General features: G+C 42.9%; 1 protein-coding gene and 1 pseudogene across 2 annotated transcripts; both read left to right on the plus strand.

Moving 5' to 3' along the window:
- The first annotated feature begins 7,088 nt into the window (after positions 1 to 7,088).
- On the plus strand, positions 7,089 to 76,093 carry TMEM161B (transmembrane protein 161B). 2 transcript variants are annotated; one of them, XM_077462430.1, is made up of 13 exons: positions 7,089 to 7,262; positions 24,924 to 24,997; positions 37,861 to 37,964; positions 38,122 to 38,208; positions 42,745 to 42,842; positions 42,940 to 43,096; positions 48,048 to 48,199; positions 54,439 to 54,499; positions 57,829 to 57,969; positions 61,745 to 61,858; positions 63,811 to 63,985; positions 65,997 to 66,093; positions 69,747 to 76,093. In XM_077462430.1, the coding sequence occupies exons 2-13, from the start codon at positions 24,995 to 24,997 to the stop codon at positions 70,007 to 70,009; spliced, it is 1,452 nt and encodes a 483-aa protein (XP_077318556.1). In that variant the 5' UTR covers positions 7,089 to 7,262; positions 24,924 to 24,994; the 3' UTR covers positions 70,010 to 76,093. The 2 variants fall into 2 exon arrangements, with proteins under 2 accessions (XP_077318556.1, XP_077318557.1); XM_077462431.1 differs by lacking the exon at positions 7,089 to 7,262 and adding an exon at positions 24,788 to 24,806.
- On the plus strand, positions 11,938 to 13,452 carry LOC143941248 (zinc finger BED domain-containing protein 4-like; annotated as a pseudogene).
- Positions 76,094 to 144,179: the final 68,086 nt, after the last annotated feature.

Genomic DNA, 144,179 nt, shown 5'->3' on the forward strand with positions numbered 1-144,179 from the left:
GGATTAGGTATAAAACCCTAGGCAGAACGTTCATTTTGCATGTGGCCGCTCTTCCAAACCAGGAAATAGGTTTAGTGTGCCAGTGTTGCAAATCCCTGTCAATGATCTTAAGTAGAGGTATGAAGTTACGGGCATAAACTGCGTCTATCTTGGGTGTTAGCCACACTCCTAAATATTTAATGGCATGTGACACCCACTTAAAAGAACTATTCTCCATCGCACTGTGCAATATTGGGGCTGACAGGGTAACATTCATCGCCTCCGACTTAGAGTAATTAATCTTGAGATTAGATATGTACCCATAGACCGAGAATTCCTTCACAAGTGACGGTATAGACAGGTGTGGATCCGTAATAAAAAACAGGAGGTCATCAGCATAAGCCCCCACTTTGAACTCCCTTCCTTCCACTCTAAAGCCCCGTACCGAACTGTTAGCTATGACTCTCCTAATAAAGGGTTCCAGGGATATAATAAACAATAGAGGGGACAGGGGGCAGCCCTGTCTCGTGCCATTTCTTATGTCTACCCTGTCTGATAAGGCCCCATTGATTTTAAGCTTAGCCGAGGGGTTCTGATACAAAGCGGCTATCCAGTTCATCAAACCAGGTCCCAGCCCTATGTGTCTACAAGACTCAAACATGTAGTCCCAAGCTACTCTATCGAAGGCCTTCTCCGCGTCGGTGGACAGGAGAAGGCCCTCGATGTTTCGCACATGGGCCGCGTGTATCAAATCCAAGGCCTTGGTGACCTTATCCCTAGCTTCTCTACCTGGCATAAAGCCTACTTGGCTCGGGCCAATCAGCCTACAGAGAGAGGGGGACAGTCTCGTAGCAATTATTTTCGCCAATATCTTAACATCTAAATTCAACAATGAAATCGGTCTATAACTTGCGCAGTGTGTAGGGTCCTTGTCCGGTTTTGGAATGACTGCAATGTGTGCAGATAAAAACTCAGGGGGGACCCTCCCACCCTTCGCCAAGGAGTTTAGTGCCGTGTGTAAATGTGGGGTTAGGGTGTCTATAAATGTCTTATAATAGATTGCTGTGTAGCCATCCGGTCCAGGGCTTTTACCCTTTTTAAGTCCTTTAATGGCAAATCTGATCTCCTCCTGATCAATAGGGGCATCTAGTATCTCTGCATCCTCTTTGGTAAGTGAGGGTAGACCCGACCCCTCCAGGTAGTCCCGAATGTTTTGAAGTCTCCCATTACTCATGTCAGGGGGCCTATGTTGTGGCGGGAGATTATAGAGTTTCGTATAGAACTCTTGGAAATGTTGGGCTATAGCGTCAGTCGTTCTGTCTAAACGTCCCTCTTGATTCCGAATCCCCGTGATGTTGGTCTTGGTGTTGAGATCCCTCAGCGCTCTGCCAAGTAGATGGCCCGCTTTATCCCCTTGTCCGTAATACATCTTCTTCCGCAAAAATAAAAGTCTCCTAGTGTGCGAGTCCAATATCTGCCGGAGAGCCAACCTTGCCTCAAGAAGCTCCTTCGCTGATCTCTCCGACAGAGACTGTTTGTGAAGAGTTTCTAGATGTCGGATCGTGTGAGTAAGTCTGCCTATGTCTTTCTCCCTTTCTCTTTTCCTTTGAGCCCCCAATGACATTAGTAACCCCCTGACCGTACATTTGTGAGCCTCCCATATCGAAAAGGGATCCATACCTGGAGTCACATTGTGCTCAAAGAATTCCTTCAGGGTCGTTTCAATCTTGGGGAACAAAGATGGGTCAGTCAATAGGGAGGAATTCAGCCTCCACATCGGAGTCTTTCTGGAAGTATCAGATTGAGTGAGACTAACAGAAATTGGGGCGTGATCGGAAATAGATTGAATCCCTATATGGGAGTGATGGACCTTATGTAAATCTCTTTGGGTAATGAATAAATAGTCAATCCTAGAATGGCGGTCGTGAGGAATCGAGTAAAAGGAAAAGTCTTTGTCTGATGGGTGTAAGTAACGCCAGGTGTCCACCAAGTCCAGGGAGTGGAGAAGAAGTTTAATGGCCTTCAAAGTATGGAAGGAGACTGCCGTCTTCCCCGAAGACGTATCTAAGAGAGGGTCCAGCGGGATATTAAAATCACCTCCTAGAAGCAAGCAACCTGCCCCAAACCCCTCCAATTGGCGCACCAGCATTCTGCAGAACGACAGGTGTGAGGTGTTGGGGAAATATACATTGGCAAGCGTCGTGCTGCATTCTTTATATAGTGCGCCCCCGAGCCCTGCGTTCTTTATGTAGTGCGCTCCCGAGCCCTGCATTCTTTATGTAGTGCGCTCCTGAGCTCTGCATTCTTTATGTAGTGCACTCCTTAGCAGTGCTTTTTCTATGTAGTGCGCTCCTGAGCCCTGCATTCTTTATGTAGTGCGCTCCTTAGCAGTGCATTCTTTATGTAGTGCGCTCCCAAGCCCTGCATTCTTTATGTAGTGCGCTCCAGAGCCCTGCATTCTTTATGTAGTGCGCTCTCCGTGCCCTGCATTCTTTAAGTAGTGCGCTCCCGCTCCCTGCATTCTTCATATAGTGTGCTCCTGAGCCCTGCATTCCTTATGTAGTGCGCTCCTGAGCCCTGCATTCTTTATGTAGTGCGCTCCAGAGCTCTACATTCTTTATGTAGTGTGCCCCCGAGTCCTTCATTCTTTATGTAGTGCGCTCCTTAGCCTTGCATTCTTTATGTAGTACGCTCCTCAGCCCTGCATTCTTCATGTAGTGTTCTCCTGAGTCCTGCATTCTTTATGTAGTGCGCTCCCAAGCCCTGCATTCTTTATGTAGTGCGCTCCTGAGCCCTGCATTCTTTATGTAATGTTCTCCTGAGCCCTGCATTCTTTATGTAGTGCGCTCCTGAGCCCTTCATTCTTTAAGTAGTGCGCTCCCGAGCCCGGCATTCTTTATGTAGTGCGCCCCCGAGCCCTGCGTTCTTTATGTAGTGTGCTCCCGAGCCCTGTATTCTTTATATAGTGCGCCCCCGAGCCCTGCGTTCTTTATGTAGTGCGCTCCCGAGCCCTGCATTCTTTATGAAGTGCGCTCCCGAGCCCTTCATTCTATATGTAGTGCGCGCCTGAGCCCTGCATTCTTTATGTAGTGCACTGCTTAGCCCTGCATTCTTTATGTAGTGCGCTCCCGAGCACTGCATTCTTTATGTAGTGTGCTCCGGAGCCCTGCATTCTTTATGTAGTGCGCTCCTGAGCCCTGCATTCTTTATGTAGTGCGCTCCCGCTCCCTGCATTCTTTATGTAGTGCGCTCCTTAGCCCTGCATTCTTCATGTAGTGTGCTCCTTAGCCCTGCATTCTTTATGTAGTGCGCTCCTTAGCCCTGCATTCTTTATGTAGTGCGCTCCAGAGCTCTACATTCTTTATGTAGTGTGCCCCCGAGTCCTTCATTCTTTATGTAGTGCGCTCCTTAGCCTTGCATTCTTTATGTAGTACGCTCCTCAGCCCTGCATTCTTCATGTAGTGTTCTCCTGAGTCCTGCATTCTTTATGTAGTGCGCTCCCAAGCCCTGCATTGTTTATGTAGTGCGCTCTCCGTGCCCTGCATTCTTTATGTAGTGTGCTCCCGAGTCCTTCATTCTTTATGTAGTACGCTCCTCAGCCCTGCATTCTTCATGTAGTGTGCTCCTGAGTCCTGCATTCTTTATGTAGTGCGCTCCCAAGCCCTGCATTCTTTATGTAGTGCGCTCCCGAGCCCTTCATTCTTTAAGTAGTGCGCTCCCGAGCCCCGCATTCTTTATGTAGTGCGACCCCGAGCCCTGTGTTCTTTATGTAGTGTGTTCCCGAGCCCTGCATTCTTTATATAGTGCACCCCCGAGCCCTGCGTTCTTTATGTAGTGCGCTCCCGAGCCCTGCATTCTTTATATAGTGCGCCCCCGAGCCCTGCGTTCTTTATGTAGTGCGCTCCCGAGCCCTGCATTCTTTATGTAGTGCGCTCCTGAGCTCTGCATTCTTTATGTAGTGCACTCCTTAGCAGTGCTTTTTCTATGTAGTGCGCTCCTGAGCCCTGCATTCTTTATGTAGTGCGCTCCTTAGCAGTGCATTCTTTATGTAGTGCGCTCCCAAGCCCTGCATTCTTTATGTAGTGCGCTCCAGAGCCCTGCATTCTTTATGTAGTGCGCTCTCCGTGCCCTGCATTCTTTAAGTAGTGCGCTCCCGCTCCCTGCATTCTTCATATAGTGTGCTCCTGAGCCCTGCATTCCTTATGTAGTGCGCTCCTGAGCCCTGCATTCTTTATGTAGTGCGCTCCAGAGCTCTACATTCTTTATGTAGTGTGCCCCCGAGTCCTTCATTCTTTATGTAGTGCGCTCCTTAGCCTTGCATTCTTTATGTAGTACGCTCCTCAGCCCTGCATTCTTCATGTAGTGTTCTCCTGAGTCCTGCATTCTTTATGTAGTGCGCTCCCAAGCCCTGCATTCTTTATGTAGTGCGCTCCTGAGCCCTGCATTCTTTATGTAATGTTCTCCTGAGCCCTGCATTCTTTATGTAGTGCGCTCCTGAGCCCTTCATTCTTTAAGTAGTGCGCTCCCGAGCCCGGCATTCTTTATGTAGTGCGCCCCCGAGCCCTGCGTTCTTTATGTAGTGTGCTCCCGAGCCCTGTATTCTTTATATAGTGCGCCCCCGAGCCCTGCGTTCTTTATGTAGTGCGCTCCCGAGCCCTGCATTCTTTATGAAGTGCGCTCCCGAGCCCTTCATTCTATATGTAGTGCGCGCCTGAGCCCTGCATTCTTTATGTAGTGCACTGCTTAGCCCTGCATTCTTTATGTAGTGCGCTCCCGAGCACTGCATTCTTTATGTAGTGTGCTCCGGAGCCCTGCATTCTTTATGTAGTGCGCTCCTGAGCCCTGCATTCTTTATGTAGTGCGCTCCCGCTCCCTGCATTCTTTATGTAGTGCGCTCCTTAGCCCTGCATTCTTCATGTAGTGTGCTCCTTAGCCCTGCATTCTTTATGTAGTGCGCTCCTTAGCCCTGCATTCTTCATGTAGTGTGCACCTTAGCCCTGCATTCTTTATGTAGTGCGCTCCCGAGCCCTGCATTCTTTAAGTAGTGTGCTCCCGAGTCCTTCATTCTTTATGTAGTGCGCTCTTAGCCCTGCATTCTTTATGTAGTACGCTCCTCAGCCCTGCATTCTTCATGTAGTGCGCTCCCAAGCCCTGCATTCTTTATGTAGTGCGCTCCTGAGCCCTGCATTCTTTATGTAGTGCGCTCTCCGCGCCCTGCATTCTTTATGTAGTGCGCTCCTTAGCAGTGCATTCTTTATGTAGTGCGCTCCCGCACCCTGCATTCTTCATGTAGTGCGCTCTTGAGCCCTGCATTCTTTATGTACTGCTCTCCTGAGCCCTGCATTCTTTATGTAGTGCGCTCCTTAGCAGTGCATTCTTTATGTAGTGCGCTCCTGAGCCCTGCATTCTTTATGTAGTGCGCTCCTTAGCAGTGCATTCTTTATGTAGTGCGCTCCCAAGCCCTGCATTCTTTATGTAGTGCGCTCCTGAGCCCTCCATTCTTTATGTAGCGCGCTCTCCGCGCCTTGCATTCTTTATGTAGTGCGCTCCTTAGCACTGCATTCTTTATGTAGTGTGCTCCCGAACCCTTCATTCTTTATGTAGTGCGCTCCTTAGCCCTGCGTTCTTTATGTAGTGCGCTCCTTAGCAGTGCATTCTTTATGTAGTGTGCTCCCGAACCCTTCATTCTTTATGTAGTGCGCTCCCGAGCCCTGCATTCTTTATGTAGTCCGCTCCTTAGCAGTGAATTCTTTATGTAGTGCGCTCCTGAGCCCTGCATTCTTTATGTAGTGTACTCCTGAGCCCTGCATTCTTTATGTAGTGCGCTCCTTAGCTGTGCATTCTTTATGTAGTGTGCTCCTGAACCCTTCATTCTTTATGTAGTGCACTCCTTAGCAGTGCATTCTTTATGTAGTGTGCTCCTTAGGGCCGGTTCACACAGCGGGCGATGCGAGGCGACACGACTCGCCTCGCTCCCGCAAGTCGCCCCCGTTCTGTACAATGGAACCGTTCTGAGAGGAGCGACTCGAGTCGCTCCGACTCAGAAAAAAGGTTCCTGTACTACTTCTGGGCGACTTCGGGGGCGACTTGCATTGACTTCTATACAGAAGTCCTCTGCAAGTCGCCGCTGAGGTCGCGGCGAGGCAAGTCGGAGACGCCTCGCCGCGCCTGCAGTGTGAACCGGCCCTTAGCCCTGCGTTCTTCATGTAGTGCGCTCCTGAGCCCTGCACACTTTTTTTTCTCTATCTTATCTTCATAACATTTGGTATTCAAATCTCATACAATTGTAAGAATTATCTTTTTTTAAATCTTTATTTATGGACGAAATAAGAAATAATGCATATATCATACAATCATTCCATACACACATACATTGTATATATCATTTGTGGAAAATATGCTTATAAAATAGTTAACCATTTGCCAATAAAAAAAATATGTCCCCGGATTTCATTTCAAGAATCTGGTCACCTTATGCTAGTCACAGACTATACATCATCTGTTAATCTCACTTTGCTCATATTTCTACTTAAAGACAAACTAGAAATGACAGAGCAGAGTTATTATTGGCCATGTTCCTCTGTGATGGATCGTGTGTGGATAACAGGTCCTCTTAGCTTCACCACGCCTCTGTGCGAACACCCATGGCTCTGCTCTTCTATAGCAGGCCTTATCCAGAGAGAAGCGCTGTATACAATTCTTCACCCTACAAATTTTGATGTTACGAGTTCAGGATTCGTAACACATCTCCTCCAGCCTCCATGCAGCCTAACCCAATAGATAAAAATACACACTCAAACCGACTACGAATAACCCGAATTGCCCACACCAATCATGACGGCTCAGGAGCTCACATGCAATCACGTGATGAGCTGGGTTGTGAACCCATAACAGAGCCACCGTGCGGAATATACCACAATTTACTAGCACGAATACTTCCAACTAACACCCACCCCTTCAATTTTGGGAATGGATCGATCGAATTAGTGCGCATGCGGACAAAGAAACGGGGCTTTTTTTTACTAACTAGGCTGTCCTGAATGCGCCTGTTTCAGAAATGGTGTAAAAAGTAGCACTGATAAAGACCATTGTGTTATTCGAGGCGCCGTCTTATCCTGCTAAGCCCAGAGTTTGAGTGTGGTGAGCAGGAAGCATCTGTTAGCAGTGTTTTAGGTTACCGTAGCCGAGTAGGAGAGGCAGGTGCCGCCATGTTGGTGTGTGGAGGGGTCCTAGCGTGACCTCCAGCACAAGAAGTGTTGTGAAGCCGGTGACTGCAGAGAAAGGTGTGTGCTGGGGACAGGTGTCAGGGGGCTGCTGGGAATGGGGCGACTCATGGTGGAGGCATGGCAGCACATTGCACCTGTTCTGTTGTCATATATGTGCAGTGTCCCTGTGCTCAACGTTATAGGGGAGCCCTATATGTGTGTGTTCAGTATTATAGGGGAGCCCCATATGTGTGTTCAGTATTATAGGGGAGCCCCATATGTGTGCGTGTTCAGTATTATAGGGGAGCCCCATATGTGTGTGTGTTCAGTATTATAGGGGAGAACCATATGTGTGTGTTCAGTATTATAGGGGAGCCCCATATGTGTGTGTGTGTTCAGTATTATAGGGGAGCCCCATATGTGTGTGTGTGTGTGTGTTCAGTATTATAGGGGAGCCCCATATGTGTGTGTGTTCAGTATTATAGGGGAGCCCCATATGTGTGTGTGTTCAGTATTATAGGGGAGCCCCATATGTGTGTGTGTTCAGTATTATAGGGGAGCCCCATATGTGTGTGTGTTCAGTATTATAGGGGAGCCCCATATGTGTGTGTGTTCAGTATTATAGGGGAGCCCCATATGTGTGTGTGTGTTCAGTATTATAGGGGAGCCCCATATGTGTGTGTGTTCAGTATTATAGGGGAGCCCCATATGTGTGTGTGTTCAGTATTATAGGGGAGCCCCATATATGTGTGTGTGTGTTCAGTATTATAGGGGAGCCCCATATATGTGTGTGTGTTCAGTATTATAGGGGAGCCCCATATGTGTGTGTGTTCAGTATTATAGGGGAGCCCCATATGTGTGTGTGTTCAGTATTATAGGGGAGCCCCATGTGTGTGTGTTCAGTATTATAGGGGAGCCCCATGTGTGTGTGTTCAGTATTATAGGGGAGCCCCATATGTGTGTGTGTTCAGTATTATAGGGGAGCCCCATATGTGTGTGTTCAGTATTATAGGGGAGCCCCATATGTGTGTGTGTTCAGTATTCTAGGGGAGCCCCATATGTGTGTGTTCAGTATTCTAGGGGAGCCCCATATGTGTGTGTGTGTGTTCAGTATTCTAGGGGAGCCCCATATATATATATGTGTGTGTGTGTGTGTTCAGTATTCTAGGGGAGCCCCATGTGTGTGTGTGTGTTCAGTATTCTAGGGGAGCCCCATATGTGTGTGTGTGTTCAGTATTCTAGGGAAGCCCCATATGTGTGTGTGTGTGTTCAGTATTCTAGGGGAGCCCCATATGTGTGTGTTCAGTATTCTAGGGGAGCCCCATATGTGTGTGTTCAGTATTCTAGGGGAGCCCCATATGTGTGTGTTCAGTATTCTAGGGGAGCCCCATATGTGTGTGTTCAGTATTATAGGGGAGCCCCATATGTGTGTGTGTGTTCAGTATTCTAGGGGAGCCCCATATATGTGTGTGTTCAGTATTCTAGGGGAGCCCCATAGGTGTGTGTGTGTGTGTTCAGTATTCTAGGGGAGCCCCATAGGTGTGTGTGTGTTCAGTATTCTAGGGGAGCCCCATAGGTGTGTGTGTGTTCAGTATTCTAGGGGAGCCCCATAGGTGTGTGTGTGTTCAGTATTCTAGGGGAGCCCCATAGGTGTGTGTGTGTTCAGTATTCTAGGGGAGCCCCATATGTGTGTGTGTTCAGTATTCTAGGGGAGCCCCATATGTGTGTGTGTTCAGTATTCTAGGGGAGCCCCATATGTGTGTATGTTCAGTATTCTAGGGGAGCCCCATATGTGTGTGTGTGTGTGTGTGTGTGTGTGTGTGTGTGTGTTCAGTATTATAGGGGAGCCCCATATGTGTGTGTGTTCAGTATTATAGGGGAGCCCCATATATGTGTGTGTTCAGTATTATAGGGGAGCCCCATATGTGTGTTTGTGTTCAGTATTATAGGGGAGCCCCATATATGTGTGTGTTCAGTATTATAGGGGAGCCCCATATGTGTGTTCAGTATTATAGGGGAGCCCCATATGTGTGTTTAGTATTATAGGGGAGCCCCATATGTGTGTTCAGTATTATAGGGGAGCCTCATATGTGTGTGTTCAGTATTATAGGGGAGCCTCATATGTGTGTGTTCAGTATTATAGGGGAGCCTCATATGTGTGTGTTCAGTATTATAGGGGAGCCTCATATGTGTGTGTTCAGTATTATAGGGGAGCCCCATATATGTGTGTGTTCAGTATTATAGGGGAGCCCCATATATATGTGTGTTCAGTATTATAGGGGAGCCCCATATATATGTGTTCAGTATTATAGGGGAGCCCCATATATATGTGTTCAGTATTATAGGGGAGCCCCATATATATGTGTGTTCAGTATTATAGGGGAGCCCCATATATATGTGTGTTCAGTATTATAGGGGAGCCCCATATGTGTGTGTTCAGTATTATAGGGGAGCCCGATATGTGTGTGTGTTCAGTATTATAAGGGAGACCCATATAGGGGCTCCCCTGTAATACTGAACACACATATCGGGGCTCCCCTGTAATACTGAACACACACATATGGGGCTCCCCTGTAATACTGAACACACACATATCGGGGCTCCCCTGTAATACTGAACACACACATATCGGGGCTCCCCTGTAATACTGAACACACACATCGGGGCTCCCCTGTAATACTGAACACACACATATCGGGGCTCCCCTGTAATACTGAACACACACATGTGTTCAGTATTACAGGGGAGCCCCTATATGTGTGTGTTCAGTATTACAGGGGAGCCCCATAGGTGTGTCTGTGTTCAGTATTGCAGGGGAGCCCCATAGGTGTGTCTGTGTTCAGTATTGCAGGGGAGCCCCATAGGTGTGTCTGTGTTCAGTATTGCAGGGGAGCCCCATAGGTGTGTCTGTGTTCAGTATTGCAGGGGAGCCCCATAGGTGTGTCTGTGTTCAGTATTTCTGTGTGTTCAGTGTTATAGGGGAGCCCCATATGTGTGTGTTCAGTGTTATAGGGGAGCCCCTATATGTGTGTGTTCAGTGTTATAGGGGAGCCCCTATATGTGTGTGTTCAGTGTTACAGGGGAGCCCCTATATGTGTGTGTTCAGTGTTACAGGGGAGCCCCTATATGTGTGTGTTCAGTGTTACAGGGGAGCCCCTATATGTGTGTGTTCAGTGTTACAGGGGAGCCCCTATATGTGTGTTCAGTGTTACAGGGGAGCCCCTATATGTGTGTGTTCAGTGTTACAGGGGAGCCCCTATATGTGTGTGTTCAGTGTTACAGGGGAGCCCCTATATGTGTGTGTTCAGTGTTACAGGGGAGCCCCTATATGTGTGTGTTCAGTGTTACAGGGGAGCCCCTATATGTGTGTGTTCAGTGTTATAGGGGAGCCCCATAGGTGTGTCTGTGTTCAGTGTTATAGGGGAGCCCCATAGGTGTGTCTGTGTTCAGTGTTATAGGGGAGCCCCATAGGTTTGTCTGTGTTCAGTATTATAGGGGAGCCCCATAGGTGTGTCTGTGTTCAGTATTATAGGGGAGCCCCATAGGTGTGTCTGTGTTATAGTGAATCCCCATATATGTGTGTTTGTGTTCAGTATTACAGGGGAGCCCCATATGTCTGTGTTCGGTATTATAGGGGAGCCCCCATATGTGTGTCTGTGTTCATTATTATAGGGCAGCCCCCATATGTGTGTGTTCATTATTATAGGGGAGCCCTATATGTGATCCTGTACTCGGCAATATAGGCAATCCCCATATGTGTTCCTGTGCTCAGTATTCTAGGGGAGCCGAATACAGTGGGGGGGGGGGGGGGGGGGTTAAGTATTTGATCCCCTGCTGATTTTGTACGTGTGCCCACTGACAAAGAAATGATCAATCTATAATTTTAATGGTAGTTTTATTTTAATAGGGAGACCCCTTTCACACCGAAGGCGTTTTAGCGCTAAAAATAGCGACTGAAAAACGCCTCCCATGCCACCCCAGTGTGAAAGCCCGAGTGCTTTCACACTGGGGTGGTTCGCTTGCAGGACGGTACAAAAAGTCCTGCAAGCCACATCTTTGGGACGGTTTAGGTAGGAGTGCTGTATACAGTGCTCCTAAACCGCCCCTGCCCATTGGAATGCATGGGCAGCTCTTCATAAGCACCTCATTACGAGCGTTTTTAACCCTTTCTTCGGCCACTAGCAGTGGTTAAAAAACCCCCGCTAGTGGGCAAAAGCGGTGCTAAAACGCAGCTGAAACTAGCAGTGCTTTACTGCTAACGCGGCTGAGTGTGAATGGGGTCATGGAGACAGAATAACAACTAAAAATATCCAGAAAAACTAATTTAAAAAAAGTTATGATTTGATTTGCATTTTATTGAGTGAAATAAGTATTTGATCCCTTCGAAAACATGATTTAGTACTTGGTGACAAAACCCTTCTTGGCAATCGCAGAGGTCAGATGTTTCTTGTAGTTGGCTACCAGGTTTGGGCACATCTCAGGAGGGATTTTGTCTCACTCCTCTTTGCAGATCCTCTCCAAGTAATTAAGGTTTTGGGGCTGAGGTTGGGTAACTCGAGCCTTCAGGCTCCTCTTCATATTTTCTATGGGTTTAAGGTTTGGAGACTGGCTAGGCCACTCCAGGACCTTCTTGAGCCACTCCTTTGTTACCTTGGCCCATGTGTTTTGGGTCCTTGTCATGCTGGAATGCCCATCCATGGCCCATTTCCAGTGCCCTGGCTGAGGGAGGTTCTCGCCCAAGATTTGAAGGTACATGGCTCCGTCCATCGTCTTTGATGTGAATGCCGAAAAACACCCACAAAGCATAATGTTTCCACCTCCATGTTTGATGTTTGATAGTGGGGATAGTGTTCTTGCAGTCGTAGGCAGTATTCCAACTCCTGCAACCACAGCACGTTAAGTTGATGTCAAACAGCTCGATTTTGGTCTCATCTAGGGATCGACTGACTATCAAATCTTTGGGCCCATCTAAGAGTTCATCATGTTGAATTTTATATAATGAAGTGCAGAGAAAACAAACTGATTTGCAAAATGAAATACCACAATCCCACCAAACGACAATAAAGGATGCTTCAGAAAAAGCTAAGTGGATACATTTGGACGGAAGACCCCAACAGCTGGACAAAGCAATCACAGAGATGATAGTTACAGATAACCAGCCATTTACAGTGGTGTCTGACTTTGGATTTCAGCAGTTGATGACTATAGCTGAGCCGAGGTACCCACTGAAGAGTGAAAAGTATTACCGAACTGAAATGCTGGGAAAGATTCACCAAAGGGTAGTTGAGAAAGTAAAGGCTATGCTGCAAACAGAGCATGCTGGCAGCTCACTCTCATTCTCACTCTCTTGGTCAGGACCAACAGAGTCACTGAGTATTGCATGTCACTTCATTGACAGCAGATGACCAAAAAGGCAATTGGTGTTGAATACAAAGGTGATGCAAGGATACCACACGGAGGAGTAAATTAGAGAAATGATTCTAGGCATGCTTGAAGAGTGGAGAATAAACAAAGACTGAGTGATGCTTGTGCTTCGTGACAGCGGAGCAAACATGGTGAAAGGAATGAGGCTTGCTGAAGTGTCAGACCTCAGCTACAGGGTACACACCCTGCAACTTGTGGTAAATGATGGATGGTCTGTCAAGCCAAAGAGCTTTGATAGATATAATTGGCATGCTGAAGAGGTGCGCGGGCCTTTTCCACCATTCAGTCCTTGCCAAGTAGAGACTTTGATGCATTCAGGCAGACCTTGGCCTACCCAAAAACAGCCTAATTCAGACTGTTCCAACACCTTGAAATTCAACACTTCACATGTTGCAAAGAATGCTGGAACAGAAGAGAGCTCTGAGCAGCTATTCAGGCGAACATGGAGGATACAGTTGTCCAACTGCTGATCAGTGGGACATTGTAGCCAATGTCTTTGAGACCCTCCTCCCCATAGAGGAAGTGACACTAGAGGTGAGTCATTATGACTCATCTGTGTCATCTGTCATCCCATGTGTGAGAGTGTTGTCGATGCTTCTTCAAGAGAATGAAGGACCCAACAAATGGCATTAAGGCAGGTCACGAGGGGACAGCCTTACTAAATGCTTTGAGAAGCATGGAGAGAATAAAAATGTTGTACTGGTGTGTTTTGGACTTTTCAGCAATTGGCCGAAAGAAAAAAATGTCCGATAATTGAGCCAAAAATGGGGACCCGCCCTGGTGCCGCCTATCGGGGGCTTCCTATACCATAGAAGAGAGGAGAGCTGTTGCCTGTTTGATTACAGCGCCGGGAACATCACAGCGGTCATTTCAATAGCTGTGTATTCCCCGCTGTGCGTCGTCACAGCCCCTCCCCCTTGTCTGGGGAACTTTAATAGATCACCCATCCCAGGATTGGATGGGGATCTGTCTATCAAAGTGCTCGGACAAGGGGGAGGGGCTGTATTTGACAATGCGCAGCGGGGAACACACAGCTATTGAAATGAAAGCTGTGATGTTCCTGGCGCTGTAATCAAACAGGCGGCAGCGGCTCTCCTCTCCGTTCACAGGCTACAATGGGGATGTTGGCTGCGCTACTAGGGACACTGGCTGGTGGCACTGATGAGGCTGCATTTATTTCTTGTATCATGTCCCCAGTCTCTGACCATCTCCTGTACCATGTGCCTAGTCTCTGACCATCTCCTGTACCATGTCCCCAGTCTATGACCATCTCCTGTACCATGTCCCCAGTCTCTGACCATCTCCTGTACCATGTCCGCAGTCTCTGACCATCTCCTGTATAAAAATATTTTTAAAAACAGTCACTTTCGGTATTGGTGCTGTTTCGGTTTCCGTCCTAGTGTATTTTTCGGTATCTGTTTCGGCACCAAAAAACCCATTCGGTGCACCCCTAGAAGAAAGTGTAGTAGTGTCAGACTCAGTGCAGTGGGGCAGATTTACTGAAACTGGAGAATCTGATGCAGCTGTGCATGGTAGACAATCACTCTTCTAAGCTTCTTCTAAGCTCTCTTCTAACTTCAGCTTGTTCTATTACATTTTGACAATGAAGCATGGAAGTGGATTGGTTTCTGTGCAGAGCTGCATCACATTTTGCTCTCTCCAACTTTAGTAAATCTCCCTGTGTGTCCTGTCCACTGTCTAGCTTTTTGCTCGGCCATTTATACTTTTTCTATGTTTTGGGAAGTCATTTAAGACATTATTATTTTTCAAGCACTTTATTTTTCCCAGTTGTTTACTTTTAGACCTTGTTCATCACACCATTGTGCACTGCAGACAGATGCCAGTTTTGAAATCTGTGTTTTTTTTTTCTCTCCCATCAGTTTTCGGGTAGGTATGATGTGAAGCACGAGCCCTTAATGTTTAATTTTTAATAAACATTAACATTTTTAGTTTATACTTGACTTTTGGTGTTATTTCTGAAAAGTTTCAATGTACAAAATATCGGCCAATAATATTGGCTGAGGTGACCGAAATATCAGTATCGTATTGGCAACAATAAAACGATATTGGTTGATCCCTAGTCTCATCTGACCACAACACTTTTGCCCAGTTCTCCTCTGAATCATTTCAGATGTTCATTAGCAAACTTTAGACCGGCTTGTACATGTGCTTTGTTGAGCAAGGGCACCTTGCGGGCACTTCAGTCCTTCATGGTGTAGTGTGTTACCAATTGTTTTCTTGGTGACTATGGTCCAAGCTGCCTTGAGATCAGTTATTAAAATTCTCCTGTGTGGTTCCTGGCTGATTGATTCCTCACTGTTCTTATGATCATTGAAACTCCACAAGGTGAGATCTTGCATTGAGCCGCAGACCGAGGGAGATTGACAGTTATTTTATGTTTCTTCCATTTGAAAAATTGCACCAACTGTTGTCACCCTCTCACCAAGCTGCTTGGTGATGGTCTTGTAGACCATTCCAGTCTTGTGTAGTTCTACAATCTCCCTTTTAAGGCCCTTTCACACTGGATTGGTGCCAGCGTTAGCGGTAAAGCGCCGCTAGTTTTAGCAGTGCTTTACCACTGTTATAGCGGCACTTTTTAGCTGCTGGTGGGGCTCTTTTTTTTTTACCTGTTGCGTGCCCTATGTGTGTTTCTGTGCTCAGCATTATAGGGGAGGCCCCGTATGTGTTCCTATGCTCAGAATTACAGGGAAGGCCCCATATGTGTTCCTGTGCCCAGCAATATAGGGAAGCCCCATATGTGTCCCTTTACTCTAGAGGTGCACCGAAATTTCACAGCTGAAAACTATCGAACGAAAACTGTGTTTTTTCATTCGACCCACCCAGGGTACCGCACATTGTGGGAGTGTCGGCTACCACCTCAAACAATTGCTATTACCTGGAGACTACTTATATCATGAGTTTTCGTGTATACGTTTGTGAGTAGTTGTCTATTTTGCTTAAAGTGGTTGTAAACCCTTACAGCACACTTTGACCTACAGGTAAGCCTAGATTAAGGCTTACCTGTAGGTCCAAGAAATATCTCCTAAACCTATACGTTTAGGAGATATTTGCCCGAAGACAGGCACCGCTGTCTACGGCACATAGGCGCACTGAGCGCGGCATTTTCAACGATGGAGCTGCCGCGCGTGTCGGCTCCCGTGCGCATGCGCCGGAGTGACGTCATCGCGGCTTTGCCGAATGACAGCGGCGGAGCTGCGAGACCCCACCGAGAAGATGGATGCGCCGGACTACAGGGGACAGCGGTGACTTCGCTGGCTCTTGTGTCATGTAAGTGACACATAATGGACTACTATGCGATGCATAGTAGTCCATTATGCGTTGCCTTTGCAGGGAATGAAAGAGGAAGTAAACTCATCAGGGTTTACTTCCTCTTTAATAACTACTAAATAAAACAATTATCTAAGGATAATGCACAAGGTCGGTGCGGTCTTGTTTTCCTAATTTTCTCTTTGACTGTTAGGATACTGCTTTCCATGAGGGCAGCAAGGCTACAGACACTATTCATCACAAGATCTAGTCAATCTGGTACTCGTGCGCAGGAGTGTTTTATTTTCTGCTATCATTGTGGGGGTGTCTCCCTGGTGCGCCCCAGTCCTCCACTCCCTCCTACTCCCCTCAATCACCGCCTGTCATGGAGCTGTGTTGTCTGGACTGTAGTAACAATGTCCCGCCTCCTGTGACAGATGGCACACTGATCCAAGGGTGGAACATTGATTCAGTGTGACGTGATCACAGAAGGTGGTACATTGTTACTGCGGCCCGGGAAATTCTAACCCTGCTCCGTGACACATGGAGATGGCCAATCTGATCCAGGCACAGGCAGGCTGCATATGATGGACACTGGTGAGGCTGCATTGATCTCTTGTATCGTGTCTTCAGTCTCTGACCATCTCCTTTATTATGTCTGCAGTCTTTGACCGTCTTCAGTATCATATCTGCCAGGTGCATCGAATGGAAATTTTGCTAATACTGTTAGCAATGTGTTTAAGTAAGAAACTGCAGACGTGATACAAGATATGGTTAGAGACTGCATTTTTCTTCACCTTTCTTGCACCAAAGGTGCCAACAATAAATTCAAATTAATTTAAATTGATATTAATTAACAAATTGAATACAATACACTTATATATAAAAATAATATAAATATTTTTTTAAAACAAATTTTTTGTTTCGGTTAGTGCATCCTTAATTTTCGGTATCGGTTTCAGCACCAAAATTTCCATTTGGTGCACCCCTACTTTGCTCAGTGTTATAGGGGAGCCCCATATGTGTTGCTGCGCTCCGCATGATAGGGGAGCCCCAGTGTTTTGTGTTTCTGTGCTCTGCATTATAGGGGAGCCCCTATGTCCATTGTTCCTGTGCTCAGCAGGGATGGCTGCAGCTGAAACCACTTGCTGTCCAGGATGTATACACAGATCAGCCATAACATTTATTACCACCCACCATTACCTGTCAAAGTATGGACTCCACTAGACCCTAGACCTGTGAAGGTATGCTGTGGTATCTGACACCAAGCTGACCATAGCAGATTGTTTTGTTTTTCCCAGCAAATCCCACAGATGCACAATTGGATTGTGCAGCTCAAACTGCCTATTGTGTGCCTCAAACCATTTGTGAATTCATCAGACCAGGCATCCTTCTTTCTTATCTTCATGGACCAGTTCTGATGCTCATCTGCCCATTGTTGGCACCTTTGGTTATGGACAAGGGTCAGCATGTGCACCCTGACCAGTTCTTGGCTGCACAGCCCCACATACAAGAAACTGCATCGCACTATGTGTTCTGACACCTTTTTATCAGAACTAAGGATGAGCTCCGACGTGCTCGCACATCCCACGTGTAGAGCCCGAGAGGAAGTTGGCACTGCACTGCGCTAATCACAGGCAGTGAGACATTTCATGCATCAGAACAATGTCTCGCTGCCTGTGATTAGCGCAACGCAGTGCCGACTTCCTCTCGGGCTCTGCACGTGGGCTGTGTGAACACGTCGGAACTCATCCTTAATCAGAGCCAGCATTAACTTTTTAGCAATTGTAACTCCCATGGGTCTTGTATTTGATCGAACTACACTGGCCATCCTTTGCTCCCCACCTGCATTAGTGATCCTTGGCTGCCCATGACCCTGTTGGCATTACAATTTGACTTTTGTCAAAGTCGTCCAAATTATTGCACTTGCCCATTTTATTTTTTTTACTTTCAACACAACTTCCGGAACAACATGTTGCCCAATATATCTCACCCACTTTCAGGTGCCATTGTAACAAAATAATCAATGTTATTCACTTTACCGGTCAGTGATCATAATGCTATGGCTGATCTGTGTGTACGTGTGTCGGTATATATATTCGAGGCAGGTGTTCTTTTTAATCCCTATTATTATTATTATTTTTTGTCTCATTTATTGCTATCAGATTGGATGAACAGCATCCCTTGTGATAGCATGGACCATCCTTTTTTATGGAGGAGTGAGAGGAGCAACATCAGTTCTCACTGTGTCCCAGGAACCGGATGCCGCCAGTCCCATCCTCCCCAATTATACGGGAGAGCCCAGTAAATGCAGCTATGGGAGGAGGGTGGGACCCCCTTCTGCCACCTGTAAAAGTTATTCAGCAGCTTCTTAGCTGCTAGGTTTACTTTTACATTGAAGGAAAGCATTGAAGTGGCCCTAAAAAATGACATACTGATCATTGCTGTAGCTGCAGTGATGATTGAGAAATTACCCTTCCAATCTAGTGACATACCGGTATGTTGCTGGTCTGCAAGTGGTTAAAATGCTAGATTTATTTGTGATTTTTACATTGGTGACAATCTCTTCAGTTGCTTCTGTCCTATTTGAGGCTTTGCCTATTTCTTGGTTATATGATACAGTAAGATGTGACTTTGAGTAATATAAAATGTTTCTTGTTTAGGAATAAGTCTTACACAAACTTTTTCAGCTGTGTCACCACACAAAAGTGTATTTGAAAATCTCTGCATCATACATTGAGGACATTCTGTCACACTTCAGCATTCAATGGACCTTATTTGAGACCCATACGCTGTATTTCGCAGTACTAATAAAATTGACATGATGGTTTGATATCTGGCAGCAATAAATCTACCTAAGGTCTTTTGTGTCTTTTGTGTTCTCACCTCTTGCAATATACCTAGCATTGTACAAAACTTTGTTTCAGTGGAGAGCAATATGGAATTCAATAATGTCAATATGAGCTGAGCTATTCTTATGTAGGAGATGTCCCATACTTATTTGTAATTGTTGACATCCCAAGCATTGGCCAGTTTTAGTCAAAATTTTCTCCTCTCTTTACCCGTAAATTCTCTAATAATTTGCCTACATTACTTTTGCTTGAGGTGATTGTAGCCATATTAGTGTACTTGCAATAGCAGAAATTGAGTACTGTGAAACTTTTTTTTATTTATTTGCACAAACATCCAAATTTTTAGGACAAGCTTTCAAGTGCACCTGTACTTCTTGGGCCTTGAAGTGGAGACACACCAAAACCTTGTCCTACATTAAGTTCAAGTCCGGCCAAAACATTTTGGATGGTGGGGAAGGATTGTATTTCCCCGTTGGGATTGTATTTGTTTTCTGCGTGATGGCTTCACGCTTTTTATTGGGTCTTAAAGCTGAACAATTTTTTTTTCCCATTCAGTGGGGCTGTACCTGCATTGCATGGGTTAACTGCTTGTTTTTGTCTAGGGCAGGAGTCTCCAAACTTTCTAAACAAATGTCTTTCACATTTCAGGGGGGCCGGACTGCGGCCATTGGGAATTGAAAAGGAAGTCGGGGCATTAGTGGGAATAAGCAATGACCCATCTTTGGTGTCAGTGGGAGGAATAGCGTCCCATTGTTGGTTTCATTGTGAGGAATTGTGCGCCATCTTCGGTGTCATTGGGAGGAATTATGTCCCATTGATAGTATCTGTGGATGAAAATAGTGCTCCAAGGGCCAGATAAAAACGTGCAAAGGGCCACAGTTTGGAGACCATTGGTCTAATGCAGGGATCTCAAAACTATGGCCTCCCCAGCTGTTGCAGAACTACACGTCCCATGAGGCATTGTAAAACTCTGACATTCACAGACGTGATTAGGCATGATGGGAATTGTAGTTCCTGAACATCTGGAGGGCCTTTGTTTGGAGATCCCTTGTCTAGGAGAATGGAGAGCGGGGATATACTTACCTAATCCTCCCTGTACAAGACTTGTCCTTGCAGCCCCAGCCTTTTACTGTTGGAGTGGAGGATCGGATGAGTATACAGATTTTCGGCCAGCCCTTGACGAAACAAGCAGTTAACCCATGTAGTGCAGGCACAGCCCTACTTCATGGGGGAAAAAAAATGACCTGAGTTCAGCTCTAAGACCGTTATCCCCTTTCATGGCAACAGTGTCCCTGCAGCCAGCCTGAGAGTGTAGCGGTTCCAGGCTCACCAATGGAATTGGGAGGGCTCAGGAATGGTGGTGTAACTTTCCAAACCCATAAAAGTAAATGGGTGCCTGGAGAGCCGCTCAGGCCATCATTTTGATTCCAGGAAAAAAAAAAAAATATATATATATATATATATATATATATATATATATATATATATATATATATATATATATAATATTATATTACTGTGCAAAAGTCTTAGGCAGGTATGCAAAAATGCTGTAAATTAACCACTTCAACCCTGGAAGAACTTACCCACTTCCTGACCAAGCCATTTTTTTGTGCTACGGCACTGCGTTGTTTTAACAGACAATTGCGCGGTCGTAAGACCTTGTACTCAAACTAAATAGATGTCCTTTTATTTCTTTTTCCCCCACAAATAGAACTTTCTTTTGCTGGTATTTGATCACCTCTGCATTTTTTATTTATTTTTTTGTTTATAGCAAAAAAAAAAGCAAAAACTTTTTGCTATAATAAATATCCCCTCCAAAAAATGTAAAACAAATTTCTTCCTCAGTTTAGGCCAATATGATAGATTTATGGCATTTGTTTTATTATTTTTACTAGTAATGGCGGTGATCTGCGACATTGCGGCAGAGAGATCGGACACTTTGACACTCTTCTTTAATCGTACATCAGGGGACACAGCCATAGTAATTACTATGTGGGTTATAGTCCACCTTCAGGTGCTGGACACTGGCACACCCTAAACAGGAAGTTGCCTCCCTATATAACCCCTCCCACTACTGGGAGTATCTCAGTTTTTTCGCCAGTGTCTTAAGTGTTGGTCACGACTGAAGATGTGCTGTGCTGAGCTCCACTGGAGCAATCCTTGCTGGGGCCAGCTATGCAGCCGGATCCATTAAAAGTGTCTTTTAAGCCGAATTGAATGGTACCCGGGCCTCGTATCCGAAAAAACAAGGTTTTGCCTGTAACGCTTCTCATTTTAGAGAGCTGGACCCTGGGATCCAGTACTTTTTAGTATTAAGGCCATCAAATTTTACTGGGGGGGTGCTTTTTAGAGGTCCAGGACTGTGGGTTCCCCGAAGGTCCACGGTTCCTGATGGTTTAACAGAATCCACCGTGAAGGGTGAAGATTTGGGTCTGTTGGTTTTACCACAGAAAACCCTGCGGCGGGAAAGGTAAGTGGAGTTTTTCTAAGGAATTCAATTTTTCATTTTTATGAAATGTCTCCTTTTGACTTAAATGTTGTCATGCCTAAGTGTCACCACTGGGGGCTGTATGGAGCACGTACCTTCTCATGCTTTGCTCAGAGTCACACTGTGTCACAGAAGCAGCAGACTTTTTTTCCTCCGGCTAGCAGGCAAACCTCCAGTAAGTTTGGGGGTTTTGCTTCCTCCAGACACCGACACCTGAGCTGAACTCTTCCCCTCTTCAAGAGTATAAGGGAGAACTAAAAACGATCAGCAATTGCATTTTCTTTCACTGCCCCTCCACGAGGGCGGCTTCCAGGTCTCCTGCACGCCACCCTTCCCTCACTCAGCCAGTCCCGTTGAATCGGATGTCCGTGCTTGCGTGAGAAAACTTTTTTGAAAAAGAAAGGAGTGGTGCATGATACAACAGTGGGGGCGGGGCTTAGTGTGGCGTTGCTGTCCTCCAACACGGGAGTGTGTGGTTTTTTTTTTTTTTTTTTTTTTTTTTCAACTCCATTTATGCTGGCTGCAAAATTGTCAGAGACACCTAAGATTTTGGTGATACAGGCATTTACTATTTTCATCAAGCTGAGCATTAATAGCAGCGGCTGTGGCTGGACTATTGCTCAAGCAGTGGATGCGATTTCTTCTGGTAGTACCTCTGCTTTGTGCATCGGGCTATGGTCAGAAGGGGGGAGTTGAAACACCCCCTAAAAAAGAGCTAAAAGGGTCTCCCTCAAGCTCTGGAAAGCCTGCTCATCTCTACAAATGGCATCCTTCCCTGAGAGGGGGTGGCTGGTCAGAGTGAGCATCAGGGCCATGAAATGACTGCAAGTATTTTTAACACTGCAGTCCCTGTTTATTTTATGATATAAAAAAAAAGTTTAGCAACTTTAATTGCATCCCAGTGTGGGTCAAAATGCGACAGGTTCTCTTCCCTTACCCAGGACCCTCAAACTGAGCAACTAGGGGCAGGAGAAGACTAATTCCCTCAGGGGACCGTGGTGGGACTATTGACTCCTCTTCTGGTAACCATATCTGCTGCTTGCAGGGTATCAGAATTGGCTGCTCTTTCTTGTAAAGAAGGTAATATCGGGTTTTTATCTAAACCAGGATATTGTTCTACCTTAATTTTTCCAGAACCCTGTTCTATGGAAGAAAAATCACTACATTCTCCTTATGTGGTGAGAGCAGTCAAAGTCTACTTAAGGCGACTGTTCACATTCGGAAAACAGATGTTTTGTTCGTGTTGCCTAAAGGTCCTAAAAGAGGACAGGCAGCATTGAATTCTACTATTTCTAAATGGATTCTGGTGGATGTAAAAAGACATGAGGATGTCGCCTTTGGGCGCAGTGTAATGCAGATAGCAGTATAAATCCTCTAATCTTACGGTGCCCTACTTTGGTTGTGTCTCCCTCCCCTCAGTTGGCATTGCTCTGGGACAATCCACATAGTAATTGCTATGGCCCTGTGTCCCATTATGTATGATTAAAGAAAGTAGGATTTTTATAACAGCTTACCTATAAAATCCTTTTCTTTTTAAGTACATCATGGGACACAGAGGTCCCGCCCCTCTTTCTAGTATACATGTGTATTGCTTTGCTACAAAACTGAGATACTCCCAGTAGTGGGAGGGGGTTATATAGGGAGGCAACTTCTTGTTTAGGGTGTGCCAGTGTCCAGCACCTGAAGGTGGACTATAACCTACATAGTAATTACTATGGCCCTGTGTCCCGTGGTGTACTTCAAAAGAAAATGATTTTTACAGGTAAGCTGTTATAAAAATCCTATTTTTTCGGGCCAGTGACATTTATACAGCGATCGGTGCTAAAAAAAAAATGCACCGATTACTGTATAAATTACACTGGCAGGGAAGGGGGGGGGGGTAACACTAGGGGCCAATCAAAGGGTTAAATGTTCCCTAGGGGAGGGGCTTTCTAACTGTGGGGGAAGTGGACTGACAGGCAGGGAGTAGAGAGAGATCACTGTTCCGGAACACTTAATTCCTCTGACAGAACGGGGATCTGTTTGTTTATACTGGCAGATCCCCCGTTCTGCCTCTCAGTGGAGAGATCGCGGGTGGCCTGCTGATTGGCTCCCCAACTACCAAATGCGCACGCCCACAGATCGATGTGTATGCGTCCAACGTACAATGAAGGCGATACGCGCAGTCAAGCCAGCCTTCCACTGTACAACTGTGGCGGCTGGTAGGAAAGTCGCTAAGAATGCTTTCAGAAATGGAACTGTGAATATTTGATTTTTTTTATCAATTAACAAAATGGAAAGTAAATGAACAGAAGGGAAATCCAAATTCAATTGTTTGGTGTGACCACCCTTTGCCTTCAAAACAGTATCAAGTCTTCAATTCTTCTACGTACACCTGCACTCAGTTTTTGAAGGAACTCAGCAGGTAGGTTGTTCCAAATATCTTGGATATGAAATATCCACAGATCTTCTATGGATGTAGGTTTCCTCGTATCCTTCTGTCTCTTCATGTAATCCCAGACAGACTCAATGATGTTGGGATCAGGGCTCTGTGGGGGCCAACCCATCTTTTCCAGGATTCCTTGTTCTTTACAGTGAAGATGGTACCTAATGATATTGGCTGTATGTTTTTGGTCGTCTGTCCTGCTAAATAATACATTTGGGACTGGTCACACGCCTCTCTGATGGAATGGCATGATGGTTAAATGATCTTTCTGTATTTCTCAGTATTGAGTACTCCATTGATCCTGACCAAATCTCCAATCCATTTGAAAAAATGCAAGGAACCTCCAGCACGCTTCACTGTTTGCAGACACTCATTTTTGTACCGCCATTCAGCTCTTCGGAGAACAAACTGCCTCCTGCTACAGCCAAATACTTTACATTTTGACTCATCAGTCCAGAGCCCTAGCTGCCATTTTTCTGTACCCCAGTTCCTATGTTTTCATGCGTAGTTGAGTCTTAGCCTTGTTTCCATGTCCCACCAGAAATTGATTTGGATTTCTCTTTTGTTCATTGAAAATAAAATGATTAACACTTTTTAACTATTTTACAGTAAACTTTTTAAACTATTACCACTATTTCTGAAAGCATTCTTAATTTTACAGCATTTTTTTTCTTCACACCTGCCTAAAACTTTTGCACAATAGTGTATTGTGTACACACGCACGCACGCACACGCACGCTGGACAGGAAATGATTAAAGTATATCTAAAACCAAAGCTTTTTTTTTTTTATATAGTGCAGGGGCAACTGGTAACTTGTATATGTCTCTTGTTATCCTTTTGAATTTCTTTTGCTGCTTATTCCTAATATCCCAATTAAAATATTTACCTATGTACCATTTTACCAAATTGTATTAGTGTTAACTTTCACATGGATTAAAAAGTACAATATTTAAGTATGCCTTTTGGATTCCATGTACATTGTTTTTCATTACACATCCTCATTCTGTCCCCATTGTACTCATTCACTCTGTTCTCATTGTATGCTAATATATGCAGCATGGGAGTTCCTTGTCCTGTAAGGATACACCTTGTAGCTGCAGCTTCAGGTATTTCTGCTTCAAGATCTGAGAACTACACTGTCTATATACTCTCTTGTTTTAGTGTACGGGTTCCTTGGAAGCATCAGTTAAATTTTATAGTTTATTGTATTGACATGCCATTTAATACCACATGTAGCATTTTATCTAGGCACTAAGAATTTCCCTTCTTAACATTTTAGTGCCTATTTATGATATCGGAACACAAAGCCACGTTGTCAAGAGTTAAGGAGCACAAGCCTTTACCGGAAAAATGGTGAGTTTAATATTCATCTTAATTTGATGTGTGTATGGTATATTTCTTTAAGGGTCCTGTGGTGTGTTTGCAGTTAAAGAGGATCAAATCCTGTAGCTGCTGACTTTTAATAAAAGGACACTTGCCTGTCTAGTTATCCAGTGCTGTTTTCATCCTGTCTAGTTCTTCATGGGTCTTTGAGTCCCTGATGCCATCATCTTTACTGTGGGAAACAGGCTGTAACTCCTTGTGGCTTCATAGATGGCTGCCTACTAAATGGTCTTGCACCCTTCTTGGACCTGTGACGTGTCCCCCTAAGGCTGCAGGCAAAGAGAGGGGTACTGAACTTCTTCTCAGATCACCTAGGCAATCCAAGCATAAGTGGGAGCGGATACCTATCAAAACTAAGTACCTGCTCCCTACTAAAAATGAGCATGTGGTAAAGGAGAGGGGGAGGATATAAGGCAGAATAAATCCCCTTTAGGGTGAAGTTCCATGTTAATTAAACATATAAAATATGAGTTGAAATGTTTTAAGGATTTTCCTTTGAAAGGAAATACATTGACGTAATTCAAATATGTTCTGGAGTTTCAATGTCAGATCTCTGTCCTTTCCTCGCTGTGGATGAATGATTACTATGTATGTGCAGTAAGTTTTCTGAGCATTATACCTTTTGCATATGTAACTTTGGCTGTGGCCACCAAAGATTACAGGCATGTGTTTTTTGTTTTTTTTCATTCACATTTTATTAGGCCACATAAAAAAAACATTTACTAAAAGAAATGCAGGTTATGCTTGGGGCCCCATTTACAAATCTCTTAGCAGCAATGCCGGTTCCCGATAGCGATTTGTAAATCATATTTCTGCATGCCGCACATAGGGAGGGCAGCCCCTTGAGGCCCCATTCACATATTGCTTAGTGGGAACACAGATTCCCACTATTGCTTTGAAAAGCGAATTTCTGCACGTCACACATAAGGCAGTCCATTCACGTGACCACATTCACATCATGCCAAAGAAGCTCATAGACAAAATTTGGTATTTTTTTTTTTTACATGTGCACTTTGCCATGTGACAATCACAGCAAAAGACATGTATCAAAAATTGGAGATGCAAATATCAGTTGAATTTCTCTACTTTAAATCTTCATGCATCTAAAAGGTTTACAAGGGACTGCACTGTTTCAGACGAACACTTGTCCTTCATCAAGCTGCATGCAGCTTGATGAAGGACATGTTTGTCTGAAACTGTGCAGTCCCTTGTAAACCTTTTATATGCATGAAGATTTGAAGTAAAGAAACCCAACTGAAACTGAGATTGCATCTCCAATTTTTTGATATATCTATATATATGGGATCTTCTCCCCGCACCTGCTGTCATAATTTAAAAAAAGATTTTTTCTTTGTTTAATTTGGACTGCAAGGTCTGCTTTGATACCACCATCCGAGAAGAGTAAAATCTCATACTTTATTGCTTATAACAGGGTGACCCAATGTTCTATTTTAACAAGTTTCTATTCTCAGTGTGTCGAAATCTGTTTGGGCAGCTAGTCACTTTAAAGTCAATATATAGTCATCTTTTGCCAATAATTATACATTGTTTGATAATTTTCCTATTGCTTCCTTGCTAGGTAATTGTTCACTGCCTGTAGAGCCGGTTTCCTTTTAAATATTGGTGAAATGTAGACATGTTTAAGCTGACCATACCTTAAAGTGGTTGTATAGTCAATTTTGGGACTTTTACCTACAGGAAAGCCTATAATAAGGCTTACCTGTAGGTAAAAAAAAATCTCCTAAACCTGTACAGTTTAGGAGATATTCCCCTCGCAAAGCGCCTCTGACTGCATGCGCATAGGGGATTCTCGGCTGAAAGTCCGGCAGACGCCGAACCCTGCCAGGAAGAAATCTGCCGCGCGCATGCGCGGGAGTAATGATATCGCGGCTCTGGCCACTCACAGCGCCGGAACCGCGATACCCGGAAGAAACGCCAAGGGAACATGTCAGCTCCCTTGGCGTGGATCGAGCCAGATGTCGGGGCCTTGTTCTAAGGTAAGTATTTCATAATGAGCTAGTATGCGGTGCATACTAGCTCATTATGCCTTTTCCTTTGCAGGTGAGTAGTAAAAAAAAAAACATTCAGCGGGTTTATAGCCGCTTTAATAGATTATTATTATTATTTTTTTTTTTTCATTCAGCCTTTGTTGCAAGAGGGCCACCCACTTAGCGAATTTCTGCAGGTTCATCAGAAACCAGCTGAAATTCGTATAGCGTATGGGGAAGCTTTGGAATGCACCCTGCCTCCGATTACACGTGAGAACTCCAGCGATCAACTGTGAGAGGCAACTCCATTGAAAACAGTGGGAGGTTGCCGGCTCCCGCAGTTTATCATGCCCACCTGCGTGTAATCCCTCATGCAGCAATCACAGGCAACAGCCACCAGCCTTGGATGCAAGCAGTCTGCGCCTAGGGCCGAATGCTGTTTGAGAGATTACACGCGAGTGGTTGCGATTAGCTTTGGGAACCAACAGCCTCTTGTTGTTTTTCAATGTTTCTTATTGTAGGAGCCCCCGCTGGGGTTCTTGCATGTAATCAGAGGCAGAATGCATTTGCAAGTGTGGTTACACCCTTAAAATGATTATAAAAAAATGTTTTTCCCCAATAAAAATAATAAATATGTTATACTCACCTGCTCTGTTGCAGTGTGTTTGTTCAGAGCAGCCTGGATCCTCCTCCTCTCGGGTCCCTCTTCTGAGATGCTGCTCCCCCCTCCTGTTCAGTGCCCCCACATTCAGCAGCTTGCTAGGGGGGCACCTGAGCTTAGTCACAGCTCACTGTGTTCATTCAGGCATGGAGACCTGCCCCCTCTCTTCCCTGATTGGCTAGCTGACTTTGACAGTAGCAGGAGCCAATGGTGCTGCTGCTGTGTCTCAGCCAATCAAGAAGGAGATTTTTGGACGGCTAAGACACTTTTGGACATCACTGGACAGAGAGAGACCTCAGGTAAGTGTTAGAGGGGCTGAGCGGGGGGGGGGCTGCTGCACACAGAAGGCTAAAAAATCCTTCTGACTTCACAACCCCTTTAAACCCCGTACACATGGGCTGAATGCCGGCTGACATTGGCCGGTTCAATAAAAACGGGCCGATGTTCGGCCCTTGTGTATGGCACCCAGACCTACAGAAGCCGACTTCTGTTGGATGACCATGCTGGGCAACCAGCAGTCGACTGGCTCCTGAGGCCCATCGGCTTGGAGCGCCGATCAGGGTGTTCTCGGGTGGGGGAGGGGGGACGTCCCCCTGTCAGAACAAAAACGGCTCAGCAGGGAAGATCACTGTACTAATGTTGGATGGTTAGTACAGTGGCTCTGACAGTTTTTTTTTGTTTGTTTTTTTTCTTTTTTTTTCGTTCTACCAAAAAACGAATAGTGTGTACTAAGCTTTAGTCTTGTATAGATCACATATCTCAAACATGGATCTGCTTTTGTTTTGATGTTGGAGCTTAAAAGGAAAGCTACATTAAAGTGATTATAAAGGACCGTTTTTTTTTTTTTTTTTTTATTAACAACATACATGTCATGTCCACATCCTCTTCTGGGGTCCCCTGGCGGCTCTCGCGGCTCCTCCCCACATCCGATAACCCCCTTGGAGAAGCGCTCTTCCGAGGGGGTTACCACAGACACGAATGCCGGACTCGGCCCAACCCCCGCTGCCAATTTGATTGACGGCAGCAGGAGTCAACCGCTGTGCTTCTATCAGTCTAGCCGATCAAGAGGTGACTGCCAGGTGTTTTTTTACCTTCATGCATAAGATGCAGATAGATGAAAGTGAAAAAAAGAGGGTTTACAACCTATTTACCGTAACATACAACTCAATCATTCTAGATGCTTACAAGGTTGTGGTGGTGTGTATTTTTAGAGGGCAAAGATACCTATCTGATCCTTTTTAACCTATTTTCTTCATTTATACTTCATTCAACACTAGCCTTATTTACAAGGCCTGCTTTTTGTGAATTTTGAACATGATTTGGGGACACGGGAAGGTTTAATAATAATTTTTTACATAAAAAAAATTACAGCTCATACCTTTTTGTAGTATAAAAAAAAAAAAAAATACAAAATTGCCATTTGTAATACATGTGGTGTTAAACCTATAGGTGTTAATAAAAAATCGAATTACTACCTCCAGATGTTTGCCTGTTATTTCAGATCACCAAAAAGCCTCTTTAGCCCCACCTTTTTCAAAATCTTAGTCTATCCAAACCCCAAAACAAAAATGTATTATATGACAGCTGATCAGTCCTTAGATGTGGTAGCTGCATTAACTTACAATTTTCATGCTTTTTGTTCCTTTTTTTATTTTCACCTGGCGATCCCACTAGTAACACACTTCCTGTCTTAGCGTTAATTTACACTTGCCTTGACTTTAACACACATTAAAACGCCTACTGCTTTAGCCTGCTTTTTTTGATGCTTCTGTGATGCTTTGGTGATGCTGGATATCCTTTGAAGCTGACCTTCATCTTAGTTTCTGTGGTCAAAAAAAGCATTCGGCTGTTAGCTCCAACTACAAGCACTTCTGATCTCTAGAGGCACTGGTGATGTAACCAGGGCCTTGCAAAAGAAATCTGGGAAGGCTACCTCACCCAGTGCCTTCCCTGGAAATCTTGTGTATAAACTGCAAGATTGTGTGAGATTTTTAGCAAAGACATCTGCAGTGTTGCAATATATACGTGTGTATAGGCCTGCAACTAACAATTATTTTCATAATCGATTAGTTGGTCAATTTATTGTTTTATAATGCGATAATGACCTAAAAAAAAAAAGTAGTGCATAATTTAGTTAATATGTAAAGTTAAAAAAAAAAAGCTATTTATTCTTAAATGTTATCTGTTTGCAGCAGTAAATAATAAATAACCAGCTATATGGTCAAGGAACAAAATATCGAATCCATTCTGAGAATAGCATACAAGAGATATACTGTATATACTACTAGAGGTTGAATCTGCTACAACTCATCAGACTCTGAGATCAAAAATTTTAGTTCAATAAAAAAATTAAATGGATTTAAAGTGCTGTTTTGCAGCTCTTCATTCAGGACTGTAATATAATATATATGACAGACGTCCTTGTCATAGGCAGATGGATAGCTTGATACAAGCTACCTGCACCTGCTGTCATTTATGCTGGTAAATACAAAAATATCATTTAATATAAAAGTAGTACTATAAAAGCTTTTATTTTATTTTTTCATTGATAATTTTAAATATAATGCACAATACTGGTAAATGTTTACTTTAATTGTAATGCCTTATATTACCTCTAGTCTATCAGACTCCACCTTTTCTGGGTTTAGATGCTGATCTTCCCTTCAAAGCCTTTAACCATTTCAGCTCTAGAAGGATTGGCTCCCCTAATGACCGGGCATTCTTTTTTTTGTGATACCGCACTGCATCGATTTAACTGAAAATTGCGTGGTCTTTCAACGTTTTAGCCAAACAAAATTGATGTCCCGTCCCCCCCCCCACACAAATAGGGCTTTCTTTTGGTGGTATTTGATCACCTCTGCGGTTTTTATTTTTTGCGCTATAAACAAACAAACAAAGAGCGTAAATTTTGACGAGAAATTTCTATTTTTTTTGCTATAATGCATATCCCAAAAAATTATAAAAAAAAATGTATTCATCAGTTTAGGCCAATATATATTCTTCTACATATTTTTGGTAAAAAAAAAATTGCAATAGGCGTATATTGATTGGTTCACGCAAAAGTTATAACGTCTACAAAATAGGGGATAGATTTATGGCATTTTTATCTTTTTTACTAGTAATGGCGGCAATCTGAAACTTTTAGCAGGACTGCAACATTGCGCTGGACAGATCGGACACTTTTGACACTTGTTTTGGGACCATTGACATTTATACAGCAATCAATGCTATAAATAACCCCTGAATACTGTATAAATGTCACTGGCATTGAAGGGGTTAACATTAGGGGGCTATCAAAGAGGTAAAATGTGTTTCCTAGGTGTGTTCTAAGGCCCCTTTCACACTGGGGCGGTGCAGGCGTCGGTAAAGCAGCGATATTTTTAGCGCCGCTTTACCGTCGTTTTAACGCTGGTATTTAGCCGCTAGCGACGCAGTTTTAACCCCCGCTAGTGGCTGAAAAAGGGTTAAAACTGCTGCAGCAGCACTTTGCTTGTGGTATAGCCGCGTTGCCCCATTCATTTCAATGGGTAGGAGCGATTTAAGAGCAATGAATAGATGCTGCTAGCAGGACTTGCTAGTGCACTTCTCCAGTGTGAAAGGGGCCGTTTTTTTCAGGCACTATTTTTAGCGCTGTAGCGCCTGAAAAATGCCCCGTTGTGAAAGGGGCCTAACTGTAGGGAGGATGGGCCGTCAGGGACATGACAGAAATCACTATTCTCGATGACTGACTGACTGTGAACAATTGATCCCGGTCATGTCACCTGTCAGAATGGGGAATTGCCTTGTTTTCAAAGGCAGTTCCCCATTCTGCCTCTGTATTAAGCGATCACAGGTCACCGGCGGGCATTGAGTGCACCCGGCCTGCGAGCACGCTCCCGCAGCCATACAGCTACAGTGATTTGTGCAGGAGAGCCAACCTGGCATCGTATAACGACGGCGGTTGGTCAGCAAGCAGTTAAAGTGATTTTTATTTTCTATTTTTTATACAATAAACGTATCACACTTACCTGCTCTGTGTAATGGTTTTGCACAGAGCAGCCCCAATAATCCTTCTAAGGTCCCCCACCGACGCTTCTGGCTCTTCCTGCCTTCGGAGTGCCCCCTATAGCAAGCTGCAACGTATAGTATAGAGTTCCCCTATAGCAAAGTAAAAATACTTCTGCCTTTTAGAATCACTCGCTTCCTTTTGCTGCCCAAGACTACATCTCCCATCAGTCATTACTGACATGTATGGACGGAGTATTGAGCTGTATGTGTGTTGCTCTGTATTTTCTGATATATAAAATACACACATTCTGTATGCAGACCAACTAATCAGCTGACCAATTAATCGATTATGAAAATAGTTGACAACTATTTTCCTAATTGATAATATTTGATTATGTTGATTAGTTGTTTCAGCCCTACATGCGTAAAGATGCATAAATGACTGCACCATAATTAGTGCATGCATTGCTTTTCAAAAATGCACTGCACTGGATTGCATGGAACTGTGGTACCACACGATCCACTGCAGGCAAATGCACTTGGTTTGTAATATGTGTTTTGAGTCGTCATTAGGAATACATTGACACCGACAGCAGATCACACGCCCCAGTGCATTTTTTATATGGTACAGAAAACACGCACAGAACATGGGTTTCCTGTACCGCATTCCGGTGTGAACAGCTTGCAGCTTCACAACAGGGTGCGTACTGCACATTCGCGAGTTGCGCTGTGCCTGCTAATTGGTCTGGCAGTCTTCTGGGACGTCTGACATCTCCTAGAAGACTGCATGGAAGTAGGGGGAGATGAGAACTTTCTGCTCGGAAAGTAGAAGCCGCTACCTGTCAAAACTAGGTACATGCCAAATGTGGCAGGGGAAGGGGGGAGCTGTGCTTAAAGCGGAACTTTCCCTTTTAGGTGGAGCTTCGCTTTGTCGGGCAGCCCTCAAATTTTCCACTCTCCTGCTCGCATTTTGCGAGTGGAAAATGAGGGCTTGCAAGCAGAGCTGCCTGGGAGTGGGGCGTTGAGTACCACCGGCGGGTGGGGTGGTTCGAGAGCTTTTCTCTCAGTGATCGCTATGGTGGAAGAGAGCATGGAGGAAGAGGAGAGCCATGAGGTCACCAAGCAGTATAGTGCGCTGTTACAGCTTGCATTGAAATTGCCTCCGCCCTGCTCGCCATCACACACAGCCCCAGACAGAATGCGGGTCCAATGCTGGGATGCATGCTGTCTACCACAGGAGCAGGGTTAGGAGGAAGCGGGGCTGTGTGTGACGGCGAGCAGAGTGGAGGCTATTTCATGTAAGCTGTAATAGCGTGCTATTCTCACTTTGTGATCCCCTGGCTGTCCTCTTCCTCCAGTCATGATCTGGCCACCCTCTCTCTTCCTCCACCCTGGCGAGGCTGCAAAGATGGGCATAGGTGAGCCTGCATTGATGGGCACAGGTGAGGCTGTGCTGAGGGGAACTAATAAAGTTGTTAATATTTATTTTTGTAACTTAAGGCCCCTTTCACACGGGGCGGATCAGTAATGATCCGCCCCGTGATGATCCGCTCGCTCAGCGGGGATCGCTCCGTTGTCCCCGCTGAGCCGGCTGCGGACAGGGCGGTCTCCGCACACTGTGCGGGGACCGCCCTGTCAGCTCTCCGCTCTCCTCTATGGGGATCGGATGCGCATGGACCGTCTGTCCGTGTTCATCCGATCCGCTCTGCAGACGGATAGAAAAATAGGATTTTCCTCCGTCTGCAAAATCGGACAGTAGCGGAGGCGGACGAAATCGGGTGTCTGCGGATGTTTATCCGCAGACACCCGCTATCCCATAGGGATGAATGTATGCCCGTATTTCATCCGCAAACGGATGGATGAAATACGGACATATCGTCCGCATGTGTGAAAGGGGCCTTAATTCTGCATAAAGTGTGATTTCGGGAGATAATTTATGAGGGCGTGATCAGGGGCATCATTGAGGGAGGGGCAAGGAAGGGGTTGGGTGTGGCAACTGGTGGGTAATAACCCTTGAGGCCTGGCTAGTAGCTCAGGACTTAAAATTTTGAGCCCTGATGTAGACTTTAAAAAAAAAAAAAGGATTATTCTGTTGCCCATCTGTAGTTATGTGGTCTATTTGCCTTACCGAAGGATTAAATGTTTTTGTTTTTTCTTTTCTTTTCTTTTTTTTTTATTTCTCTTTTCTTTTTTTCTTTTTTTTTTGGTGTGGGAAAACCCCAGAAATGTGGCATTGGGACTGCTGTGCTTTAGCAGTTAATGTTTGTGTGTTGATGACCTTGTAATTTTCAGCCATATGTTGTAACTGCTTTCACCTTGCTGATAATTTTTTTTTTTACATGGTAAACTTGTTACTTGGATACAACTCATAACCTTCAACAGTGGCATGCTTTTATGGTATTGTGCACACGTTTTAGGGTAATTGTTCTGCTCTTTGTAGATATGTTTGCTTTAGGTGCAAAAGGTTTGCAGCTGATAATCTTGACATTTATCAGATTTTCTGTGTAGTGAAATGACCTGTGTATAGGCTCACGTACTGACCTGTTTATGGGTGTCCTCCAAGTTTCAAGGATAGATATTTGCTTTAATACTGAACAGTTGGGATGAAAAATTTTATAAATATCTGTTTCTGTTGTCCTTTACACGATGTGGACATTTGGCACATGGAGGAATGGTCACTTCTTTTGATGGGCAGTTGTTGCCGATTGAGCCCTCTGTAACCAACACTGAGAAGGGCTTGTCTGTGAATAAGCTTGAAGTAAAATTAAAGGGGTGTGTGTGTGTGTGTTCTTTTTTTTTCTTTCCAATTAGTAGGGAAAAAGGCAATGGAACATGTTCAAAATCTTTAGATTTGTATTCCATCTGGCTTTAATAAAAAAAAAAAATACAAATAAAGGTATCAAATTGGAAAAAAAAATGTTGGCTACAGCACAAACTTTAAAGCATGACTAGGTGTGTGTTTAAAAAAAGGAAAAAAAAAAAGAAAATCAACGCCTCTCCTGCACCCTCTGCCACTTTTTTTTTTATTTCCTTTAATACAAAGATTCATAAACATACCTTTTTTAATTCCTGAAGTCTTAAAGCGGTTGTAAACCCGCTGTTGTGTTTTTTTTTTTTTCCACCTGCAAAGGAAAAGGCATAATGAGCTAGTATGCACTGCATACTAGCTCATTATGAAATACCTTAGAACGAGGCCCCGACATCTGGCCCGATCCACCCCGAGGGCGCTGACGTGTTCCCTCTGCGTTTCTTCCGGGTATCGCGGCTCCGGCGCTGTGCGTGGCCGGAGCCACGATATCGTCACTCCCGCGCATGCATGCGGGAGATTTCTTCCTGACAGGGTCCGGCGTCTGCCGGGCTTCCAGCTGGGAATCCCCTTGTTTGCATGCGCTGCTGCAGTCAGCGGTGCATTGCGAGGGGAATATCTCCTAAACTGTACAGGTTTAGGAGATTTTTTTAGCGACCGGTAAGCCTTATTATATTATTATTAAAATGACTTTACAACCACTTTAAGGCCAACCTTGTGATGCCAAAGGTCCTCCTCCTTCCTTGGTGAGATAGATGTTTCTTTATTCCAGACTGAACAGTCCTCAGCTAATGACAAGTCAGCACCACTCAGTTCAGGAGCTCCATGAACCCAGGCTGGGTGATATCATATCTATAGGTGGCTCACAGGAAGTAAGTTGGATGACAGTCATTCAACCCAAAAAGGCCTGTAGGGGTGGGACTCCAAAGTGGTATGTTTGTGGGCAAAATTTGTAAAGCAGCATTTAACAAAAACCCTATAATTTCACTTTCAATTGGGACCCCGGGCAATCCTCCTAAATGCACAAATGTTTTTCCATTTCCCAAAAGATCTGTAATTTTGGCTAGCCATTCTTGTGGTCCACACAGCTCTGATCAGATTGCTACTTCCTAGGTTAGTGTTGTTGGTTTCTGGGTCAGTTTTACTGCTTTTTGGATTAGCTGCTTGCTCATTGAACAGTGGTGGTGATGCTGATATTTTATTTTCTTGTCCCTGAGGCTAGAGGTGATATTTGAAGGTAGGAAACTTTCCCAAAAGTGTAGAATTACGTGGGGGTACGCACCATAATAAAATCAGACAAACAATTCCGTATTTGGATAAATTGTTCAATGATCGCATAGTGTGTAAACAACTTTTGACATCCGATTGCGACCCACCGAACAAACATTTCTGAAGGGACGAACTCCAAAAAAATTTTTTCTTCTTCAAATGTGTACTGTTTTCCTACAAGAAAAAACAAATCCGAAATACCGACTGTATGTTAAAATTACTGTATGTTAAAATATTCCAGAAAACTCTGGACAGGGTCAGCTATCTTCATGATTTTGCCCTGGTTTCCTTTTTTCTGGCCCCCTTCCCAACTCCCAGGGTGAACCTTGTGGACCAATGGGTTTTTCATTTTGGTGTTTTTTAGTGCGTCTTTCTTTTATGTTGGGAGACTCATGAACTCATGATGGGCAATAATCTATATGATAGCTGACCATGTCCAGAGTTTTTCTGGAATATTTGAACATGCAGTAATTATAAGTAGGAGTTCTCTTGCTTCCCTTTTCTTCAGTGTGTGTGTTTTTTTTGTTTTTTTTGGTGTGCTCGAACAATCTGGTCTCTGATTTCAGACATCTATGTGTAATTCTTCTGAGGAAGCGCAAGCTGTTTCACAAAATGCGTTGAGATCCAATACATAAGCATCTACTCCCTAAATTACCAGTCATGATATTTTGTAACTACCCTGTTTCCCTGAAAAAAGAAGACAGTGTCTTCTATTAATTTTTGCTCCCAAAGATGTGCTAGGTCTTATTTTCAGGGGATGTGTTATTTTTCCATGAAGAAGAATACTGTACACATTTACTGTTGAACAAAAAAAAAAGGAAATGTATTACTTGTATATGGTACAGTAGTAGTTGTCTCATCACAAACCAGCATAACCAAACTGTGAATCCTATGGTATCAAGAATTTCTTGTTACTACTTTTACCAGACCCCCCCCCCCCTTATTAGACATTTACCCCCCCCCCAGTCAACCCTGTGTGTCCATGTCGGCCAGATTCCACACAATGTGCCCGACTCCTGCCCCTCACTGTCTAATTGAATTGTGAGTCAGACAGACTCCATCAGGGCAGAGCGAGAAGCAGGCGGCAGCTTGTCCTGGTGGCGGGCTCTCTGATTTAAAGAGACCTCCACTGCCTGAACAGCTCCGGCTGCACTGCAGCCAATCGGTGAGCTGCGCGGCAGCTCCCGCCGCTACGGTCCAGAAGAGTCGGGCACTTTACGGTAGCTTCGAGGGCCTTATATTCAGGGGTGGCCTTATTATCGGGGAGGCCTTATATTACAGCGAGAGGCAAAACTGGAAGTAGGTCGTATTTTCGAGGGATGTCTTACTTTCGGGGTAAGGCGGTATGGATATTTATGTGCATATACCTGTAACCATGTCCTAGGATTTAAAATGTGTGGAAAAAATGTATTTTAGTGTTTAAATAAAATTTTGTTTATTTATATTCATTGTGTCTCTCCCTTGGGCATTTCTTTTTTGTATTTCTTAAACAGTGGTAAACCTCCTTCTTAGGCTGCATTCACACCTGAGCGTTTTGTAGCTTGAAGCCTAAAGCTACAAAATGCTAGAGGGGAAAAATCCATTATTCTCAATGGAGATGGTTCACATCTCCACTCCATGTCGCCTGAAGCTCAAACAAGTTCCGGACCCTTTTTTGTAGCTCAAATCGGGCAGATTTTGGCGTTTTTCTTCTTTTTACATTGGTGACCATTTGCCCTGCACAAAATCGCGGCAAAAAGCCTGCAAAATTGCGGTAAAAAATGCTGCAAAATCGCGCAATTTTCTGGCTTAAAGCGATGCGCTCAGGTGTGAATGCAGCCTTATAGTGTGTACGGGGCCTTATAATCTTCAACTTAAGACTTCACTTGAAACTGATCAGCCTTCCCAATTAGGTCTCTGTGGACAAAAAAAAATAACAAATATCTCAACATACAGGTTTTTTTTTGCAAGTCAGAATATAAACGTTTGTATGACTTGAACAGTCAGCGTTTTTTGGGGGGTTTTTTGTTCATTTTTTTATAGCCCTTTACTGTACCTATGCCAAACTGTATTATTATTTTTATTTTTATTTTTTTGCTACACTATAGTACTAATTTACTCTGTCCCTTCCTTTTTATTGTAGGGTGTGATAGGTGTACAGCTGGTTGTTACAATGGTAATGGCCAGCGTCCTGCAGAAGATCTTTCCGCATTACTCTTTGGCTCGTTGGCTTCTCTGCAATGGAAGGTAATGCAACATTTCTGTGATGCATCAGAGCTTTTCTGAAAATGTAATTAAACCGGTAATTGTGTGTGTGTGTGATGTTTTTTCTGTATGCATGCAATTGCCCAAAACTCATTATGTTCTTGTTATAATGCTATCAAAATAAATGTTTATTTTACAGATTATATTGGTATCAGCATCCCACAGAGGAAGAGTTACGAACACTTGCTGGAAAGCAACAGCTTAAAGGAAAGGGCAAAAAGGACAGGTGGGGTTTATCATGTCTGGAATGTACTGGAACTGCTAGTGTGAAAAGCCACTCTGTAGACAGGCTTTCAACTTTTTTTTTTTTCAGTATAAAGCATTGAGTGAACTCTCTGTAAAGACAAAAAAAAGTGACTGTATTAGGGCTGAAACAACTAATCGATTATGAAATTAATCGATTACTATTTTCATAATCGCTTAATCGGCCAGTAACATAATGGGGTTAAAAAAAAAAAAATGAACACTTTATAGTACAAAAAGAGCAAATAATCGCTACTGTAAATATTACTTTCTACAGTAGAAAAAATGAACCCCTTACAGTAGAGATTATCTGCTTTTTTGTACTATAAAGGGCTAATTTTAGTTTTTTTTAACCCCATTATGTTACTAAATGTCTTAGACCTGGTTCACATCTATGTGTTTATTGATACTTTACTTTTATATGATGCTTTTTGCAGAAATGCACTACAGTTCATTTATATGGTTTCCTATGGGACACGTTCACATCTGAAAGGGTCAGGGACTTTTAACACAAAATGGTGCTTTATTGGTTCAATATACTTCAATGGAGAAACTGCAGAAAAGCATGTAATGCATTGCAGTAAAATCACGTGTGCAAAAATCAAAACGCACTGCAGAAACAGATCAAACTGCATAGGTGTGTACCAAACCTTATGCTGGCCACACAGATCAGTTTTCAGATAAGAATATTCAGATGAAAAATCTTTGTACATTCGCTTAATGAAAGAATTTTGTTTGAAATGTTCACTTGTTTTTAACATTCTGTTTTTAAAATGAATGTAATTGAACGAAAACCACAAACACTTTGCCCATCACTGTGGTTGAAAATGAACGTCAATTTGACCCACTTTTTTTCTTTTTTTTTTTTTAAAGGTTATTAACCGATTAATCTAAACAATAATCGGCCAGCTAATCGATTATGAAAATAATCATTAGTTGCAGCCCTAGATTGTATAGACATTCTGACTAAGGCAGGCCATACACGGTGCAAATTTCTTTCCTGTAACCACAGGTTGCAGGAAGGAAATTCACATCATTCCCCCATCAAGGCAGACCGTGCTGACAGGGGAATCCCTCATTCCAACCAAATGTCTGTCACCGAGGCAGGGGAAGCCATCCCCGCTAGGAGAAGACAGTGGTTATCTCTAGCTGCTCTAGCAGCCACTAGCAATAATCACAAGAGAATCCGGCAGGCTGGTTGTACCCAAGTTGATCGATCAACTTGGTACATTGAGCCTGCCCATTAATGGTTCGAATCTCTGTATGTATAGCCAGCCTAAACACAGAGATCTATTTAAGGTACAATAGGTGGAGCCAGACAATACATGGGTCGCTGAAACATATTTGACAACATTTAACCACACAAAAACTCCACCTTTTATACTTGCATTCTAAGATTAGGTCTTTCACTTGTTTTTTCAAATAAACGTGTAATGTACATTTTGTTGTATCCATGTACAAACATGAGCTTCACTCAAAGAAATGTTTTACAGTTTCTGATAAGTAATTATAATTAGTGCTATATCCTCTAGCAGCCCTATGCTGAATTTTTACCTATATTCCCGAAGCCAGACGGGCAGCCAAGCTATACGTATCAGAGGCCTTCCTCTGACAGTCCAGCTGTTTTCCTGGGCAGGGGTTTTCTGACTTTCAATTGAGTCACAATGAAGCCTCTAATATGAGCAAATAAACGAACCCCTTCAGTACCGCCATACTAGTCAGCAAGTAGATAAGGCCAACTTGTCTACATAGGTGGCAGCAAAAATAAGCAGTGGTTCCCCTTGACCTCCCAGCCACAAGTTAAATTGCACGACTTTTAAGTCGCGGCAGTGTGAAAGGGACCTTAGGGGAAAAAGTAAGACCATTGGCCATGATGCCTGAAAGTTGCATTAAAATTAGCAAATTTATGGATACAGTTCATCATTTCCACTGCTATAGTTGGCTAGTAGACTGAATTAAATGTGCAGTAAATTCAGCATATGGCGATACCTCAGTGGAGATATTTTCATTTGACAAGCAGGTTTAAGAGCATACATTTTAGCACTTGAAAGCCCACAGCACCATGCCGTAACCACATGCACTACACACGTTGTAGGACATCCTGTTCACTTCAATGGGTATGTTTGGTGCCAGTATTGCCTGTCAGTGGTAAAAATCAACCAGTGGTAAAAATCTTACCACACTGCAGCAGAAAGTGCTAACATGGCCAGTGGCCATGTCAAAACTTGCGGCTGGGAGGTGAAGGACTCACTATTCTGGCCAAAATGAGAATCACAATTTTTTTGCTTTGAATAAAAGATCAAAGATAAAAGATCACGATTCTCACAACGTAAAATCTTTCACATTATACAAAAAAAAAATGGGCTAACTCTACTGGTTAGTTTTTTTTTTTTTTTAAATTCATTAAATTAATAAAAAAAAAAATTGCATTTGAAAGACCGCTGCGCAAATACAGTGTGACATAAAATATTGCAACAACCATTGTTTTTATTCTCTACGGTGTCTACTAAAAATGTATATATAATGTTTGGGGGTTCCAAGTAATTTCTAGCAAAAAAATTATTTTAACTTGAAATCAACAAATGTCAGAAAAAGGTTTAGTGTTTAAGTGGTTAAACCTTTTTCACTTAGGCCCCTTTCACACTGAGGCGCTTTGCAGGTGCTAAAGCGCTAAAAATAGCTCCTGCATATCGCCCTGAAAGAGCTGCTCATTGCACTCCAATGTGAAGCCCGAGGGTGCGGTGCACTTACAGGACGGTCCAAAAAGTCCTGCAAGCCGCATCTTTGGAGCACTTGAAAACAATGGGGCAGCGCTCCAAATCCGCCTGCAAAGCGCCGCTGCGGGCGGTTTTAACTCTTTTTCGGCCGATCAGCGCCGCTAAAGTGATGGTAAAGCTCCGCTAAATATAGCACCGCTTTACCGCCAGCGCGCTGAGCGCCCTAGTGTGAAAGTAGCCTTACACGCAAAGTCTATTCCATTGACAGATTGTTAAGATCTTTATACTTAAGTTAAACTGATAAAGAATGTTTTGATTCTTGGCAGATTGCCCAGTTTTTCTCTTCCTTTCTTTTGAAGGCTGTGGCTTCAGAAGAGCAGAGAGAATTCTTTGCATAAAAAGAATTGTGAAACACTTTGTCAAGATCGTGATAACGATTCTCGGCGATTAATTGTGCAGCTCTACTATGTAGACAAGGCCTTATCCACTTGCTGACTAGTATGGCGGTAAAGCGACCTCTCTGCACTGGGTCATGTACCTAGTACGTGATCTGCGCACCTGCAGGCCCGACTATGTGTGATTTGTTTAAAGCACAAGCTGGTCAGTGGTTCTGGGACAATGCTTGACCACCAGCACTCACTGATCTGCTCAGTGATTCATGGAACAGAGCCCTGCAGGGGGAAAATAACAAGATCCTTGGTAAAAGCAGCAAATATCTTGCACATTGTTAGGCACACATTTTACCTTTTGGTTGCTCTAGATGTTAACCCCTTCCCTACCAAGTGTCATTAATACAGTGACAGTGCATAGTATTAACACTAATCACTGTATTAGACCCCTTTCACACCACACCGCTGATAGCGTCGGCGGTAAAACGCCGCTATTTTTAGCAGCGTTTTACCGCCGGATTTGCGGCGCATTTTGGCCGCTAGCGGTGCTCTTTTACCCCCGCTAGCGGCCGCGAAAGGGTTAAAACCGCCAGGCAATACGCCGCAATAGCGGCGTTTTGCCGGCAGCATTACAGCGCTGCCCCATTGATTTCAATGGGGAGCAGCGGTGGAGGAGCGGTAAACACACCGCTCCTTCACCGCTCCAAAGAAGCTGCTGGCAGAACTTTTTTCTGACGTCCTGCCAGCGCACCGCTGTAGTGTGAAAGCCCTCGGGGCTTTCACACTGCTCACAATGGTGCAGCTTCTTTAGGGTGGATTGCAAGCGCTATTTCTAACGCTATAGCGCATGCAAAATGCCCTGGTGTGAAAGGGGTCTTAATGTCACTGGTGGCCCACCGCACTATTGCAGTCCTGTTACAAGTCGCTGATCGCTGCCATTTAGTAGTATAACATTTTTTAAAAATAAATTCCAGCATATACACCATAGTTTGTAGGCGCTATAACTGTCACACAAACCAATCAATATACACTTATTGTGATTTTTTTTTTTTTTTTACAAAAGACATGTAGCATAATACATTGTGGACAGAATTTTATGAAGACCTTCCATTTTTTTATTTTTTTCTCTCTTTTTTTTTGTTTAAATTGCAAAAAATAAACCCAGTGGTGATCATATATCACCAAAAGAGAGTTCTGTTTGTGTGGAAAAAATTATATACATTTTGTTTGGGCACAGTATTGCATGACCATGCAATAGTCAAAGTATGTCAAAAAAATGTCCCAATCATAAAGGGGGTCAAATTACCCGGAGGGCAAGTTGTTAAGCTACAAAATGGAAGACTGTGTAGCATGTTTGCTTTTTCTTTTATACAGAAAAGCTTGTGATTTTTTTTTTTTTTTTTTTTTTTTTAGAAAATATAATGGTCATATTGAAAATAAGCCACTTACCATTCCCAAAGACATTGATCTTCATTTGGAAACTAGGACTGTTACCGAAGTTGACACTTTAGGTGAGTAAGCAAGCAGTAATATGTATTGCATTTCAAAAATGTTCTCACGTTAGAAATAATGTGATACTTAACAATATGTTTTCTTTGTATATTCCAGCACTCCATTATTTTCCTGAGTATCAATGGTTAGTAGATTTCACTGTTGCTGCTACTGTGGTTTACTTGATAACTGAAGCTTATTACAGCTTTGTGGTACCATCACAAGAGATGAATATCAGCATAGTTTGGTGTATGCTCGTTCTGGCATTTGCAATGTATCCTTTTTAATGGATAATATAGGTACAGAATACAATTATAATGGCACCTTTTTATGTTGGTTGAAAGTTAGAAAATTATCTTTTATTGTTTAGTCAGTTATTTCAAAACCTATATTTCCATTTTTGGTAGATGCTTGACAGTCCTTGGGTATTAGAGTAAAGATTTTTTGTTATTGTAGTTTTACAAGGCTGTTGTACAACATTTGTAGCATAGTTTTTCAAGACCAAAAAAAGCCTTCATTACTTGGAACTTTAGTCAGAAAATTAAGTCCTTCTCGATCACTTCAGGCTGGCCCCTTTTGCAGGTATAGCTATGTAAAAGATTTAAAAGTGCCTATACTGTTTAGAATCCAGTAATACACTGTCCCATCATGCTCTGCACATGCTCAGTTGCTCTCCATTTTTTGGCACTGTGCTGAATTTGTAGAGGTTGATCTGCTGATAGCCTGAAGATTTACTGGAGTTTAGGGGCTCTGAGCTTAAAGTGGAGTGTCACCCAAAAGTGGAACTCCCACTTTAAAGACTCCTAACCCCCTGACATGCCACATTTGGGGGAATGGGTTCCTAGTTTTTGATGGGGACCTCAAGTGGAAGTGCCCCTCCCCCCCCCCCCCCCCCCCCTCCCTACAATCTTCTGGGACACATCACAAGTCCCAGAAGATTGCTCAGCCATTCAGGACACTCAGCGCGACTCCGGGACTTGAGTGTGTTTATTAAAAGTCAGCAGCTACACTTTTTGTATTTTAATAAACACAGAAATGGCTGTAACTCCACTTTACGCAAATTTACAGCACACATTAATTTTGGTAGCATAATTATTAATTTGGAATGTATGTTCCTTGCTAAAGAACATTATTTTTATCAAGTTGTTAGGGGTAAAGTTCCACTTTAAGTTGTTTGAGGTCATCTAATGTTTGTGTGCTTATGAAGGCACAGCACAGAACAGACCCCATAAGTCCTAAATATTTTTTTACAGACACGAGAGTTATACATTTTAAAATTACTTAAAATATTATCACTGGATAGAATAAGTGACGGGTCAGTTCACTCCTAAATGTATATATCCGTGCTTGGTAGATGCTGAAGAGTTAAACCACTTAAAGTAATAGTTTAGTCAAAAACTATCTAAGCTTAAACCTGCTCCCACCACCATCCTAAGTCCTGTAACTTGAGGATTTTGGGTGTTCCTACCTTTACATTATTGTCCAGGACAGGCTCTGTAACGTCAGCCGACAGCGTGCTTTAGCTCGGTCATAGGAGTGCAGAACTAAGTGTAATTCCCAGGAGAAGTATAGCCAAAAAAGCTTTGGCCATAGTTCTCATTTAATCAAATGAAGAAATTGTCTACACATTAATCTGTGCAGACCTTGATGGGACGAAATCCTAATCTATCATAGGGATGCTACTGTATGGAGCTGAAAATGTGCACACTCAGCTCAAAGAACAATTACTGACATTACTTTGTTTGAATGCAGTTGCAACATCTGAATAAAGGGGTTGACATTGCATGTAAGACAACCTGTGAAACAAAATATTGCTTTTATTTAATTTTAGCAGTTTCTTGAAACAAGTGACTTGTCAAGTTCTTTTTTTTTTTTATTTTTTTGTATTTTTTTTTTTTTTTGAGCCTAACTGAAGTGGTTGTAGTCAACTGCACACACTATGAACCGGCATATCCTGGGTCCAGACTCCATCTGGCAATGTTTTTTCTTTATCACAAGTCCCCTGACTTTAATTTATGTGTTCCTTCTAAGTCATTGGATCTGGAAGCAATGAGAATACAAGTACATAAGTTTTGGTTAAAAAAAATATAAAAAAATTCTTCAAAGCAGCAACATATCCTGTGGGAGAGCAGAGCCCGTAGCTGCTATAGAAAATGTAAGTCTGTGCATGATACATTGCCAAAAAGATATTATTGGGAAAGAGCCCAGTATTTCCATTGGTTGCCACTCTGAAGCAATGATTTTCCTATTTATGACATCTTAGCTGTTTTTCATAATTCCAGTCTTTCTACTCAAAGGGATTCTGTACCTGCAAACTATGTCTGATAGCAACTTTTTTGCTGTGGCCTTTGTAGTAGCATTTACCACTGGTCCTGCTGATCATGCCTCTGACCATCCAGAAAACATGTCCACAGACAAATACATAATCTTTAGATCTTGACTCGGGTATCTGGATATAATCATTTTGCATAAAGGAATTTTAATCTGAGTTGGTGTGGAGACACTCTTCCTGTACTATGGAGGGCACAGGTAAGAAAAGTAGCCGTATATTTTGAAGCAATTGTGATGAACTCTGGTGCTATCCAATGTTCGGTTGCTAGGACAGCCATAGGTACTTTTGATTGATGACATAGTTCATGTGTCAAGCTGTCCATCATGGGGAAAAGTTTCGCTGGCAGACATAAAAGCTCACAATGTTTCCAAAGTCCTTTTTCATTAGGCGCTAACCCTGCTGTTGGAATACTTGCTCTCTTTCTGAGGTACTTTTTCTTGGAGTTTAATAATCCCAGCTCTACTTGATGAGAATCGGGGATGTGTGAGTTGCACAGACCCATTAGGGTTAAATAAGGTATAAAACAATGTCTGCAACTTTCATGCATCTACTGTTCTGATACATCTGGGTAAACCCTTCATTATTGGGTCTAGCCAGCATGAAATGTAGTGGCTTATCCTCCCACTATGTTCTTTAGTAAGAACTTCAGTTGCATGTCCTGGATTTTTATGATAAAAAAAGAAAAGGTTTCCTGTAGAGCACAGACTTAAAGTGGTTGTAAACCCTTACAAACCACTTTGACCTACAGGTAAGCCTAGATTAAGGCTTACCTGTAGGTCCAAGAAATATCTCCCAAACCTATACGGTTTAGGAGATATTTGCCCGAAGACTGGCACCGCTATCTACGGCGCATGCGCCGTAGACAGCGGCGCGCAGGCGCACTGAGCGGGGCATCGTCGATGACGGCAATGCCGCGAGTCTCTGCTCCCGTGCGCATGGGACAGCTACTACAGGGGACAGCGGTGACTTCGCTGGCTCCTGTGTCAGGTAAGTGACACATAATGGACTACTATGTGATGCATAGTAGTCCATTATGCTTTGCCTTTACAGGGAATGAAAGAGGAAGTAAACTCATCAGGGTTTACTTCCTCTTTAAGACTGCAAGGATGCCAAACCTAAAGCAATGCCTTCATTTTTGGGCTGATAGGGAAAGGGGTACAGGCTTGAGTTTGATAGCCTTTCACGCTCTATGATTTTGTGTCGTGAATCTTCCCAAAGATCCAGGAACATCCAAAGCTCTCTCTCTTCACTTGGGAGATCTGGTGGATCAGAACGTTAGTAGTCCTGTTTCATGGGAAGAATAAGGCAGATGTTTTTGCTTGCATGTTTTTGTAGTAAAGAGACCTTTGGGCACATTTTGTCTAATCCCAGGCCCCTCTACTTATCCATAGGATGCAAGAACTTCAGTATGGATTTAAATACTGGTATTTTCTGTAGAACAGTTCTGCAGCCTGGCTGTTTTATGATGCCCCGGATTTAAGGCATACGTACCTCCATGTTCTTTATTGGCTGGAGCTGTCAGAGGTTTCTGTGTCTAGATAGTTGCAGAAGTGCTGCATGTTCAATTCACACCCCTTTCATTTGTCGTTCCCTCACCCCCAATAACTTTTTTCCAGGTGATATGAGCAGCCCTGCCCTCTGCCCCCCCCCCCCCCCCACTCGTTGGTTTCAGGAGATTAGTTCCTTACTTTGACAATTTACTAGTACTTCTTCCCAGGATCACTTGTGAGAGGGGTCTACAGTTCACCCAGAATTGACTTATGATTCTAGGATTCTTGAGCAGTCTGGAGAAATCAAACCTGACAACCTCACATACTGTCATTTCTGGGCTACACTCTAAATTTCCCTAGATCAAAACATATATCTATTAGAGAACAAGATTTGCTTTCATCAGAGGTTCCTTCAGTCATTTCACTTGAAAGTGTAGGATTGATCTCCAGAGACACTGGAAACTCAACATCTTTTAACAGGCCTCCTCTGGGTCTTCCCTATATTGCTAAGGTTAACCACGGGTATGAGTGCCTGGGCAGTCTATCTAAGAAGCAAGGTGGCACAAGGTATAGGAATTCAAATGTTTTTTTCAACTGGAGAGAGGCAGGTTTGGTGGGGGAAAGCCCTGTCTGGGATAACTTGAAAATTACAAAAAAAAAAAGTTCTATTTCTGTTTACATCACTTCAACGCAATTCAGCAGGCATCACATAATGCCTGAAATCTGTCATAGCACCACCCACATGGAGGGGATCATTCTTCTACACCTCGATAATGAGTGAAAAAAAGATCATTATCTTTATGAATTACATTTCCATTATTCCGGTTATTAAAATACCAAACAAGTAAAATAACAACTGAGTAGGTAAAATATCATCTAACATGTTGTTTTACTGCTACTTTAAAAAATTGTTTAATTTTGTAGAAAGGGGTCTTGAGTTTTCTGAATTGACTACCTTTACACAGCAACCATATAATGGGGTTGATTTACTAAAGGTAAACAGACTATGCACTTTGCCAGCGCAGTTGAATTAATATTCCCCAAGGCTTAGTGAATCTGCTGAAGCTCTGCTGTTTTCATCATCCAATCACATACAAGCAAAAATGTTTTTTTATTTTTTTTTTAGTTTTTGTTTTTTTACCTTGCACCTCATTGGGTATTCTTTACCAAGTGATGCTTTACCACATTGGCATTTACTAAGAAAAAAAAGAGTGCAACTTGTAAAGTGTGCAGTCTTTTTCCTTTAGTAAATCAACCCCACTTTGTGATAACAATAAAAAAGACAGGTGAAATGAAGGGAAAAAAAAGCTTTGAATTGACCTTTTTTGTCTGGATTGTGTAGAGATAAATATGTGAAATGCCAGGAACGGAAATACTTTGTTCTCCTTGACTGTTATGTCCAGCAAAGTGTTGTTCTCCCTGACAACCCATTACTTTAAAGTGGAAGATGGTGGCGAGAGATCTGTCTGTGTTACATTTGGATTCTTTTTCTTTGTCAAGGCCATGGCAATTCTTATTGTGACAGATAACTATTTGGAATTTGGCCTAGAGACTGGTGAGGAATTCAAACATGCTATGTGTGTATATGTATGTATGAATATATATGTTATATTTAAGCATTTTAATCATTATTTTCCTATGTAGTTCTGTTATTTTACATACTTGCTTGTAGCAAATGCTAAATTTAGTACCAACTCCGGCTGTTTTTTTTTTTCATGTTTACTATGATGAACACTTAGAAGCTGTTAATTTGTTTTGCTTTAATTGTTTTGTTTTTACTTTCTTTTCATACATCAGGGGACACAGAGCCACAGTAGTTACTATGTGGGTTATAGGCCACCTTCAGGTGATGGACACTGGCACACCCTAAGACAAGACGTGCACTTCCTATATAACCCCTCCCACTACTGGGAGTACCTCCGTTTTTTTCGCCAGTGTCTAAGGTGTTGGTCACGAGTAAAGATGTGATGTGCTGAGTTCCTCTGGAGCAATCCTTGCTGGGGCTAGCCATGCTGACTGGATTCATTCAAAGAGTCTTATTTTTGGCCAGATTGAATGGTACCTGGGCCTCGTATCTGAAGAAACAAGGTTTTGCCTGTGAATGCTTCTCTTTTTAGAGAGCTGGACCCTGGGATCCAGTACTTTTTGTTAGTGAGGACATCAAGTTTTTACTGACAGGGTGCTGTTGCTGGTCCAGTATTGTAAGCTTCCTCAGGGATCCCCTGCTCCTGAAGGTTTAACGGAACCCACCATGAAGGGTGAAGATTGGGTCTGTTGGTTTACCACAGAAAACATTGTGGCAGGAAAGTTAAGTTGAGTTTTCTAAGAAATCTTTAGAATTTTCTTATGATTGTCTCCTTTAAAAATAATAATGTTGTCGTGCATATGTGTCACCACTGGGGGCTGTATTGAGCACTCATGCTGGAAACAGCTCTGTGTCAGGAACCGAATACTTCCTCCTCCAGCCGAGCAGCAGATCCTCCGGTAAGCCTAAGGGGGGGTTTGTCCCCATGCCTATTGCCCCCCTATGTGCTTGTATTCATTTTTTGAAAAAAAAAAAAGTGAATGGCGATTGGGGGCTTGTAATCCCCCTTGCCATGCTTTCTCTGGGTCTGAGAGGATCTTTAGTCTGCCTGCGGGAATGGGGGGTGGAGCCATAGGCGACGCGGGGCCGGGGCTTGTCGGCGTTCTCCGACACCGGGTGCACGTTAAGGCGAGTTTTTAAAAGCACATTGTGTGCTGCTGCAGGCTGCGGAGGGACACGAGCAAAGAGGTGGTATTATCAGGTTTGTGACACAGGCACTTGCTTTGTCACATTGTTACTGCTTCTGGCTGGGCATTAATAGCAGCAATTTTGCTGGACTATAGCCCTAGCAGTGTATGCATTCCTTTCTGGTAGTGCCCCTGCTTTGTGCATCAGGCTATGAGTCGAAGGGGGACAAGGAACACCTCCAAAGGGTTCTAAAGGATCGATTGTTTTGCAACAGCCTAATTCCATGTTCAAGAAAATATCATCCTCCTCTCAGAGTGATGCAGCCGGTCAGAGTGAGTACCGTATATACTCGAGTATAAGCCGAGATTTTCAGCCTCTTTTTTGAGGCTGAAAGTGCCCCCCTCGGCTTATACTCGAGTCATCGCCGTCTGACTGCCCGATCAGCGTGTCGAGCAGACAGACGGCGGACATTCTACAATTCAAAAGCCGCGCCTCCGCCTCCGCCTGTGATAGGCGGAACACTCAATTTCCCAGCAGTCAGTGTTCCGCCTATCACGGACATCCGCTCATCCTCGTACTACGGACGAGGATGAGAGGATGTCCGTGATAGGCGGAACACAGGCTGCTGGGAAATTGAGTGTTCCGCCTATCACAGGCGGAGGCGGAGGCGCGGCTTTTGAATTGTAGAATGGCCGCCGAGAAGAGCGGCGATCCTGGAAGGACGGAGGCTCGGCTCGGCTCGGGACGACGGAGGCTCGGGACGACGGAGGCTCGGGACGACGGAGGCTCGGGACGGAGGCTCGGGACACAGGTAGGCTGGACACACACAAGGCTGCACGGACACACACACAGGGATGGATGGATGGATGGATGGACACACACACAGGGATGGATGGACACACACACAGGGATGGATGGACACACACACAGGGATGGATGGACACACACACAGGGATGGATGGACGGACACACACACAGGGATGGATGGACGGACACACACAGGGATGGATGGACGGACACACACACAGGGATGGACGGACACACACACAGGGATGGACGGACACACAGGGATGGACAGCCATGTCTCACCCTCGGCTTATACACGAGTCAATAAGTTTTCCAGTTTTTTGGGGGTAAATTGGGGGCCTCGGCTTATATTCGGGTCGGCCTATACTCGAGTATATACGGTAATCAGGGGGGACTGGTGTTGCAGCAGCGCTGGACACTTCAGCCTCTGTTTATTACTCAGAAGGTTTTTTTCTTCTACCATTTTAAGTTTTGGACAGAAGATTGATGCTATGATCGCTTTCCATAGTGGGTCCAAGCGTAGCAGATCCCCATCCAGTGCTTGGGGCCTTCAGACTGAGGAGCAAGGGGCAGGGGATTAGGAAGTTCTTCCAAAAGATCAGGAAGACGCTGATATCTCCTCTTCCAAGAATCCTAATATGGAGGGAGCAGTCTCACAAGAAAGACTGTTGGTACACTCCCTTACTTGGTTTGCTCAACTTTTTTGCTACCTGTAGTGCAGTCTATCAATGAGCCCACCTCTGGTTTGGGATCACTAAAGCCTCCCCAATCTGGGGGTGCCTTTGCTATCCATTCATGGCTAAAAAAGCTGATGTATTCTAAATGGGAACCCAGATAAGCAGCTTTTTTCCTCTGAAAATGTTTTCTATACTTTATCCTATGGAGGAGGCATTCTATAAGAAATGGGGGGGGGTCCAGCAATTGATGCTGCAATATCCTCGGTAAATAAAAACCTCATTCGTCCTGTAGACAATGTGCAAATGTTGAATGAGCCAACAGATAAAAAGTTGGAATTTTTTTTTAAGAACAACATTTCGCTTGTAAGTTCAGTGGTGCAGCCAGCTCTTGCGGTGATTGGATTATCTTAGTCCATAAAGACCAGTTTGTGGTGATACTTAAGATTATTCCTGATCAGCAGGCCCAGCAATGGTCCGGCATATCAGAAGCACTAGGTTTTACGGTGGATGCTATGAAAGATTCTATTATTCAAGCCTCATAGCTTATGCTAGGACTGGTACATATGCGCAGAGTCCTATGGTTGAAGAATTGGTCACCCAAAGCGCCATGTAAAAAGCTCTTGACCAGTTTCCCATTTCATGGTGAACAGTTGTTTGGAGACGATTTCGATAAATATATCCAAAGGATTTCTAATGGGAAAAGTTCTCTTTTACCAGTGAAGAAGTATAAGCATTTTTCATTTAAATGTGCATCTTCTCCAGTGCCAGCAGCATCTGCCTCCAGACATTCTCAACGGCCTCCGCCGTCAAGCTCAAGGGGCAGTCCCAGTGCCAAAAGAGGACTTGGGGCAGGAAGCCCACAAAGCAAAATACTAAAGTCCCCTTATAAAGGGGTGCCCCCCACTCGCTCGGGTGAAGGGAAGGCTTCTACAATTTTCAAAGATCTGGCAGGAACATTGTCAAGACAGATGGATGGCTTCCTCAATTTCTCTAGGTTACAAACTAGAGTTCAGAGAATTTCCGTCTCCCCGTTTTTTAAAATCAAATGTTCCCAGGGAAAAGGAAGTCTCTCTTTCTAGTTGTGGATCATCTCTTTTGCTAGGGTTCAGGGTTTTATTCAAATCTCTTCTAGGTTCCAAAACCAAACGGGGAGGCAAGACCCATTCTAGATCTCAAGGATCTGAACTTGCACTTGAATATCCGTTCCGTTCGCATGGAGTCAATCCGATCGGTTGTCTCCATTCTACAAGGAGGGGAATTTTTGGCATCAATTGATATCAATATCGCCACATGGCAATATTTTTCTCTCATCAGACGTTTCTGCGCTTCGAGGTAGAAAATCTTCTTTTTCAGTTTACGGCTCTGCCGTTCGGTCTGGCCACCGTAATGACTGTGTTCACAAAGATCCTGGCGTCTCCTTTAGCCAGGTTAAGGGCTCAGGGTATAACAATTCTAGCCTATCTAGACGATCTTCTTCTTTTTAGTAGAGCAATCAGTCACTAGTCTAAACCAAAGTTGAATCTCAGCCGTAAATTCCTAGGCTGGATTCTCAACCTAGAAAAATCCTCCTTTAAAACCGTCAACTAAATTACACTAGTTGGGGCTGATCATGGATACTGTTTAAAAGAAGGTATTCTTACCCCAGGCAAGAATCCGCTCCATAAAGGAAGGCGGCCTATAACCCACATAGTGATTACTATGGCTCTCTGTCCCCTGATGTACGTCAAAGAAATTTTACAAGCTGTTTTTAAAAATCCAGTTTTTTTGCTATTTTCCCATATGGAAAATTTTCCATTAGTTAATTTTTTTTTAGCCATTTTACAGGCATATTACAGATGTTTTACAAGCAACGTGTATTAAGCTTCAAGAGTTTGTTTCCCAGACTGGGTAAGGGGAGTAGAGCAGCTCGATAAGAGGAGAGAAGTTCTTCACGTGTAAAAATGAGCACATAACGCATTTACAGGCACTCCTATGGAAGTCTAGTGGACCAAAATGACTAAATGCACTCATAGGGTGACTGAGTGTATCTATGTGAACAGGGAAAATTAAAGAGGAAGGGATTCTGCTTGCTGAGTATAGTCAGCCGTAAGAAAACCAGCAGAAAAAACGCTCAAGGGTATAACTTCATGTGTGGTCGCCAATACACAAAGTGAGCAGAATCACATCTGAGTTGGGCCAAGAGTTGGGAAATTGTGATGCTATTTTTTTGTTTATAGTGCAAAAAATAAAGACCGCAGAGGTGATCAAATACCACCAAAAGAAAGCTCTATTTGTGGGAAAGAAAAAGGACCTCAACTTTATTTGTAGAATAGGGGTGCTCAACCAGTGGCCCGTGACCTCCTGCTCTGGTATGGCTGGTTGGCAAGCCCAGATCGCGGGTTCCCGAGCCGGCATCCCAGAGCAGCAGTGTTGTGAATGAAGCCGATGATAGAGGAAGCCATCGGTTGCGTAGCAGAGCCACATAAGACAATGCTTCTTGTATAGTGCCACCTTCTGTCACAGACGGAGTGATGCCAAATGCACTCTACCTGGAACAGCAACAGCTTGCGATACCCAAATTGAAGACTGTTATTAAAGGTTATGTTTAATTCTATAATCACAGTGTATATTTGGACATATCTGTTCTGCAGTGGTTAAGGGGCTGCTTTTAAGCTGCACTGAGCCATAGACCTCTGTTATTACCTAATGGGTTTGGTGCGCTTTCAGAAAGTGCACAACACCTGCAGGATATAATAGAATTCTATGGCAAAGTGCAGCCAACCCACAGGAAAGCCAGAGGTGCACTGCTCTGGGTAGACCACAGCACATCAGTGTGCAAGCAGCCTTAGGCCCCTTTCACATGTTCGGTCCAACCCAATCAGGCCTTCTATTCACCTCTAAGGAGCGGCAAATGTAAACAGACTTGTGTCCATTTTACACCTGTATACCTTCAATCCGATCCGCTAAAAGAAAAAAAAAACAGAAGGGGATCTGTCACCTTCCATCTGGGTGGATCGGAGGGCCCACAGAGTAGTGGGCTGTTTCCGTGACCGCTCTGCATATGCGGAGTGTACACAGACCTGTTGTCCGCCCACTCTGCTCATTGTGGCCCGCAACTGGTTGCAAAGTCGCTTAAGTGGCCCTTACTCTTCAATAGGTTGCGCACCCCTGACGTAGAACGACCACGCAATTGCCTGTTAAAGTAGCGCAGTGCCGCTTTGCAAAAAATGAGTCTGGTCATGAAAGCTTCAAAGCTGAAGTGGTTAAGCTTTGAAAATTAAGATAGAAGCTCATTGATTACCATGAATAGCTGCTTCAGATTGTGTCTGCTAAAAAGGCCCCCCCCCCCCCATTTTGTGTTTTTCTGGACAACATGAATGCAAACGAATTCTAGCTCATACTCTGCAGGGGTTGGTGGAGGACAGGCTTTTCTACTCTACCTTTTTGAAGAAAGGATCTGTATAACTTTGCACAACCTTGTTAAGCTACAACTTGAATGTATTTATCTGATTTAATCTGAAAGTTTATTTGGTCTTAAAGCTTATCTTTCATATATTTATAACTGAAAGAAATTAAGTTCCCGTTTAACTTTTGTTTCTTCAATAATTTTCTCTGCAGGCTTTTCAAATTTTTCTGAAAGTGCTGTTAAGTTCCTGCAGAAACAGGGATTGGAGTCTCAGTAAGTTTCCTAAAAAAGCATGCAGTGGTTAATTTTTTATTTTTTTTGTAATAAGTTTAGGCAATGCTTTACTATATAGTCTACTGCCAACTAATTAATTCATTGCTTGTGTAGTAATAATCTGCACTTGGATATATTTTTTCTTACTTGGTATGACTCGAGATAGAGAGAGAGAGAGATATATATATATATATCTCTATCTCTATCTCTATATCTATATAAATCATCATTTCTTTTTCATACATCATGGGACACAGAGTTAGGCTAATATTCAATACCTACTGGGTTATACACGGTCTCTAGGTGAATGGACACTGGTAGATAGTCTTAGACAGGAAGTGATCCCTTATATAACCCCTCCCATACAGGAAGTACAACAGTTTTTTACCAGTGTCTGCAAAGTGCATGGGCACCTTTTTTTGAGCTCTCTCTAGTCCCACAACGGTTCCTAAATGAATCGAGCGGTTGACAGATCAGATCCATTTGACACAAGCTCTATATGCTTAGATAAATGGTAACCAAGTCCCGCAAAGAAGACTCAAGATCCTGCAAGGTTTTGCCTGTAATGCGACCTCTGGGCGCTGGACCCTGTGAAGTGGAATCCTGGACACCACAGCACTAAGGCATTCTTACAGGGTGCTGTACACGTCCAAGGGAGTGGACCCTAAACATTAAAAGGGTACCCAGTTCTTAAAGGCCCTCAAGTGACAGGAACCCGCCGTGATGTTTGAAGATTGGACTCTTAGTTTCTAAGCTGCCCTGCACCTAGATGGGTAAGTGAAACCCCCTTATTTACTTATTGTGGGGTGTCCCAGTGATTGTAACAATCAGTCAAGCTAGCTAGAGGCTGGACACCTGTGTGCGGTGACCATACACGGGAGTTTTGGGCTAGCTGTGGATGTTTGCAAAGTGTACCTTTTTCACCATTTCGCCTTGGTTCGCCATGGTGCACATGCATTCGCAAGAGCGCTGCTATGCTCAGCAGTTTGTTTGGCGGCCATGGCGCACGCAGCTTAGCCATTTTGCGCATTTGGAGCCGTGCATGTGCCATAGCCTAATCTCGGCACACTGAGATTCGCATCGTATGCGGATACAGTCATGCCCATGTGCAGAACGTCCCAGCACACAGCCAGCTGTGTATGCCAAGCATGCAATGCTTCCAGAAGGCAGCTGTGGGACCCAGAGCAGGCTCTGAACCAGGCATTTGCAGCTGTTCATTTCTCCTTACCCGGTTCACAAGAGTCACCAGGTGTTGCTTTTCAGGCTAAGGTGCTGAGCAGGATTGTTGCATAGGGGCTTGGTGAGCCCTATTAAAGGGTCCCCCTTCTGAGGTGTGTTACTACACCCAGATACTCCCGTTTTGTGGCTTGAAAATGTCTTAAAAAAAAAAAAGGAATGGGACTAACACTACAGGGAAGGGCACACCTATGTCACCAGTAGCTCCTGATGAACCTATTCGTATCCCTAGTGTTGTATCCCCTGAAAGACCAGAAGCTTCCAGGCACTCTGAGCCTCTGCGCCTATCCTGTATGGTGCCTACACTCAACACTGCTGCTTCTGTCCTCAGCCCTAGCCGGGTTAGATCGCAGGATTGCTAGCATGATTGCCTCCATCCCGCAGGGTGACAAGCGTGACAGATCCCCCTCCCCTGAGCCTCCTAGTTTGGAGCAGGAATGGGTTGAGGATGGGGAAGAGTTAAAATCTCAGGATTCTCTGGAGGGCCTGGCAGTTGAGTGTACTCCTGAGCAATCTGGACAAGAACATATCCAGTTGGTGTCTGCCTCTCAGTTGCAGAAGCTTTTGATCCAGACTCTTAACAAGATGGTTTGTTCTGCCTTTAAGTTGCCTCTTGCAGAAGTTACTGAGCCCCCCTGGTCCCCTTTGGGGTCCCTAAGGCCTCTTCAGGCTGCACAGGCTTTCCACTTACACCCACTGTTGGAACAAGGCGGTGTATGTTGATTGGGAATATCCTGACAGGATTTTTGTTCCTCCTAAGAAGTTTTCCCTTTTATAACTCATGGATGAAAAGCTCATCAAGAAGTGGAGCATGCCAGCCGGAGATGCAGCAGTCTCTTCCTTAAACAAGAACTTAACTTGTCCGGTGGATAACGCACAGGGCTTGAAAGACCCTGTTGACAAACTGTCATTATGGCAGAGGTTGACCAGGTTCAAGGACAAGCTACAACAGTTTGTGTCTCGAACAAGTGATTTTCTGGCAATTGGAGCAGATGTTCTGGTAGTTCCATGGAGCCAGTTTATGCCCCCCTCCATATTTGTTGCACAGGATTCGGAGAGAGGGGGATCCAGTCATTCTGGTGGCACCAGCCTGGCCCAGAAGGCCCTGGTTTCCAGGGCCTTCTGTCAGATTGTGAGACTGACAATAGACGTGCCATGGACGCTTCCACACTGCCCCAATCTACTGTCTCAGGTTCCTATATTAAACCCCAATTTACAGTCTGTAAATTTTGACAGCATGGCTATTGAAGACAGGGAAACATAAAGCTGCTCCCTTCTAGGGTGAGAGCTCATTCTACCGGGGGTGTAGAAACATCCTGGGCTTTTCACCATCAGGTATGTGGCTCAGATTTGTAAGGCTGCTTGCTTACCTGGTCTAAAGTGCATACGTTCAGAAAATGTTATCAAGTGGAAGTTCGAGCAGCCGCGGCCTGGGATTTCGGCCACAGTGTACTGCAGGCTGCCGTTTATGGTCTAATGGCTATTGTTTGGCAGGGTGTCTCCCTCCCCTCAAGGCTATTGCTATGGGATGTCCCAGTAGGTAATGAATATTAGCCTAACTCTGCGTCCCATGATGTATGAAAAAGAAAATAGGATTTTTACAGCACGCTTGCCTGTAAAATCCCTTTCTTAATGGGAGTAAATAATGGGACACTCTTTTTTGAGGATTCGGTGCATGCTACAAAACTGAATTATGTACTGCCTGTATGGGAGGGGTTATATAGGGGAACACTTCCTGTCTAAGACTTTGTCTACCAGTGTGCATTCACCTAGAGATGGCGTATAACCCAGTAGGTAATGAATATTAGCCTAACTCTGTGTCCCATAATGTACTCATGTACTCAAAGAAAAAGGATTTTACAGGTAAGTATGATGAAGAAAATTTTTATATATATATATATATATATATATATATATATATATATATATATATATATATATATATATAGTTTTTTGAGTAAAATGTAATGTTTTATTTTAGTCACTTGAGTTGTTTTAATTTTAGTCGACCAAAATCTACACGGTACACGGATGTGTACACAGTATATACACCCACATTTGGTGATTCAACTTTAATGTTTTTTTTTCCCCAGAGGTCCGGTGTCAAAATTTACATTTAAGTTACTTCTGGCAGTTTTATGTTCTCTCATTGGAGCGTTCCTAACATTTCCTGGTTTACGACTGGCTCAGATGCACCTCGATGCCCTAAACTATACAAAAGAAACCATGACACAGTAAGAACTGTAAACATTTTTCAAGCAGTGCATATGTAGCACAGCCTTCTTGGATGTCAGAAGTCTGTGCAGGTCAAAAGACATAGCTTCGCTTCCTGACCAGCAGTACCTCCGCTGTGGGACCCTTGAACACTGCATATGTAATTCATGTTGTATATTTATGATTCTTGAGAAAAAAAAAAGCTTCCTTGGTAAGACCTGCCTGAACCCAGTGCCTGAAAATGTCAAACCCTTGTATGTTTTCATTAATAGGCTTTGATGGTGTTTCTATGGAATAATTGAAGAATACCTTAGGGAGGTATTCCAAATTTCTAGTACTTCAGGTAACACACTTGGTTGGCTAGTGTGTCCTTGAATGGCTGTGATCTGAGCTGTCATTAAACAGTTCAGATCACAGTCACAATGAACAGAGCCCATCAGAAATGGACCTATACTTTGTGATCGCTGTGAACCAGTTGTAGCCGTCATAACTATAAGCACTAGTAGTGTTTACAGACATTCAGTCCAATCACAATGGAGAAAGTTCCCCTTCCTTTGAATAGGCTGAATGCTTTTAATCACAGCAGGAAGGGGTGCTAGCAGATCGAAGGTGAAGGCAGGGGTCTTAAAGTGCCACTGGTCACCAATGAAGATTAAATAATTTTTTTAACGTTGAGAGTGTGTGGAGGGGTTTAAAGTGCTGCTGATAATCCATGATTGTGAGATTGTTTTTGCTAAAGCCCAGAGGGGGGTTTAAAGTGCCACTAATGCCGCCTACACACGATCAAACAATCTGGTGGAAACGTCAAAAAAGACAATCCGCCCGTGTGTGGGCTCCAGCGGTCTTTTTTTTTTTTTTTTTTTTTTTTTTTTACCCAAAAGCCCGGCGGACTTAGAAAGTAGTTTTGCACCAAAATTTGTCCGCCGGACTCGCAATCTGGTGGACAAAACGGCCTTGTGTGTGCTAGTCCGCCGTACTTTTGAAATGAACGGACTTTTCCCGCATGGACAAAAGTCCATTAGTTTTGAACATGGCTCCAGGTAGTTGGAACTAGCGAAGGAAGCGTTGCTGGCCCTGTCACCTGGTATGGACCTAAAGGGGAAGCCCTACGCCGAAAAAACGGCGTGGGGGTCCCCCCCTAGGTCCATATCAGATCCTTATCCGAGCACGCTACCCGGCCGGTGAGGAAAGGGGGTGGGGACGAGCGAGTGCCCCCCTCCTGAGCTGTACCAGGACACGTGCCCTCAACATGGGGGGTGCTTTGGGGAAGGGGGGGCTGCGCGGCCCCCCCACCCCAAAGCACCTTGTCCCCATGTTGATGAGGACAAGGGCCTCTTCCCGACAACCCTGGCCGTTGGTTGTCGGGGTCTGCGGGGGGCTTATCGGAATTTGACAGCCCCCTTTAATAAGGGGGCCCCTGGATCCTGGCCCCCCACCCTATGTGAATCAGTATGGGGTACCCATTCACCTGTGAAAAAAATGTAAATAAAACACAACACACAAGGGTTAAAAATTGTTTATTGCACAGCTCCGGGGGTCTTCTTCCGTCTTGGGGGGTCTTCTAGCTGGACTCTTCTGCTAGCTCTTTTACTAGTGGAGGAGCCCGGCTTTCTTCTTCGTCGCTGCCCTCTTCTTCCGACTTTGTGGGTCTTGTCCCCCTCTTCGGTTCTTCTTGCCAGGCCTCCGCGCCGCCTTCTACCTCTTTTACAAGCGGTGGCCCGGTCTTCTATCGCCGCTGTCTTTGCCGCCTTCTGTTCTTCTCGTCTTCTCTTCTTGAGCTGTTGACTCGTCGCTGTCTCTGGCCGTAACGACAGGGACCCGGCATGCGGCGATTTATATAGGGAAATCGTCGGGTGATGTCCCCGCCCATTATGATGTCACAGTCCCAGCATCCTTTGGGGCTGTGACATAATGGGCGGGGACATCACCCGGCGATGTCCCTATACAAGTCGCCGCATGCCGCGTCTCTGTCATTGTGGCCAGAGACAGCGACGAGTCAACAGCTCAAGAAGAGAAGAACAGAAGGCGGCGAAGACGGCGGCGATAGAAGACCGGGCCACCACTTGTAAAAGAGCTAGAAGAAGGCACGGAGGCCCGGCAAGAAGAACCGAAGAGGGGGACAAGACCCCCGAAGTCAGAAGAAGAAAGCTGGGCTCCTCCACTAGTAAAAGAGCTAGCAGAAGATAGTGGAGTCCAGCGAGAAGACCCCCCAAGATGAAAGAAGACCCCCGGAGCTGTGCAATAAACGATTTTTAACCCTTGTGTGTTGTGTTTTATTTACATTTTTTTCACAGGTGAATGGGTAGGGGTACATAGTACCCCTATACTCATTCACATACGGTGGGGGTCCGCGATCCGGGGGTCCTCTTATTGCAGACCCCGACAACCAACGGCCAGGGTTGTCGGGAAGAGGCCCTTGTCCTCATCAACATGGGGACAAGGTGCTTTGGTGCTCATCAATATGGGGACAAGGTGCTTTGGGGTGGGGGGGGCCGCGCGGCTCACCCCCTTCCCCAAAGCACCCCCCATGTTGAAGGCACGCGGCCTGGTACGGCTCAGGAGGGGGTGGTGCTCGCTTGTCCCCACCCCCTTTCCTGACCGGCCGGGTAGCGTGCTCGGATAAGGGTCTGATATGGACCCCCACGCCGTTTTTTCGGTGGGCTTCCCCTTTAAGTCCATATCAGGTGACAGGGCCAGCGACAATTCCTTCGCTAGTCCCGGCTACCTGGAGCCACGTAATGTCCACCGTAAAAGTCCGGTGTGTGGGCAGGTCCGCTCATTCGGACAGTCTGGCGGACTTTACGGCGGTTTGTCCGCCAGACTAAGTCAGCCGGATAGTCTGATCGAGTGTACGTGGCATTACAAGCATTGGTTGTGGGAAAGTTGTTTTCAAAGGTAACAACATACAGGTTAAATGTAAAGAGAACCCATATTTTTAAGTCCCTTTTTTCCCTTTTATAGAAAAAAAAATCCAGTGGGGATTCTTTAATTGTATCTGTCTAAAGAAAATGAAATAAAAATTCATCTGGATACAATGTTAAATGACAGAGTAATTGTCAGTCAAACTATCACAGCACTGAAAAGTGAAAAAAGACCTGGTAAAGCTCCATAAACACTTCAGATTTGCTGCTGTTTTTTGTCTTCAGATTTACCAAAACCATGTAGTAGAAGGGCCTGCCTGATTGCATACAAATTGAAACTCCAAAGGTGTGACCTCGTATTATATGGTTTTGATAAATCTGAAGGAAAAAATCTGCAGAAAATCTGATAGTGTGTATAGGGCTTAATGGGTATATACAGCCTGGTACTTAAGTGGTTGGAGCAAATATCCAGTCAGATATTGTCTCACGGTTTCCATTACATTTCCAACATGTATACCCTACTATACTCCAAGTTGACAGCATCCTCCATGTGCACAGTTCAGCAACCTTTTTTCTTCTGAAATCATAGTAATGTTTTTTTGTCTGATGGGCAATTGTACAAAAAATTGTTGCTATAGTTGGACTGTTTCTTTAGACAATGAAGACACGACAGCTCACTGATGTCATCCCAAATGTTCTCATCCTTTTTCTTAAACATGTGCCAAGTTGGTGGCTAATATCAATACAGATTCAGTTATTCACACCAACTCTTTAAAGGCCCCCCCCCCCCCATTCAGATTTTAGTTATCCAGCCTTTCCCTCCTTCACAGTCTTTGAGTTAGTCGTTGTCCCCACCAGACATACGTGTGCACCATGGTCTTCATTTCATTGAAAAGCCTGCTATATAATGCATATTTTTTATTTTTTTTTGCAGATTTTTGCTACATATAAACTTCTTGTCTCCTCTTTTAATGGTTTTGCTGTGGGTGAAACCTATAACCAAAGATTACATTCTGAATCCACCCTTGGGCAAGGAAAGTGTACCACTGTGAGTGAATTTTGTATAATGTTTGATATTGTGCTTTTATTATACATATTAAATTGTTACTAAACCTTAAAATCAGTCTGAATGTGCTGTAAAGCATGCCTGTTATACTCACTATGAAACCTAAGGGGTTAATCCTATGCATTGTGTAAAAAGGCTCATTGATCCTCTATGCACAGATACTCCCATTCTTTCACTGACTCCAGAACAGAGTGCATGTGATCAGAACAGAGCCAATTAGCACTGTCCATGCAGAAGGTCAGGGGTCCTGGATCCTGATAGGACAGCTCAGTGCAATATGAAAACTCCTCCCACAAGCTTTACCAGGAACTGATAAGAGTCACAAGACTGCTATATACTGCTGATGAAAAAAGGAATTTAGCAGTTTATATTTACTAAAATAATTGCATTGACATGTTCTGTGTACTGTGGGGGGTCAGATATAGCGAATGCAGGATCCTGGGTTTAGTAACACTTTAAATCTAAAGAAACCTAAAGACTTGGTATTCCTTGTTCTTTCTGCTTCAGTAATATATTTAGACATTTTGACATTGGTAATGTGACTTCTACAAAGTCAAAGCCTGCAACTTTTGACATTGTGGGGAATACATTATGATCACAGCAAATAAAAGTGCCCCTTTATTGCTGCTGGGGTCTTCTGTCCATACCCTATTATTTCCTAATGTAGCAAACAAAAAAATGGACAGCAGTATGTAAATTAAAACTGTAACATTTCTAAAATGTATCGTTCAGATATCCATAGGTATATTGTCCAAAATGAATAATTGCTATTTAATATTTGGAGTATTGTGAAAATATTGTTGAAAACAACATTTTGATTAGCCAGGTTGAACATTTTTCAGTTTATACCTTTAGCAATCCCGTGTGAATGCTGCCATAACTTTACATGTGAAAGACACTAAAACTAGAATTGTATAGAAATAAATGCAGTAGATATGTTGTTTGTTATAACATCACTATAATAACCATTTGGTGACCACCTGTCCGCCTTTACTTACTGTAGGCAAAGCAACGTACTGGTACACCACTGCCTACTCTCGGGTTTAGGGCGCACCCCCCACCCCGGCACTTACTGTGATTGTACATAGCGGGAGTCTGTCAGCAAATCCCGGCCAATTATCAGCTGTGTGCAATCACAGCCCAGAGCTCAGAGCTCTGTGCCCATAGGGAGGGCTCTGTCAGTTTCTCATCCCTGCTTTGCAGGTTTGAGAAACTGAAATCTTCAATAAAAGGAACACACAGACACACGTTTAACCCCTTCCCAGCAAGTGCTATTAGTTTAGTACAGTATATAGTATTGTCTCTGATCCCTGTATTAATGTCACTGGTAGTCAGTTCCCCCCCAACATCACTTAGTGTCAGATTACCCCGCCTCCCATTATAAGTCTCTGATCACTGCCATTAGTGGTATAAAAAAAAGAAGAAAAATTCCAGTGTATATACCATAGTGATATAGGCACAATAACTTTCACGCAAAACCCATCAATACACTTATGTTTTTGGTTTGTCTTTTTATCAAGAACAGGTAGAAAGCAAAAAAATATATATATTTTTTTTAATGCTCTTGTTTTTATATTACAAAAAATAAAAAACCCAATGGTGATCCAATGGCACCAAAAGAAAGTATATATATATATTTGTGTGAATTGCATAACCGCACAATTACCAGTTAAAATAGCACAGTGCTGAATAGCCAAGAATTGCCTGGTCATGAAATGAAGGGGGAACATTCTTCTGGAGCTTAAGTGGTTAATGGCTTTGAAAATACTATAAATGATTGCTAAAAGGTAGACAGATGGTTTTATCTGCTCTGATTCAGTAGGTCACTCTATATTCCCCAAATCACTTACCTTAGAGACTGATACTTTGAATAAGTTATTTAAAAATATTTTTATTAATTTAGCCTTTTTAAGCAATCCGCTTTGTATTAACAGGATGACTGAGGACACCTTTGATACAGTTCGACTTTGGATCATCATTCTGCTCTGCGGTTTAAGATTGATGATGATGAGACATCACTTGCAAGCTTATTTAAATTTGGCCCAGAAATGTGTGGATCAAATGAAGAAGGAAGCTGGGAGAATAAGTACTAAAGAATTACAAAAAATGGTGAGCATGTTTATTGCGCACTGAACATAATTGGATTATAAATGACGATCTGTGTCTGAATAACTTCGGAATAACCATATGTTGTTGATGATAATTTGGAATCCTGTGCTATCTTGATCGTTCCTAAGGCTCCATTCACATCTATGCATGTTGCTTTTAAGCATTTCAGCAGTGCTTTTTGCGGTGCTCGCCACGTTTTTAGACGTGTTTTTTTTTCGCGCTATTTTTTTTCCACGGTTTGCTTTATTGTTTTTTAATATATATATATATATATATATATATATATATATATATATATATATATATATATATATATATATATAATATATATATATAATATATATATTTTTTTAATACCGTATATAGCTGGCTGCTAAGGAGGTGGCCAGCAAACCGCCCGATGTGTCCTTAAACAGCCTTTACAGAAAGCTCTGTAAGGTGAACTTGCACCGCTGACCTAGACCGCCGCTATCTCTGGTTCTAGCCCAGGGCTTAGAAATTCTCTCAGCTGAATGTCCCAAACATCCCTCATCAGGAGGGATGTTTGGAGCATTCTAATCGGTCAGCGTCGTCACATGGGTGGGGCCCAACCAATCAGCAGCCGCATAGCCCGTCCTCTCAGCTATGGAGACTCCAGGAAGGAGAGAGGATTTCTAAGCCCCAGGCTCCTGATGCGGATATACCGGAACCAGAAATAGCGGTGGTCCATGTCGGGGGGGGGGGGGGGGTGAGGATGGGCACCTGTGTAAGTTCACCTTATAGATTTTTCTGTAATAGTGAACTTACACTTTAACAAACAATGAGCCATGAGCAGTCGGGGCTTCCACTGACAACTGAATATAAGAAAAAAATCGCCGGCTAAAAAAACAGCAGCTCTGCGCCCCCCACCCCAAAGCACCTTACCCTTATGTTGATGGGAACAAGGGCCTCTTCCCAACAGCCCTAGCTGGTGGTTGTCGGGGTCTGTGGGCGGGGGGTTTATTGGAATCTCCGAATGATGTCATCCGATGGCCAAGCCCCATCAATATCTAAAAAATGCTTGACATCGGTGCGGACTGATCCGCAAGAGCCAACATCAGAGGAAGGTTGTCGGCGGGTGCAGAGGCAGAAGAACTTCGGACAAAGAAGAAGTGGGAAAGAAGAAGCCCATAGGAGGAAGATGCAGGAAGACCGAAAGAAGATATTTTTATTAAAAGACTTGTCGAAAACTGTCTACTGTATTTTTTCACACTACACTACTTTTTTTTTTTTGGTGAATGGGTAGGGGTAAAATGTACCCCATACTCATTCACGTAGGGGTGAGACCGGGATCTGGGGGCCCCCTTGTTAAAGAGGGCTTCCAGACTCCGATAAGCCCTTTGCCAGCAGACCTCGACGACCACCGGGCAACCCCCTGCCCCAAAGCACCTACCCCCCTCCCCCATGTTGAGGGCATGTGGCCTGGTATGGTTCAGGAAGGGGGGGGGGCTGGAGCTCGCACATCCCCTCCCTTTCCTGACCTGGCGGGCTGCATGCTCAGATAAGGGTCTGGTATGGATTTTGGCTGACTTTTTTGATGCGGCCCATTAAAGTCTATTAAAGAAGCTGCATTTTGCGGGAAATAAAAGTCTCCGACCCTTCCCAAAAATTCAGAGGCACAAAAATGCATTGAGGTGAACGTGTTCCATAGGAACTCATGTTTAAAAAAAAATTCCCTGCATTTCTGCAAAATGCATCAAATGCATTAGTATGAATGGAGCCTTATAGGGAAACTATCTGGCAGCGTGCAATGCAATCTTCTATAAAGCTGACAGCATGCTGGGTAATAGAGAGATGGCAGTTTCTGGAGAGATCTACCCATAAGTGCTGATTACTTAAACATTTCAAGAAGTTCTGATTTTAGAATTAAAACATTCATTGTGTCAACCTAATTAATACACTTAAAAAAAAAAAAATGCTTGCTTTTGTTTTCTTTTCCTTTCTGATCAAGTTATTATGTTAACATACTGAGTAATTACTGCTTTGTTTTCAGGTGGCTCAAGTATTTTATTACCTTTGTGTTATTGCACTGCAGTACGTGGCACCTCTGGTGATGCTCCTTCACACAACCCTGCTTCTAAAATCACTAGGTAGGCATTATCTGACAAATATTGATGTATACTGGTGCGGTAACAGATTGACTTATGCATGTGTACACCGGGTTACACAACGCTCATTAATTACATGGTTGCCATGCTAGCTAGATGAGTTTATTTACTAGAATTTTCATTGGTCCAGATTCTGACTGTGTGCAAACCTACAGGCTAGTATGTTCTATGGCCATGTAAGCTCCCAGCAGTCTTACCCACACATCTTTGCATGAGGGAGATTGTGCAAATTCTTGTAACAGGCAGTCTCACTTGGAAATCTGTCTTTAAAACAAGTCTGTTAAATCTGACTGCCAATGATTTTGTAAAATCCAGAATTGGGTAAATTAGGTAGCATTACTTGACAGAAAGGGGCAGTAATTAGTTACAGATTTTTCATTTCACTTTTAACACACACAATGTTCCCATTCTGACTACATTGTGATTGCCAAAGTGAAATATTTGCACAGCACAATAATGGAATTGTATACTGCCAGCACTGCAAAGGTGAAAAGCTAACCGTTTTCCAGAGTAAATATAGTTTATCATAGTTAGGTTTATTTAGAACCCCAATTCCAAAAAAGTTGGGACGTTATGTAAAATCTACATAAAAACAAAATGCAATGATTTTCAAATCTCAAACTCATAATGTATTCACAATAGAAAACATATCATGTTTAAAAAAAAAAAAAAGTGTACGGTTTTAAGAAAAAAAATAAGGTAATTTTGAAATTGATGGCAGCACTTCTCAAAAAAGTTGGGACAGAGCCATATTTACCACAGTGTAGCATCCCCTCTTCTTTTAACAAAACTCTGTAAACATCTGGGAACTGAGGAGACCAGTTGCTGGAGTTTTGGGAGAGAAATATTGCCCCATTATTTCCTGATATAGCAGTTAGAATTCTATATCGGGAAAGAATGGGGCAACATTTCTCTCCCCAAAAAGTCCGGGATCTTCTAGGTCATATTTTTTGTTTCCAAGATGTGGCAAATGTTTTAAATTGGTGAAAGATCAGGATTGCATGCAGGCCAGTTAAGAACGCAGATTCTACTACAAAACCATGCAGTTGTCATAGATGCAGTTTGCGGGGTAGCATTGTCTTGCTAAAATATGCAGAGCCTTTCCTGAAAAAGAGGTTGGATGCTGCTCTATGCTCTAAAACCTGGATATATTATATGTGTGTGTACACACACACACACACACACACACACACACACACACACACACACACACACACACACACACACACACACACACACACACACACACACACACACTAATGGGACCTTTGCTGTTGTGCAAGCTGCACATTCCATATGCACCCCATACCATCAGAGATGCAGGCTTTTGAACTGAGCGCTGATAAAAAGCCAGAAGGTCCCTCTCCTCTTTAGTTTGAAGGACGTGGTGCCCATGGTTGCCAAAAACAATGTCAAATTTCCATTTATCCTAAAAATAGATCGGTTTTCAACTTTGCAGCAGACCATTTGAAATGGCCCAGAGAAGACAGTGGCGTTTCTGGATCATGTTCAGATATGGCTTCTTCTTGCATGTTAGAGCTTGACTTGCATTTTTGGAAGGCACGGCAAGCTTTGTGCAGACAGTGTTTTTGGAAGTATTCCTGAGCCCATGCAGTGATGTCCATCATGTTTTTAATGCAGTGCTGTCCAACAGGCATCCAATAAAGCGTTTCAGCTTTGTCCCTTGCTCAGGGTTTCTCCAGATTCCAGGAATCTTTTGATGATATTATATACTGTAGAGGTTGATATATGTAAAGTCTTTGCAATTTTACATCAAGGATCTTTATTCTGAAATAGTTTGACAAATGTTAGATGCAGCTTTTCACAGATTGGGTAACGTCTGCCCATCTTTACTTCTGAGACACTGACTTTCTAAATTGCTCTTTTTATACCCAGTCGTGTTACTGACCTGTTGCCAATGAACCTAATTAATTACAAAATGTTCTTCCAACTCTTCCTTGTTAGTACCACTTTTTTGTTATCTGCCTTCAATTTCAAAAATATTACCTTTTTCTTAAAATGTTCAATTTTCTCAATTTAAACATTTGATATGTTTTCTATTTTCTATATTGGGTTGTGAGATTTAAAAATTTTCCACGGTGTCCCAACTTTTTGGGAATTTGGGTTGCATTATCACCCATGACTGTGCTTGGACTTTGTAGTCCTGAGCTTTAGTTGCTACATCTGAGATAGACAAGCAGGCAGAGAAACTGTATTTCAGCTAGTGATGTTAAGGGGGAGGAGTGTGAGAGAGCCAGTAGAGGCAGGAGAAAATTGCATGTTTTTTTTTTCCCTAGGCACAAAAAAATAACGGGCACAAAACAAACCTCTCATACAGCCACAGCTGTATTTTATTAAATTAATTTGAAGTGCATCTCCAGCCCAAATGTTTTATTTCTCCCTAAATATGTGTGCTATAATTTTAAGGTGCTATTCGTACGATTGTAGATACAACAACAATGTATTATTTTTTAAATTGGTGCAAAAATATGAAGCTAATTCGGAATAAAAACAATCAAAGATCATTAAAAAGTCTACATAACTGAACTGTTCAAAAAGAGGCAAGCAGGGGGCAAAGAACTAATCACCAGTATTGCCTATACCAGTGATGGCAAACCTTGGCACCCCAGATGTTTTAGAACTACAATTCCCATGATGCTCCACTACACTGCGGAGTGCATAAGTATCATGGGAAATGTAGTTCCAAAACATCTGGGGTGCCAAGGTTCGCCATCACTGGCCTATACACTCCCTGCAGCTAACCTATTCTCCACTCCTGACATACCTCTCCTTGTTCATGGTAAAGGCAGGGCTTTGGTTCTTAGCCCTGCTTCACACTGGAGCGTTATGACATGTCAGATCGGCAGCAACTGCCATCAATGGCACTGTCCTAATCGATGCGACGCCATATCTGCGGAGCTGCACTGATTTCAAAAAGTAGTTTCTGTACTGCTATTTGCGATTTTGAGCTTCGATTTACATTGACATCTGTACAGAAACCTGCACAGATGTCTCTGAAATCGCGGCCCAAATCGGGACTGATATGCAGGAGTGAAATTGTGCGCGTTCAGCTGAACGCACACAGGTTCTTTCCCTCAGCTCAGTGTGAACCTAGGCCTTATGTCCAAGCTTTCCCCTGGTGACTGGTGGCATAAAATTGAGTAGTTACGAAGAGCTGATGGGGTAATGCATGTGGAGCAAAACAGTGGAGAGGTTCAGAAAATGCATTTCCAATGAATGAAGTAGAGAACCCTGCAATGTAGATCCTTGGTTACCAGATTTCTCTAGCAAGAAAAACAGTATAAAACTTTTCAAGTATTGCAAGAGTAGTAGTCAGTGGCAGCAGTACCTTGGGTAGTCTCATTCCACAGAAAAACAGCTTTGAGGATTATAGGCACATATAGTGCAATGTTATTTTTAGAGAAATTCAGGACAAAAGTTTAATCTTTCAGGGTACTGCTTGGGCACAGTTAACAATTCTAGATTAACTGATGGCATATCTTCATGTTTAGAGCTTGGGTCTACTTTAAGTGAAATAAGCCATCGGTAGTAATGTCACAAATATAATACAATTTTTTTCTTGGTGGTATTTGTCTTTGCAATACTTCAATCTTTGCTTTCAAAATGTTTTTTAGGTAATCATTCTTGGGGCATCTATGACCCTCCTATGGAGGCATCACAAGGGTCGAATTCAGGTTCTACTGAACAGCCATGCCCCGAAGAAAAGACGAAGGCAACAATCACCCAAATTACAGTGGCCCTAGGGGGCTTAAAGAACATTTTCACTCCACTCCTCTTCCGAGGACTTTTATCATTTTTGACATGGTGGATCGCAGCTTGCCTTTTCTCCACCAGCCTTTTTGGCTTGTTTTATCATCAGTATTTAATAGTGGCATAATTAGGTGACTTTATATCTGTAACCTTAACATGGACCAAGTTGGAGACAGAAAGCTGCAACAGCTAGAGCACACACGGTTCAGCAGCACCCTGTCTTGTGTCAATGTTTTCTCTGTATTCTCAGGGTAAATATTGTATGAAATCACTGTCGTGAGCTTAATCTTCATTACCTCAGAGGGAGAAGACCTAACTGCTGATTGCTCGTAAAGATAGTGTTTTTTTTTATGTTTTGTCTTTTTAATTGACTGTAAGAGATGCTCTTGTAAAGACATCATCTTCGACTAGCAGTTCTTGCACTCACGTTCTAAATTTTGTTTTCCCCTCTCACCAAGTACGGATAGTGAATCCTTTTTTTTTTTTTTTTTTTAATCTTTCGTTCAAGATCTGAGCCATACGAAGAAAATTTGAGGCTTGAAGGTGACTAATTTCTGCTGGACCTGTCCATTTTTAGTGACAAGGTCCAGCAGGACAGAATGTATTACTACTGTATATTACAGTAAATGTATGTCAACAACTTTGTATTATTTGGTGACCTTTATGTGCCTGGGCATATGTGTGGCGTGCGTGTGCGTGCATGTGTGAATGGACAAATATGGAAAGCTTATGCTGTTAGATACTGTACTTTTTACGTCACTGAATACATACAACACTCAACAAGAGATGGTGCTAGTAGTGGCTCACACCGACTGTGTGTAAGGACAAGGGTTATGCTTTAGATAAATAAAATGCATCACTTTAGTTAACATTCAGTTTGTATATTACTCCAGAGATTACAATGAATTTTTTTTTAGAAATTTGCATATAACGTATTTGATAAATGCCGTCCACTTGCAGTATGTTTTAGGCTAGGTTCACATTAGTGTGGAAATGTATGTAAATTGCACACATTCCCGCAGCTGCACACAAAACCCGGTGCTTTAAAGAAACTGTGCGGGGGTGCCAATAGCTTTTAACGTAGTAGGCAGAACTACACTAATGTGAACTTAGACTTGGTTATTTGGATCATTTGGCTTAATGTTGGGAAATTTTACTAAACCTATTTAATGTGCTTGTGGTTGGTCGGAATTTGAGTCTTAAGTGGCTCGCATAAGCCATTTTGTTTTTGTTATAGTGGGTCTTTCATTTGTTAAGTGTGTTCTAATTTATATCTAGCTTTGCCTGTTACATATTTGTTTCAGGTAAGTTACTCACAAAGCACTGAAGTCATTAGATCAGCATGTAAGAGAGAGAAAGTATACTGAAGAGTACAAGGGTGCTGTTTGGCAGCTCACAGACTCTAGGACCTATAGGGGGCACTTGAGATGAAATCCAAGGGTTATAAGGAAAAAAACAAAAACACAGAGGCACCAGATCAAATGTTTAGAGAGTTTCTTTTATCCTAAAAAAAAAAAAAAAAAAAAGTTAAGCCAACACATGTTTCAATGGTATTCCTTCATAAGAGCTTAAAGAGGATCTGCAGTCTGCTGACATAATTTACAATAAAAACATCTTTGCCATTCTGAAGCTTTCCTCCCATCCACTGTGCATATTATTTTATATACTGTGATTCTGTACTTGCCAAATATACTGTAGAAATCTCCCTCCACTGAGTCTGGCTGCAACCATTTTAACTGTGGGCAGCTGAAGCTGCAGCCTGTTCACTTGCTGGATTTACACAGACACACAACTCCAGCTCTGCAGCCCTGCAGCTCTCATTGGCCCTCTTATGACCCCCCCCCCTTCCTGGCAAACTCTCACGAGAGTGCTGTGCATGATGTCATAAGCCTAGGCTAATGACCAGACAAGGAAGTGGGCTGTGTGAGGTATTTACTGGCAGAAAAAAATTGTAAGAATAGGTAACTATATACATAATTCATTTACACAAATTAGCATAAGGATTGGGGGGGGGGAGCAGTTTTAAGAATAGCTGGGTTGGGGCTGGAATTCTACTTTATTGTCTAGGTCTTAATACGGCTCTTTATTAAAAATGACTGTAGTCTGCAGTGTCCATGCTGGGTTCTACAGTCCTACTCATTTTTATTGCTCTTCCCAGTGAGCCTTGATTGCACTTTGGCCCTGGATCTTTTTTTTTTTTTTTTTATTTTATTTATCGGCTTGTGTATTTCAGTAGGTAAATCAGACTAGAAGTGATTTTGTTGATCTTGTTTTAGTTCTGAACAATCAGTTCTTGCTTTTCTGGGCATATTGGAGAATGATCTTTTTACCAAGATTTAGCATCACGACTTTTATGGCCTGCCTTAGACATTTTGCATTTTATTTTAAGCAATGAGATGTTACATGGGAAGTAGATGTATAAGGGATCAATCACACTGAAAAATTAGCCTTTTCCAGCTGTCTATTCTGTGCGGGTGGTGGGAGGCAGGGCCTTGCATTTTAAAAATGCTGGTCACTGTTTACTTTTTCTACATTCTTTTTAACTTTATTGAAATGTTGCATAGTAAAGTTTCAATAATTTCTATGCATAGAAATGCACAACATGACAGACTTCAGGAGCGTTCTGGTGCAGTGAGGAATTATGCATTTTTCCACACCGCTCCACTCTGTTATAGTGTGACCAAGGCATATAGAAAACTTTTGTTTTCTGCATACCCTTATGGAGACCTTTGTTTTTTTAAGTACAGAAAAAACAGGTATCTGCACAGTGTGACTGAGCCCTAAGATGTTTTTCTTCCCACAATTCCTTAAATCTTAATTTTTATTTTTATTTTGGAGCTTTTATACCAAATATCCTTTAACGCTGCTGAAAGAAAGATTTCTATGCAAATTTTTATTTATTTTTTTAATCTCATTCTTTACATGCAAACTGGACCAGCTGTGATTTGACTGCAGAAAAAAAATTTGCATGGCACACTTGAAAAGATTTAACAATTCAACCACTAGACGACCACCCACCGCAGTTATACTGTGGCAGGTTGGCTAACCTTGGCAAATCGCCATAGGTATACGTTGGCCACTTTAAGACCACTAGGGTGCGTGCGTCGGCTGCGTCGCGACAATGGAGCTGATGCACATGCCCGGCGGCCGCGATATTCGTCGGGCACCAGTGATCACTCCTAAGAGACGCAGTACGGAGGCCTGTCAATGTAAACGGACAGAAATCCGTTCTGTCAGGGTTGAGGAGACACATCTGTTGTTCATACTAATTATGAACAGCGATCAGTCTCCTTCAGGCAATCCCATTCCCCCCACACACAGACACACAGAATCACTTTCTAGGACGCACATTTAACCCCTTGATCTCCCCCTAGTGTTAACCCCTTCCCTGCCAGTGACATTTATACAGTAATCGGTGGATATTTTTAGATCTGATTGCTGTATAAATATCAAGGGTCCCACAAAAGTGTCCTATCTGTCCGCCACAATGTCGCAGTCCCAATAAAAATCGCAGCTCACCGCTATTTCTAGTAAAAAAATATATAATAAAAATACCATAAATCTATGCCCTATTTTGTAAACGCTATAACGTTTGCGCAAACCAATCAATATACGCTTATTGCGATTTTACCAAAAATATGTAGAAGAATAAATTTTGGCCTAAACTGAGGAAGAAATTTATATTTTTTTGGAGGGATATTATAGCAAAAAAAGTCATAATTTATTTTATTTTTTTAAATATCACTTTTTTTTTGTTTATAGCGCAAAAAATTAAAATCACAGAGGTGATTTGTAGGGGAAAAAAGGACATCAATTTTGTTTGGGTACAATGTCGTACATCCACGCAATTTTCAGTTAAAGTGACGCAGTGCCGTATCGCAGAAAAATGGTCTGGTCAGGAAGGGGGCAAATCCTTTCCGGGGCTGAAGTGGCTTACATTCAAAGTAGGAATAGAGCAGTCTCTATTATTATAATATAATTACAACGATCGAGTTCTCCCGGGATCTCGCACTAGTCTCCTGTTACGAAAGGAACCAGTGAATGACAGACTGACAGGGATTGCATTTTTATGTTACTTTGTCAACTTTTGTGACATTGATTTACCATTTTACTTTTCAATATGTTCAAGGTTTCAAAACACTTGCAATTTTAAATAGTTTTCAAAACTTGCAAATCTTATGTGGCACACTAGTGAGAATCACTGCCTTAGACCATACTTAAGCTGGACATAGATTGAGTCAGATCAGCAGGGACCGACCGCATTTCCTGTTCCATACATTAATGATCTTTTGATGATTTTTTAAGCAGAGAAATGTGGCTTTTACCAAACATCCAATGGTGGAGAATCTTGTAATTCCATGTGTTTTCAATGTTTGGTGAAAGTCACATCCACTGCTTTATAAATGGACCTATTGGTGTTCACAAGACTTAGTTCATCTGTTCATGTTTCAAGGTTATTCTAATCTGAGACAAAACATGTTAAAACATAATAATACCTAAGAGGTTCTCAAACCCCGGTTCTTAGTTTTCTATCCAAAAAAACAATGAGCAGGCCAACTGGAACCAGGGAGAATGCAGGCTGTGAGTTGGATTCTCGGTTAATAAAAACAGAAATTTTGAAGAGTTGTCTGAGTGAGATGGTGGTATAGTGAAATAAATATATTACCATACATCTGACTGGCTCTGGAGGGCCTTCAACAATTGCATTTTCTGTCAATTCACATAGAATACAACTAGGCATCTTCCACAGTCCTGTGCAGCAGCTGCCTTTGAAGTGGATGTACACCCTCACATATACCCAGTGAAGTGAACAGCCTCAGATGATACACAGGGATGAAACAAATCTCCCTACACAAGTTTCACATGCATATCTGCTGTTTTCAGCTTGCTATACTCTTTTTAGAATGCTAACATTGTGTTAGAATTTTTACTTCCGAATTCAGCATTAGGAGTGGAGTCTTGGCATACACTGTGTGTCAGAGGATTGAAGGAAAGGTGCACGTCCCCCTCCAAATAAGCAGCGAAACAAAGATACTTTACAAGCTGTGCTGTGACAAGACAAGCTCTCTGCTAATCTATTTATAGCACCCACCCTGACCCTGGCTTTTATCTTGGTTGTTGGAGAACTTGTCAGAAGTTCTCATGCTGATAACGGAGGAATTGGAGTATCAGAAAGACATGGGACTTAGGGCTATGGAGAGCGATGAGTAAACACTACAGATATGTGTCCAGGTCAGATTTCATGAATCGGGTTTACATCCACTTTAACATAAAGTACTGTAGCTTTTTACCTGGCAGCTGGGAAAATATTTTCCACAAATTGCTGATCTGGCCTTTAGGCTATTTTTAAAATTAGTTATACTAAAGTTTTAATCCTATTTTTTTGTTTTTTTAAGAATGGGAAAGGGTTACACATTTTTGCCAGAATTATATTTCTTTCTTTCTCACGCTATTGGGGAGATTTTTCCTCACTTCCAGTATTATCACCAGGACAAAAAGACGCACACACAAAGAACATTTTCAGAAGTTCTCAGACTCATAAAAATATTTTTGTTTTTGTTTTCTGGTTGCAGAGAATTTCCCTTACATCTCACCCTGACAGTGTTGAGAAATCTCTTAACAGGGACACAGCAATACCCCCCCCCCCCAAAAAAAAATTAACACACTTTGGTTGGGGTTTTCAACTTTAGGGCCATTTCTGACCTCTTTCTAAAGATTCTAGTGTCCTGGTTGTCACGCTGGTTCCCTTACGTTTAGAACACCGTGCCACTGAACTGGAAGAGACCTGTCAATAAGAGGTTGTGGTTTTACTCCACCTTGATCTGGATACTTGTTTTGGGTTAATGAATCAAAGTGGGCAATTGTAACAGACGGGTATTAAACATTTTTAGTAGGTTAGGCATGGCATTCTCTATACTTCTTCCATTAGAGATCTACTTTAGGATGTCTGCTATGCATTTTTGGAAAGGGATACATAATCAATGTACTTATTACAGACTGATCTTTGATTTTTAATAGGAGAGTAATCGTAATACATACTTCTCAAGGTGATGGGATAGTTTATTAGCATAAATATATTTAAATGTTATAATAGCAGAATATGTGCTGTATTTTTTTTATGAATCACAGTATTGCAAGGAAATTGTCTGAGGTTTGTTGTATGCATGTTACTGACAAATGTAGTATATTTATTAAAGAAGAGTTCATTTAATTGGTGATTTTTTTTTTTTTTTTTTTCAAGACAAAAGAATGGAATTGGGTATTTCTGAGTACACACAAAAAGCACCGCTCTGACTGTGAAAAACACCAATTGTGATGGTTGGTATTCCCACTCCAGGTGTTCAGGTTCAGACCTCTTCCCACTCATCATAAACACTTGGGTATAGGTAAATTAAGAGAACAGGCACTCTGTAATCCATCCATATACTTTATTTGTATAAAACCAAGTACAAGGTAACTTCTGACATGTTTCACCGGATAACATTGTTCACAGCATGGTCACCATAATGAACAGTACAGATAAATTCCGAGAATCTCTGGGAATGGATATATGTCACAATAACATAAAAACATGTGATACACAAACACTAATATATATCAAAGAAAGAGAATGTTATACAATTAAAATTCTATAATTTAAGAATTATCAATTAACCAATTCAGTAAGCATGGACCTAGACCAGGATTTCAATACAAGGAAAAATGTAATTGCAAAAAATTATAGTACATTTTTTTAAAGTACCGTAAAAACATATCCACATCATACCTGTAATTCATTCCAGAGGGGATTCTAGTTATAGTCTAGTTATTAAGATTAATTCTTAAATTAAAGAATTTTAATTTTATAACTTTCTCTTTCTTCAATATATATTGTTTGTGTATCACGTATGTTTTTATGTGTTTGTGTGAGATATGTCCAGTCCAAGTGTATCTTTTTGACAGCAGGTGATTCTTATTTACTACAAATTACATCAATTAACGAATGGGAGTGGTTACAGTCACTTTATTATCACATTTTTCTGCATTGTTCATTATGGTTTCCATGCTGTGAACAAGGCTATCTGCCATGTCAGTCTAACATTTCAGCAGTTACCTTGTACTTGGTTTTACTCAAAGTATATGGATGGATTCCAGGGTGCCGATTCTCATATTTTACCTCTTTTTTTTCATGGGTATTTCTGAAGGCATGTATGGGCTTTTGTTTACATCGGATGGATTTCGCATTCCCATACAAGTCTATGGAGATGCAAATCCTGCTTCAAAGGAGGTCAAATCTAAGAAGTCTGAATAATCTAAAAAGCATATTAAGCTGATGCCATCAACACAAGTTCAAAGACTATAAACACCGGACCCTAAGCTGTAATAAAAATGCAATATGCAAAAATGCCAAATAATTTAGATAAAACATTGAAACTGCCATTACTAACTTAAATTTACAATGCCAGTTTCTTGAGTGTCCTGCTGACATGGTGGCCCAAAGTATAACTAAAGGCAATTTCTTTTTTTTTAAAGTTTTGGATAGGGGGAGAGGGATTAGAACACCTTTCAGGTAGATTCCGATCAAGTCCTTGTCGTGCCGACCCCGCAAGTGCTCCCCCCCCCGCATCCACGATTGGTGAACCACTCAAAAACACTCATATAGGCAAATATAATGGCATAGGCAGAGGCATTCCCTGCCCCTTTATTGTGTGGCTGCGGGGTGGGGGATGCTTCAGCCGCCTATGATCTACTAGCGGCAAGCTCTGGTCCACATCCCACTGTGTGCTGATCCCCGCTGGCCCTCCTGACCAGTTCATTCAAGTGGGTGAGCTTGAGGGTGACATCACATGCTGAGAAAGGAGGGCCGGTGGGATCAGCACACCAGAATGGGTACCTGTGCCACAGCAGCTTTCCTGCGCAGCTCTGCATCAGGAAAACACTTGTTGTACCCTCTTAAACCCCAGTACCCTGGCTCTCCTGACCTCACTTATGTGGCCTCTGGACCCCTTTTGTATGCCCTTCTGACCTCCCATTACCATGCCCCCAGTTCCATATTCTCCAAATCACATCTGTAATATGCCCTGAACCCCCAGGACCGTGCCTTTTTGACCCCAAGTAATGTGCCTTCATGACAATCCAGTAGCATGCTCTCTTGACCCTCCAGTACTATCCCCTCCTGACGCCCCCAGTTCCAGACCCCCCTGCACTGTGCCCTCCAAACTCCCATGTACCAGGCTTTCTTAACTCCCAACCCCTCTGTATTGTGCCTTCCTGACCCCCTGTCCTTTGTCCTGCTAACTCAGTATTAACTAACTAGCTCACTATTTGGTGTACCCTGAGCCAATTATCCTAATGTCACTTTTTACAACTTTAAGAGAAACCTAACCAAAAAACAGTCCCTAACCATAAGAAGCGCAGATTTAGTATATTCACACATTCAGATTTTATAAAAAATCTGGATACTATTGACTGCGCATGGCAACCTGGAACACGATCACCACTGATTAATGCAAACTTAAGGAAATCCAGGAATACAGGGGTGATCTTACAATGGGGGCACCAGTGCTGGTGGAAACCAGGGATTGCCCTACTTTGGAAGGATTTCCCTTCACTTCCTGTTTTAGCTATGGGACAGGATGTGAAGGGAAATCTCCCCCAATGCGACACAAAAGAAAACCTGATGGGTTATAAATGAGGGAGAAAGGTTTTCTAAAGATGTAAACAAAAAGGGACTCTTTCTTGTTCATAAAGAGATACATAATGCAGGGACCATTAGGTTATACTGCCATCCACCTACAGGAACCTTTTGGACACTGTCGACAAAAAAAGTGACCAGTCTGGCATCACCCTTTCCGCTCCCAGCCTGCCTTCGTTTTTTTTTTACTAATGTCCTTGGAGCATGGAAGTCTTTTTTTTTTTTTTCTTCTTCTATTTTACTAGATATTTCATCCATATGTTTTTTTTAAGATAATTATTGCTTCAATCAAGACTTCACCTATGCCTTGCGTGTTTCTTTATGCAGTTATCCAAATCATTGGATCCTCAGCAATAGTTTTGGAGGTTGTACGCAGGCCTGACTTGCTGATTATAGAGCCTGCCTGGAATATGACTTTCAGTCACTGTGGCTCTTTCCAGATCTGTGTACTGTTAGCCACGGAGTGTTTTGCAGGTCCAGATCCATGACACAGCCTTTGGTGTGACCCAGTCTCTGTAGACTCAGAACTAAGGATATGGAGCCTTTTCTTGTATTAGAACCATTAGGTGGAGAGGACGTCATGCGGCGTACATGAGAGGGGAGGGGCCTAACTGCGGCTTCCACACGAGTGGATGGAGGAGGACCCGCCGTACCATCCGGAGCTGAGCGCGGCGCTCCGTAATGATGCCCGTTCTAACCCCATCGCCCGCACTCGAACGTCCGCACACACGAGCCTGAGAGCTCTCCCAGCGTGACTCGGAGGAACACCGCCGGCAGACGGCAGATGGCACGGAGGACCTCGCGGGAGCGAACGGAGCCCCTGGTTCTCCCCCCCCCCCCCCCCATACTCACCCACCAGATGCTGCAGAGCTGTGACAACCCTGTGAGCTGAAGAGCCTACTAGCTAAGAAGACTACAAACAGGTCAGACCCAACCAATTCATTTATCCGGACTGTTATATAATGACCAGTTAAATACAGAGCAGTAGCAACTCAGGAGTAAAACAGGAGTGCAGGCATTTATAGGAAGCCTGCAGACCTACGTTACATGAAGCGGAAATGTGCATCTATAAAATACGTGTTCAGGAGTAAATTGGCTGGAGGTAGCTGACGGACTTGAAAATCATGCAGAGCTTTTGATTAGTATTTCCCTGAAAATACATGTCAATATTTATATGCTAATTAAGCCTTGAAAAGTACAGCCTTGAACTCTGATACACTTTTGGTGCGTTTTTTTCCTTAGTCCTTATTTTTTCTTCCTCTGTTTGGCCTGAACTAAACCAAGGATAGCCCAGTTTAAGGGCACCCTCCGTGATTAAGGTCGGTACAGTCCAGTCTTTATGCCTCTGTTCTGAATGAGAGGAGAAGCCGGGGATGACAAAGACTGAGAGCTGCATCAGGATTCCCTTATTGCAGGAGGGACCGAAGGTTTCAAATATAGTGTCAAGTAATCCCTCCGTACTAGAAGATTACACCTTTAGTCCCTTGAACATATTTTTGCTGGGGGAACACACTAGCGCGTCAGGGGAAAAAGGGGCTCTCTTTTGGTTTTTTCTTTTTTTTTTTTTCTTCTTCTCTCATATTCTTGGTCCTTACTGCTTAAGGACAGGAGGAAGGATAGGATGGGTGGACCCGGGCTCCACCACTCCTTGTCTGGAGAGGTTGTCTCTTTTCCCCTAGGGGTTGGGGGATAAGGGGTGCAGAAGTGGAAGACCGCAGTTGGAGTCACACCCTAGAAGGTATTGCTTGCAGAGGGGAGCTGTGCCCCCCAATGTCAAGTATAGGCCAGGATTGGGCCAGTGGTTGGGGAGGGGGGTGGGTGGAGGGAAGGGGGGGGGTGGGGGGAGTGGTGGGTGGAGAAATGCCTTGCAGAGGAGGGGATCGAAAGAAATATGAAAATCATGGGTAGGGTAAATAGGTGTAGATTAAGCATGTCATCAGTCAGTCTTGGATGACCGAGGTAAAATTTATATCATATAACGTAAAAGGATTAAATTCTCTTAACAAAAGGTATAAACTCTTAAAGGAACTGCATCAATACAGAGCAGAAGTGGTATTTTTGCAGGAGACCCACTTAACCCAGGATACGAATATCAAGTTATACTCAGATAGCTTTCCGACTTGGTTTTATGGGGACTCCCCAATAAGGAGGGCTAAGGGAGTGGCAATTGGATTTGAGAAACATACAAGATTCATTCTGCTCGACAGGCTGACTGACCCGGAGGGCCGATACTTGTTCCTTAAGGGAGAACTAGGAAATAGGGTGCTTACTCTTGCAAATGTATATTGTCCAAATAAAAATCCCTTAGGATATATGAAACAGATCTTACGGAGATTAGCAGATTTTAAATCTGGTGATGTAATCCTAGCAGGGGATTTTAATTTTTGTATGGAACCAGTCATGGATAGTACGTCCCGTGCAAGGGGGACGAATGAGAGGACTCTGAAAATATTTAAACATCTCCTGAAACAACATCAAATGATGGATGTATGGCGGATTCAACATGAAAAAATGAAAGACTATACTTTCTATTCCCCAGTGCACGGGACGTATTCCAGGCTGGATTACATATTGGTGGACCACAGGTTGTTAGAGGATGTCGTAGAGACAAGGATAGGAATAGTTTCTCTGTCGGACCATTCTCCAGTGATAATGAAGATGAGGATACCCGGATTATATAGACAACCCTTTACTTGCTGATTAAATGAAAATCTTTTACAGGACAAAGATACCATAGAGATAATTCGGAAAGAATTAGAATTCTACTTCTTGACGAATGACACAGGGGAAATTTCGGGCGCCTCCCTATGGGAAGGACATAAAGCATATATCAGGGGTATCCTTATCTCCATAGGCGCAAATAAAAAAAAAGTTAAAATACAGAAAAGGGAGAATTTGATAAAAGAAGTTCATAGACTAGAACAAGAGCATAAAAAACAAAAGGTCCAACAGCAGGAACTCTTTCACCTATTGATCAAAAAGAGAGAGGAACTCAAGGACCTCATGGAGCAGGAAGCATGGAGGGCACATGATGGGAGAGTCAGAGAGAGACACTATGGGAAAAATAAAACTGGCAAATATCTAGCAAGACAGTTAAAAGGGAGGAGGGGGACTAACTTTATTGATAAAATTCAGGATAAGAACGGGAAGATGGTCCATACTACAAAGGAAATTGCGGAGGTATTCAGGCAATATTACAATGCCCTATATAACGTAGGCCAAAAAGGGGGGTGTGATAAAGGGGATAAGGAAATTATTAAAGAATTTTTGTATGACACCAATTTACCCCAATTACAAGAGAGTGATAGATATAATATAGACAGACCTATTACAGAGGAGGAAATCTATAAAGCGTTAAAGGATACGGAATCGGGCAAAAGTCTGGGTCCGGACGGGTACACGATTATTTACTTTAAAAAATTTAAGGAGATCTTAGTCCCTAGATTATGCAAATACATGAACGGATTAGGCACAAAATACGAAATGAAGGCTGAGGCATTGCGGGCCACGATCACGGTAATACCGAAGGAGGGGAAGGATCACTTACTTTGCTCCAGTTATAGGCCAATAGCATTATTGAATGCGGATACAAAATTATTCGCCAAAATACTGGCGTCCAGGCTGAAGAATAAGATGAGCGAACTAGTGCACCCAGATCAGGTTGGATTTATACCCGAGAGAGAAGGTAGGGATAATGGTGTGAGGGCATTACTCCTCCTCCAGGCCTTAAAAAACAGTGGGTCCCCAGGTCTATTCCTGTCTATAGATGCTGAGAAAGCATTTGACAGGGTAGACTGGGGACTTATGATAGAAACGTTAGAAGTTATGGGTATAGGCCCGAGAATGATCCAATGGATCCAGGTACTTTATAACCATCCGCAGGCCTCGGTAAAAATAAATGGAGAATCCTCCTCTCAATTCCAAATGGGAAACGGTACTAGACAGGGGTGTCCACTGTCCCCACTTCTCTTTGCCTTATCTCTGGAGCCGTTACTGACTTTCATCCGAAAAAATCAGGATATAAAGGGGATCGGGGTGGGAAGGGACGAACACAAATTCGCCGCTTATGCGGATGATGTGCTCTTTTTCATCACCAATCCTAGGATTACGATCCCGAACTTGCTGAGGGCGTTGGAAAAATTCGGCAAAATATCGAACTTGAAAATAAACCTCGGCAAGTCCGAAGTTATGAATGTCAATATCAGTAACCAGGAAGAGGAGAAGCTCCGGGCAGAATTCCGTTTCCCCTGGCGCAAGGAGATCAGATATTTGGGAGTTTTTCTTTCGGACACCATAAGGAAAATATTTACGAATAATTATATCCCCTTACTCGATGAAATTAAAAGGGAAATAAAAAAAATTTCAACATGTCCCCTCTCCTGGCTAGGACGTATCAATGCAGTTAAAATGATATTGGTCCCAAGGATTATATATAAGTTTCAAATGTTGCCCATTCCGCTCTCTCAGGCCTATTTTAGATTAATGAAAAATATAATTTCGAAGTACATATGGCAACATAAAAAGCCGAGAATTGCCTTGGCGGTGTTAAGCAGGGGGAAAAGACAAGGGGGATTGGCAGTCCCGGATCTAAAAAGATACTACAATGCAGTGGTTTTGTCACGAGTAGTGGAATGGGCGAAAGAGGTAAATGAAAAGAGATGAGTGAGTGTAGAGAACGCAATGAGTCAAGCACTTTTAGGACGCACAATATGGAATCCTCCACAGTTCAGGTCCATTGGACCAAACGCACATGAGATAACACGTTTAGCATTAAAGATTTGGGATCGAACACATTCACAAAATAACTGGGGGTACAATTCACCCTTGATTTTTCTTAAAGAAAATGATTATTTCACACCGGGCAAACAGGAGGTGGGGGGTAATTGGATAATGAAAGAAAACGCACAATTAAAAGATACACTAGTTAATGGTAAAATAGCCTCATTTCAAGCACTGTGTGCGGACACAGAACTTATGAAGATTGATGTATGGCGGTTCCTCCAGCTAAGTCACTTTATCTCAAACTTACCTCAGGTAAGGGAGATGAGCTGGAAGACCCACCATACATCCAAAAGTGGGAAAAAGAGTTGGGGTCACAATGTAGCACACAAACCCGCAATAAGATATTCAAACTAATTCACTCGGGGGTAGTAGATAATAAGCTGATAGAAACAAACTACAAGTGCCTAGCAAGGTGGTACGCGACACCCGATAAAATGGCCAAATATGTAGTAGAGCAATCTGCGGATTGCTGGCGTGGGTGTAAAAAAACTGGGACTATGGCCCACATTTGGTGGGACTGCCCCATTATTAAAAAATATTGGAGAAAAATCTTAGAGATAATTAAAGTTGTAACTAAAAAGGAAATAAGAGAAGATCCGTGGACGGTCCTATTTCATGGGACAGACGAACCCATAAAGCAATATAAAACCTCGTTAATTCCCATACTGCTAGACACCGCCAAAAATGTAATCCCAAAAAAATGGAGAGAAAATGTGAGCCCCAAAATATCGGAATGGATTTTCCGTATAAATGAAATACAAAAAATAGAAAATTATAATGAAGGGGATGAAGACCTAACAGTAGAAGAGGGAGGCTTAGATAAATGGGCATCGTGGGAAGAATTTAAATTGTCTTGGAGATATGTTGAGGAAATTACACAATAAACTCAAGAAGAAACCAATACCCGGCCAGAAACAACGGTCACAAATAGGAAACCCATCAGAAATCCTGCAAGGAAAGGGGGGGGGGTAGGGGGGGAAGGGGATGGCAGAGGGGTATTTAATATTATGATGGTGTAGGTTTAAACCACAAAGAAATTAAGGAATGATCGTATATATGTGTAATAAGGTTTTTTGCTTGTTCAAAATGGTTTTAAATATACTCTGTTGGAAGGAAAAAAAATTTTTTTGAGATAAATAAAGAATAAATAATATACATAATACTTTCAAAAAAAAAAAAAAAAGAACCATTAGGTGCCATTATTACAATTTTTTTTGTTGGCCTCCACAGAAAGGGTTATTCTACTGAGCAATTGCATGCTGTGTCACTAGCTGGAATATCGCATTTGCTAGGTTCCTGCCTTTTTAGTGTGAAGTTGTATCTTTCTGCCATTGCTTGTATATGTCTAAAAGACATAAGGTTCTTTCTCAGTTACTTATTGCTACCTCCTACAATTACCTAATCACCTCCAGCAATTTAAACCTCTCCTGCACTCAGCAGCTGGTTCATAAGTACCCAACGTTTTTATCTGTTGTTCTCGATAAAGCGGTCTCTGTTAAGCACTGTTCTCTTAACTAACCACCATCCACCATTAGTTCAGAGAGGCCTGCGTTCGACCTTCTCATGCATCTGACACTGCAGTAGGCACTGTCCCCTACTCAACTTCTTACACTCTTTGAAGTCTTCCTAAGCTTGGTCGGGTGTGACCCCCCCTTTCTAAGTGTTATCTAGGAGGGCGTTCTCAACAGTTATGAGTCTTCTGCTGCAGAGGTTCTATCTAAAGGAGAGTCTCACAAATCATTGCTAGATGATTTTGTCACTGTGGAGCTGCAGGCGCCATAGATCCTAGACTTAAAGAAACCATAATGGTTCTTATAAATGGAAGAACAACTTATAATATCTAGTAGTGTTAGTCAGCAGTTAGTCCAAGCTCCCTGAGAAGCCCCAAGACTATATAAACTTCCACAATACATACAGTTGTGCTTTAAAGTCGACATACCCTTGAAGAATTGGTAATATACATTATGTAGCATTTTTAAAGAAAACCTGAAGTCATACCAGAATATCACAATCCTAATACAAAATATGGCAACAAGTAAACAAATTAAATGACCCGTGTTCAAAAGCCTGCCTACACTTAGTACTCTGCATTGTCCTTTTTAAGCATCATTAACAGTGTGCAGTCTTTTGTAATAGTTGTATAAGGCCCTGAATTCTTGCAGGTGGTATAGCTGCCCATTGATCTTGGCAAAATGCCTCCAGGGGTCATGCACAGTTTTTGGTCATCTTACATGAACCACGCATTTGAAAACTCCCCAGAGTCGCGCGATGATAGTAACCGGTTCCCGACCAGCTCACACACATATACTGTGGGACAATGGTACCGCTGCACGAAACCCGTATGGGTACAGAGTTCCCTTTAAGAGCCGCCAGAGGGCGCACTAGCTGCACGGCGGGGAACCCGATACGCATGGCCGGCGATTGTGATCGCCACGCGCGATCACATGCAAGATAGCCAGCATGGGGATTTGAGTGTGTAAACACACAAATCTCTGTTCTGTCAGGAGAGAGGAGACATGTTTTTTGTCCCTGCTAAGTAGTAACAACGATATGTCTCCTCCCCTAGTTAGGCCTATCCCCATACAGTTAGAACACACCTAGGAAACACACATTTAACCCCTTGATTGCCCTATAGTGTTAACCCCTTCTCTGCCAGTGACATTTATACAGTAATCGGTGCATATTTATAGCATTAATCGCTGTATAGATGTCAAATGTCCCAAAAATTTGTCAAAAGTGTCCAATCTGTCAGTTACAATGTCGCAGTACCGCTAAAAATCACAGCTCACTGCCATTACTAGTGAAAAAAATGCCATAATCTTTCCCATAGTTTGTAGACGCTAGAACTTTTGCGCAGACCAATCAATATACGATAATTGCGTTTGTTTTTTGTTTTTTTTAGAAGAATACATATCGGCCTAAACTGTTGAGGAAAATTTTTTTTTTACATTTTTGGGGATATTCATTATAGCAAAAAGTAAAAAATATTGTGTTTTTTTTCCACAATTGTCGCTCTTTTTTTGTTCATAGTGCAAAAAATAAAAAACACAGAGGTGATCAAATACCACCAAAAGAAAGCTCAATTTGTGGGAAAAACAGGATGCAAAATTAGTTTGGGTACAGCGTCGCATGACCGCGCAATTGTCAGTTAAATCTACGCAGTGCCAAATTGTAAAAAGTGCTATGTCAGGAGGGGGGTAAAATCTTCTGGACTGAAGAAATTAAAGTGATTGTAAAGGCTTGTTTTTAAATAACAAATATGTTATACTTGCCTCCTCTGTGCAGTTGGTTTTGCACAGAGCAGCCTGGATCCTCCTGTTTTCGGGTCCCTCTTTGCTGCTCCTAGCCCCTCCCTTCTTTGAGTGCCCCTCAGCCAGCAGCTTGCTACGAGGGTGCACCCAAGCCGAATCACAGCTCCGTGCATCCATTCATACACGGAGCCCCAACCTGGCCCTGCCCCCCTCTGGCCTGATTGGCTGACTGACAGCCATGGGAGCCAATGGCGCCAGATAATTGGGTGGTGCTGGGGACACTGCTACACACAGAAGGTTTTTTATCTTAACACATTCAGATAAAAAATACCTTCTGCCTTTACAACTCCTTTAAGGTCAGTAGACTGTGATGGCCACTCCAGAACCTTCAGTACAAACAAACAGCAATTACCCCAACCTATGACTGGCCTTAATAGTAAGTAGCACATTGAAGGGCGACGCGTATCAAACAACAAGGAAAATTTCCCAGCTCAACTTACCAACCAGCCTGCAACAAATTGAATTGTCCTGTCTAACAGTTCACATTATAAACAAGGGTTTTGTTTGCACACATTTGCAAATACATGAATAAAGGTGCAGAGGCTGCGACAAGGCACCCCAGTATTATCTGCAGTCTTAACTCTATACATTTTGAGAGCCTCCATAGTAGGAATACATATACAATAATTAATAGATTGAGGACAGGTATGCCTGGAGGGAGACCACTCACCTTATATGCTCAGAGGCACCCTGGACACCCAGCAAATAGCACAATGGCAGCAAAGGTGAAACAGGACAATTCAGTTTGTTGCAGGCTGACTGGTAAGTTGAGCTGGGAATTTTTCTTTGTTTGACACTCCAGAACCTTCACCCTTTTCTGATGTAACTACTGGAAGGTCAATTTGACCTTGTGTTTAGAGTCATCGTGGTGCTCCAAGAGCTTCCCGTGCGCAGCTCTTGTGCAGAAGAATGCAAATTGTCTGCCAGTAATTTCTGATTCAATGCTGCATTCATCTTGCTATCTATTTTCAAAAGATTCCCAGTGCCTTTAAAGCTCACACACCCCCCAAAAGCCCCTGCCCCACCTTGCTTCACAGTAGGGATAATGTTGTTCCTGCTATAGGCTTTATTGCCATTTTAACCTGTGTGTGTCACCTTGTGTGCTTCTGTACCAAGGCCAAACATTCCAGGGTATCTAAACTTTTGATCAGGGTCATTTGGGTGATTGCTGTTATGATTTAAAAAGGAGCCACACAACTATGTGATAATAAATGGCATCATATGATCACTATCCTTAACTACTTGCCGACCAGCCACCGTCCTTATACGGTAGCAGGTTGGCTCCCCTGCACGAATCACCGTAGCTGTACGACGGCCACTTTAAGGGCTGTAGAGGGCATGCACACGCCGTGACCCTGGAACTGATGCTGGTGGGTGCGATGTCCACCAGCCACCCGCAATCGCTCCTCAGAGGCAGAACGTAAATTTGGACAGATCCCCATTCTGATGGGGAAGTAGAGAGATCCGCTGTTCCTAGTGATCAGGAACCATGATCTCTCTCTACTCCAAGTCAGTACACTCCCCCCACAGTTAGAAACCCCTTCCTAGGGAACACTTAACCCCTTATTTGCCCCCTACTGTTAACGCCTTCCCTGCCAGTGGCATTTATACAGTAATCAGTGGCTATTTTTAGCTCTGATTGCTGTATAAATGTCAATAGTCCCAAAAAAGTGTCCGATCTTTCTGCCGCAATGTCGCAGTCCTTCTAAAAATCTCTGATCACTGCCATTACTAGTAAAAAAAAAAAAAAATATTAATAAAAATGCCATAAATAAATCCCCTATATTGTAGACGCTATAACTTTTGCGTGAATCAATCAATATACACTCACTGCATTTTTCTTTTTTTTTAGAAATATGTAGAAGAATTCATATTGGCCTAAATTGATGAATTTTTTTTGGAGGGGGAGATATTAATTATAGCAAAAAGTGAAAAAATATATTTTTTTTTTCATAATTGTCGCTCTTTTTTTGTTTATAGCACAAAAAATATAAACTACAGAGGTGATCAAATACCACTAAATGAAAGCTCTATTTGCGGGGGAAAAAACTTAAATTTTGTTTGGGTACAGCGTCGCAGGACTGTGCAATTGGCAGTTAAAACGACGAAATGCTGTATTGCAAAAAATGGCCTGATTATTAAGGGGGAAAATCTTCCGGTCCTTAAGTGGTTAAATTGTTTTTTTGGCATGATCAGTCATATTTTCAATAGCAGTGCCAAAATTTCACAATATATGCCAGGGTATGCACAACTGTACATTGCTCGAAGGCACTCTATAGGGAAACTGAAAAATTCCTGAAACACCATTATATAGTATGTCAGGGATGGGTTCTGGAAGGCAGATAAGTGTCTCTATTATTTGGGTTGTGGTTCCTTAAAGGGGGGTGAAAAGAAGCACAGTTGGAGTACCCAGAGATTATCACTCATGCAAGGTGAGGAGTTCCAGGATGATCTGATACAGGGAAGTTTTTGCAGGACTATTAAACCCTCATATGGGACCCAGAGCTTGGCGTCTCTGACTATGGGTACTGTGGTTCTGAAAGGGTTAACGCACCTACAAGACAGGGCTGAAAAGGGCCGGATGAAGCCAGCAAATTTCTGAGGTATGATGTTCCACAGCACTCAGTTGAGATGCTGCTGGTCACTTGCAACTTTCCTGGACTTCTGGAGCAGACAGGGACTCAGAACCCTGTTGTGGGACTAGTTTATTCTGACAGTGAGCTGAAGTTTTGTTTTTGTATACCAGATGTTTCTGAACAGTTTTGTTTGTTTTTGCCGAAAGCCGTTTTGTTTGCCTTTTGGAAAATTAAGACTGCTTTTATTTGCATACATCAGGGGACACAGAGCCATAGTAGTTACTATGTGGGTTAATAGACCACCTATATAACCCCTCCCACTACTGGGAGTGCCTCAGTTTTTTTAACCGGTGTCTAAGGTGTTGGTCACGAGTAAAGATGTGCTGTGCTGAGCTCCACTGGAGCAATCCTTGCTGGGGCTAGCCATGCTGTCCAGATCTGTTCAGAGTGTCCATTAATGGGCTTAAGGAATGGTACCCAGGCCTCGTGTCCGAAGAAACAAGGTTTTGCTTGTGAATGCTTCTCTTTTTAGAGAGCTGGACCCTGGGATCCAGTACTTTTTGGTAGTAAGGCCATAACGTTTTTACTGTCAGGGTGCTGTTGCAGGTCCAGGATTGTGGGTAACCTCTAGGTTCCCCTGCTCCTGAAGGTTTTGGAGCCCACCGTGAAGGATGAAGATTGGGTTTATCTCAGATAACCCTGCGGCAGGAAGGTAAGTGGAGTTTTCGAAGAAATATCTTGGATTTTCTTATGAATAGCTCCTTTAAGTATATATAATATTGTCATGCCTATGTGTCACCACTGGGGGCTGTATTGAGCACTCACCGCATTATGCTGGAAACAGCACTGTGTCAGGAGCCATTATTTCCTCCAGATCCTCCGGTAAGCAAGAGGGGGGGACTGGTCTCTTTAACTGCAGCCCCCCATGTTAAAATTACCCCCCCTGGGGAATTGTAAGCCCGAAATCACTTAAAAAAAAAAAAGATTGGCCAGTGGTGTTTTTACTGCCCCTGCTGCCATATTAGCTGTTTGCTAGGCACCTATAGTCCGCTGCTCGCACGGGAAAGCCCTCTCTTTTAAAAAACAGGGGTGGAGCTGTAATCAGCGTGGGGGGTGAGGCTAAAGGAGTCAGTGATCTCAGGCGCCAGCTACACGTGGAGGAAGCTTTTAAAAGCACTGTGTGTGTTTCTGCTGCTGGCTGTGGAGGGACACAAGAGCAGAGGTGGCTTACTTTAGGTTTGGTGACACAGGCATTCCCCTTTGACACATTATTACTTTACCAGGCTGGGCATTAATAGCAGCTTTGTAGTGCTGGACTATAGCCTAGCAGTGTACATTCTCTTTGGTAGTTCCTCTGCTTTGTGCTTCAGGCTATGAGTGGAAGAGGGATCAGGAACTCCTCAAAGGGTTCTAGAGGCTTGATGGGTTCAAAACAACCTAAATCCATTTCCAAAAGTATGTCATCCTCCACTAAGAGTGATGCAGCTGGTCAGATTGAGCCGTCAGGGGAGACTGATGTTGCAGCAGCGCTGGACACTTCAGCCCCTATATATATCACACAGGAGGTTTTTTCTTCTACCATTTCTAATGTGGAATAGAAGATTGATGCTATGATCACTCTCCATAGTGGGTCTAAACGTAGCAGATCCCCATCCAGTCCCCAGGACCCTCATATTGAGATGCAAGGGGCAGGGGATCAGGAAGATCTTCCAAGAGATTTGGAAGATACTAATATATCCTCCATTTTGAGGATCCTAATATATAGTAGTATCACAAGACAGTTTGCTTGTACACTCTCTTACTAAATTGGTTCGTTCAACCTTTTTGCTGCTTACAGCGCAGGCTCTTGATGAGCCCACCTCTGGTTTGGGATCACTAAAATCTCCCCCATCTGGGGATGCTTTTCCTATTCATTCATGGCTAAAAAGCTTACTGTTTATCTGAATGTCCCCATTCAGAATATATATTATCCTCCCAGAAATTTTCTACACTATATCCTAAGGAGGAGAATTTCTGTAAGAAATGGGGGGTTCCAGCAATTGATGCTGCAATTGCCTCAATGAACAAAAGTCTCATGTGTCCGGTGGATAATGCACTGATGTTAAAAGATCCAAAAGATAAAAAATTGGAACTTCTTTTTAAAAACAATATGTCTTTAGCAAGTTCAGTAGCGCAGCTGGTTCTTGCGGCAATTGCTGTATCTCAGTCCATTAAGGAACAGTTTGTGGAGATACTTAAGGTTCTGCCCAATCAGCAGGCCCAGCAATGGGCTGGCGTATCAGATGCTTACAGATGTTTTACAGTAGATGCTGTGAAAGATTCTATCATCCAAGCCTCATAGCTTATGCTAGGACTAGTGCATTTTCACAGAGTCCTGTGGCTGAAAAATTGGTCAGCCAAGGCACCGTGTAAGAAACTCTTGGCCAGTTTCCCCTTTCATGGTGAACAGCTATTTGGGGACGATCTGGATAGCTTCTGTCCAGGGGAGATGGTCCAAGTCAGAAAGCACCTTGCCCATCAACATTTTGGAGATTCGGGCAGTATGTCTGACCCTAGAGTCCTGGACACCCAGGCTATGGGATTGTCCTGTTGGGATTCAACCCGACAATGCCATGGCTATGGTTTACATCAATTACCAAGGGGGCACAAGAAGTCGTGCAGCCCAAAAAGAAGTGAAACATGTTCTAGCTTGGGCAGAAAACAACATTCCTTGCCTATCAGCGATTTTCATTCCAGGAATAGAAAATTGGCAGGCAGACTACTTGAGTCACCAACAATTATTTCCGGGGAATGGTCTCTTCACCTCGACATTTTCCTAGAGATATGTCAGAGATGGGGTATTCCGGACGTGGACCTGTTTGTGCCCAGATTCAACAACAAAGGCGAAAACTTTGTGCCAAGAACAAGGGATCCGCTAGCATGCGGAACAGACGCATTAGTCTTCCCATGGGATCAGTTTTCACTGATCTATGCATTTCCTCCAGTTCTGCTACTTCCGCGCCTTCTCCGCAGGATCAAGCAGGAATGAAAGGAGGTGATTCTTGTGGCCCCAGTGTGGCCCAGAAGATCTTGGTATGCCAAGATCTTAAAGATGGCGGTAGGAGTCCCTTGGACTCTGCCATTATGGCCAGACCTTCTCACATAAGGTCCAGTATTCCATCCTACCTTACGGACGCTAAATTTAATGGTTTGGCTATTGAAACCCACATTCTAAAGGACCGTGGGTTATCCCCTTCAGTAGTGTCTACTTTGGTTAATGCCAGGAAGCCAGCTTCCAGAATCATTTACTACAGAGTCTGGAAGGCATTTTTCCTGGTGTGGATCCAGGGGTTGGCACCCTAGGAAGTATGTCATAGGTAGGATCCTTGATTTCCTGCAAATGGGATTAGAAATGAAGCTGGCCTTGAGTACTATCAAGGGATAGATCTTGGTTTTGTCAGTGTTTTTTCAACGGCCTCTTGCTTCTCACTCTCTGGTGCGTAGTTTATTCAGGGTGTAACACGGATCAATCCCCCTATCGAGGCACCTCTAAATACTTGGGATGTAAATTTAGTCTTATCGGCTTTACAGAATCAGCCTTTTGAGACTTTACGGGAAATTCCCTTGGTTCTTTTGACAAGGAAAATAATCTTTTGGTTGCCATTTCTTCTGCTAGAAGAGTATTGGATTAAGCGGCTCTGTCTTGTAAAGAGCCATATTTGATCATGCATAAGGATAAGGTGGTTTTGCGTCCTCATCCTGAATTCCTACCGAAAGTGGTGACAGGTTTTCATTTAAACCAGGATATTATTCTACCTTCTTTCTACCCCGAGCCTCAATCTAGGGAAGAGAAGGCACTACATTCCCTTGATGTAGTAAGAGCGATCAGAGTCTACTGAAATGCAACCGCTCAGGTTCGCAAAACATATGTTCATACATTTACCAGATTTGATCAAATCGATGTTAAAGGTCATGAGGATAATGCCTTTGGGCGTAGTGAGTCCTCTAGCCTCTTTTGCCCTACTTTTTTTGTTTCTCCCTCCCTTCAGTTGCCATTGCTATGGGACATCCCAAATAGTAACTACTATGGCACTGTGTCCCCTGATGTATGAAAAGAAACAGTATTTTTAAAACGGCTTACCTGTAAAATCCTTTTCTTATGCCGCATACACACGGGCGGACTGTATGGCGTACTTAGCCTGTCGAAACACATTTCAGCGGACAGTCCGCTCGTGTGTGGGCTTCAGCTGACTTTTTCAGCGTGCAGTCTGGCGTACTAAGTATTTCGGATTTTTCGAAATTCTGTCCGTCGTACTTTGGTTTCAGCGGACAATCCGCTCGTCAGTAGGCTAGTTCGACAGACTAAGAATGGCGCATGCCCAGAAAGGATTTACACGGTGGAAGGGTGCTTTGCTTTGTATTGGACTTCCTATTTCTAGTCCCGTCGTACGTGCTGTACACATCATCGCGCAAGCTTTCGACGGACTGTTTGGGTATCCGTGTGTGGTCAAGTCCGTTCAGTCGAAAGTATGACGGACTGTCCGTCGGATTGTATGACGGACTAAGTACTCCATACAGTCCGCTCGTGTGTACGCGGCATTAGATGTACATCAGGCGACACAGAGGTCCCTCCCTTCTTTGGTATACACTTGTATTGCTTGGCTACAAAACTGAGGTACTCCCAGTAGTGGGAGGGGTTATATAGGGAGTGCACTTCTGGTCTTAGGGTGTGCCAGTGTCCATTACCTAAAGGTGGCCTATTAACCCACATAGTAACTACTATGGCTCTGTGTCCCCTGATGTACATCAAAGAAAAGGAATTTACAGGTAAGCTGTTTTAAAAATCCTGTTTTTGTTTTACTGCTGGCTAGTGATCCGGACTCACCAAATATCACACTATTCACACCTCCAAAATTATTTACATACTAATTTCCTTTTATTATATTTATTACAGGTATTTGTATACTCCCAATAATTTACAAATATATTGTACAGACACATCAGTCCCTGCCCTCAAGAACTTACAATCTACGGTCCCTAACTCTCATGCATACAGATACTACGGCCAATTTAGACAGGAGGCAATAAACATGTGGGCGTGTCTTTGGAGTGTGGGAAGAAACTGGAGTACCTGGAGGAAATCCACACCGTCACAGAGAAAACATGAAAACTCCATTCAGGTAGTCTTATGGTCTGGATTTGAAATGACAACCCTAGTGCTGCAGAAGTGCTAACCACTAAGCTACTGTGCTGCCTTTTCCATTTGAGAAGGCATTTAAAAAAAAAAAAGAAGCAGTTCTCACTGTAGATTGGTCATGCCCCTGGTTATTCCCCGTAAGGATCCACCAGTGGTTAAGGACCTGATTGACAAAGATTTAAAAAAACTCTTTCCAAGTCCTTGTTTTCTTTAGCAGAGGCTTCATTGCAACGTGTTATGAATGGTGTTAGTAAGTCAAACCTTAGGGCTATGGACTAGACTCATGTTAAAAGATCCAATGTTTATTCAGACTGACCGGTTAGGTTATTTGTAGAGAGCTTAGAGCTCATGCCAGCAGTCCTACATTATTGTGTTGACAGGTTAGTTGATATAACCTGTCTTATTTCCTATCAGTAAATATACAGAGTCATCTTTGGTTGAAATGTTGGTTGGTGGAACAGCAATGTAAAAATGGTTTGCTGTGCATACTTTTTTGAAGGTAAATGTCTTTATGGCTCTGCCTCAGACTTCCTTATAAAATACATCACTGGGGATAAAATTACTCATTTGTCCTAGCTGAACAAGCGTAAAACTCATGCTAGAAAGGCTCCTTCCCCTTTTGAAGCCCAAAAAAGGCCCTCATAAGGCATCAAACTCTAATCCCAGTTCAGCCACAAGCCCTGGGATCCTAGATCAGAAAGTATCTTGAATTTCTGGGTTTCCAGTGTCTACAAGCTTGAGGTCTGCTTTCTGCCCCTTCCTTGCTCAATGCTATCAATACTGCCTTTGTCTCTGCACAGACTGGCGGACCTCCAATGCTGTTCCTGTAGATCTTTGAATTAAGGTGTTATCACCATTGCTAAGGGTTTTTTCAACCTTTAGACAATTACAAACCCAAAGGAAGCTATCTGCGTCTTATTAGATCTGAAGGCCTTAATCGTTTCAAATTCAAATTCAAAAGTTCCACATAGAATCCACCTTTATCAGGGTGGCTTTTGAGCCTCTGTGGACATTAGGGGTGCCAAGGATTCTTGCATGTAACCATATTTCCAGTACATCAATGCTAGTTGTATGTTGCTGTGTGTATTCAACACTACTAGTTTGTGGCTCTACAATTTGGTCTATCTACTGCGCCCAAGGTACTGCCCCCCATGCTAGCCTTGCTACGATCTCTTTGCATGCCTATTGTGGGAAATCTGGACAATCTCCTATTTGAGTTATTCCAATCAACAATGTAATACAGACTTTAAAAAGGTTTGGTTGGATCCTGAACCTTCAGAACTTAGCGTTGGAAATAACACCTTGCTTGGCATATCTGGGTCTTGTCTTGGATAGGAAAAACTTCTCACTCTTCACTCTCGGACTCAGTCCATGTGTCATCCAACACTCCAATTCTGTATGAGAATTCTAGCCATGTTAGTAGCTTATTCAGGCAGTTCCATTTACTCAGTTCCACTCCAGATCTCCACCATCACTCAACATTCTGTTTTCCATTCAGTCTCTAGCCAAACCAACTCACCTGACACCTAAAAAATAGGTAATCACTGCCATGGAGGCTCAGGAATCCAGCTCTGGCTGGAAAAACCCTTCTTCTCAATATCTGGATACAAAAAACCGATGCCCCAAACACTTTCTAAAAGACACCTGAGCTCATTCAGAAATACTGGCACATTAATTCTACCAGGATGGCACCCTCCTAGACCATAACAAGCTAGCAACCAACACAACAACCAACTCATTCCCTTACTGGATATACTTCCAAAGCAGACATTTTCTGCAAGACATTGACTGAGACTCTGCAGTTTCTCATGCACTCACTCCATTTGAAAACCTTTGCTCTCAAACCGATCCCCAACAGCATGTAATTTCTACCATTCACAACATGCTTTATGCAGATATGACCCCTAACTCAGGGAAGATGTGTCCAAGCTGGGAAAGGGATCTACAATTAGAACAGAAGAACTTTGGGAGCGAATATTTACAATAGCACACAAATGTCTTGATCCAAGAAAATAACTACAAATCCCTGACAAGATGGTACCACACTCCGGTAATACTTAACAAATAAGATCCTAAAATGTTTAACATATGCTGGAGGTGCTCCAGGGAACCTGGCTTTCTACTACACATCTGGTGATCATGCCCCCTTCTACAAAATTTCTGGTCACAAGTGCATAAACTAACAACACAAATCTCCACATATGCTCTGGAACAGACCCTGGCTTAATTCCTCCTCCATCACTCCACTATATCTGCTCACAATTTCCACAAATACCTGGTAATACATTTAATTAATGTTGCCAAAACATGCATTCCAATACACTGGGGTCCATCTCATATTCCGACCATCTCAGAATGGTTTAATCGCATCAATATCGCAGAAATGGAAGAATTAATCCATATAGCTAGAGATGCCCTATCTACTCCAAATACAATTTTGTATACGTTTTGTTTACATGATGACATTGTAACCTGACTTTATTTTCCTCAATAAAAACTTATTGGAAAAAAAAAAAAACTGATGGCAGTCAAAAGATCTGGGGAGGAGTCCTAGACACATTATCAGTGCAGGAGACATGGACACTGGAGTAATCCTGCCTCCAAATCAACATTCTGGAACTCTGGAACTCTGAAAATGTGGTTGTCCCTACAGCACTAGACCTCTTGACTAGGGGTTCACTCAAACCAGATTCAGTGGCATATATCAACCATTAGAGAGGAACCAGAAGTCTCGTCAAGGCAAGACAAATGGAAAAACTTTGTCCTGTGCAGAACTTTAAATTCCAGACTTGTCAGCAGTTCACATCCCAGACATGGATATTTAGAAAGCAGACAGCCTCAGCCGGTAGCTCCAGCACTTGGGGGAATAGTCCCTTCATCAAGAGTTGTTTCAGGACCTGTGTCACAGGTGTGGGATGCTGGATGTTGACCACCTGGCCTTCAGTTTAAACATCAGATTGGACAGGTTTGTCTCCAAATGCAGAGATCCTCTGGTGAAAGCAGTGGATGCTCTGGTGGCTTTGTGGTAAAAGTACAACCTGATCTACATTGTACCTGTCCTGAAACGCCTCTCCTATATTTCCTTGATTTGAGATGAAGAGCATTCTGGTGATCCTCATAGCTCAGAATTGGCCCAGGCAGAAGTGCTATTCCTACCCGGTCAAACAGTTTGCAGACACCCCATGAGCTCTTCCAGATCAACTAGATCAGAGATATGCAATTAGTGGACCTCCAGATGTTGCAAAACTACAAGTCCCATCATGCATCTGCCTCTGGGTGTCATGCTTGTGGCTGTGAGTGTCTTGCTATGCCTCATGGGACTTGTAGTTCTGCAACATCTGGAGGTCCGCTAATTGCATATCCCTGAACTAGATCATTTATCTCAAGGACTGGTTTACTGCACCTGCTTTAAGGTCATTGACTTTAATGGCAGGGCAGGATTTGACAGATGGGCCTCTGACTCAGTCATTTTCAAGCAGATAAAAGCTACAGTAGGATGTCTGCTACCCACATTACACATGAAATACTGTACTTACTTTACACATAGAGAGGAAATTTTTACCCCCCAGTTTTGTTGTTAGTAGTGGACTGCTTTTGGAAGTTCGTATTGAATCCTAAATCATTTTACTTTTTCACTACAAACAGATAAGCTGGGAGTGTGAGGGGTTTTACCAGACTGGTCATTGTTTTTTGTTGCCAGTGTCTCATTCTCCTGTAGGCGCAGTATAACTTAATTGTCTCTGAATCCTGTGTCCCTTAATGAACTCCAAGAAAAAGATTTTACAGTAAGTACAAAATCCTATTTTGTAGTTTGATTGTTAATACACCCACAGCACAGTTAATCAGCAAAGCTTTTTAGCTGTCTGTAATTGTCACAGGTGGCCTTCAACTATGTCAGTTTGTAGGTTCTGCTTGAATACTCTGCTCCATGGAAAGCTATTATTGCTACTGTGAAAAAATATTTGTTATTAAATTGAACCAACAACTATCTGTGTGGCATGAATCGACTACTAGGTCACTCTTGTGAAGTAATTGATGGGAGACAATCAAACAGACAGAATTAGTGGTATGGTCTGGTCAAACAGTAGTTTTTGAATTAAAATGAGTTCAGGAAACAAGGCATTTCAAATTTACATCTTGCTATTTTTTCTTCTCTGTATCCAGCTAGCTTAATCTTGTCTGTTTTCAAAATGTTCCTGCATCTAAACATAGGAACATTCAGGCCAAACTTTCCCTAGTACTAGGTACCTCTTCTCTAGTACTAGGTACCTCTTCTCTTTGAGCCAACTACAGCATTGCCAGTATCCACTGGATCATAAGAGCGTGGTTGCACAGCACAAGGTCATATACCAAGAAAAGTCTGATGAAACTGGTTTGCAAGGACAGTACCTTGCTTTTAAATGTAGAGGTGGTTTACAATGCAGTCAGTGACCTGGAATAATTATTCTCAGGACCGGCCCTACCATGGGACCCAGGCGGAAAGTTGAGAGGGGGGGCAGAGCAGGGCCGCCACCACCTATACAATCCGCACTGGGTGCAAACTCAGTGAGAGTGTTGTGGGCTGCCTGTCACAGTGCTGTCCCGCACAGCCACGGCACCCTCACTGAGTCTGCACTCAATGCTTCAGTGACAGCTGGAAATGAGGGTGAGAGCAAGTCTCCTCCTTGCTCTACCCATATGACAGAGCCAGAAGGAAATTTCTCACATGAGCAGGGGTGGTGCCAGGTGAGAGTGCAGGCCATGGAAAGGGGGGAGGGTCGGGGAGAAGTGTAGAGGGTCAGAATGCTGATCAACCATTCCAGCACTGAGATCCTTCGATCTTTCATTGACATCTCATTCCTGAACAGAGTGATCTGGATTGGTGACAGGGACAACTTGGACTGGAGGAGGGAGGGGAAGTGGAAGGGGCAGTACACAACACAAGTAAGCTCTGTATGCTACACTATCCTGTCTGTATACCCTAGTAGCCTGTCTATATACACTAGTAGCCTGTCTGTATTCCCTAGTAGCCTGTCTGTATACACTAGTAGCCTGTCTGTATACAATAGTAGTCTGTCTGTATACACTAGCCTGTCTATATACTAACCTACCTGTCTATATACTACACTAACCTGTCTTTCTTGATCATACATCACGGGACACAGGAGCTTCATTACATAGTGGGTTATATAGGCACCTCTGGTGATTGGACACTGGTTAACCCCCAATTAAGGAGAATTCCTCCCCAATATAACCCCTCCCATATGGGAGGCACCTCAGTTTTTTCGCTAGTGTCTATGGTGGTTGGTCACGTAAAACATGTGCTATGAAGGAAAGCTCTGTGCAGGTCCCTGCGGGGGCCTAAGGGCTACAATAACCGGATCCATATCTCGGGCCGATATTTTGACTCCCAAGATGGTATGGTACCCGGGCCTCGTCATCCGAAGAAACGAGGTTTTGCCTGTAAGTCCTCTCCTATTGGAAGACTGGGCTCTGGGAAAACCAGACTTGGTGTACTATTTACTTAGTGGCACGAAAGTTTCTGAGTCTTTTACAAGGTCCAGGTAAGAGGTTCCTCTGAGAAGGAACCCAAAAAATTCTGAAGGTTGGCACAACTCTGCCCACCATGATGGGTGAAGGCTGGAATCTGTCTGTTTTCAGTAATGCCTGCGGCGAGGACAGGTAAGGGAAGTTAATCCTATATAAATGATATATTATGGATTTCTTCATTGAGTAGTTGTATGTCTTACCTTGTTTCCACCACTAGAGGGAGTAAGAGCAGCCTGATGCATACTTAAATGCCTTTCAGATACACAAGCTCAGTGAAGCCTGGTTCTCCCAGATGACTCACGTCTCCACTGCAATCTCTGCCACAATGACGGTAATACAGGGGGGCCCACGTAGTCTGGGGGTCCCACGCAGCTCCGATGGCGATCCCCTTCCCCCCTGGATGACCGGCGGTCCTCGTGCACGCGCGCCGAGCGTGCTCCCGTGCTAATGGAGAGGGGGGGAGTGTGGTTGCGAGCCGTGCACGTCGGTGTGCACGGCGCTGTACTGCGCAGGCGCCAGGCAGCAGTTTTAAAAAGCCCAGAGCGTCAGGGGGCTGTAAGTGGAGACACAGGAGCTGTGGCCGTAAGCATCCTAAGGGATTGGATCCAGGCAAACCTAAGACGCCTACTCAGCATCAGGTTGTGCAGTTTAAGCATATATATTTATTGTGAGACTTTGAGCACAACAGTGATTGCACTTTGTACTAGTACCTCTGCTTTGTAGCTTAGGACTATGTCTCCTCCTAAGAGGGTCTCAGGGGGAGGTAACAAGGGCACTGGTAAATCACCGCCTAGGTCTAGGGGTTCTAAAAATGCCTGTAGGTTACCTTCCCCCCCTGCAAGACTGGAGCCAGCTTCACAGGATGAGTCAGTGCCCCTGTCAGGTTTTGCAGCCTCTCCTAATATTTCAGCCCCAGTATATATCACTGAGGACTCCCTTAGGGCTATATTGGAGGGTTTTGAAGGGAGAATCATTAATTTTATTTTAAGCTTCCCTGAAAGATAGCAGGAAAAGGGGTAGATCCCCTCCCTCTGCTGAGATTCCTCTCTCAGATGACACTTCTGACAATGAGGAGAGATCCCTATCTTGGGACAGGGATCTTGAGCAGTCGGATGAATCAGAGGAACAGGAGAGAGTCCCCTCATCCCAGGCGCTCAGAAAACAGGTGCAATATTATACTGAATTGGTGCGTACCACATTCAGAATGCCCGCTGCTGAGGTCGCTACATCCTCTGTTTCTTCCCTGGGGGTCAGGAAAATCTCACAGACTGCCTTTTCCTTTCCAATTCATCCCTTAATGGATAAATTGTTGTATGAGGATTGGGGACATCCCGATAAACTGTTTGCTCCTCCTAAAAGGTTTTCTATGCTTTATCCTCTGGAGGAAAGTTTCACCAAGAAATGGGGGGTCCCATCTGTCAATGCGGCTGTTTCTTGCGTGAATAGAAACCTGACCGGTCCTTTGGATAATGCTCAGATATTTAAAGATCCAACTGATAAGAAGCTGGAAACATTGTTGAAAGCCTCCTTTTCCATGACTGGTGCTGTAGTGCAACCTACAGTCGCAGCTGTGGGGTTGTGTCAGTTCCTCAAGGAACAGGTTAAGCAGATGCTTGGCCTCCTTCCCAGTGAGGAAGTGGAGAATTATGCAGAAATACCTCAAATTCTGTGTTTCATGATTGATGCGATTTTGGATTCTGTCCAACAAGCATCTCGTTTGTCTCTCCTGTTGGTACACAGGGCCTTATGGCTAAAAAATTGGGCAGCTGAGCTATCATGCAAAAAGCATTTGATTGGGTTCCCATTTAAAGGGGAACATTTGTTTGGAGAAGAATTAGACAAATTCGTCCAAAAAATTTCAGGGGGTAAATCTACTCTCCTTCCAATCAAAAGGAGCAAACGTCCATCATTTAGGCGTGCTCTCTCTCCCAGAGCATCAAGCTCTAACCAGTGGCGACGGCCTCCCATCCTCCATCTACAGGAAAGGCTCAAGGCCGGGCCCAGGGGCAGAAGAAATCTTGGGGGTGAAAGCCTGGCAAGCAGAGCCAAAAAGCTTCCTTCTGAAGGGGTGCCCCCACTCGGCCGAATGGGGGGAAGGCTCCTGCAGTTTGCATAAGCCTGGCGGGAAGAGATCCGGGACAAGTGGGTGGTCTCTTCGGTGTCTCTGGGCTACAAGCTAGAGTTTCAGGAGATTCCACCTACTCGCTTTCTAAGGTCAAGGATCCCCAGGGACCCAGTAAAGCAAAGACCGCTATTTCTGGCCTTAGATCACTTACTATCCCAGGGGGTGATAGTAGAAGTGAACCCAAAAGAACAGGGTTCAGGGTTTTACTCGAATCTCTTCACCGTTCCAAAGCCAAATGGAGGTGTCAGACCTATCCTGGATCTGAAGGATCTGAACCAGTTTCTACGCATCCGGTCCTTCCGAATGCAGTCAATTCGCACTGTGGTCTCCTCCCTGAAAGGGGGAGAGTTTATGGCATCAATAGACATCAAGGATGCATATGTCCATGTGCCAATTTTTTCCGCACACCAAAAGTATCTAAGGTTCGCGGTAGAGCGGCGCCATTTTCAATTTGTGGCCTTGCCGTTCGGGCTCGCTACGGCCCCTCAAGTCTTCACAAAGATTCTGGACCCTCTCTTGGCAAACCTAAGAGCCCAGGGTATAGCCGTTATGGCTTATCTAGACGATTTGCTTCTCATAGAGAAAACAGTAGCGCTCCTGAACCACAGTGTTACCAGAACGCTAGAACACCTGGAACGCCTAGGTTGGATTATAAACCTAGAAAAGTCATCCCTACAGCCTGCTACCAGGTTGGAATACCTGGGTATGGTCATCGACACCGCTCAGGGCAAGGTGTTTTTTACCAAGGCCAAAAGCCTTGGCCATTGGGGATCTGGTGCATCTAATTCTGGGCAGAAGATCTTCCCCCATTCGGTTGTGCATGAGACTGTTAGGGAAAATGGTCGCCTCCTTCGTGGCTGTTCCATTCGCCCAGTTCCACTCAAGACCTCTGCAAAGATGCATCCTTGCGGCTTGGAACAGGAAGCCCCAGTCCTTGGATCTTCCTATGCGTCTATCCCCAAGGACACGCAAGAGTCTCGTTTGGTGGTTACAAACCGAGAATTTGCTGAAAGGCAAAACTTTTCTTCCTCTTCCATGGAAGATAATTACGACAGATGCCAGCCTGACAGGCTGGGGTGCAGTATTGGAGGAGACGTGCTCGCAGGGGAAATGGTCTGCGATCGAGAAGCTATTGCCCATAAATGTCTTGGAGATCCGGGCAGTTTATATGGCTCTCATAAACTGGTCTTTCAGACTACGGGGTCTCCCTGTTCGGGTTCAGTCCGACAATGCCACAGCAGTGGCCTATATCAATCACCAGGGCGGTACCAGGAGTCTGGTTTCACAAAAAGAGGTGAATCGCATACTTGTCTGGGCAGAAAGGCATGTTCCATGCCTTTCTGCAGTCTTCATTCCAGGAGTAGAAAATTGGCAGCCAGATTTTCTGAGCCGCCAGCAGTTGTGCCCAGGAGAATGGGCTCTGCACCCCGACGTGTTTTGGAACATATGTCGCAGGTGGGGTACTCCAGACGTAGATCTGTTTGCGTCCAGGTTCAACAGAAAAGTGGACAAATTCATGTCAAGGACAAGAGATGCACTCGCTCAGGGGTCGGATGCTCGGACAGTTCCCTGGGATCAGTACAATTTGATTTATGCCTTCCCCCCGTGCCCGCTTCTGTCGCGGTTCCTGGGAAGAGTCAAGAGGGAAACAAGTCGGTCCTTTTGGTTGCCCCGGCTTGGCCCAGGCAACTTTGGTACGCAGAGATCATGAAGATGGCAGTAGGCAGGCCGTGGATCCTCCCTCTCTGGCCAGATCTGCTCTCGCAGGGTCCAATTTACCATCCTGCTTTACACAGTCTGAATTTGACGGTTTGGCTGCTGAGACCCACATTCTGAGAGACCGTGGGCATTCAGGGCCAGTCCTTTCTACTCAGGTCAATGCAAGAAAGCCAGCCTCCAGGCTTATTTACTACAAAATCTGGAAGGCATATGTTTCCTGGTGTGAACTCAGGGAATGGCATCCTAGAAAGTATGTCATTAGCAGGATCTTGGCCTTCCTCCAGTCAGGCCTAGAAATGAATTTGGCCATAAGCACTATCAAGGTGCAGTTTTCGGCCTTGTCAGTGTTTTTTCAGAAGCCACTTGCATCGCATTCCCTAGTGCGGGCTTTCATCCAGGGGGCTATGCGGATAAGGCCGCCAGTCAAGCCTCCGGTATGCCCATGGGATCTGAATTTGGTTCTCTCGGCTTTGCAGGGGCAACCTTTTGAACCTTTGCATCAGGTTTCGTTAGTTCTTTTGACTAAAAAATTGTTTTTTTTGGTAGCCATATCATCGGCTAGAAGAGTGTCAGAACTAGCAGCTCTCTCCAGCAAGGAGCCGTATCTAATTATTCATAAAGACCGGGTGGTAATACGTCCCAACAGGTCTTTTCTGCCTAAGGTGGTTTCAGGATTCCATTTGAATCAAGATCTAATCCTACCATCCTTTTTTCCGGACCCACAGTCCACAGAAGAAGAATCTTTGCACACTTTGGATGTGGTAAGGGAAATCAGTATCTATCTCTAGGCAACTGCTCAGATAAGAAAAACTGATTGCTTATTTATTTTGCCGGAAGGGCCAGGCGACATCAAAATCCACTCTCTCAAGGTGGATTAGATAGATTATTTCTCAGGCCTATAGTGTTAAAGGGAAGATCCCTCCTTTTCAAATGAAAGCGAACTCAACTAGGGCTGTAAGTGCTTCTTGAGCAGTGCATCACCAGGCCTCCCTGGCTCCGATCTGTAAGGCTGCAACTTGGTCATCAATCCACACATTCACCAGATTCTATCAGGTGGATGTCAGAGGGCAAGAGGATATAGCCTTTGGGTGCAGTGTACTGCAGGCTGCAGTTTAGGTCCTCCGGTCCTTAGCGGTCTATATATTATGATCTATGTCTCCCTCCCCTCAATCTGAGCATTGCTTTGGGACATCCCACTATGTAATGAAGCTCCTGTGTCCCGTGATGTATGATCAAGAAAATAGGATTTTTATATACAGCTTACCTGTAAAATGCTTTTCTTGAAAGTACATCACGGGACACAGGGCTCCCGCCCCTCTTGGGTTTTACGTGGTTTCTTATTGCTTTTCTACAAAACTGAGGTGCCTCCCATAATTGGGTGTTAACCAGTGTCCAATCACCAGAGGTGCCTATATAACCCCCTATGTAAAGAAGCTCCTGTGTCCCGTGATGTACTTTCAAGAAAAGGATTTTACAGGTAAGCTGTATATAAAAATCCTATTATCTACTACACTAGCCTGTCTATATACCCTAGCTTGGCTATATACTACACTAGTAAAAATGTAAAAAATGGGGGTATACTAATGCGCAAACCAAATATGTGAAAAAACAGCAAGTAGCTGAAAACATGAAAAAGTGTTCCCACACAGTGACTTCAAACCCTTGATAAAGTCACGTGATCTGTGATGCGACGTGCCACTAGGAGACGGATGACGTCACTTCCGGTCACGGCCGAGACTAGAAGTACTTGATATATGTGAAGCTGAACACTTCAATATTAGATGTAAGTTACTGCTTTTTTAATAAATATTTTTACTGAAAGTCTGCACATGGAGGTTTATTTGTATTGCATGTAAGCCTGCAACGCAGGAGAATGAGGAGTGAAGCAGTGAAGTCCCCTGTTTACATTGAGATTCGGCCTGACCTGGCTGGACACCTTGAGGAGAAAGAGTCTGCTACTGTTGATGTCTAAGAGATCTACATCGGAAACGCTACCAATACCTGTAGGGGTCTTTGCTTGAGGTGAGAGGCTGGAGCACACGATTGTCACGGATGGTGAAATCACTTTGAAGAACTGAAAATTTCTTTGCACTATGGATGGTGATATCACTATATGAACTATTTTTTGCACCAAGTTTTTTTTGTTGCACAAAACAGTTTATGAATATTTTTGTGATTTTTTTTTCCTTTTCATCATTATTGACTGAAAGTTATTTGCACCTTATTTGTATTTTGCACTATATTGATGAGTATTAATTGGATGTCATTTGCACTATACAGTGGAACCTTGGATTACGAGCATAATACATTCCAGGAGAATCCTTGTAATCCAAAGCACTCGCATATCAAACGAGTTTCCCCTATAGAAGTAAATGGAAACAAAGATAATTCATTCCACATTGACTTTTATTGCATGCAATACCGCATGTAGCCAGAGGTAGTGGGGTACTGGAGAGACTCAGAAATACTCGGAGACCGCTCGGAAACCCTCGGAAAGGCTTGGAAACACTCAGGAACAGAGTATTTCCGAGGGTTTCCAAGTGTTTTCGAGTATTTCTGAGCTACTCCAAACAGCTCCAAGTGTCACCGACACCCCCGAATCTCTGGCCAAATGTGGTACTACACACAGCAAAGGCTTGAATCCTGCTCCTTTTGCGAGACAACACTCGCAAACCGAGTCAGGCATTTCATTCTTGGACCCAGGCTGCACAATGTCTTGGGACCTGAGTATTCTACATACTTGTTCTAGGACAGAGTTTCTGCTTATGTATTAGCCAATTTAACAGTTGTATATATTTTTCCGACAGATTCCACTCAAAGAAAATATGTACAGTTGTTTTAATATATTCTCTTTTTTGATTTTGTTAACCAGGTTCATCTAAACTCATTTGGTTTACTTTACTTTGTTAGACTCCAGTAGTTACCTACAGTGTGACCTATTATGTTAATCACAAAGTCCATGATCGGCTATAGGGGAAAAGGGAATTTTTTAGCTCTGTAAATGCAGAAAAAGGGAGGGGGCAATTCTTCAATTCTTTAGGTGCATAAAAAAGAATAAAAAACTCTAAGGTAACAAAGCTCCCGAAGTATCAAATTAAATTTCAATGTTTTATATCCAAATATCATTTCAGCTTTATTTTGTTAAACATACTTAATCATAATCTTAGATATTTGGTGGGCATATCCTGAAACTGAGATATACTGAAAAATTTCTTTATTGTCCTCTTCTTGAAATAGAAGGTGACATTCTCTTTGATCTATTCACTAGCATCATATCTAAACCGGAACACACTTAACAATGTCTTCTTTTAACACAATTTAACTGGGAAAAATACATCTAAGCTATAGAACGACTTTAAAATAGTGTGAAATATCCAGTTCTTGACAAAAATATATACCCTCATATTTGTAGATTGTAGTATTAAATAGTCGTACCGTAGTAGTAAATAGTAGTATTTGAGTATAGTATAATATAGCAATTAGTTTTCTTGTGTATTGCCCTTAGAATCATCAGTACCAACTTTTTATTAAAATTAAACCTGGGCAGTTATAATAAAAACATGTAATGCAGTTGGGAATTCCATTTAACCACTCAAGCCACGGACCAATTTGTAGCCAAAGGACCAAGCCCCTTTTTGTAATTCGGCACTGCGTCGCTTTAACTGACAATTGCGCGGTCGTGCGACGTGGCTCCCAAACAAAATTGGTGTACTTTTTTCCCCACAAATAGAGCTTTCTTTTGGTGGTATTTGATCACCTCTGCGGTTTTTATTTTTTGCACTATAAACAAAAATAGAGCGACAATTTTGAAAAAAAATCAATATTTTTTACTTTTTGCTATAATAAATATCCCCAAAAAATATATAAAAAAAAACATTTTTTTTCCTCAGTTTAGGCCAATACGTATTCTTCTACATATTTTTGGTAAAAGAAAATCACAATTAGTGATTGATTGGTTTGCGCAAAAGTTATACCGTTTACAAAATAGGGGATAGTTTTATAGCATTTTTATTATTTATTTTTCTACTAGTAATGGCGGCGATCAGCGATTTTTATTGTGACTACGACATTATGGCGGACACATCGGACATTTTTGACACATTTTTGGGACCATTGTCATTTATACAGCAATCAGTGCTATTTAAATGCACTGATTCCTGTGTAAATTACACTGGTAGTGAAGGAGTTAACCACTAGGGGGCAGTGTAGGTGTTATGTATGACGTTATGTGTTTTTTTATTGTAGAGGGGCGTGGCCTGGCATTTGATGTCACTGATCATCTTTCCCTATAAAAGGTTGGTGACAGCCACAGTAGGAAGCACGGGGAGAGGTTTGTTTACACAGACCTCTCTTCGTTCTTCAGCTCTGTGACCCGATCGCGGGACACCAGCGGCGATCAGGTCCGCTGGTCCCGTGGCCACGGTCACGGAGCTCCCGACCCACGGCTGGGCACTTAAAAAGCAACGTACAGGTACATGCTTGTGCCCAGCCGTGCCATTCTGCCAATGTACATCGGCGCGAGGTGGTCCTTCAGTGGTTAATATAATTAAAGGTACTTTATTTTGGTTAAAGCCTCTTTAAATTCCCTGCAGAGCAGCATTCAGATTGGGAGAGGGAGGGGCAAGATATGGAGCTAATCAGACTTTGCTGGATGCGCATTTGCATTGAGCAGAACTGAAGGCTTAAGCCGGCCATACATGGGTCAAATTCCGAAATAAATTTCTTTCTAAAATCGTAACCTAAGAATGTTCGTTCAAATTTTGCACCATTAGTGGGCAGCAGCAACGACTGATTTTCGTGCGGACATGGAATTTGAGTAATCGGGGCATGTTGGAAATTTTTGGAAAAACAAACAAATATCTAATCAATGATGGGAGAATCGTGCAAGAAATATAATCGAAAAAGAAAAGCGTATGAGCTGTGACTTGTAAAAAAAAAAACATGATTCTCAGCCACAAAAATTATTTTCTGTAGCAACATGAGGTGCAAGTGAAGGCTTGGTTGCTTGAATTTTGAAATTGATGATAGCACCATCGGATCACAAATGGCAGAAAATTTCTGATTTTCTAAAGAAAATTTGTTCGGAATTTGACCCATGTATGGCCTGCATAAGTGTGTTGTTGCTATTCCGTTGTTCAATCAGCAGGTTGCTGGTAAGGTGGTGACACCACCTTATTCCTTAAATCTATCCACTAGTGTAGAAAATTAAACTTTTATAGCATCAGTAAACAACTATTATATAATAAGATTAAATAATAAAAAAAAAAAAAGTATTAGAAATAGAAATGTTTAGAGTTATTAGGTCTAAAAGATCCACTCACACACAAAAACACGCACACACACTCTATATTACCAAAAGTATTGTGACACCTGCCTTTATACGCACATAAACTTTTAATGACGTCTTAATCCATAGGATTCAATATTGAGTTGGCACACCTTTTGCAGCTAGAACAGCATACAGACAAGTGGTTTTCCCGATAGGAATTGTTTCCATCAGAGATATTTAAAACATGTTTTATTTCTAGGTCCATCAGAATTTTCGAAAAAAAAAAGTTTGATGAGGCATACACATAATCGGAATTTACGATGAAAAGCTTCCGTCTGACTTTTTCTGTCAGACATTCTGCTCGTGTGTACACTACATTACAGCTTCAATTCTTCTGGGAAGCCTGTCCATAAGGTTTAGGAGTGTGTCTATGGGAATGTTTGACCATTCCTCCAGGAACTGATGTGGACAAGAAGCCTGGCTCGCAGTCTTTGCTCTAATTCATCCCAAAGGTGTTCTATCGGGTTGAGGATTAGGACTCTGTTCAGGCCAGTTAGGTTCCTCCACCTCAAACTTGCTCATCCGTGTCTTTATGGACAGGGCTCACTTATACTTGCTTTGACTTTAACACACATTGAAGTGCCTACCGCTTTAACATGCTTTTTTGATGCGTTTTTGACGCTTTGTGATGCTTTTTTGAAGCTTTACTGAAGCATGGTAAATGCCCTGTGTGTGTTTATTTTCTGTTTTAAAGGGACTCAGTACTCCCACTCAGAAAATCCCCAGCTCATTATTACCCCTTTTCTGCAGATCCCTAGTCTATTAGTGCTCTCGTTCAGCAGTTCCTCTGCTCAGTAGTACCCCCAGCTCTGCTGATGCTCTGTTTCTCTCTCTCCATTTCCAGCTCACCTCCCACTATATTGCTCCCATGCTGCTAACCATATGTGACATCTGCTAGTTTCTCCTGCTCCATTCCCCCAGCTCTGCTGATCTTCTGCCGCTCAGTCCTTTCTCTCCAGGCCCCACTCATGTTCTGCTATAGCGTTTTCATGTTGCACACCACATATGCTATCTGCTAGTTGCTCCGGTCCAGTCTGAACTCCGATCACCTTCCTGCTGCACACCAGATGGGTCGACTGCACCAAACACTTCCAGAATATATACACATGAACCAGAGGTGACTGCTGATGATGTATCTTTAGTTTGCTTGTTCGTTTCCCAGTGTATCCTGGGATATCTCATACCTTCAATACCTCCTGACGCTGAACAAAGGCCCCTCAAAAACTTCAGGTGCTGGAAGTGAGTGTTGTCATAGACCTCTTTGGAGACACTTCGAAGCACCAAGAAAGCGACATGGAGTATCATTTTTGAAGTCAAACAAACCATTTTCTTTAGTGACAGGTGCTTTGATTGTCATTCAAAGTCCTTTAAAAAAGCATGTCCAATGCCACATTTTGAAGCAAATGTAAGTGAGCTCTTAGTTAGTGGCTACGGGTAATTTTAACCACTTTCCGTCCTCCGGTTTTAGTGGTTATGGGATGATGCCTGCACCTACAAACCATGTTGCATGAGCAACTTCATAGTTCTTTGAGCTCCTGTTCCCTTACTATTATGTGTATTCTGTGTCTGACTTCCTGTGTATCGATCCTGGCTTTGTCTTCCATCTGTGCTTGCCTACCGCCCACCCTTGTTTCCTGAATTTCATTCTGTCTCCTGCTATTGTACTCTGTACACACTCGTACCTGGGAGAAGCTACTGCATGGGTGCTCAACCTGTGGCCCTCCAACTGTTGTGGAACTGCAAGTCTCATTGTGCCTCAGCCTTTGGGAGTCATGCTTGTAACTGTCAGCCTTGAAATGCCTCATGGAACTTGTAGTTCTGCAACAGCTAGAGGGCCACAGGTTGAGCACCCATGAGCTACTTGGTTCCAACTTGCTGCAAGTCCATCCCCGCCATTAAGGGCCCTTGGACTCTGCGCCCTGGGGAACACCAGTTTGGAATTCTATGAGGGCTCACTACAACTGAAACCTGACAGAGTTTTCATCATATCATATGATAAGCATATCTTTACCACAATATCAAGATTGTAGTTACAGACATTTTAAATAGTCAGAATTACACATCTACCATTATAACAATGTGTGAAAAACAGTGGTTACAGAAGTAACATGAACATTCCTTGGGATATGAGGGAGTTATTAACCACTTCCCATACTTGTAAATCCTCCCACATTTGCCACTCAAGCTTCCGTCGGAAACAGCAGATCACTGATCGTTGTACCAGGTCACTGAGTGCGTCCCTAGTACCTTGAAATTGCTGTAAGCAATCACAGCAATTACAGGTACAGTAGTAAAAAATACTGTCATTGTTTACCACGATGTGATCTCCATGATTGATCATAGCAATCACATGGTACCAGGGAATCACAGCGGCCCTGTACCATGTAGCATCACAGTGGTAATAAAAATGGTTTCATGAATGAAACCTTTGAATAGTCTTACAAATTGCTTATTACAGTGATCATTACTGTAATAACCAATCACAGCGTAGTGTAAAAAAATAAAATGAAACCCTGATCACCTCCCCAGAGCACTACAGCGTCACTATGGTAACACTGCTCTGCTCTTGTGACAGTATGTAAAACAACAAGAAAAAATGAAAAAAAAAAATATATATATATATATATATATATATATATATATATTATACATGCTGTCGCCAATCAATGTCCCTAATCACCGCCACAGCAGTTATTGTCTAGGATCACCAGTTACAGTGTCCCTAATCACCTCCACACCAGTCCTAGTGCCCCTGATGACTGCCACACCAGCTACAATGTCCCTAATTACTGCCACACCAGTCATATTGTCCCTAATCACCGTCACACCAGCCATATTGTTCCTAATCACCGCCACACTACTCCCAGTGTGGTATCGCCATACTCAGTAGCAGAATGTGTTTTGGGGTGTAATAAAGTACAGTATATCTATGATGTGTGTAAGAATAATCTTATTAGTTGACAACTTTGTTTAAAACATTTATTTTTATTTTCTTTACTGCTTTTTCCAATAGTGTGGTGAAAACTGACATTTTCAAAAGACTCACTATACCTTGGAGTATATACTTTCTAAAATGCGGTCATTTTTGTGGGTATTTATGCTGTCATGCTGCTCCAGAGCCTCCAAAATGTGAAATGAGGAAATTAGATGTGTAATTTATGCCCTTAGAATCCTGGAAGATGCTTCTTGGATTTAGGGCTCTTCTATGCAGCTAGTCTGTGAAAATGTCTCACATTGCTACACTCAAGGGGCATAGTAGAATGCATTTTGGCATGTAATTGTAAGTATAAACAAAGGGCAACTGCCCCAAACTATAGGCAGGGCCGGCATAACCATTAGGAGGGACAGGCAGCCGCCTAGGGTGGCAGGATAGGAGGGGCAGTAAAATCCTTGCTGACAAAGTGACTCCGCAACACCCTGCTATTACACAACCCGCCGCACCGAGCAGATTGGGGGATAACCAAGCACGGGCGGAGCAGGGGGCAGAGTCTGTGTGGGCAGCTGCAGGAGGAGCATCTTCTACCCTAGAAACCATGACTTGTAGCGTGAAGATGCAGAACAGCGATACACCTATCTCCGGCGCTCCACAGCCTCTGGCATCCTGTCATAGTGACACAGTGAGAGCGGGGAAAGTCATCTTACACAGGAGTTGGGCCTTAATCTTTCTCCATTGTCCCCCTAACCTCTCCCTCACTCTGCTGCTTGTCCAATCCGATACACCACCTCTCATTTGTGCCCACCCAACCCCGCACATATTCCATTCACATGCATGCCATGCACATGCTCTGTGCTGCGAGAGGAGTTCTGTGAACAGCCGAGCTGAACTTTTCAAACAATAGCTGCTACAGCCCTGAGGGAAACCAGACTGAATGGGGGAGACATAATTGGTGAGTGTGACTTCCATCCCCAGAACAACCCCCCCCTCTATTCACACCACTTTGTGCTCTGCAGCTTCCCCCCTTTCTTTTTTTCTCTCTACCCCTCCCCCCCTCTTTTCCTTACACCTCTCTTCCTCCTTCTCTCTCCCCTCTCCCTCATTCTCTCCCCACTAGGCTAGGGCCTAGCCTGTCCATATACCACCCTGGCTATATACCACCCTGTCCATATACCACCCTGGCTATATACCACCCTGGCCTGTCCATATACCACCCTATATACGATGAATCTATTTGTTTCTAACATCTAAATTATATATTCACCCACAATCACATTTGCGACTATCTCTGGATAGCATACTGTATATCAGCTCTTCCAATGTAGCTAAACAGCATAGTGGCTGTTTATTCGGATCAATATCTCAGCTTCCAATGTTTGACACTGTTGTGTGTTATAGAATTCAAGGGATCCTTGAACAAAATATTTCTTGCCATTTGGTGCCACTGGATGCCTTATCTTGAGCTTTGAACTATCAGCCATCCCCATGTGTATGTGGAGTGACTGTGAGTGTGCTGATGAACCCAGGATGTTTTTTATTCATGACAACATTGTCATTAAGTTTTAATCATTCTATTGGTGAAGGTTTTGATTAATTGTGTGTCAGGGCTGGGCTCAGCCCTTCCTTCTCAAAGATGGCCGCTCAGCTGTCAGCTAATTGCCAGCTCCTTTCTCTCCACATTAACTCACCTGTTGATGATATCCTGCTCGTCAGTCCTGCCAACTTAAGCTGTCCAGCCCAGATGATCTCTACCTTCGCCTTGGTCACATCTCTAGAGATGCTCTCCTACATTCCTGTTAAAGACTTGCTTGGCTGACATTCCTTCTGGCTCCAGATCCTGCTTGCTGTTCTACTACGCTCATCTCTGGCTCCCTGACGTTTCGGCTTGTCTGAACTCTGGCTATGTTTTAACTAAGTTTACTCTGTTTATCTTTTTATTCTTATTTAACAAGTGTGAGTTAACTGTACTTCTGTCTGATTCATGGTTTCTGACATTGTTCTGGCTATTTTTCCCATATAATATGTTTATATTTCTGATTTTTGTATCAATAAAACTTTGTAGCTATTCTGCAGTGTGTGTTCCATTTAAAGCCCCTTATTAAACTTCTCTGGTTTAATTTTCTCTGTATGCGTATATACCACCCTGTCCATATACCACTCTGGCCTGTCCATATACCACTCTGGCCTGTCCATATACCACCCTGGCCTGACCATATACCACCCTGGCCTGTCCATATACTACCCTGGCCAGTCCATATTCTATCCTGGCCTGTCTATATACTACCCTAGCCTGTCTATACACCTGTGGACTAAGGCTGGTATGAGGAAGCAAGCTGGTGTCGCCACTATTTGTTTTCAGGCCTGGTCCAGAGGCGCAGATGCAGGCCTGCGGACCACGGTTGAACAAGTAGTGGGGAGGCACTGCAAAAATCTCCACCCATGCCACTTCCACCATATACATGGGCAGGGAAAAGTGGGTGTGGTCAGGGGCAGAGGCAAGGGGAGGGAGCAGCAAAATTAGGGTTTGTCTAGGCTGTCAACACAGTAGAAGTACACATGGAAGGGTGTCAAACAACAAAGAAAAATTCCCAGCTCAAATTACCAGCCAGCTTGCAACATGCCAAATTGTCACAGTTCACGTTAAAAACAGGGGTTTAATTTGGGTAAGCTGCAGCGGCTGTGACAAGGGCAGGGATAGGCACGGGCCAAGACTGTGGCAGACATTTTCCAATCAGTGAACAGTAATGATGTGCACTAACCTATTGCAACCAATCATTGAGCAGTAAGGATATGCAGTAACGTCTAGAAACCAATCAGTGAGCATTAATAATGTGCAGTAGCCTCTAGTAACCAATTGGTGAGTGGTAAAGATGTCAAGTAACTTCTAGGAACCAATCAGTGATCAGTGTCAACGTACAATAATCTCTAGCAACCAAACAAGCAGAAGTCATGTGCTGTAACCTCTAACAAATAATAAGAGAGTACACTAGCAGCAAGTCAGTGAGCGGTAATGATACACTGTAACCTCTGGCAACTAATCACAATCGCTGCCTGAGCTTATTTAGTAAACTGATTTTGAGTCTAGCTGCTATTTATTGTATGGCTCAGAGGAGGTGGAGAGTGAAATTGCATGGGGGGGAGGGGCAAGAAAATGTTTACCAGGGTCCAATTAATATTAAAGACAGTCATGTTTATATAAAAACTGCTTTTGGTATGATATTGCATGCATGGCACACGGGACAGTCAGAGATTGCATACGTGGCACACGGGACAGTCAGAGATTGCATACATGGCACACGGGACAGTCTGCGATTGCATACATGGCACACAGGACAGTCTGAGATTGCATACATGACACATGGGACAATGTTTCTCAGTAACTCTGCAGACTTAGCATAGAGGTGCCTGTAAACGAATCCACGATGTGCTGCTAGCTGAGCTCACCTCCAGAAACATTTACTCGTTTCCCTCTGCTCAGCTGCTCAAACCTCCCTCTTCCAGGTGGGCGCAATCTCGGGGGTCAGGCACATCCCCATCCCGCCCACTCAAGCAGCAGTCTGCAGGAGAGAGGCTGGAAAACTTTTGGGGGAGGAACAGGGGACGGAGAGTCACTAGCCGATGTGTAATGGCTGTGAGTTGCCCAAACGCGGCTCTAATTTTCCGGGGGTGGGCACGCTTGACTGGCACAGGAGGAGTACAGCATATTCACATGTCCTGCTCCCCTGACCAGCTCCCAGTGGGTGGATGCAAAATGGGCGGCCGCGAACACTGCAAGGACTGCTCATATATATGGACACCTTACCAATCCTAGGACAAGGCACCCCATATTATCTGCAGTCCTAACTCTATAAATTTTGAGAGCCCCCATAGTAGGAGCACATATATAATAATTTATAGATTGAGGGCAGGTATGCCTGGAGGGAGCCCACCCCTCCTTAAAGGCAAATGGGCACACTGGACACTCAGCAAATCGTACAATGGCAATGAAGGAGTCCAGTGCGCCCCCTCAGCAAAAAACTAACGGTACAAACGGCAACTGCCCCAACCTATAATGTTGGACAAGGAGCTGTACACACAAGCTGAATGTCGGATGGTTTCTACTGTACTGGCTTATTTCAGCAGATATTCAGCCCGTGTGTATGGGGCTTTAATGCCATTCAAAGTGTGAGAGTACTGAAAGCTGTAAAATGGCCTGGACTGGAAAGGGGTGAAAAAGTTCAGACTTGAAGTGGTTAAAATATGGTTCTTTCTGGGATCATTACAGTTTTCGATAGCCGAGTTTGTTCTCTAAATGTAGATAAATGAGTTCCACAGTCACTATGCATAATAGTAAATCTGTATCATAAAAATCTAGGCATGTCTATGGAAATTAGCAACCAACATGCAACCAACAGACCCTCATGTACATCTTTACTTTGATTTCAAACAGTATATAGTCTGATACCAAAAATACATTAAATTACGCTTGGAGTCCAGTTACTGACTGGAGATATATTCCACATCTCCTCTACTGGCCCCTGTTTTTTTTTTATATTATTTGTATCTATTTTGTTTTAAACCCTTCTATTTTACACAATGGTTTCCTTATATTCATGTCTTTTGTAACCTTTGGTAAGTATTGTGTTTTTGAATTGCCCATGTTTTAGGATATTAAATATAAAACAAATATGTTGATTTTTGATATTTTAAAGTATGCAAAAATTCAAGTAGACTAGGGGGGTTATTTACTAAAGGCAACTCCACTTTGCACTGGAAGTGCACTTGGAAGTAAAGTTACTGTAGATCCTAGGGGATCTACAGTAAATTTATTAATTTTTTATCTTCACTTTAATCATGGAACAATTAAGATGTAATTTGATTTTATGCATATTTAATATAATTTATTATGACCCATGTATCATATGCATTAATTGTCATTGTTGTTTCTTTCAAATGCTAAGGTCTATCGGATTGTGGTATTTTCATATATTGTATGCTCATCCAAGATTTACTATGTAGAGGCTTGAGGCCCAAAATGTTTTTTAGAGGCTTGATGTCCAAAATGTTTTATGGTGGATTATGGATTATAAAATATGAATAAATACAATTTTCCAGTCGCTTAACCAACCTTTTTACTTGCTGTGTGCTTCATTTAAAGTCCCACTTCCCTCCCTTTTTCCTCCCCTTCCCTCCTTTTTGGATTTCTTGTATGTTTTTTAGTCTACTTTCCTGAGCAATATATTGCCATCTTATAAGACCAGAGAATTTCTTCACACAATTAATTCGTACCTATGTGATGGAGTATGAGCAGATTCTTGTGCATTTCCATTATTACATTTTGGGCAGCCCATAAATTTCAAACCGCACTAAAGAAGTGCACGACCTTTTGGAAAAGCAGTGCTAAACCAGAATGCATGGTACTTTGTCATCGTGTGTTTTGATGCACACATTAGTAAAATGCATGTAGGTTCCATTAACAATTTATGGCACTGCTGCACATCTACACACCTTTGCACATCTTTGTGTGTTGTGGGAAAATGCACAATTTTTCATGCGTGTGAACCTAGCCTAAGGTCCAGTGTTGCTAATTTACTATACAGAATTATGGTTAAAAAAATGGCAAATCCATCTTGGATTTCATTTTGACCATAGGGGGGTACAAACTATAATCTTTTCCCAGGGTTATACAGTACAGTGAAACGAGCAGAGGGTATATAATGAAACTGCAGAAAGTGTTTATTGGGTGAAGTCTGAAATCTAGAGCATACAAGATTAAAATTTTAGCTTTCGATACGTCAGAGACCAGAGAATTTTATAATGTTGATTAATTTGGTGTCAATGACAGGAGAACAAATTCGGAGCAATTTAGCTACCTGAATCCTATATATTTCTGTCTTAAAATGTGAAACGTGCCTGGAGTGTAACTTTGTTATTAATATATAATTCTGAGAATTTATAGAGTGTCTTTGAGACTCTTTCTGATTCTTTTGTGCCTATGCATGTGTACGCGGGTGACAGATTCACATACCTGTTGGAAACAGGTATATTTGGGGAAAGTAACGTATCCGGAGGCAGAAGTATTATTATGGACACACCGTCCTCAGTGCAGCTGAGCTCCCTCCCTGCTGCTGCAGTTTGCCCACATTCAGAGATAATAGTTCCCCAACAGTTCCACTCCCCTTGTGATTGAAAGCAGGCGGTCAACAGATTCAAAAGCCAATAGACAGAATACTATTGCCTATAAAATCCATCTACTGCTTGCTGTCAATCACTAGGAAATGGTGAACCTGATGGGGAACTTGTCCCTCAGCTTCTCCATCAGACTCCGCCAACTTTTCAGCATCATTGCTCGCTGAGAGGCTGTCTGCTATGAAGCTGACAACATTCTTAGAAAACGGTGACAGGTGGGGAGGGATGTACCAGCAGCAAATATCCCGCTCTGCTACACCGTGTACAGAGACAGGCACTCTGGTTGAAGTAAGGCTTTAACATATAGAAAAGCAGGGAGGGCACACCGACCATGCGCATTACCAAAGATACATTTTATTTATATAAAACCAAGAGTCATACCCACAAACGTTAAAAAGAAGGTTTAACATTGCTCCAAGAATTCCAAACTGTGTCTTATAGACACCTGCAACCTGGACGGGGTATTAAGAGGAACCAGATAGTATCGCGTTACGAGGCAGTACCCTCTTCATCAGAGCCTCAGCGATAGCTATAACTATTTTTCAGCTCTAAGGATACCCATTGTTCTGAGGAGGGCAGCAAGACCTTCAACTTTCCATATTTTATCCAAAGGATTGGCTTCACCACTTACATATGGACTTAGCACCTGAGTGCAGGAGATTGTCCTTTTTTACAGGAATAAATAGGGCTGTTGTACACATGCACAGCACAAAGCTTCCACTTTTGGAGGAAATGATATGTGTCTCAGAGCAATACAACACAGCAAAGATCACTGGATCAGGGCTAATGGTGGGCAGCACTCATGGGGATTAGGGCACATGCAGCAGTATAGTTGACCTTTAAGGTATCCCCAAGTGAAAATTAGTTTAAAAAAACCTATCATACAATTTAGGACTTTTGGCTTTTAATCTATTGAAGGCTTCAATTTTGATGTAAAAAGTCTGGCCTAATGAAGATATGAACCATTTTTTTTAGATTGCATTGATATAAGCAAGCACTGTCTGGATTTTATGAACATTATTATTTGATGTACTGACAAATATGCTTTTTAAAGTAATGCAAACAGCAATTAGGTTTGCAAAGTGCAGTAACCCATAGCAACCAATTTGAAGCCACCTTTTATGCACTGAATAATGTAAAATCTGCTTTACTACTACTACTGCTCCTCACATTATTATACGCGATATACACAATAATATGACAGTTCAATTCAACAGATATAGTAGATGTGATCATATGTGTTTTTAATACTTGGTCATGAATTTTGAGTGGACATTTTCACAAGAAAAAATTAGACAAATATACTTTTATTTTCTCTGTTGGTCATGGAATCTGTGTTGGTTGCTTGACATGCTCTAGGTATCGCCATTGCTGTCAGATAGTGCTGTAGGACAGGATGATAGGACAGCACCGGTCAGCTGCCGAAAAGGTTTGAATAATAAGCAATGCTGTTAAGACAGGTATTGTGATGCAGGTCTTGAACTAACCTGTCCTTTAGTGACACCACCAGATGTTGCCCATCCTTTGCAGCCTCTCCGCTAGAAGCAAGCCACTGTCACTTACTTCTACGATAACATAATGTACTTATATCCATGACACATATCCCAATATAAATGTTGCAGTTGTCACAATGTTTTTTTGCCTAAATAACTAAAAAGGCTTCCAATTATTTTTTGGGAATCATTCCTTGACAGTAATCAGATCATTTTAAACTTATTGGACTTAGACTAATTAGTACTATTAGTAAGTCTGTTGCTTGTGTCTTTGGTTCTGTGAAGAGCCTCAAAATAAGTTTCTTATATAGTAAATGTTTCATTTAGTTTTACAGTATTTTTTTTATTATTACTGTGCTGAAAGTTTCTGAACTTGTGTGTCCATTCTAAGTTTATTACATCACAAAAATAAATCTTACATTTTATGTAGTTTAAGGCTAGGTTCACACTGTAGCAGGCTTGTGTAGGCACACTTGCACCGGCACAGCAGCCGTTCATTAGAATAGGCTGCTCTACCTTCAAGCAAAAAAGTCCATGCCCCTTTTTAAAAAATGCAGCCACATGGAACTGCATGGTTTCAACAGCACCATGCAGTTTCGAGCATCTGAAAATTTGCTGCATTTTCCGATGCATGAGGTTGCAATTAAGAATTAATTGCTTCCCCAAGCATTTGCTAAAGAGCAGCACAATTTGCCTGTGGGTCAGGGAAAGCATTCCATTTAGATGCATTGCTGAACCCTAACCCACCTAATTTGATTCTTCCAAAATTGGTCTTGATGCAATACAAATGTTTATTGAATCATATTATTTTTACAACAAGCGTAATACCTGTACAATACAGAAAAGGCTGTCATATAGCACATACTATTTACTATATTTATATAAACGAATACAATACAGATTTAATCCAAATCCAAAAGTAGCTGATTAGCAATTTAGTTGGCATTTGTAAATGTCGTGACTTGCTTCTGTCTATGTTAAATAGACTATAGTAAGGAGATTTGTGGTGCCTGTAATAAATTCTATATTATTAGTGTGTCACACTTACCTTTTCTATGCTTCAGTTCAGGGTCTTCTCACCTGTAAGAGTCTGTTGCTATGCAGCCGAGATCAGCAGCTGCTGGCACCTCAGTCAACTCAGTTTATACTGAATCTTATTATTTTTACAACAAGCACAATATCTGCACATTACAGAAAATGGCTGTCATATAGCAGATACTATTTATTATACTTGTACCTGACACCTCAGTCAACCCCTGGCCAGGCCCTATCTTAAAGGGCCAGTACATATGTTGCTAGGTATCCAAGCAACACATCTTTATGCTTGCTTCCAAGCACCACATGTTTCTTACTGACTTCCTCTGTGACCCCTGCTGGTTCCCAGTGTCCCTGGTGTTCCTGATTCCAGAGATCCTCTGTCATCCTCGGTGTATTCCAGCTTCCTAACTGCAACCAGTACCTGTGTGATTCCCTGTGTTTTTCAGCCAACCTCTTTCCTCCCAGTACTTGAGTGATTCTCTAAACACTCCAGCCTGAATCTACTCTCTTTTTATGTGTGTGTCTCCTGTACTCTACCATCTTGTCCTTGGAGTCCAAGGCAACCTCAGTGAGCCCAGCACCCCAGTGCTGTAAAAGACTCAACTCAGTATATCTGTACTCATTCTCTGGGACCTGTCTATTTGGGTGTGTCCAAGGTCTGCCACCAGAGTGTCATCAGCATCAAAATCCATGACCCCTTTTGGGGTGCTCTGGGGAAAACCAGGTTGCTCCTCAGACCCTGTGCCTTAGCCCTTCTAAGGGCTCTTACTTTCAGCAGGCATGCTGACCCCATTCCATTCAGTGGCATCAGATATCCAGTCTCTTGTTTCTCCATGACTCCACAAGGCTCTCTGTGTCTCCTCTGTTGTTTACTCTACCACCTAGCCCCAGCTGCTTGGCCAACTCCTGGCATGCCAGTCTTCTAGTACAAACAGACTTCCCATCAGTGACATAGCGGCCGAATTACAGACAGGCTTTTTGGTACCTACATTTAACTCTCCTTTAGAGGCGGGTTTATGGGTACCAGCCTCTGTTAGGGTAGGTGAATTACATGCAGGACTTGTAGTAACTGTATATAACTCTCCTCTTGAAAGTGACTGAACTACAGACAGGCTTTGTGCTGCTTGCATACAACTCTCCTTTGTTGGTTTTATTGTCTGAACTACTTGCAAGATTTATGGTACCTGCATTTGACCTTGCTTTGTTTTTCCTGAATTAAAGTAGCTATGGACAGGCTTTGTGATACCCATATAGCACCCTGCCACTGCATACAGACAGAATTTGGAGGACTTGTGGTACCTGCATCTGACTATATTTTATGTTTTACTGAGCTCTGGGGAGACTCAGGGGAGTTCTGTTTCTACTTCTCCAAGCCTGACCTATGCTGTACAGGATTTTCCATAAGCTGATACCAGGGTTAGCTTTGTAATGAATATGAAGCTGTAATCCTTTTGTGTATTTTATTTCTGGGATTCAGCTTTAATCATGACACTTAATACTTGAAAATGGACTTCGGGGGGGCACATGCCTGGAGACCTAACTGAACAGACATGCCTCCCTAGTGCTCCACTCCACGAGGGGTAAAAGTCGCCCTTCGCGGCACACCCGCTAGACACATTAGCATCACCCGCCACCTCCCCAATTTCAGGGCACTTATCAGCCAGAGCGATGGAGACCTAGCTGTATTGACATACCACCCTAGACCTCCGCTCCACGAGGGGTAAATGCCGCCGCTCATGGCTTACCCGTGACCCGCTAGACACCACAACACCCTCTCCCTAGATTTGGAGCGCTGATCAGCCCTCTGCCATGGTGCTAGGAAGTGTCCGCACAAAACACAAAAACACCTTCATAAAAGAGGCACTGGTCCGGGCCTCTGCTAAGATGGTGGCGGCACCTCCTTCATCTAGTAGCACAACACACTCCTGCAAACAACTGCAGCTAACAGTCTGATTCCCAGGGTGAGTCAGACACCAAATTCTCCCTCGCCTCCAGCCCAACAACAGATCAGTCACCCCCCCCAGCACTCCTACAGCAAATAGAACGCATGCTCCTTAAGGCTCTTAAGCAAATTTCAGAGCGCATTACAAACAGCCTCACTAAAGAAATTAGAGAGCTGGGCAATCGCACTGCTGCATTGGGTCGATGAAATTGAAAATACCACACAGGACTACATGACTGAACTGGAAGAAGAAAATATTACTCTACAATCCAGGCTTGAAGACTACGAAAATAGAGTGAGACGCTCAAACTTGGGTAACAGAGGCATCCCTGAATCCGTAAACAATGTGCAATCTACTGTGGCCGCCCTATTCCAAGAGCTACAGCCAGCTATCCCAGTAGACTGCCTGGAGATGGACAGCGTGCACAGAGCCCTCACCCCCAAAAAAACTGATAGCCCCTTGTGACATCATCGCAAAGTTCCATTATTACCCCACTAAAGAATAACTCCTTCTCACAGCCCATGAACTGGATGCTCTCAACTTCAAGGCCCATAACTACCAACTTTTCACAGATCTGTCCCAGCTGACCATCACCAAGTGCCGCCGAGCTATGAAACCCTAACTCCTAGAATTACAGTGACACCACATCACCTACCAGTGGGGTTTTCCGTTCTCAGTTCGCTTCACCCATCAAGTGTCCAAATACAGCTGCTGATAACACGAGGAGCTGCAACACACCCTGCAAGAACTTCACTTAGTAGAAAACAATCCCAACGCCAGCTCCTCCCGCAGGAGAGTGGTCTCAATCTCCCCACCCAAACCTCTACCATCCTCTGGAAGACTCAGCAACCATGCTCCATATAAAAGAGGCCGCTTCACCTCTTCAACTAATGACAAAGAAAACTTCATGGACTGAGGTCGGATCTCCCCTTTAAATTCTCTCATTTTCCCACACTGTGGGTTTGGGACACACCTGGTCGTTCAGTTGTTTTAGACGACCATCCTCACGCAAATACCTTGCGCATTTTTGTTTAAACTTTGTTCTGTCTCTGCTTAGCTTTTTTTCAAATACTTAATTCAGTTGTTTAGTCCCTGTTGGACTGTGAACATAACTTCTTGTGCCTAGAGATTATTACCGACTCTTATTTTTCTACATATTTTTGGTTAAAAAATTGCAATAAGCGTATATTGATTGGTTTGTACAAAAGTTATAACGTCTACAAAATAGGGGATAGATTTTTATTATTTTTTTTTTTTTTTTACCAGTAATGGCTGTGATCTGTGATTTTTATCATGACTTTGACATTGTGGCGGCTATATCGGACACTTTTGACACTGTTTTGGGACCATTCACATTTACACAGCGATCAGTGCTATAAAAATGCACTAATTACTGTATAAATGTCACTGACAGCGAAGGAGTTAACACTAGGGGGCGATCAAAGGGTTAAATGTGTTTCCTAATGAGTGATTCTAACTGTGGGGGGAGGGGACTGACTTGGGGAGGAGACCAATAGGTGTCCCTGTATACTAGGAACACGATCAGTCTCCTCTTCCCTGACAGAATGTGGATTTGTGTGTTTACACACACAGATCCATGGTCCTGCTCTGTAATGAGCGATCGCGAGTGCCCGGCGGTCATCGTGGCTGTCGGGCATGCACATCGGCTCCTCAGTGACGCGGCCGGCGCCCGCGCGCCCCCAATACCACTAGGAAGCCGAGGACCTCATATGACACCCGCCAAGGATGGGAGATCCCATCTGCGGATGTCATATGTCTATGTCTATGTGTCTATGGGAAGGTAGGGAAGTGGTCAATCTAAGAATATTTTATGGATACAAAAATGCTTTTGTTTTATTTAACCATGCCACTATGAGCCCCCTGTTCGCCATGGAGTGCATAGCACGCTGCATTACTACTCCTATTGGGACACCCAACAGTGCCCGAAATCTTTTTACAATCTTATAGTGTATACTACAAAAAAAAAATTGCCATACGACACTAAAGTGTTCGGGTTTGGCTTGAAGAAAAGGTGGCAACCCTACAGTCACCAGGATAGACAAGTACCCAATGCTTGCTTTGCCCAGTGCCTGTAAAGCCCCATACGCACTTTTTCTGCTGAGTTTTTCCTTCAGATTTACCAAAACCATATAATATTAGGTCAAATCTTAGGAGTTTCAATTTGTATGCAATCAGGCAGGCCCTTGCACTACATGGTTTTGGTAAACCTGAAGGAAAAAATCAGTAGAAAATCTGATAGTGTGTATGGGGCATAACAGGCTGATGTAGATGTGCAGGGCTAAGTCAAAATGCTGCTGGATCACTGAGCCATTCTACATTGCAATGTGAATGCATTTTGTTTCTATACCCGGGAACTGGTGAAATAGTGCATGTGCAATGTCATCATCATGTCTACTGTCCCTTCTGAGCTCAATTTCCTTCTTTATGTCACTCTGCACACAGAAACTGCCTTATTTCCCCCCTTACTCTGGGAACACTGCCAAGCAAAAGCTGCCACATCAACACAATGTCAACGGCACCAGTCCTGCTGCAGGGCCAGATGGCCCAATCTTCACGTTCCAAGGAAGGAGTATTAAACCCCAAAGCAAACATTTATTATATTGCAGCTTACCAATTCTTAGATGTGATGGCTGCATTCATTTCCTTTTAAGTCTTTATTTCTGTTGCCATCCAGCCAGCAAGTATGTTGAATTTCACAAGCTCAAGCTCTCCGCAGAATGTATTAGTTTACATAGATGAGACAAATCATTTAACACTGACAGGGGTGAATAAAATGATCAGTTTTTATTTATTCTTACAAAACCTTTATCCCAAAAAAGGAAAAAAACTTCTATAACTGATTATAAAGTGTGAGCTGGAGTTTGGCTTCAATTGATTACTGTATCTAAATCTGTTATGAGTCACTAATAAAAGAGGTGTGTTACTGGCCAGATCACCAGGTTAAAAAAGAGGGAAAAGGCAAGTAAAAGAAAACTGTTGTAGACACCACATCTAATGATAGATAAACTGCAATATAATACATTTGGGTTTTGGCTTTCACGATGGGCATGCCCCTCAGGGCATTCAGGGACAACTGTGGAGCAGTGTTTTTACATTTCTTTTTAGTCAGGGCACCCTTTAGAATTGCACACAACCCTGGGGCACACCAGATTGAGGGCTTGTTCATATAAGGAGGTGCATCTTTTTTGCATGTTCCCACATTTGGTGTTTGTAATAGGCTGCTGTATTCTCGTGAAACAGGCAAAAAGGTGTTGACATGATTTTTAATTGTGACCCACAAAAATGCATGGTACTACAGTACCATGCATTTTAGTGGGCACAAAGATGCATTCAATTAGTGGATTAATAGCACCCATGTGGTGTGAAAAAGTCCTAAAATGTAGATTGTAAAACAGAGGTAAGTGGTCTGTTGGATGTAAATCCCCCCCAGTTCTAAATTTCCCATCTTACTACATCCCTCTCATCACTACAGGAGTAGTGACAGCAGCAGAGAGGACGAGATAGCCTGGAGGGGGTATACTAAACCCCCTCCCTACCCACAGCTCCTCTCCCTTCTGCCTGTATACAGCAGATCACACAGAACCATCATAACAGGACTGTACAGGATTCGATAACTGCAACACCCACAGTTTCTGCTGTGGTGAGAGGAGCTAGGGGAAGGTAATCTAGCCCTGTACAGTCCAATCAGGAAAGGGGTCCATAAATTCTGTTTACAGAGAGGAGGCAGAGAGCACATCCCGCGTCTCCTCCCGGCTCTCATTCCTCTTTAATACTGTTACTTATACTCTTGCCGGCAAAACTGAAAGCCACACAGGCCCAACCTGTTCTTAGCAAGCGATAATGTCATCGGTTGGTAGGACGTGGGCGCACAACTTGAACAGCTTTCTGTTTTGCTAGCCATAGTTCAGATAACAGCATAGAGGAGGAGAGAGCTGGGAGGAGGTATGGGATGTGCTCTCTCCCTTCTCTCTGTACACAGAAGTTAACAGAGGAACCCTTTCATGATTGGACTGTACAGGGCTTTATGTTATTTTGGCATCGCACACTGGTTGAAAAACCCCGCTGTAGCGGACTATGCCAGGGAGGTCACTGGATACATTGTACCTTAGAAATTGCTGCCCCCAACATCCAGTGTTGGCTGTCAACATTACACGGTGTCCCTATTCTGGCATGCAAGCTCTGTGTACAGTTCCTCTTGGCTGTAGTGATCAATCCAGATAAAGCCCTCCTCTACCCCAGCAGGGGTGTTATAAACAGGCCAGGAATTGGGAAACGAATCCCTGGAAAGGAGACCTTTAGAGAGACAGCTGACGGTTAGCTGAGTGGGGGTCTTATGGCCAGTCTTCATTCACTTGAAAGTGGCAGCATAACCCAAGTACTCGTGCATATAAATTCCTTTGTATTATGTGGTGTACAATTAAGAAATAATGTTTTATATATTTTCCTAGTATACAAGCGGGTATTCTTTGGAAAGTGAATGTTCACTACATTCATTGAACTGAGAAAATCAACCTCATTGAAAAACAGACAACAAGAAATAGTATAGATACCAGATAGAAAATGAGGCTAAAGTGCAGACCTGCATGATGTCAGATGTCCGTAAGATTATTACCATATTACTTCCTGTCTCAGGGGGGTCAAGCCATTGGCAACTACTGCCTTGATCAGCTAGTGCATATGGTTACCAGCCAATACATGGTAAGGTGTGCACAAGCACTCAAAGCAACAGAAGCCGCAATAATTTAAACAAAAACATGAAATGTTGCCTCCGTCTATACCATGCTTTGTTTGGATGTTTGAAACTGTGACTTTAATTTTACATTAATTTTCGTAGTTTTAAATATATTTCTTTCTAGATTTGATTCCACACTTAGCATTTGGCTTCACTGTGATATATTTCTTATAGAAAACTGTTTGGGTTTTCACCTCCCCTGAGCCTCTAACTGACTTGTCAACTAATTGCAATGCATGTATGTTATTTTCATGTCTAATCCAACAGATTTCATTTCAAGCTGATTGACACTGGCTACAATTCACAAAGTTCCCAAACATCACACTTTTGAGACATCTGAAGTGGTGTGGGAGTAGACTGAACAGTGCACTTTTAGAAATGTTATACTTTTTCATATGCTATTTATTTGATGAGAATGGTGGGTGTTCTTCTAACTTCCATGACTTGATTTGGATTAACTAAAAGGAAGATATTTTTTTTAAGTTATATCCACTTATTCTTTGAATGACTCAACTAGTCAAAGTGTGAAAACTTCCCAAAATTTCCCAGAATACCCCAGCAGATTTCCTTCATTTTACATGTGGAAGTCAACAGAACTGATGGAATAACTCCCAACTGTCCCTGATTTCAAGGGACTGTCCCTCAGTTGGAACAAAGTCCCTCTGTCCCACTTTCCTCCTCATTTGTCCCTCATTTTGGTCTGATCTATACAGTTGTATATAAAATGCACTACTTCTCTATCAAAAAGTGTTTCCCAGTACCTTTAAACCTTTAATCAAATTTCTAAATTGCTGCATATGTAAATTCCAAAAGCCAATATAAAGAATAGTATTGGTAATAAAAGCACCTGTGGGTTTAACCAAACCTTTTTTTGTACAATTCTCCTTTAAGAGGGCCATGGCAGGGGGTGTTCCCTATGCCTACATATAATTGCTAATACATGTCCCTCATTCCCAACTCAGAATTTTGGGAGGTATGTGATGGCATGCACATGGTTAAAAAAAAGCACTCCTGAGTTTAACAAATAATTTTTTTGTACAATTCTCCTTTAAGTGGGGCATGGCAGGGGGTGTGTCCTATGCCAACATATAATTGCTAATATGTGTCCCTCATTCCCAATTCAGAAAGGAGGTATGTGATGGCTCTGCCAAACTTAACAACGGATGTGGTTTTTTTCTGATAGAAGGATGACCCTATGGGGGGTTAGAAAGAAAACATGTACTGGATTTTATAAAATATGAAGAGCAGTTGTTATTTTAAATAAATGTCCCTTTAAAATGGGGTTAAACCTAACTTTGGAAACAACAACCTTGTAAGCACCTTTAGAATCTTTGAAGTGCGTGCGCCATGATTGCAGAGAGCACTGTACTATGAGAGATGTCATTGCCATGTACCTGTTAGTGGAGCTTGAGATAATGAGGGTGACCTCTTGCACAATCCCTGTCCACATACTCTTGGTAGTGGTGTTAGGGACTGTTAGGGCAGCTGAAGGGCCCAGGTGCCATGCAGTTGGTGTTGTGAACCTGAACTTGAACATGCTGAAGTTGGATGACCAGAAGTGGGGCGTTAGGTCACCAGCTGAGTTTGGTAAGAGCCAGGCTGTTAGGTACAGAATCCAGGCCAGAGGAAGGCAGGGGTCAGCAGTGCACTGGCAGAGGGGCACAAAATCAGCAGGCCAGCATCAGTAACATGGACCAGAAGAAGACAGGTGGGGGTTTGGTGTATAGTACCCCAAAGGGGAGTGAGTGCACATGGAGACTGATGTGAATACAGTACAATGTGGAAACAAAAAGTTGCAAGTTGACCAAAAAACTTTAACAATGCAGATGTGCCAATTATAGTGGAGCTTCACAGCAGGGCATATGCAACAGTCTCTCTCTCTCTACTGTAGAAGACATACTCGGCAGCTTACAGAAAGTAAAAATCTGACACCATGATGTCTTGGCATTAAAAATTTATATATTTATTTAATCCATAAAACCATAAAAAGGAAACAATTCCTAAAAATTGGCAGGTTACAGTACCCATCAGCATCTGACCAAAGAGGAGGCTGTAGACCAGTGTAGTGGTAATAGTGCCTGAAGCAACATAAGTTTCCACTGATGGACCAGGCTTGATGTGGCTATTCTGCCATTCCATCCACTGGAACCTCTCCCTACTCTTGGCACACTGTTCCTCACAAGCAGGGTCCTGTGCCTAACCTAAACACTGGCACAATGCACCCAAAATTCAGGAGCCAATGCTTTTATAAGCACTGTCCTTGGTAAAGATTGCTATCAGGGTCATCCACTACTGCAGCGTCTACTCAGGTGTGAGCATGTTTCTGCGGTGCATACTAGTACATTATGGCATAAACCACCTGGGCCCATTTAAAAAAAAAATAAGTGGAATTTATTTCTGCTTTAAGTGAAAGGTGTGCTTTTTTTTTAATAAATGGTAAGGGGTCTGAAATAAATGCTAAAATAAATATTGCCTGGGTGGTTGTTATTGATATTCCACCTATGTATTCCATAAACGTATTAACTTGTCTAATCCTATAATTCGCTAATCTATTAAAACTCTGATAAGGTTACTGCTGATAGTACAATGATATAAGGTTAGCTATGAAAACAAACACACTGCTTAGTAAAACAACGTCTTATTTATTTCTCAAGAAAATAGGAAAATGCTAACATAAAAACACTAAAGGAAAATATTGCAGAGCATATAAAATACAAAAACATCAATAATACTTATTGTAAGGCAGTCCTTTAGATATTGTCTCATCAGCTGGGCTCACAATGGTAACAGTGAGAGTCATGATGCTCAGGGAAGCAAGAGAGAGCCAAAAGTGATCAATTTCCCTTCTGTGTGCACTTTTACACTGCATTCAGACCCCCTCGTAACCACACCCGACTAGCCTTCTGTATAATTAGATATTGCCGTGAGGCAGTCCTCTTAATATATTATATTTCTGTCCATCCTGCTGTATTGGCCTCTAGGGGCAGTATTCGTCCATGGATCATTGCTATGTGACCTGGGTCATCTTCAGTGTTAGCTGGCCCTTTGATCTTCTGTAGCTCAACTTCATCAATTACCTATCTTTAAAGCTTGCTTGCAGAGTGCTAATCAAGGATTTCCATCTTATCACACCAGTTGGTCAGGAGCCAAGCTTTTATTCTACAAAGCTTTGATGTGTAACTTGTTGCATTCCAACTTAGGCCACCTGGGTGTATTAACCAGGAAGTGAAACTCCAGAAATATGATATTAAACCATGCTGCCTTCCAACAGGATTCAAATGATTTTTTCCCAGGTAATCAGGGCAAGTAGTAACCAAGTTTATTTTTTGAATACCAGAGTAACTTGACATCAACATGAGATATAATTGTACTGCATTTGGTGTGGAAGAGCTGGAAATCTATTGCATTTTGCAATTTCTTTTATTTTCTAAAACAAAATGTTATGATAACTTATAGAAGCAGAAGATTCCATGTCTCACTAGTTGAGATCCAGTGTTTTAGAATGTGAGCATGTATGTCTCTGATCATGGTAGAATGATTAGGTATGGAGTTCTGAGGTAGGGCCTGATGTGAATAGCCTTATTGTAAAATATGTTGACACTATTCAAATAGGTGTTAATGCTAGGTTTACATCTCTGCAAAATTACACACATTCCTGCCCCACAAGGAAATGTTCTTCACTTTAGCAGATGTGTGGAGGTGCAATTAATTCTTAATGCTACCCCCTACGCATCGGAACCCATGGTGAATTTTTGCGTATGCGACACAATTAAAAAAAAAATAGGTCAGGTATTTCTTTCCCTATGTTTCTTGTGGGTAGGGCAACCCATTGAAATAAGCACATACACATATGTGTATGAGGTCTCAATATGTACTGTACACTATTACCAGACTGGGCTCCCAAAAAGATGTCCAAAAGCATAAAAAGGTTTGATGAACTTTGTAGGTTGTTGCTCCAGAAGCAAATATGTAGGAAAGGTAGTGAATCATGGCAATAAAGTAGAAAGGGTGGTGCAAAAACATTTTGTTGTAGCAGAGTTTTTGAACAGTACTTTGTTTTCTGTGTTTAGGTATGTTCTAGTATGGATGTTATGCATTCCCACAGCTTTTCACAGGCTATAGCATACTTTTTAAAGGCGGTAGGCCTATGGTATAGTGTATGTGAAACCGGTGTAGGAATGTCGCATGGCATGCTACTAGAATTAAGTTCTCATGCACTTTTTTCTTGGAACATGCATGAATTTTGTTTATGACCCAACTAGGAATTTGAATGTAAGAAGCCAGAGTTACTGGACTCCTCTATTGAACCACGTAATTTTTGCCTTTAAAAAATGTGAACCTTGATGTACAATATAAGCGTGCTAAGGTCAGTCCTATATATTTATAGTGTTAATGTGGCATGGCAGTGGTAGTTCTAGTTATAATGTTCAAGTATTAACAGCAATCTTCTACATTATGGCAGATTTACCACTGTTTTTTTTCCCCTCCAGTGCTGACATGTTCTCGGATTCCATCACTACTGTAACTGTTAATGTCTTCTTCTCTGCTGCACATCCAGCAATGTCTTTCTCTGGCTATTGGGGGGCCACTATATAACTTTTGTCTATATTTGCTGGAGTTACTTGGTCAAGACACCTGGTCTACTCTATGCATCTTGCAGAGACCAATAGCGAACCAAGAGTGTATGCTGCATTACATAGGCAGTGTTCTGGGAAAAACAATTGCAAGAAGAAGTATAGGAAAGGAGTTTTTTGGCATTCAAAGTTTGTTCCACCAATAATAATAATTTTGTGTCAATTTCATTGGTTTATAAATGTATTTATTTTTTTAGACTGATCACTGTTGATGGCATCCCCAAATCTGAAAAATATGTCCTCAAATATGCTACTTTAGGAGATAGTGGTAGGGCATGCAATAAAATGTATTAAAAAAATAACATTTTATTAATTAAGAAATCATAATTTACATTTTTAAAACTTGATGCTCCAGTGTTTGCCTGGTTTGCACTGTGACAAGAGGTTAAAAAATGGCATCATTTTTACATTAAACAATTATTTAATGCCCTTAGTGTTTGCTCTTGAAATCCCAGCACTACATACACAAGAGCAAAGTTTAGTCAAAGTTCATTAAAAGGTCTGATTACATGGACCCATAAATCTAAAGAAACTCTGAATGACCTGCACCCTCCTCCAGACAGTATATATGTCTCTTTGTCTAACAGAAGCATGCAGTAATTAATTGGTCTTCAATAGGAAACTATGCAGTCATGTAAAGTGTTACATGTGAAGTCACCAAGAGAAGCTCGAAGTTACGTCTGTTTGTAATTCCAATGTTATGACATACAGCACTGTACTAGCTCTGTACAGCACTAGCTCTGCTCTGACCAAGAAAAGGACAGTGGCTTCTCTGGCTTTTGAAGAATGTTGTAAACTATTCACCGAACACAGCAAGTTATATATAACATGCCATTCCGTAAACAACATAAACACTATACAATAAATACCAGCTTTATTCTGGTGGTAGAAGGAAATGCACCTTTTGAGTTATAGTTGAAATAAAAAATTGAAATAAACAAAACACTCCAATCTCTGTTTTAGCAGCTTTGAGAGCTTCCTGCTTAAAGCCCACCCTTACCATCTTATATTCACTTTCACAGCACTCCTGCAGTGCTTCTTCAGTGGCTACCAATACGAAAATACCCAGTGCTTCAATGTATAGGGATGCATGCAGTGCTAGGTCCTAGTGGCTAATCGCTATTCCTGAGCAGTGTCACAAGGCAATCACCTTTATTTCCAAGCTCTGACACCAGCTGCGGGAGGGGGGAAAACTGTACTGGGAAGGGGGGGGGGACTGTAGTGGGAAGGGGGGAAAACTGTACTGGGAATGGGAAAAAACTGTACTGGGAAGGAAGGGGGGAACTGTGCTAGTAAGGGAGGGAGAGCTGTATTGTGGGAGGTTATATGTACTGGTGGGGAGCGGGAGGAGATCTGTACTGGGGGAGATTTTGGCTTGGGGAGGAATGTTATTTTTTGTTGTACTCTACTGACCATTAAGGTCTTTTGCCACCTGTGTTAAGCATATCTAAACCCTCAACTCTATACGTTACATACTCCTGGCCCCTGCACTGTGTATCTCACACACACCTGACCCCCGCTCTCTGTGAGATGTGTACTTCAGACCCCTGTGCTCTTTGTGTTGTTTACGCTTGATCCCTACAATTCACACTCTGTGTTATGCACTCCTGACCCTTGTAATCTGTGTGTTACACACTCTTGTCCCCTGCATACTCCTGACCTATTCACTGCATTGCACACGAACGTTCACTGTCCTCTGTGTTATATGAAATCCTGGCCTCTACACTCTGTGCATTATGTACAGGCATACCGCGCTTTATGTACACTCACTTTACACACACTCATCGCGAGTATGGACACATTGGCATCTATAGAAAATCTTGGCCAGCTTAACATGGCACTGCTCCCAGTTTTTAACATTGGCATCAATGGGAAATTTGGTCAACTTGACATGGCACTACCATGCCACATAACCGATTTTGGGGTCGGCCAGCTTACCTAGGTAATCAGTTATGTCTGTAATAGACATGTGCATTCGTTTTCGTCTGAATGCATTTTCATCCAAATTTCAGGTATTTTCATTATCATTTTAACAAACAATAACGAAAGTGCAGAATCCAAAAAACAAAAGATCCGACATAAATAAATGCTTTATTTTCATTTTTGTTGTGACAACAGTTCGATACAGATAGGAGATTCGACATGACGTTGACAATAACAATCTGTGTCTATCGAACCTGTGGTCGAATGTGCCTAATCTTAAATCATTAGTCCATGATTATTCTACATACAAATAAAAGATTCGACATGGAGAGAAAAGATTTGACAGAGAGGAAAAATTCGACATAGAGAGAAAAGATCGCTGCTGGAATTGGGTGGGGGAAGTAAAATAAAAATAATGATGATGATGAATGTTATTGGCTGATTGTAACCAAAGAGGAGGAGCAGTAAAATAGCTAGAACTAAGTACACACGTACAGCCAACGTACTTTCACTTACGATTGCTAGCAGAGAGAGACACACACTGAATCATTTCAGAAGACAGTCAATCTTAGCTGGTCCATTTGTCAGAGAACCTGAATTATTTAGCAATTAAGCATAAACACAGCAGCAGAACAATAGTGAAGCAAGCTACAGTTCAACTTGACTTTTTCATAATAAGCTGCTGCTATTGTGTAAGCCCTTGTACACACAGTCGGAGAATCTGTCGGAATGAGTCTTATCGGACCGTGTCGTCAGATAATCCGACTGTGTGTGGTATGCTTCGGACTGATTCTGTCCGAATCTCCGTCCGACCCAATTTTCCCACCTGTTGGAAATATTTCCCGACCAACTGGGCCGGACGGACCTAATCCGATCATGTGTAGAGCATTTTCATCGGACCAAGTACCACGCATGCTCAGATCAAATTCCTACATCAAAGCTATTGGCTACTAGCCTGAATGTAGTCCCATCGTAACGAAATTACATCATCACGTTCTGAAAGATCAGATTTTTCGCCAACTTGGCCCGACCGTGTGTATGCAACAGTTTCGGACACAATCCGTCGGACTAAATCCGACGGGCAAAATCCGACGGATTTGGTTGGCAAAATCTTCGACCGTGTGTACGTGGGCTTAGAGTTTTGAACTTGATAGTGATACTAGTGTTGTGATAGCCTCAGAAGCTGCCCACGCTGTGGGGTGAGATTTATTATTATAGATTCTATATTATAGATTGAGATTCTATATAGATTCTATATACCCTATCTTGTTACCTGTCTGATTAGTGATCACTATCACCAGTCCATTTTCTGTTTGAACTATATACATTCAACATGAATGATAAAGATTTGACAAAGCAGCGAAAAACATACAAACATCGAATCTTTGGCTTATGGTGTCTGTCAAAAGTTCTAAGAAGATTAGACGGAGCAGCTAAACTATATGGAGTCATATAGTTTAGCTGCTCTGTCGAATCTTCTTTGAACATTCGACAGACACCATAAGCCTTCAATGGCAGATTTGACCTTAATTAATTTGGATTTTCGGACGAATGCAATTTTTAACAAAAAACAAAATACATAAAAACTCATTTCGAGAGTAACTAAATAAATCTATTTTTTGGACAAAAACGAAATTGCGAAACAAAATATTTCAGTGTGCACATGTCTAGTCTGTAAATGACTATTGCAATGCAGTACACGCATTGAGAAGTGAAAAAAGGTATTGCTTCACTTTAAGTACATTTTCATTTTACATACATGCTCCGGTCCCATTGTGTACTTAAAAGTGGGGTATGCCTGTACTTCTAACTCCTCTTCTAGATATGCACTCAAGTTTAAGCCCCTCCCACTGTTAGCAGAATTTTGTACATAAGCAATTCTCCACGAAATGCTGTTTCCTTATTTTTTTTCCTTGGGTCTCCAAGGCTGAACCTCCCCCCACCCAGGAAAAAAATATATCTATGTTCCTTAATTGAGGATAAGGTGGTTGGGGGGTAGGCTTTGAATGTATAAGGTGACAAGGCCTCTTTAAATTTTAAGTAAAGGTACTAGTGTGCACAAACCGGCTATCTAATAATCCCTTAAATCAGGAAGCTGCCAGCATAAATAAAGTGATCTCTACAATTATACGGAGATTAATCAATAAAAAAAGGGGGGGGTTATGTGGCGCTACCCAGGGAAAAACTATACTAAATGCCCAAACAAAATTATGTATAGCAATCAAGGTAGGCTATTTAAAATATACAAGTGCATCAAATAAATATAAATACAATATATACTTTCCACACAAAACTAAATGTGCAAATATGCAATAGTGCAAAATAAGGTCAAATTAATAAAATACCCATAGGATGACCTTAACGAATAATTAATAGTGCAATTTTCCAATAAAGTGCAAAGTGCAAAAAAATTCATCAGAAAAATAATAGAAAAAATATAGAAAAAAATGTTAGTATAAAATAATGTGCAATAAAGTCCCACAGTTCAAATATCCAAGCAGTGCAAAAACGAAAAACACATCAAGTGCCACTCCACCGATGATCAAACTTCAGTGCTCCAAGTGCACCCCTTATTTCCCCCAGCCTCTCACCTCTAGGATAGGTCACACAGGACCATATGACGCTATGTGTATACTCAGCTGCAGTCTCCTGTCTCCTTTAATTCATATACTTCGAGCCGTCAGCATAATAAACATCAGCATCCCATAAGATGGCCCATAAGGAAGAGGAAAGAGAGGAGGGCTCCAATGTGTAGTATTAAGTAAAAATATATTTATTTAAATTATCCACACTTACATAAAAGATATTAAAATTGCGGGTACAGCATTCAAAACTTTCGGTCTCGGCCGCGACCGGAAGTGACGATCGACACCTGGCTTCTCCCTGACGCGTTGCTTCACTTAACACTTGACTTTTTCAAAGGGTCAAAGAGTCAGGTGTCCACTAGTACTTATATATCGTACGTTCCGCCGTCGCAATATTGACACAGAGGCGGAACTCACGTAGCCAGTAACAATATACAAAGCAACCATCTACTACATTGGCATAGTGATCCATATGAAAGAACTATATTATCAATATTGCAATTCATAATAATAAAAATAATCAAACCTTATTTAACTGATTCTGACTAGAGGTCTCTGTAATGAATCAGTTAAATAAGGTTTGATTATTTTTATTATTATGAATTGCAATATTGATAATATAGTTCTTTCATATGGATCACTATGCCAATGTAGTAGATGGTTGCTTTGTATATTGTTACTGGCTACGTGAGTTCCGCCTCTGTGTCATTATTGCAACGGCTGAACGTACGATATATAAGTGCTAGTGGACACCTGACTCTTTAACCCTTTGAAAAAGTCAAGTGTTAAGTGAAGCAACGCGTCAAGGAGAAGCCAGGTGTCGATCGTCACTTCCGGTCGCGGTCCGAGACCGGAAGTTTTGAATGCTGTACCCGCGATTTTCGTATCTTTTATGTAAGTTTGGATAATTTAAATAAATATATTTTTACTTAATACTACACATTGGAGCCCTCCTCTCTTTCCTCTTCCTTATGGGCCATCTTATGGGATGCTGATGTTTATTATGCTGACGGCTCGAAGTATATGAATTAAAGGAGACAGGAGACTGCAGCTGAGTATACACATAGCGTCATATGGTCCTGTGTGACCTATCCTAGAGGTGAGAGGCTGGGGGAAATAAGGGGTGCACTTGGAGCACTGAAGTTTGATCATCGGTGGAGTGGCACTTGATGTGTTTTTCGTTTTTGCACTGCATGGATATTTGAACTGTGGGACTTTATTGCACATTATTTTATACTAACATTTTTTTCTATATTTTTTCTATTATTTTTCTGATGAATTTTTTTGCACTTTGCACTTTATTGGAAAATTGCACTATTAATTATTCGTTAAGGTCATCCTATGGGTATTTTATTAATTTGACCTTATTTTGCACTATTGCATATTTGCACATTTAGTTTTGTGTGGAAAGTATATATTGTATTGATATTTATTTGATGCACTTGTATATTTTAAATAACCTACCTTGATTGCTATACATAATTTTGTTTGGGCATTTAGTATAGAGTTTTTCCCTGGGTAAGGCCTCTTTAAATACTTATCAGCTTTATTTTTAATAGATTGGAAGCTGAGAACATAACTTCGAAACATGCACGTGTACATTGCTAAGGGGGTGTGAATTCAGACTTTTCTGATGATATGTGAAAAAGAAAGTGGAGTGATAACATGTTAACCTTAATATAATCATCACAATATTTGGTGATGCTCATTCTAGAGAGCACTGAACTCGGTACAAATCTTGACTGTGCACAGAGCATAACCTGTAGTGTTGCCAGCTGTTATTGAGGACACAGCACTGTGATTTAATGCATACTTGCCAATTGTCCCAAATTTCCCGGGACATTCCCAGGATTTAGACCTTTGTCCCGGCCTTACCGTTTCCTGGGAAATGTCCTGGGAAATCGCCCTTTCTAAACACCCATGCATGTTAGCCTGTGTGTCCATAATAAGCGTTTAAAGGAGTTTGGAGGCAGGGGCTTTTAGATGTAGAAAAAAGCCCATGGCGGTGCATTCAGGAGCAGCTGTGTTTTGGCACAAAAAAAATGCTTGATGTGTGTACACGCATGTAAAAGCAAATTAACGCTGTTAATTCATTTCAATGATCAGAATAAATTCTTATTCTGACCAATTAAATGAATTATCATCCAAATATTTGATTTGCCTAAACACTTTACATTTGTTTACAAGTGTAGCGGCCATAACCCTCAATGGGGCGGCCTTGACCTTTGGGCTTACCGGTTACCTCTGCTTGGCTTGTTCTTCCTGGTCTAGGTGTTCCCAGGGTTAGTACCCAACGACTTTGGATGCTGACACCATAAAAGTCCTTTAGAAAGGTTTTTATTTGCAGGGGTAACATCCAACAAACACAGTCTCGTATGGGAACAGAGGGCAAGGGTGAAGAAACTCAGGCACCTTGAACTGCTAATTATTGGAAAGTCTCTAATACAACCCAGAGAGTAGCCACTCGCAGCTGGGCACTTCAAAGCTGAACAAATCTCTAGCCAGAGATTATGGCAGTCAGCACTTTGATCTGGAACTTACAAAGTCTCTAACCTCGAACAAATTTGCAAACGAAAGTGAACAGGAACCTTTCCTCAGTACCTGGAACATTCTCTGTCTCCTTGGCAGTACTGGAAAAGCATAGATCCATTAGTGTCCTTGACAACCCAGCAACCAGGCACTTCTTGGGATGCCAGCTTGTTGGCCCTCCTCCGAAGAGTCCTCCCCAGATCGCTTATGCAGGCTGCGGTGTCCCTCCAAGTTGAGAGCACATCTGGACGCCTTGAATCCTCCCTCAGTTACTGCGCCTTGGACCAGCTGGTTCTGAGACTCGGGAACAGATGGATCCTTACCCCAGTCCAGTCCCAGTCTAATGGGGCTAGTCAAACTGACCATGTTACGGGGCGGCACACTCTCCCATGACCGGGACCCCTCGCGGGGCTACCCTGGTCCGGATTCAGGAACAGGCAGCTCTGGAGTAACGAACGAACCCCGAACAGGTGACTTCAGCCTCTTAAGAACCCTTCCCCAGACTCCTCAGCGGGGCCAGACTCACCCACTGATTGGCTCCGAGGAACGCTGAAACCCAAAGCGTCCAACTAGGCTTGGTTCTGGTCCTGTCATGTGCACCTAACTGTACACATGACCAGGCAGAACCCTAACACAGCCCAGCCAAACTGAGGCCAAAGTTAAACCTGCACAATCAACCCTCAGAACCCCTTTACTGTTCTGAGGAAAAAACTAAATTTGTACATAGCGGACACCGTGTTAAAAGTGTCGCCGCTACACATCCCCCCCAGTCATTTGGACGATGTCCCCATCGTCTAGGCAACAACCAGGGCAAAAATCCTAACTTATTTACAAAAAGGAAGAAAAACCCTATGCGGTGCCTGAGTTTTTAAATGGGTGTTGGGAAAGGGAAAGAAAGGAAATACATTTAAAACATTTAACATTTTCACAACAACACATTCAAATGTTGTACATGTACCACCCAAGCTAACTGACTAACCCATCCAATCTCCGATGAGCTTGACAGTCGATCTCGGTGCATCCTGAAAAAGAAAAACACAACATACAAGGCAACACTGTCCACTACACATTTTGTTTTAAAGAGCGAAATTCCACTGCTGGAATTTCCTTCTTCAAAGACACACAAAATTATTTTCCCTAACATTTTCTAACGGCAATAAAAGGAAAGTTCTTGCTACTGCTGTTTTCTTTCCTGCCAACTCACGCCACCTAGTGGTCAGAGTCGCTGTAACTGCAAGTCTTTAGAAACCAGAACGCTGTAGGCTGAGAGCCTGTAGAACTTGACATGTAGTTTTTCGTAGCAACCACCTGCCTATCTACCCCACAGTCCTTGTAACTTGCAGAAAAATATTGCAAAAACTGAAGACACAAAGAAGTTATTTTAGTGAAAAATTCTAAGGCATGACTCCAGGAACAGTTCACCAATAAAACCGCAGATTGGGCAAAACTACATGCCTACCCTCTTGAACATCATAACTGGTGATGTAATAAATACCACTGTCCTTGTCTGGTCTGCAGATCACAACTTTATCACAATAGATATGCCGACCATAGCTCCAATGCAACAAACATCCCTGGATTCGTTCATAAAGCTTCGGTGAAAAGGCCTTTTTCCGGAGCGGCTTTGGTACTTTTAAGTAGCTCCAAACATCGTCCTCGTACCAGGCCTCACGGTTCTTTCCGATAACAGTCATAATGTCCCTTGGAACGTAGGGGAATTCCAACCCGTACTCATTAGCCACTCTCTTATGAAGAAGTCTCTGTGACCTTGCAAGTCTCGGTAATGCACGGGCACTTCCTTCCCCAGGCTGTATGCAGGAGTTTGGGGACCGTTGCACCAACGTGGCAGAATCCCATTTTAGTGTGGGCAATTTCACGGGTTTAGGGAGAGTCACATTTCCCATGATGGGGTTTTCCAGGCTTGGCGTTCCATCCCCTGAAGCATAGTGATTTCCGTAGTGGTGGTAGAAACAGTGTCCATCTACTCCAAGGTGGTTTCCTCAGCGGTCTCAATAACAGACGTAGCAGCATCTCCTTCTGGGATGTAAGCAACGACAGGTGTCACCACGGTGGAAGGCTTTACTGAAGGCATGAAAATGTCCGACTCCTCGGTTGTCATGCCCGTGGCCCAGTCCATGCAGTAAGCCCTTGGTGGCGTGACTGGCTGCTCCACTTTGAAAGTGTACTCTCCACATTTCCTGCATCTGGAAAATGGCCGAGAGTTGGCGACCAGACCGTCGCATTTCCTGTACAACATACCTAGGCCCTCGATGTCTCCAGTAGTGTAGAGTATGAACTGCCCCTGCAGCAGCAAATGAATGCCTGTGTCCATAATCACTGTACCGGGCATCTGCACACTTTCTGAACCCCTCGCTGTAGGCATCTTGGGTCCGGGTGCTGGCTGCATTCTTCTGAGAAGGCAACGGTTTCTCTTTCTCCACTCCTAGAAGTCAACCACACCTCTTCTCCTTCCACAATACACTCTCACGCGGTGCCTCGTGCGGGAAAAGATCAGCATCACTCCTCCCACTCCCCCATATACATGATACAGCCCATTTTACATTACACAACCTCCCATATACATGATACAGTCCATTTACATTACACAGCCCATTTTAAATTACACAATCCCCCCCCCCCCTCCCATGTTGCCTTATATCCCATTTACAATATACATCCCCCCATTTACATTACACAGCCTATTTTACATTACACAGCCCCCCCCCCCCCCGCCATTTACATGATACAGCCAATTAACATTACACAGCCCATTTTATATTACACAGCCCCCTCCCCCCCATTTACAGAACACAGCCCATATTGCATTACACAGCCCCCCTTCCATTTACATGATACAGCCCATGTACATTACACAGCCCCCCTCCCATGTTGCCTTATATCCCATTTACAATATGCATTATACATCCCCCCTGCATTCCCAGGAGAACCCCTGCTTCTCCCGGGACAGTCCTGACAGCAAACTCTAAAGTTAAAACATATCACTGTCAGTCCCTCATCTATTCCTTCCTACGTGTGTAAGGGTTAATCTAAACCAATGCCTCTACCTTATTATCTCCTATCTATTGCTTGTCACGGTCATGTGCCATGCCCTACATCCGGGAGGAGGAGAACGGACGGCCAGAGAGCACGTGACCGTGACCTGTGATGGAAAATCGCATATAATAAGATAGAGGTATAGGTTTACATTAACCCTTACACACATAGCAAGGAATACATGAAACAGAGGGACTGCCATGATATGTTTTAGCTTTAGAGTGTGCTGGCAGGGCTGTCCCGGGAGAGGCAGGGGGAGCTGGGATGATGTCATCCATGCAATCGATGTGGTCGTTCTCCCGAAGCAATGCTGAATTGTGCAAGGCTGCATTGAGATGCATTGATTCTACGATTATTGTCAACACCTCTAATGTCCAAAGTAGTGAACAGATGATTAATTGTCATTTCCGCCCAAGATAAAATTGATACTAGCAAAATTTATTTACAATAGGTTTCTTTAGGTGGTACTTGAGGTTACCATAATTTCTTTTTTTTTTACCTCAAAGGGTCTCCTCCCATAGATGTATTGGCAAGATATTTATAAGCTACTCAGCCTTTCTGGATTTCTGTCTGCCATCTTGGTATTGAGAATTTTTTCTTGCACTTACCATAGCTTTCCAATGGGTGGCAGAGTATAGGGTGACAAACTAGCCTTGCATATACAAGAAAACAGCATTTAAATAGCTGTCCACTGTAGTGGCCACTATGCCACTACAGTGGTAGTAGCACAGTAGCAATTTTAAATTAATGTGGTTATATGTGTAATTGAGAGTCAAAAGAAGTATGTTTGACATTTGTACCTGTACCTGTGCTTGTGCTTTCCACAATGTACTTTTAGCAAAGTGAAATTAAAGTAGCATATAGCATTTTGGAATTTTCAAGGACCAAAAGCATCTATCAGTCTGAGTGGTGCTGTTTAGAGAATAACGTAGGCAGCCCTTTCATTCACTGGTTAAGGCAAACAAGGTAATACGATTTGTTTGTGTATACAAATCCTAAAAGAGGTTCATCATAATTCATCATCATTATTTGATCTTCTCTGCACATGTCTATGAAGCCCCTGAATATAAGTACTTACCCTTTACATTTGGAATATTCTGTATTAATTTACTGACTGTATGGAGTAAATAACCTCCATTTTAACCGCAGCAGCTCCTAAACAATCCTGAAAGCTTATGTGTACATGGACACATAGGCTTTTATGCAGTTGAATTTAGGAGATTTGGCAACAAACGCCAGTTGGATGTTTTTTTCAGCAGCCCCTGAACTTTCCTCTGTTATCTAATGTGTACATGTACACTCAGTTGTTTATAGGAGTTTAGAGGCAGCTGAGGTTACAGGCATTTTTTTGAAAGCAGAAAAATTGCGTTCAGGACTATAGTTTATCGGCATTTCAAACAAAAAAAGGCTTTTAACCACGGTAAACTGCATTTCTGCGTGTTTACATTTCTAAGCGTTTTTAACCACTTGCCATCCGCTGCATGCCAATATTTGTCGGCACAATGGCAGCGGTGGGCAAATGGATGTAATGGTATGTCCCCTTTAAGAGGTGGGGATAGCAGCGTGACTGTGCCCGGGACTGGCGGACTCGATGTCTACCGGTCTCCTGGCGTTCTTGGCACGGAGCCGCAGAATGGGAAAGTGCCTATGTAAAAAAGGCATTTCCCCGTTCTGCCTTGTGTCTTCACAGAGATCACTGCTCCCTGTCATCAGGAGCAGTGATTGCTGTCATGTGACTGGAACCCCACACCCCCACAGTTAGAATCACTTCCTAGGACACACTTAACCCCTTCATCGCCCACTAGTGGTTAACACCTTCCCTGCCAGTGTCATTTACACAGTAATCAGTGCATTTTTATAGCACTGATCGCTGTATAAATGACAATGGTCCCAAAATAGTGTCAAAATGTGTCAGTGTGTTGGCCATAATGTCGCAGTCCTGATAAAAATTGCAAATTGCTAATAAAAAAAATGTATAATAAAAATGCCATAAAACTATCCCCTATTTTGTAGACGTTATA

Source organism: Lithobates pipiens, unplaced genomic scaffold (genome assembly GCF_037356315.1).
Source record: "Lithobates pipiens isolate NorthernLeopardFrog02 unplaced genomic scaffold, aLitPip1_a1.2 Scaffold_3, whole genome shotgun sequence".
NCBI lineage: Eukaryota > Metazoa > Chordata > Amphibia > Anura > Ranidae > Lithobates > Lithobates pipiens.

Bases quoted from the DNA above. Each gene is read 5' to 3' on its own strand.
- TMEM161B (XM_077462430.1), top strand. The intron at 38,209-42,744 runs GTGGGGTTTATC...TTTTTTTTTTAG, and splicing joins GGAAAGGGCAAAAAGGACAG to AAAATATAATGGTCATATTG. The intron at 57,970-61,744 runs GTAAGAACTGTA...TTTTTTTTGCAG, and splicing joins ACAAAAGAAACCATGACACA to ATTTTTGCTACATATAAACT.